The following is a 144179-nucleotide window of genomic DNA, read 5'->3' as shown; positions in this document are numbered from 1 at the left end:
GATGTACTTCTTCCTCTTCTTCATCATGACGTGTTCCACTTGTGGATGCTTCCATGTCATTTCGCGGTTCGCCTTGACGCGAAGTACGAGATTCCACTTGAGTTGATGAAGTGCTTTCATTCACCTCCATGGGACGAATCTTGCCAATGGACAAATCTTTGATAGCTTCCGAAGGTTTCTTATCTCCTATATAAATTGTCAATTGTTCGACTTGCGAACCGTTAGTCTCATCAAACTTCACGTCTACCGCCTCTGCAACTTTTCAAGTGAAGTTGTTGTAGACACGGTAGGCATGAGAGTTTTATCCATAACCAAGAAGGAAACCTTCATAAGGTTTAGGTGCAAATTTAGATCGACGATGCTTATCAAGAATATAGCACTTCGAGCCGAATACTCGAAAGTATCCAACTTGGGGTTTGTTACCAGTGAGTAGTTCGTATGTCATTTTACCGAGAAGCTTGTGCAGGTAGAGTCGGTTTATGGCATGGAAAGCTATTTCCACGGCTTCTATCCAAAAGTGTCTTGGAGTATTGTATTCGTCAAGCATCATTCTCGCCATCTCTATGAGCGTCCGGTTCTTCCTCTCGTCAACTCCATTTTTTTGAGGTGTGTACATCACCGAGAACTCATGTGAGATACCTTCTTCATCAAGAAAAGTATCCACATTAGTGTTTTTGAACTCCGTTCCATCGTTGCTCCGAACCTTCTTGATCTGCACTTGAAACTGGTTTTGAGCTTTTGGAGCGAAGTTCTTGAAGGTCATTTGTACCTGCGACTTATCATTAAGAAAGAACACTCACGTAAATCTGGAAAAATCATCAACAATAACTAGACCATAGGAATTTCCACCAAGGCTCTTGTAAGCATTGGGACCAAAGAGATCCATGTGAGTCAACTCGAGGGGTATTCTTGTGGTCATGATGTTCTTCACAGGATGACTTCCTCCAACGTGTTTTCCTGCTTGACAAGCACTACAGAGTCTATCTTTGTCAAAGATAACACCTTTAACACCAAGAATATGATCACCTTTGATAAGTTTGGCAATAATACGCATACCAACATGTCCAAGCCTTCTATGCCATAAACAACCTTTAGAAGATTTCGCAACAAGGCATGTACGGGGTTTGGAAATCTTAGAGAAATCAACAATGTATAGGTCACCTCTACGAAAACTAGTAAAGATTATGTAATGATTGTCGCTACGAAATACTCGGCATTCAACTTTAGTAAATAGCACAACGAGACCGAAATCTGCTCGTCTAGATACGGAAAGTAGATAGTAGCAAAGAGATTCTACTAGCATTGCATTCTGAATAGAACTATCATGAGATACATCCACCTTACCTAGACCAACTACCTTACCATTGGAATCTTTCCCTAATAATAAATCACATAGTGCTTCTGCCGTACGTCGTGGTCGTTTTGCAGAAAACCACCTAGAGTTTCCCGAAATCAACCCGCAGTCCGGATTTAAGTGAGAAAACGAATCGTTTTTGTAGTTTTACAGTAAACCCGTGTGTTTTCCCGAAATCAACCTGCAGTACATAGATAAGTGAGAGTACAAATCGTTTTTTGCAGTTTTACAGTAAACCCCCTGTGTTTTTCCAAAATCAACCCACAGTACATACATAAGTGTGAGAACGAATCGTTTTTTGCAATTTTGATAGAAACGTCCTTCAGTTTTACATTAATTAATCTGCAGTTCAATTATAAGTGACAAATACTTTAAAAAATATATCTTTTAAATGGTAACTCCAATTTTAAATTATTATATATGAAATTTTATTAGAAACATACGTAGAATCTGAATATAATGTTAGTTTATCTATTTAAATTTTTTAAATTTTGTTTATAATGTAATTTTCATCAATAGTGATGTGCACAGTGTAAATATGATGTTATTTTATTTATTTAACAATTTTAAAATTTTATTTATGCTGTAATTTTAATCAATAGCGCATAATCCATTTTTCCGTACTAAGGTCGATCCGTGTTGCAAATGAACACCTCGTCAAAATGAGATTGAACACAAAAAAAACTATCAATAATCGGCAAAACATTACATGAAAACAGAAAAGTTGATGTTCACCTTAGGGGGAGAGATAGTTAGAGAGAGAGCATATATGTATTCACAAAAAAGAGACAACGTAGATGTGAGTTTAAATAAGATCTCAAGTCATGATTTTTAGGTTAGGACGTGTCGTATGGTTTGCTTCCGTTGCAACGCACGGGCTCTTTTGCTAGTTGTCTCCAAAAGTTACATACCTTCGAGGTCCACGATTCGGTGTGATTTCACGGAACATGTCTTTATCTCTGGTCATGTGATCAGTGCATCCACTGTCGAGAACCCACTCCTTACCACCAGCCATGTAGTCTTTAAGGTTAGCCATAAGACCAAGATTCTTCATGGTCTTCTCATACTCGGCGTCGAAGTCCTCATCATCATCATAGTAGCCACGTTCCTCATAGTCATCATTGGATGAAGTTTCCTCATAAGAGACAAATGTTTCATCAGAGATTTGACTATTACAATATTCAAGTTTATGCATTCAAATGGCTTCAATAATGATGTTGTTGATGGTAATGACATTTCCTTTGGCATGCATGAGGTCACGAAGCTCAAATAAGCATTTATCGAAGTTCGGATCGGTTGGCTTCATTTTATGGAAAGAAATGTATTTGTGAACAATGATATTAAGATTTTTCAAGGAATAACTTGGATATCTTTCCTCTAAGTCTTTCCACAAGGTATGATCACACTCAAAGCTTTGCAACTGAATACGCACGTTTCTTGGTAAACATCTAATTATAAGATTGATGGTGTTAAGGTTGCCAAGCATGTTAACTTCATCATCATGAGAAGGATGTATGGGGTCAATGGGAGGCGCATAGGGATATTCAATATACTTGCACAAATGGGACTCATCGAATATGTCAAGCATTTCATCTTTCCATTGTCTAAAGTACTCCCCATCAAGAATAGGCACTCAACAACTAAAAATCTGGGAACTAGTCACATTCATCTTTCCCCAATGGCTGTTAAACCAAAGTTTTGGAAAGCTTGCTTTGATACCAATTGAGGGATCGATAGAAGATGTGTCTAAAGGGGGGGGGTGAATAGACTACTTGTCAAGATAAAATTTCTAGCCTAACCTAATTTCTAGGAGGGAAAAAATCTAGCAGTTCTAACAAGTCTAGAGCACCCTACACATGCTAGTAAACATATATGGCAGCGGAAAAGTAAAGACTTTGCACATGTAAAGGAGTAGAGTTTAGGAGATCAAACACAAGGGGTTGACACAACGATTTTTGGCATGGTTCCGATAGGTGGCGCTATTGTACGTCCATGTTAGTGGAGACTTCAACCCATGGAGGGTAACGACTGAGAGAGTGCACGGAGGGCTCCACCCACAGAGGGTACAGAAAGAAGCGTCCTTGTCTATCCCAACACGACTTCCGTCCATAGAGGACTAGCCTTACTCACGGTAGATCTTCACAAAGTAGGCGATCTCCTTGCCCTTACAAACATCTTGGTTCAACTCCACAACACGAAGTAGGAGGCTCCCAAGCGACACCTAACCAATCTAGGAGGCACCACCCTTCAAAAGGTAATAGATGGGTAGATCAATGAACTGCTTGCTCTTGTGCTCTAAAGATAGTCTCCTCAACACAAATCTCTCTCTCACAGAATATGCATGGGTAGGAGAGGTTGATTTGGTGGAAAGCAGTTTGCGGAGGTTAGAGATCAAGGTTCAAATGATTGGATTGGAATATCTTGGTGTCAACACATGAGTAGGTGGTTCTCTCTTAGAAAATGGATATGGAAATGAAGTGTGTGTTCCGAGTGCTTCTCCCAAGAATGAGAGGTGGGTGAAGGGGTATATATAGGCAGTAGCCAAAACCCAACCGTTACGCACAAAAGTGCAAACTCTGTGACACCGAAGTGGACAACTCAGTGGTACCGACTAGTAGTAAAAGTGTGAACTTTGAATCCCGGTGAGACCAATATATAGAACTCGGTGGCACCGAAAAGGTGACTAACGATCAGATGGCCAAACTCGGTGGCACCGATACTCAAACTCGAAAATTCTGATTTTGTGTATCTTGGCAACAAAATGTTGGTCAAACCGAACTCGGTAGCATCGACGCAGTTTCGGTTGCACCGATTTGGTGGGAATGGCTTGGGTTCAAATTCGGTGGGTCCAATGTGGCAATGTTGGTTACACTGAATTTTTTAATGTGGAACTTGACAGAGTGGATATGTGGGAAAAAATGACTGAGTGTTTTGGTGGCTAACTTTGAGCATTTGAGCAATAAGTTCATTTTACTACCTCACCCCCTTTTAATAGTATTGGCTTTCCTATGGACTCAAAAGTGATTACTCACAAATATAAAATGAAGAATCTGCTAGCTTGAAGCTTGAGCCAATATTATTCCTTTCTTACATCCAGGGGCATCTCCACATAAAACTTATGTTGGGGAACGTCGCATGGGAAACAAAAATTTTCCTACGCGCACGAAGACCTATCATGGTGATGTCCATCTACGAGAGGGGATGAGTGATCTACGTACCCTTGTAGATCGTACAGCAGAAGCGTTAGAGAACGCAGGTGATGTAGTGGAACGTCCTCACGTCCCTCGATCCGCCCCGCGAACAATCCCGCGATCAGTCCCACGATCTAGTACCGAACGGACGGCACCTCCGCGTTCAGCACACGTACAGCTCGACGATGATCTCGGCCTTCTTGATCCAGCAAGAGAGACGGAGAGGTAGAATAGTTCTCCGGCAGCGTGACGGCGCTCCGGAGGTTGGTGATGATCTTGTCTCAGCAGGGCTCCGCCCGAGCTCCGCAGAAACGCGATCTAGAGGAAAAACTATGGAGGTATGTGGTCGGGCAGCCGTGAGAAAATCGTCTCAAATCAGCCCTAATTGCTCCATATATATAGGAGGAGGGAGGGGACCTTGCCTTGGGGTCCAAGGGACCCTCAAGGGGTCGGCCGAGCCAAGGGGGGGAGGACTCCCCCCCCAAACCGAGTTGGACTTGGTTTGGTGGGAGGAGTCCCCCTCCCTTCCCACTTCCTCCCTCTTTTTTTTTCTTTTCCTTTGATTTCTTTTTCTTGGCGCATAGGCCCCCTTGGGGCTGTCCCACCAGCCCACTAAGGGCTGGTGTGTCTCCCCAAAGCCTATGGGCTTCCCCGGGGTGGGTTGCCCCCCCGGTGAACTCCCGGAACCCATTTGTCATTCCCAGTACATTCCCGGTAACTCCGAAAACCTTCCGGTAATCAAATGAGGTCATCCTATATATCAATCTTCGTTTCCGGACCATTCCGGAAACCCTCGCGACGTCCGTGATCTCATCCGGGGCTCCGAACAACATTCGGTAACCAACCATATAACTCAAATACGCATAAAACAACGTCGAACCTTAAGTGTGCAGACCCTGCGGGTTCGAGAACTATGTAGACATGACCCGAGAGACTCCTCGGTCAATATCCAATAGCGGGACCTGGATGCCCATATTGGATCCTACATATTCTACGAAGATCTTATCGTTTGAACCTCAGTGCCAAGGATTCATATAATCCCGTATGTCATTCCCTTTGTCCTTCGGTATGTTACTTGCCCGAGATTCAATCGTCAGTATCCGTATACCTATTTCAATCTCGTTTACCGGCAAGTCTCTTTACTCGTTCCGTAATACAAGATCCCGCAACTTACGCTAAGTTACATTGCTTGCAAGGCTTGTGTGTGATGTTGTATTACCGAGTGGGCCCCGAGATACCTCTCCGTCACACGGAGTGACAAATCCCAGTCTTGATCCATACTAACTCAACTAACACCTTCGGAGATACCTGTAGAGCATCTTTATAGTCACCCAGTTACGTTGCGACGTTTGATACACACAAAGCATTCCTCCGGTGTCAGTGAGTTATATGATCTCATGGTCATAGGAATAAATACTTGACACGCAGAAAACAGTAGCAACAAAATGACATGATCAACATGCTACGTCTATTAGTTTGGGTCTAGTCCATCACGTGATTCTCCCAATGACGTGATCCAGTTATCAAGCAACAACACCTTGTTCATAATCAGAAGACACTGACTATCATCGATCAACTGGCTAGCCAACTAGAGGCATGCTAGGGACGGTGTTTTGTCTATGTATCCACACATGTAAATGAGTCTTCATTCAATACAATTATAGCATGGATAATAAACTATTATCTTGATACAGGAATTATAATAATAACTATACATTTATTATTGCCTCTAGGGCATAATTCCAACACCTTAAGCCATAGCTCTTCATGGACTAAACCTGAAATATCTAGGTAAAAGTGTTAGTCCAAGAGGCAATGTATGTTGTCGTGAATTATCAAAATCACCAAGGGAGAATATGTGCTTTCAGTGTGTTAAGCGCCCGATGGCCCGTCTGAATCCGCTCATCGGCTGGTCCGTCAGATCGAGCGGACGGCTGTGATCGCCCCGAGCGGAGCAAAACCAGCTCAGTGGCTGGAACCCTATCCATTCCCCCTCCCGATTTCTTTGCTCACAACAGAGAGTGAGAGATCGGAGTCGACACAAGAGAGACGGTGCCGACTGCTACCGAATCATGTTGGGTGTAACGACGTGGTGGCTTCCCTCACCGGAGCAGCGTGTAGCGGACTGAATCTGGCGTGCCCCTCCTGCGAACGTGGCCACCGACATCTCGAGCATGGCTTTGGTTGATGCGGACAAAGAATTTCGCATGGGGCTGCCGGTGTCCTGTGAGGCGATGTAGCGTGCGAGGCGCGTCAGCCACGGCACACACGTGTCCATCAGTGTGCAGCATGGGTGTGTGCATCCTTCCTGCACTTCATCTCGAGAGACGGCGGCGTTCTGCGCATGGATGCACGCACGGCGACGGCCATGTGGACCCGAGGGCCGGTGTTATTTTGATGATCCCCTAATCATCTTATTTTCTTATTTTTTTCATTCTTTTGGGTTCTAATTTGGGGGATTTGATTCTCTAGGGTTTGAAAATTGGGTAAATTGCATGATTTCTTTAAGATGTTCGAGTCCCCTCCTTTACATGTTTTTAACACAATTTAAAAATAGTGCTAATCGACAAAATTGTAAGCGGAATCGTGGCATAGCTAGACTAACACAACAGGTTAATCATCATAATTCTGTGATCAACACGTCGTGTCGCAAATTGGCCTTTAACCAAAATCAATAAACCCAAACAGAGGGGATTGACTATGAACATTAATCTTAAACCTTTTAACAGTGATCATCTGAACTTAACTATTCACATTAACATAACCAGAAGATCACTAGGGATCTCTAGGCATAAGTGGATGTCATATCATTGTTAGATAATTAATCCCATAGGATAGACGTGATTGGATCTTATGCCTAGTTATTAGATCACCTAACATGAAAAACCACAAAGATGGTTGAGATCTTACCATCAATGGGTTCATCTATTGGTGTAGCCGATGCGAAGTCCCTTGCCTGCTCGATGCAGGCGTGATGCAGGCTCAATGTAGATGGTCGCTGCAGGTATCGGCATCCATCCGAGCGCCACCGGCACTGCCCTGAGATAGGGGAAGGGCTTGGTGATGGTCTTCTCGTTGCTACATCGCTTCCTTAGATCGGTTAGGGTTTTTTGGTTGTAGGGGCAGAGGTGGAACATACATGAACTGGTCAGGTCGCACAGGGTCGGCTGCCCCAATCTTTTTATAGCGCTCCCAACAGGGGACCAAAACCATAGTTTGTTGGGTCACCCCCGATCAGGGCGCATCAGTTTGGATGAGGGGAAACGATCGTTGGCTCATGGCCCATCTCCTTAATGTTAGCACTTATCCCTTCAGTTTATTCTTTTCTTTTCTTTTCAGTCCGTTGGACCTTAGATCAATTTCAATACCTCTTACCGAAAGTCTATATGTGCAAGACAAACTTAGGCAAGACCATGTCAAAATCGGGATCTACTATGAACAAGCTTTTATTTAAGAAAAATGGTCAACAACTCCTAGAAAAAGATGTGTACCCACCACTAGTTGAAGAAGTAAAAGATCGAGTCCATTCCCCATTTACCCGAGAGCAAGAAATAAAGTGACTCGAAAGCCACAACTAGCGCCAAATCAAGTGAAGGAGAAGATGGCCATGATGAAAACAGTTCTTCAAGGATTTCTTCTCCTACTTCTTAGATTGTGGGTTGGGTAGTTTCCTTCTCTAAATTTTGGTGCGTGTGATGGCACGGTAGGAGAGTATTACTCATTACAAGGATTTCTTATTTGCAGATCATATGTGATCTTCTTGTATGTCTTGTAAACTCTCTTCATGTTATGTGCGTTACATGACATGCTACTCTTATTACTGATGCATAACATTGTATGTCTACCTATATAAGGGTCAAACGGATTCCTACGAGGACAAGGAGCACATGGGAGCAACATATTTGTCACTTAGCTCACTGCGTAAGAATCATCATTGCACTCCTTTACGGCCTATTTGGGACCGCTCTGCTTCATCAAAATCAGTTCCACTTCACCAAATCCACTTTAGAGAAGTTTCATACAGGAGTTGCAACCATTTCAAGAGAATGTTTGGCTCTTATTTAGCTCGAGGTTCATGAATGGAAAATTTTGTGGAAAGGATCTATTTGATTGGATATGAGATAACAAACGAAGGCGTATCCACTTACTGGTGGCAGTGGTGGGTAATTTTCTTCCAACTATAGCTTCTATAATTTTACGGTGCACCCCTAGAGAGCTTCACAAAAAACAAGGAGTTGGACCCTAAATTCTAGTTTCTTGCGGAGCGGTATATCGTGGAGCTACCCTGTTTGGCTTACGTTTTCTAGAGCGGAGCTGAATTTTCTGAAGTAGAGCATTCTCAAACAGACTCTTAATTAAATAATAATCATAGGAAGACATGATGTAATGATGTTACCCATATGTGGGTTTGATCTTGGATGCTACAATCATGTCAAACTCTTTGCCGATGAGATCCCTTCCAAGGCGGCTGTGTGTGGCTTCTCCGCTCGGGCTGGCCAGATTTGGTCCTGAGGTGGGTTAGGGCTCTCGCTCAGGTTAGGAAAGGTTGGGCACATTCTAGGTGCACGTGGGTGGTGAGTTCTTTCTCCTCGCACGCGTGGTGGCTGATGGTGGTGGTCGGGGCATCGCTTTTCTGTCGGGAATATCGGCATTGGCATCCAAGGACCGCCAAGGGCATGGCATTGTGTGTGCTTGCTCGAAGATGGTCGACGGTAGTCATGGGTTGCACCCCTGTCCATCGGGACTGGATGAAGACACAAGCGTGGATGCCTCCTACTGTGAAGGCGTCGACCCAAATTTAGCAACAGATGCCGGGCTAGGAGTGAATAGATATGCATTTTAGTCCTCCTTCCGTGGTTGTAAACTGTGATGTAGACGGATGGTGGTGTCTCGTGCATGGATGCCATGGCGGCGGCTCCTGATGGCGGCATGCATGGTTGGCTCTTGACGGGCACCATGACGGTGGTGGTGGCTTCCCGTCTTGGTCTTGTGGATAGTGACATGTGTAGCGACACGTGGCTCGAGCGCTCTCTTTGCCATTTGTACTGGTGATGTGTTGATCCGGACCTGGGGATCTAAACTCCTCGTGGTTGTCCTGGTAATCTTGTCGTGACACGGGGGACCTGCCAAGCGAAAGCCATGCGCTTTGCCTCCGCATATGGTGCCGATATTTTGTTGAAGACGTCGTCATGATGCTCCTCTATGTATGAGAGTTCCAGGTGAAGATCATTGTCCATTTTGGACTCGGCAACAATGATGCTTAATGTTGTTCTCCCTCCCGAGAGTGTTGTCGTGGAGGTTAGTTCTAATAGGTCGTAGCATAACATTGTTCTGAGTTGCTCCCATGTTTTCTTTTGATAGGGAATCACATGCGTTCTATGTGATCCGATAATTCTAAAATCAGCATTGTATGAGGACAACCTCACGAACTTATATGATTGAACCGAGTACTTTGTTCCATGGTTGTTTTAAATATAAAATGGTACAAAAGTCCATTTCCCAAATAAAACAAACAAAAATCCATCCATAATAGTCAGGGTGCAAAAATATATGGAAAGAAATAACTCATGACTAAAAAGGGGCGTATCGAGGTATACCAAGCTTCTATGGCATACCAATCAACCCTATATAATTTGTATAGAAAATATAATACTTCCTCCGACCCACATTAATTATATTTTAAATACATGCATTCAAGCACATTTTAATTTTAAATACATCCATTTGACAAATAATATAGATATAAAATACTCCCTTTATAAAAATATATAAGATGTTTAGATCATAAAAATAATGCTTTAAACGCTTTTATATTTCTTTACGGAGAGAGTACTATATATTCCATGATTAAATGGACGGTCTAAAAATACACGAGTCTTTTTTTAGAGTATGCAATCATGTACCATAGCTTTATAGAAGGCCGAAATATATACAAGAAGTTTGTTACATTACGACCCTAGCACGATACAGAGGGTTGCCTACCGACCCCAAACACTCCACTCCTAGCTCTGACCTCGACTACTCACAAAATACGTTTAGTCCACGTCTTCCTACCTTGACCCACGAGCGTAGCTCATCAAAGATTCAACCAGTAAAGTGTGCCGCTATAGAAATTTCCCTCATCGGGCCAAACACCATGTCATTGCGATGCTTCCATAGCTGTCAGCAGATGAGCATGACCATGGATCCGAATCCCTTCCTGTTTTCCTTCGGTATCTATTTACGAGTTTCCATCCTCCAGTCTACAAGGTTATCCTCAATCGAAGGAGTCAAAGCGGCACTAACTCTGGCCCTGAAGAAACAGTCATGCCAAACTTGTCGAGCGAAGACACAATGGATCAAGATGTGGTCAACTATGTCCTCCTCCTATGCGCAAATGTAGCATGCAAAGATTTGATCTTGTAGGCCATGTCGTAGTCTTTGATCCGATGTGCAGATCTGGTACTGCTTACCAAGCCACATGAATATTTTGCACCAAAGTGGCGCCCAACATTTCTAGATCACGCGCGCTGGGGAAAACTTATGCTGCCATGCCACAACATGTCATAGGTTGACTTGGAGGTATAGCAGCTCGTATTGTTCCATTTCCATATTGGGGAGTCCCTCTGCATCAGGTACAAGACCATGTTGATCATAATCTCCCAAATATTGACGATTTATGATGTCTACTACGCAACCTTCTCCTTGTAGACGTTGTTGGGCCTCCAAGTGCAGAGGTTTGTAGGACAGTAGCAATTTTCCCTCAAGTGGGTGACCTAAGGTTTATCAATCCGCGAGAGGCATAGTATGAAGATGATCTCTCTCAAGCAACCCTGCAACCAAATAACAAAGAGTCTATTGTGTCCCCAACACACCCGATACAATGGTAAGTTGTATAGGTGCACTAGTTCGGCGAAGAGATGGTGATAGAAGTGCAATATGGATAATAGATATAAGTTCTTGTAATCTGAAAATATAAAAACAGCAAGGTAATTAATAACAAAAGTGAGCACGAACGGTATTGCAATGCGTGAAAACAAGGCCTAGGGTTCATACTTTCACTAGTGAAGTTCTCTCAACAATGATAAGATAATTGGATCATATAACTAGCCCTCAACATGCAACAAAGAGTCACTCCAATGTCACTAATACCGGGGAACAAACAAAGAGATTATTGTCGGGTACGAAACCACCAAAAAGTTATTCTTCCTGATCGATCTATTCAAGAGTCTGTAGTAAAATAACACGAAGCTATTCTTTCCGTTCAATATATCCTAGAGTTCATACTAGAATAACACCTTAAGACACACATCAACCAAAACCCTAATGTCACCTAGATACTCCATTGTCACCTCAAGTATCCATGGGCATGATTATACGATATGCATCAGACAATCTCAGAATCATCTATTCAACCAACACATAGAACTTTAAAGAGTGCCCCAAAGTTTCTACCGGAGAGTCAAAACGCGTGCCAACCCATATGCATAGGTTCCCAATGTCACGAAACCCGCAAGTTGATCACCAAAACATACATCAAGTACTCACATGAATATACCATTGTCACCATAGATAGACACATGCAAGACATACATCAAGTGTTCTTAAAGACTCAATCCGATAAGACAACTTCAAAGGGGAAACTCAATTCATTACAAGAAGGGAGAGGGGGAAGAACATCATAGGATCCAACTATAGTAGAAAAGCCCGCGGTACATCGAGATCATGACATCTCAATAACACGAGAGAGAGAGATCAAACACATAGCTATTGGTACATACCCTCAGCCCCGAGGGAGAACTACTCCCTCCTCGCCATGGAGATCACCGGGATGATGAAGATGGCCACCGGAGATGGATTACCCCTCCGACAAGGTGCCGGAACGGGCTCCCGATTGGGTTTTGGTGGCTACAGCGGCTTGCGGCGGCGGAACTCCCAATCTAGGTTTATTTTTGGAGGTTTCTGTATTTATAGGAGCGGATGGCATCAAGAACTAGTCACGGGGACCCACGAGGGAGTCACGAGCCCCCCAGGTGCGCCCAGGGGTGGTGTCCGCGCCTCCCTGACTCGTGGCTTCCTCGAGAGTCCCATCTGGTATCTTTTTCTTCTGGTATTTTTGATATTTTCCATAAAAAATCACGGCAAAAGTTTTATTCCGTTTGGACTCCGTTTGATATTCCTATCTGAAAAAGGTCAAAAACAAGGAAAAAAATGGAACTTTCACTGGGCTCTAGGTCAATAAGTTAGTCCCAAAAATAATATAAAATAGCATATTCATGCATATAAAACACCCAAAGTTGATAATATAATAGCATGGAACGATAAAAAATTATAGATACGTTGGAGACTTATCAAGCATCCCCAAGCTTAATTCCCGCTCGTCCTCGAGGAGGTAAATGATAAAAACAGAATTTTTGATGTGGAATGCTACCTAACATATATTGTAACATGAATATTTAGATCCATATGATTCAAAGCAAAAAGTTTAATATTGATATAAGAACAATAATACTTCAAGCATACTAACAAAGCAATCACGTCTTCTTGAAATAACATGGCCAAAGAAAGTTATTCCTACAATATCATATAGTCTGGCTATGCTCCATCTTCCCCACACAACGTATTTAAATCATGAACAACCCCGGTCTTAGTCAAGCAATTGTTTTCACACTTTTACTTTCTCAAACCTTTTCAACTCTCACGCAATACATGAGAGTGAGCCATGGACATAACACTATAGGTGGAATAGAATATGGTGGAGGTTGTGAGGCAAAAGGGAGGAGATAGCCACATCAACTAGGCATATCAACGGGCTATGGAAATGCCCGTCAATAGATATCAATGTGAGTGACTAGGGATTGCCATGCAAGAGATGCACAAGAGCTATAAATTTATGAAAGCTCAGAAAGAAACTAAGTGTGTGTGCATCCAACTCGCTTGCTCACGAAGACCTAGGGCAATTGAGGATGCCCATCATTGGAATATACAAGCCAAGTTCTATGACGAAAATTCCCACTAGTATATGAAAGTGACAATATATGAGACTCTCTATCATGAAGATCATGGTGCTACTTTGAAGAACAAGTGTGGTAAAGGATAGTAGCATTGTCCCTTCTCTCTTTTTCTCTCTCTCTTTTTTGGGCTCTTTGGCCTCTTTTTTTATTCATTTTTTTGGTGGGCTCTTTGGCCTCTTTATTTTATTTTTATTTTAAGTCCGGAGTCTCATCCCAACTTGTGAGGGAATCATAGCTTCCTTCCTTTCCTCACGCGGGACAATGCTCTAATAATGATGGTCATCACACTTTTATTTACTTACAACTCGATGCTTAGAACAAAAGATATGACTGTATATGAATGCCTCCGGCAGCGTACCAGGATGTGCAATGACTCATGAGTGACATGTATGAAAGATATGAACGGTGGCTTTGCCACAAATACGATGTCAACTACATGATCATGCAAAGCAATATGACAATGATGATGCGTGTCATAATAAACAGAACGGTGGAAATTGCATGGCAATATATCTCAGAATCGCTATGGAAATGCCATGATGGGTAGGTATGGTGGCTATTTGGAGGAAGGATATATGGTGGGTGTATGCACCGGCGAAAGTTGCACGGTACTAGAGAGGCTAGCAATGGTGGAAGGGTGAGAGTGCGTATAATCCATGGACTCGACATTAGTCATAAAGAACTCACATACTTATTGCAAAAGTTTTATTAGTAATTGAAACAAAGTGCTAGACGCATCCTCCTAGGGGAAGGGTTGGTAGGAGTTAACCATCGCGCGATCCCGACCGCCACACAAAGGATGACAATCAATAAAAACATCATGCTCCGACTTCTTAACATAGCGGTTCACTACACGTGCATGCTACGGGAATCAGAAACTCTAACACAAGTATTTCTACCAATCCACAATTACTCACTAGCATGACTGTAATATCACCATATTTATATCTCAAAACTATATGCAAAGAATCAAACTTCTCATAGTATTCGATGCACTCTATATGAAAGTTTTTATTATATCCCTCTTGGATGCCCATCATATTAGGACTAGATTCATAACCTAAGAAAATTACCATGCTGTTTAAGACTCTCAAAATAATATAAGTGAAGCATGAGAGTTCAACTATTTCTACAAAATAAAATCACCGCAATGCCCTACAAAGATATAAGTGAAGTACTAGAGCAAAATGCAAACTACTCCAAATGATATAAGTGAAGCTCAATGAGTAGTTGAATAATTGTTTGGGTATGTGAAGAATCTCCCATCTAATAATTTCAGATCTTAAGTACCTTATTGAAACAAAATAAAATGAGACTTCAAGGATAGCACGAATCATGTGAAGAAGCAAAAGCTTAGGTTCAACCGTTACTAACCGATAATTGTTGAAGAGGAAAGGTGGGATGCCAACCGGGGCATCACCAAGATTAGGTGCTTGAGACTTATTGAAATATGTATTGGGGTGCCTTGGGTATCCCCAAGCTTGAGCTTTTGTGTCTCCTTAATTCCTCTCATATGAGGGTTTCTGAAATCTTAAAAAAACTTCATCCACACAAAACTCAACAAGAACTCGTGAGATAGGTTAGTATAAATCAATGCAAAACTTTATCATCCTCTACTGTAGCAAATCACTAAAATTGTTATTTTAAATTGCATAATAAATGCCTCTGCATATTTAAAACTCCCATCCTCAAATGGAATCATTAAACAAGCAAACATATGCAAACAATGCAAACAAAACAGCAATCTGGCTAAACAGAATAGTCTGTAAAGAATGCAGCAAGATCCATACTTAATTAACTCCAAAAAATCTGAAAAAATTCCATTCTGTAGATAATTTATAATAGCATACTGTGTCAAAATTTCAAGCTATTCCGACGTACAAAACTTCTAGGGAATTTTTGCACTACAAGCAAACTTTCTGTTTTGCAACAACAACTCCTATACTTGCAAATTAAGCATGATAAAAGCTATCCTTGACATTTTTATTGAACTAAATGGTGCAAAACATTAACCTAAATAACAGCAAGCAAGTACTAGTAAAATAAAATGATGCTCCAAGAAAAACACATATCATGTGGTGAATAAAAATATAGCCCCAAGTAAAGTTACCGATGGATTGAAGACGAAAGAGGGGATGCCTTCCCGGGGCATCCCCAAGCTTAGGCTCTTTGGTGTCCTTGAATATGTGTTTGGAGTGCCTTGGGCATCCCCAAGCTTAGGATCTTTCCACTCCCTTTTCCATAGTCCATCGAAACTCTACCCAAAATTTGAAAACTTCACAACACAAAACTTAACGGAACTTCGTGAAATGATTTAGTATAATAAAGACAAATAATTCATTTTGGTACTGTCAAGACAAGATTCTGAAATGTTCGCACACAATGACTACTGTATCTTACAATTTCCACAATTTATATCACTTAATATAATCTATGGAAACACTAAAACAAGCAAACTATGCATTGAAAACAGAATCTATGAAGAACAGAACAGTCTGTAATGATCTGAATAATAACCATACTTCTGCACCTCCAGAAATTCTGAAACAATTATGAAAATTAATTAAATTTCTATATAAATCAGCATAAAAAAGAATAAACCTAAAATCACTCTCTGGATAGAAATTAGAAATGATTTCGTGAGCACAAAGTTTCTGTCTTTTTCAGCATGATCAAACAACTATCACCCAAACTAATCATAAAGGCTTTACTTGGCACTTTATTGAAACTAAGGCAATAAAACATGATTAATACAGTATATTAATCATGTGAACACACAAAAACAGTAAGGATACATATTGGGTTGTCTCCCAACAAGCACTTTTCTTTAATGCCTTTCAAGTTAGGCATGATGATTTCAATGATGCTCACATAAAAGATAAGGATTGGAACATAATGGAAGCATCATGGAGAATATGACTAGCACAAATTAGTCTAACCCAGTTCCTATGCATAGGGATTTTGTGATCAAACAATTTATTGGAGCAATAATCAACTAGCATAGGAAGATAAAACAAGCATGACTTCAAAAGTTTCAACACATGGAGAGGAAGCTTGATATTATTGCAATATGTAGAAGCATATGATCCTCTCTCATAATAATTTTCAGTAGCATCATGAATGAATTCAACAATATAACCAGCACCTAAAGCATTCTTTTCATGATCTACAAGCATAGAAATTTTACTACTCTCCACATAAGGAAATTTATTCTCATCAATAGTAGTGGGAGTATCATAAAAGACTTTTACACTACGAATTGTTTCCACATTAAAAGAGTAATGTTCAGTAAGAGGGTACTCATAATTGTGACAAGTTTTATTATCATTCTTCTTTATAGCATAAGTATCATCACAATAATCATCATAGATAGGGGGCATTCTTTTATCATAATAATTTTGATCATTCAAAGTGGGGGAACCAAAAAGATCATCTTCATCAAACATAGCATCCCCAAGCATGTGGCTTTGGATATCATTAGCATCATGGATATTCAAATAATTCATACTAACAACATTGTAATCATTCTCATCATTCACATATTTTATGGCAAGCATTCTATGTAATTCTTCTTTTAACACTTGAGCACAATTTTCATTTCCATCATTTTCACGAAAGACATTAAAAAGATGAAGCATATGAGGCAACCTTAATTCCATTTTCTAGTTTGTAGTTTTCTTTTAATAAACTAAACTAGTGATAAAAGAAGAAACTAAAAGATTCGATTGCAAGATCTAAAGATATACCTTCAAGTGCTAACCTCCCCGGCAACGACGCTAGAAAAGAGCTTGATGTCTACTACGCAACCCTCTCCTTGTAGACGATGTGGGCCTTCAAGTGCAGAGGTTTGTAGGACAGTAGCAATTTCCTCAAGTGGGTGACCTAAGGTTTATCAATCCGCAGGAGGCATAGGATGAAGATGGTCTCTCTCAAGCAACCCTGCAACCAAATAACAAAGAGTATCTTGTGTCCCCAACACACCCGACACAATGGTAAGTTGTATAGGTGTACTAGTTCGGCGAAGAGATGGTGATACAAGTGCAATATGGATAATAGATATAAGTTTTTGTAATCTGAAAATATAATAATAGCAAGGTAATTAATAATAAAAGTGAGAACGAACGGTATTGCAATGCGTGGAAACAAGGCCTAGGGTTCATACTTTCCCTAGTGAAGTTCTGTCAACAATGATAACATAATTGGATCATATAACTAGCCCTCAACATGCAACAAAGAGTCACTCCAAAGTCACTAATAGCGGGGAACAAACAAAGAGATTATTGTCGGGTACGAAATCACCACAAAGTTATTCTTTCTGATCGATCTATTCAAGAGTCCGTAGTAAAATAACACGAAGCTATTCTTTCCGTTCAATCTATCCTAGAGTTCGTACTAGAATAACACCTTAATACACACATCAACCAAGACCCTAATGTCACCTAGATACTCCATTGTAACCTCAAGTATCCGTGGGCATGATTATACGATATGCATCACACAATCTCAGAATCATCTATTCAACCAACACATAGAACTTCAACAAGTTCCCCGAAGTTTCTACCGGAGAGTCAAAACGTGTGCCAACCCATATGCATAGGTTCCTGATGTCACGAAACCCGCAAGTTGATCACCAAAACATACATCAAGTACTCACATGAATATACCATTGTCACCACAGATAGACACGTGCAAGACATACATCAAGTGTTCTTAAAGACTCAATCCGATAAGACAACTTCAAAGGGGAAACTCAATTCATTACAAGAAGGGAGAGGGGGAAGAACAACATAGGATCCAACTATAGTAGCAAAGCCCGTGGTACATCGAGATCATGACATCTCAAGAACACGAGAGAGAGAGAGATCAAACACATAGCTACTGGTACATACCCTCAGCCCCGAGGGAGAACTACTACCTCCTCATCATGGAGATCGCCGGGATGATGAAGATGGCCACCGGAGATGGATTCCCCCTCCGGCAGGGTGCCGAAACGGGCTCTCGATTGGTTTTTTGTGGCTACAGAGGCTTGCGGCGGTGGAACTCCCGATCTAGGTTTATTTCTGGGGGTTTCTGTATTTATAGGAGCGGATGGCATCGAGAACAAGTCAGAGGGACCCACTAAGGAGTCACGAGCCCCCTAGGCGCGCCCAGGGGGGTGGGCGCGCCTCCCTGGCTCGTGGCTTCCTCGGGACTCCCCTCTGGTATCTTTTTCTTCTGGTATTTTTGATATTTTCCATAAAAAAATCACGGCGGAAGTTTTATTCTGTTTGATATTCATATGTGAAAAAGGTCAAAAACAAGGAAAAAAACAGGAACTGGCACTGGGCTCTAGGTCAATAAGTTAGTCCCAAAAATAATATAAAATAGCATATTCATGCATATAAAACATCCAAAGTTGATAATATAATAGCATGGAACGCTGAAAAATTATAGATACGTTGGAGACGTATCAATTTACAACATCTCGTCCATGTATAGCTCGCTAGAAACATCGTTGGCCCATCGGTGGGCCAGCATCGCCTCACTAACCGTACGCTTGTTGATTACTTGCTTGCGAACTCGAGCATGTACTAATAGTGCAATCTCAGCAATGGAAGATCCTTCAATCCATCTGTCCTTCCAGAAGAGGACACACTACCCAATGCCCACTTTCCAATGTACTAGGGTGTTGAAAGCTGATTGCACATCGACATCCATAGTTAGGGGCAGACCCTGCCAAGGTCTCGCGTCATCAGTCCTTTTGAGCCACTCCCACCTCAATCTTAAATCCAACCCATGTTTTTAAGTTCCAACACTACTAGTCCACCCAGCTGCTTAGGACGGCATACTTGCTGCAAGGAGAGGAGGCACTTGCCAGCGTGAATGTGATCCGATCCCGCCCAAAAGAACGCACGACAACACTTATCAACTCGTTCCAGCGCCCAGGTCAGCGCATCAGCAACCAGCATGTGGTGAGTGGGTTTCGCTCTGATCGCTGTGTTCACTAGGATTAGCCTCCCTGGTCTCGCCACCATCCCATGATGCCATCCTCGCAAGAAGTTGAGAACATCATCCAAAATTGGTTGCCACTCAATACATGCTCTTCTTCAACAATGTTGTCCACGCCATTGGGGTCGACGAAAAATGACATGGAGAATCTATCTGCAGCAGCAACTATGGCGTTGCGTGTTGGGGACCTGAACGCAACAAGCCAAATAACCCCTACACGATGACGCATGCGTGCGTAAATTTTTATGCTACGACCCGTTCGTAGTCCCACCACTCTACGGCTCTCGTGTGTAGTTGAAATATGTGGAGCGGCTGCACAAATGCTCTCTAGATTCTTAAATTTTAAGGAGCTAGTGAATTACCGAACGAGTCCTACATATATGCATCTATATGCATATGTAGTAGTTGCATTGGTTTTATGAATCTAGAGCATCTCTCCAGCCGCTCCACATATTTTACTTGTTGAGTTAGCATTGGTTTTACTTGTTGCAACCGCAACAGCGAAAAGAGCATTCTTAAGACTAGATCGAGAAACAAAATGCATGATGATTGGATGAATCATAGAATGGTATGTTACATTGAGTGAGATGTATTTGTTAGTATTGAAGAATCAAACATCATCGAGCTATTTCAATGTTTTCTATTAGTTATGCAACATAGCTTGATTTTGTATGCCTTGAAACTGAAGTTTTTTTAGGTAGTTTTAGCCCTTAGTTGTTCACGTGGAGCATCAGCCAATTCTAGATCCGCCACTGTGGTCTGGGGGCGGCTGGGCCAACAACATGGTCGGCGTGGCTGTGGGCCACAAGCCGTGAGAGGGAAGATGTGGGAGATGAATGGCACCCTGCTTGGTGTTAGATCCTTATGGTGGTGGTCGGGATTGCTCGATCGTTGCTGCATGTCGGAGGACGAGATGGTAGTGGCTGGAAGGAGAGGAAGGGTGTCGTTGCGGTCATTACATCCTTCCTTGTGAGAGGAATGGCCTGTAGGTGTTGCATCCTCGAGGAGACGAATGGCGCCCTGCTTGGTTGCATCCTTTCGATGAAGAAGAATGGTGCGACTGCAGGGGTTGCATCCTCCGTCTAGTGGGGGACGCGGATGCAAGATTGGAAGCATGTCGAGCTTCATGGGTGCTACTTCTTGAGCTTGCGTTGGTTTTCCCTTGAAGAGGAAAGGGTCATGCAACTATGTAGATAAGTATTTCCCTCAGTCTATTGAGAACCAAGATATCAATCCAGTAGGAGGAACAAGCAAGGCTCCAATCTTCGCACCTACACAAACAATCAAACACTTGCACCCAAAGCTAATAAGGGGTTGTTAATCCCTTCACGGTTACTTGCAAGGATGAGATTTGATAGAGATAGATATAAAAGATTGCTGAAATGAAAAGTAAAACTAAAGTGAATAAATTGCAGCAAGATATTTTTTGGTATTTTTGGTTTATAGATCTGAAAGTATAAAATGGAAAATAGACCCGGGGGCCATTGGTTTCACTAGAGGCTTCTCTCAAGAAGGAAAATAATACGGTGGGTGAACAAATTACTGTCGAGCAATTGATTGAAAAGCGAATAATTATGAAGATATCCAAGGCAATGATTATGCATATAGGCATCACGTCCATGTCAAGTAGACCGAAATGATTCTGCATCGACTACTATTACTCCACACATCGACCGACTCCTGCCTGCATCTAGAGTATTAATTTCATGAAGAATAGAGTAACACATTAGGTAAGATGACATGATGTAGAGGGATAAACTCAGGCAATATGATGAAAACCCCATCCTTTTTATTCTCGATGGAAACAATACAAATACGTGCCTCACTACCCCAACTTTGTCACTGGGTGAGGACACCGCAAGATTGAACCCAAAACTAAGCACTTCTCCCATTGCAAGAATTACCAATCTAGTTGGCCAAACCAAACCAATAACTCGAAGAGACTTGCAAAGATATGAAATCATGCATGTAAGAATTCAGAAAAGACTCAAATAACATTTATAGATAATCTGAACATAAACCCACAATTCATCGTATCTTGAAAAAACACTGCATGAGTATTACATCGGATAGATCTCCATGAAGATCATGAAGAGCATGTTATTAAAGAACAAAGAGAGAGAAGGAGTCATCTAGCTACTATCTATGGACCCGAAGGTCTGTGGTGTACTACTCACGCATCATCAGTGGGGCAATGGAGTTGATGTAAATGCCCTCTGTGATTTATTCCCCCTCCGATAGATTACCGGTAAAGGCTCCAAGATTGGATCACACGGGAAGAGAGGCTTCCGGCGGCGGAAAAGTATTTTCGTGTCTCTCTTTAGTATCCAGGAAATATTTGGGAAATTTATAGGCCAAAGAATAGGGTTAGGAGGGCTGCGATGGGGCCACAAGCTAGGGGCGCCCCCTCCTTAGGGCGTGCCCCTGTGGCTTGTCTCCACAGAGCGGCTCTCCTTCCTTGATCTCCAAGTTTTCTGGGTTGCTTCCGGTCAAATAAAAATCATTCTGAAGATTTTATTCCGTTTGGACTCCGTTTAATATTCCTTATCCACAATACTCAAAAACATGGAAAAACAGAAACTGACACTAGGATCTAGATTAATAGGTTAGTCCCAAAAATAATATAAAATAGCATATTAATGCATATAAAGCATCCAAAACAGATAATAGAATAGCATGGAACAATCAAAATTATAGATACGTTGGAGACGTATAAAGCATCCCCAAGCTTAATTCCAGCTCGTCCTCGAGTAGGTAAATGATAAAAACGGAATTTTTGAGGTGGAATGCTACCTAACATATTTATCCATGTAATATTCTTTATTGTGGCATGAATATTCAGATCCATAAGATTCAAAACAAAAGTCTAATATTGACATAAAAACAGTAATACTTCAAGCATACTAACAAGGCAATTGCGTCCTTTCTAAATTACATGGCCTTAGAAAGTTATCCCTACAAAATCATATGGTCTGGCTATGCTCCATCTTCCCCACACAAAGTATCTAAATCATGCACAACCCCGATGACAAGTCAAGCAATTGTTTGACACCTTTTATGTTCTCAAACCTTTTCAACTCTCACGCAATACATGAGCGTCATTCATAGATATAGCACCATAGGTGGAATAGAATATGGTGGAGGTTGCAAGGAAAAAGGAGAAGATAGTCTCAAATTAACTAGGCATATCAATGGGCTATGGATATTCCCATCAATAGATATAACTGTGAGTGAGTAGGGATTGCCATGCAACGTATGCACTAGAGTTATAAGTATATGAAAGCTCAAAAAGAAAACTAAGTGGTTGTGCATAAGATGAAAAAATTCCACTAGTTATATGAAAGTGACAAAATAGGAGACTCTCTATCATGAAGATCATGGTGCTACTTTGAAGCACAAGTGTGGAAAAATATAGTAGTGTTGTCCCTTCTCTCTTTCTCTCATTTTTTTTATTTTGGTGGGCATCTTTGGCCTCTTTTTTTATTTGGGCTTCGCTGGCCTCTTTTATTTTTTGTAAAATCTGGAGACTCATCCCAACTCATGAGGGATTCATAGCTTCCATCATCCTTTTCTCTCACGGGAAAATGCTCTAATAATGCAAATCATCACACTTTATTTACTTACAACTCAAAAATTACAACTCGATACCTAGAACAAAATATGACTCTATATGCAATATGGAAGTGATGGTGTGTGTCATAAAAAATGGAACCATGGAAGTTTCATGGCAATATATCTCGGAATGGCTATGGAAATGCCATAATAGGTAGATATGGCGGATGTTTTGAGGAAAGTATATGGTGGCTGTTTTGAGGAAGGTGGGTTTAATGCACCGGCGAAAGTTGCACGGTACTAGAGAGGCTAGCAAAGGTGGAAGGGTGAGAGTGCGTATAATCCATGGACTCAAGATTATTCATAAATAACTCACATACTTATTGCAAAAGCCTATTAGTTATCTAAGCAAAGTATTAGACGCATGCTCCTAGGGGAAGGGTTGGTAGGAGTTAACCATCGCGCGATCCCGACCTCCACACAAAGGTTGACAATCATTAAACAAATCATGCTTCGACTTTGTTACATAATGGTTGACCATACGTGCATGCTACGGGAATCACAAAATTTAACACAATTATTTCTTCCTATTCACAAGTACTCACTAGCATGACTCTCATATTACCATCTTCATATCTCAAAACTATATGCAAGGAATCAAACTTCTCATCGTATTCAATGCACTTTATATGAAAGTTTTTATTATATCCCTCTTGGATGCCCATTATATTAGGACTAAATTCATAAACTAAACAATTTACCATGCTGTTTAAAGACTCTCAAAATAATATAAGTGAGGTACGAGAGTTCAATAATTTCATAAAATAAAACACCACCGTGCTCTCAAAAGATATAAGTGAAGTACTAGAGAAACATTGCCTAGCTCACAAGATATAAGTGAACCACACAGAGTATTATAATAAATTCATGATTCAGCGTGTCTCTCTCAAAATATGTGTGCAACAAGGATGATTGTGGAAAACTAAAGCAATGAATCATATCATACAAGACGCTCCAAGCAAAACATCATGTGGTGAACAAAAATATAACCTCAAGTAAATTTACAGATGGATTGAACATGAAAGAGGGGATGCCTTCTGGGGCATCCTCAAGCTTAGGCTCTTTGGTATCCTTGAATATGGCTTGGTGTGCCTTGGGCATCCCCAAGCTTAGAATCTTGCCACTCCTTATTCCATTGTTCACAACACAAAACTCAACAGAAAACTCATGAGATCCGTTAGTATAAGAAAAATAAATCACCACTTTAGGTACTGTTGTGAACTCATTATTTATTTATATTGGTGTAATATTTACTGTATTCCAACTTCTCCATGGTTCATACCCCCCGATACAACCCATAGATACATCAAAATAAGCAAACAACACAAAGAAAGCAGAATCTGTCAAAAACAGAACAGTCTGTACCAATCTATAGACTGTGAATACTTGTGTAAATCCAAAAACTATGAAAAAATAGGAAAATCAGGGAAATCTGTATATAAATCTTGTGTTAAAATTTTAGATCAAAATCACGTTCCAGTGAATTTACAAAATTCTTGGCCTGGGAGCGAAAGTTTCTGGTTTTCAGCAAAATCAACTCACAAACACCGTAGACAATCCCGAAGGTCTTACTTGGCTCAAACGCTAATTAAAACAAGAAAACACAATTACTACACAGGTAATAATGTGTGCAACACTCAAAAACAGAAGCAATAACAAAATCATAAAAACAAAATTGGGTTGCCTCCCAACAAGCGATATTTTTAACGCCCCTAGCTAGGCATAACGCAATAGATTTAGGTATTGTCATATTTGGTATGCAATCCATAAGTAGCTCTGATAATAGATTCCTGAGGTAATTTTATTTTCTTTTTAGGAATGTTCTCCATGCCTTTCCTTAATGGAAATTGGAATCTAATATTTCCTTCCTTCATATCAATAATTGCACCAATCGTTCTAAGGAAAGGTCTACCATGAATAATAGGACATGCATAATTGGAATCTATATCAAGAACAATGAAACCTACGAGCACATAATTCCTATTTGCAACAATTAGAACATCATTAATCCTTCCCATAGGTTTCTTAATGGTGGAATCCGCTAGATGCAAATTTAAAGAGCAATCGTAAAATTCACAGAAACCTAGCACATCACAAAAAGTTTTTGGAATCGTGGAAACGCTAGAACACAAAGCACACAACGCATGGCACTCATAATCTTTCATTTTAATCTTAATAGTAGGTTCCCACTCATCATAAAGCTTTCTAGGTATAGAAACTTCCAACTCAAGTTTTTCTTCAAAATATTTTATCATAGCATCCACAATATGTTTAGTAAAAGCTTTATTTTGATTATAAACATGCGTAGAATTCAACATGGATTGCAACAAGGAAACACAATTAATCAATAAACAACTATCATAATCAAAGTCCTTGAAATCCAAAATAGTGGGTTCATTTCTATTTAAAAATTTGACCTCTTGAATCCCACTTTTACCAATCTTAGCATTAAGATCTATAAACTCCGAATCATTGGGACGCCTTTTAACTAAAGTTGACTTATTTCCAGTCCCATATTTTCAATATTTATAATAGAAAACAAAGATTCAATAGGAGTTACATCAATCACTTTAAGATCTTATCATTATTATCACGAGAACACACCTTTTCAAGCCATTCACGCTTAACACGTATTCTAGCGTTTTTTTCCTTACACTCATCAATAAAAATTCCCATAGCCTTTAAAGACTCATTAATATCATGCTTGGGTGTAATAAATCTAATTTTCAAAGAATCAATCTCAAGAAAAATTCTATCAACGTTCCTAGCCAAATCATCAATCTTGAGCAATTTTTCTTCAATCATAGCATTGAAACCTTTTTGCGAGCTAATAAATTCTTTAATATTATTCTCAAGATCACAGAGTATCTTGTTATAATTTCCATAAGAATGTTGTTTTCTCTGTAACTTTTCAGGACTTTTGGAGCTGTGCATAATAGGTTTATCACATTTTCTCCTTTTCCGCTCTAGAATTTCAGGTTTCGGCATTCTCCCTCTTCATGTAAACCTTGTAAAATAAGAGAGAGAAGGCATAAGTATTGTACCATAATGTGTATTAACAACCCATAATCCAATAAATATTTATATAAAAGCATGATGCAAAATAGATGTGTCACTCTACTGTGTGATATCTATGAGACCAATGCTAATAAGGATAACTATGTAACAATAGATATAAAACAAACAAACATAGAAACAAATCACCTTCAGCAAGACTAGTCGAAATCCAGAGGCAAACATGTCGAAGTAACAGAACTAATGTGCAGTAGAATACAACATAACACAATAAATAGAAAATCAAACATAATCACTAAAAGAAATGCTATAGATAGAATTGACAAGTGTTGGTCGATGTCAACATGTGATTTTGTAAACCACTTCACTCTTTTGAAAAATATCTACATATGGTTGGATGGACTTGTGATTCAACACAGGAGAAAACCTCTCTCCGTCCTATTATCCTCAACGTGAAGTTTCCTCGAAATGTAGTTGATTTTACTCATGGTAGATTCTTATCGGCAATCTACAAACCATTGAAAGACTTTTTCTTTGGACACGAGAATAACTCTTGGTCACTCAGAGAGACACCTAACCGTTTAGAAAGTTAGCAGCTCTCAAGAGTAATAGGCATAAAGCTCTGGACTTAGATCTATGTGATTCTCAATCGGTATCTAAGTTTTGGCTCTAGATTTTCTATCGATGGATTAACACAAATATCTCATAGAGGGATGCTGAGACATTATTCTCGAAATTCACACGCAGCAACTGACCACAATTGTATGTGCTAGGTGGCTATTATTGCTGGAGAAATTCCGATGGTGAAATAACCAATCGAGGCCTGAAGTCCAATCACTTTTCAACCACATGTTCCTAGAGGTTGGATTTAAAACACAGTTGCCAAAGTTCTCAATTGCTTTAGCATTCTTCTCTCCTTCGCGAATAACAATATCCCCAGTTCTAAAAAAATCATATGGTCTCCATGATATCTATTCTCTCTGTATTCACTAGGAAACACACTATTCCCCTCTTGTTTCTCGCTAACAATCTCCAAAACTCTCGGGGCACTCGATTGTGCCAACACACCACCTTTTTATTCTTCAGTTGGCTTGCTGGAATCATGGTTTGGATATGTGCTCTGATGCATGTGATCGACGATGAGCTTGGGTGGGCATGGATCTGGGGCAAAGATGAGCAGGGCAAGAATTAAATCATGCCTTTGCTTGTTCCCTGAAACTCAGACTCCGAGCAGGGCGGAAAACCATCTCGAACCAACGAAGGCTTCTCCGAAACCACACATGTGACGCCCTCGATTTGATCGTACGCCAATCATACACGCAAATGCGTACGACCAAGCTCAAGGACTCATGAGAAGATATCACAACACAACTCTAGACATAAGTAAAACATACAAGCTTCATATTACAAGCGAGGGGCCTCGAGGGCTAGAATACAGAAGCTCGATAAACACACGAGTCAGCGGAAGCAACAATATCTGAGAACATACATTAAACATGGGGTGCCTTAGAGAAGGCTAGCACAAAAGCTACACGATCGAACGAGGCGAGGCCTCCTGCCTGGGAACCTCATAACTACTCGTGGTCTTCAGCAGCCTCCACGTAGTAGTAGGCACCATCGGGGTAGCAGTCGTCATCGGCAGGATACTCCATCTCTTGGGATCCATCATCTGGTCGCAACAATGGATCAAGGGGACAAGGGGGGAGCAAGGCAAGGGTCAATACTCATCCAAAGTACTCGCAAGACTTATATCAGAACTATGCTAATTATGCATCAGTATCAAAGGAAGGGGTTTAAATATGTGGACTGACTGCAGCAATGCAAGAATAGAGAGAGAAGGCCTAGTCCTATCGAAGACTAGCATCTTCAAGGGTCTTGTAGAAATAGACGAGAGTAGAACAGGTAACACAATTAATAGTCATATTTTTACAGAAATATTAATATGAGGTCACGCCCAGAGATCCTCCCTCGACTCCCTGCGAGGAAGCAATCCCGGTGCAACTAATTCCAGTTAAGTTACAGTTGTAGTTGTATAAGATCGGAGCACAACTCCAAGTCGTCCTGTAACTGTGGACGCGGCTATCCGAATAGTTAATTTCTTCCGTGCATGGGTGAACAACATATTCCCTGTCACGCTCGATAACACTCTGGCCGGACACACTTTTCTGGGTCATGCCCGGCCTCGGAATATCAACACGTCGCAACCCCACCTAGACTCAAGAGAGAGGCCAGCCTGTCGGTCTAAATCCTAAGCACAAAGGGTCATGGGCCCACTTGCCCTCTGCGCTCCTGCATGATGTGTGGACGGCCGAGGTCAGTCCTAGCACCCCTTATACAAGCGCGATGCATATCCGTACCACTCGGGCACGCGCCGCTCCATTGCTAACGTCTGAAGAGCTTCGGCTGATACCATCACGTCGAGTACCCATAATTCTTCCCACGCAGACCGTTAGTGCGGAATAAGGTCTTCCGAGCAACCCAGATCAAATACCAAAATCCATTATCATTTTAATTAAGTCATCGACACATCCACGCGGGAATCCACCTGCCTAACATCTATTCATCAAAGATCCCAGTATCATGGTCAAGTAACTGTGTGGTTGTAACATCACGAGGAATCCGAGGTATCACCCTCGCTGGATTCCGAATGATGTATCAGTCAAGGTGGATTTAGAGGAATCACCCTCGAGGGTCTCACACTTGAGGGGTTGCACGACGGAGTCATCGTCGGGAGTGGTGAAGGAGGAATCACCCTCGATAACCACGACCGACTAGCTATACTACAGAGATATCATCCTGAGTACTTCACGAGGTGTCACCCTCGGTACCCAATAGTAGCTGTGCAGCGTCGTACAACTAAGGGGGGTGTAAGTGTTGTGTCGGTTCTGGCTCGTCGATCAAGGATCAAGACTCGACAATAAAGCGGGGCAACGGGATTAAGGGGTCAGAGGGGATGATTGCTCCACCTATACTAAGCAGTTTAAAAGTGCGGTACTAAAAGTAACAGTTCATCAAAATTAGGCTTTTCATCAGATATAGGAGCTAACTACAAGAGTAACAAAATTCTAATGCAAGCATGAGGGAGAAAGAATAGGTGATATAGGAATGATCAAGGGTGGTTTGCTTGCCTTGTTGCTCTGCGGCAAAGGGCTGGTCGTCGGGAGGGTAGATGTACCCGGCAGCAGCGACAGTCTTGGGGTCTACCGGTAAGAAGAGGGGGGAAGAAACAATAAATAATAGCAATAGTGCAACACTAAGCATGACATGGAAATATGCAGGTCTAGGCATGAGCTAACGAAGTAACATCCGTCATAGACGGGTCAGGAAAATATCAGATGATATTTCCCGGGTCTGTGGCTACTACCGATCACATGAAAACGGTGGAAAAGTTCCACGTTTTCTATGCTAGGGACGCGTGAAAGACAAATGGACCGCATATCCGGGTTTCTCTCGTTCTCCTGATCAACTTTCATGTTCAAAATATTTTTATCTGAGCTACGGATTATTTTATATTAATTTTCAATGTTTTATTAATATTCTGGCACCAAAACAGATTAAATTAAATCAATTAAATGGAATTATGACATCAGCATGATGTCATGCTGACATCAGCAATCAAGAGAGTTTGACTAGTCAAACTGACCGGTGGGTCCCATTCGTCATAGGCACAATTTAAATGTTTAGATTAACTATTAATTTATCAGATTAATTAGTGGGGGACCCACGTGTCATACTTTGTTAGGATAATTTAATTATCCAGTTAACAGATAATTAACTAGTCTAATTAATCCTTAATTATCTATTTAATTAACTAAATAATTAGTTAATTAATATAACTATTTTTTAGTATTATTAAACACACACACACACACACACACACACACATATATATATATATATATATATAAATAGCTTTAGAGGGGGGTTCCTCGGCCCCCTCTATTATTCTCACACAAAAAAGGGGTTAGTGGGGGGAGGTTAATCCCCCCACTAACCAGCTCGGTTGGGGGTGACCAGGGCCAGGGGCGCGCCTCGCACATGGCGCCCGCGTCCAGGGCCGGTGGGAGGGGGCGAGTCCCCGTTGGACAAATGGGAAGGAGCTCGCGGGGCGGCCGGCGGTGGCAAACACGGCAAGGCAAGGCATGGTCGATGGTGCGACGAACGGGGGCATGCGCGAGCGGGAGTGGTGGTGGTCGCCGGAGCCAGAGGGGGAAGGAGAGGTGGAGGGGCTCACTGCCGATGTAGGGGAGTGGCAAACTGCTCCAGGACGAGGCGGGGGAAACCGTCGGTGGGGAGCTGGCGCGGTGGTGGCCGGTGGTGGCGGTGGAGGACCGGTGAGTAGGGCAGCCCGATGGAGGCGGCGTCGGAGAATCCGGGGCCCGTCCTCGCGGAGAAGGGGCCGAAGGGCCGGCTGGTGGAGTTTGAGGGCCGGCCGGTGGCGCCAGGGAGAGGAGGGCGACGTGGGGAGGGATCTGGCGATCTAGGGGGGCGACGTGGGGTGCCGACGAGGGGAAGCCACGGCCTGGCGATGGGGGCTTGGTGGGGATTCGAGCGAGGGGCGAGAGGAGCGACGAGCGAGCGCTGGGGGAGAGAGCGTTAGCGACGGGAGCGGGGTGTGGGAGGCGGACGAGGGAGCCAACCCTCGTTGCTGGTTCTCACGGCGGGGTGTGGGAGGGGGTTTAGGTGGCTAGGGTTCTCTTGGGGGTCTTATACCCCGAGGTAGTATAGGTGGGCTGTGGGGGTTATGGGCTGGGCTGGCTCGGGTCGGCCCATGTTGGGGTTTCCTTTTATTTATTTATTTATATAATTACCTTTTAACAGTTTCTGTTTTAACTATTTAGAGGCTTTAAAAATAATGCCAAAAATGCCCGATTCAACTTTATAAATTCTTAGGGAATATTTGTAACTCGTCCGACATTTTTATTTTTGCATTTAAAAACTTTCTTCATTTGACTTATCTTTAAATTTTGAATTTGATTCAGTTTTGAACTAACACGGGATTAACGATAGTAATCACAGTGACGTGGCATTATTAGCATGGGACCACTGTAGCTTAATTACATACAACACTGTAGCAAAAGCTGAGGATGTCACAACACATGTAGGATCCGTTTTTCATGCATGGCGGTTTAGAGTTTAATAACAATTCGCATGTGGTCCACTTACTTGTACACTAAGTCGCTAAGATATTTGGTGGTTGATCTTGACGTGATATGATCATATCTAATCTAGGTCTATAACTAGGTTGTAGGATTGATTAAGTATTTCTAGAGAATGAGAATAGACTAGTAAGATAATTAAAAGGACACTCTTTCACCAAAATTTACTTTCCTTGTTAGTTTTAAGCTTTTCTACGATAGTCTATCAAGCACCCTATACATGGAAGTCTGCAAGAGTGTAGGACGAAACAAGTAAAAACATGAAATAGTGTAAGTAAGAGTAGAGTTGGAGATATGCAAACACAGGGTAGTTAGTGAAGATTTTTTCGTGGCTCAAATAGTTAGTGATATCCTACTCCATGTTGATGGATTCTTGATCGACAAAGTGTTTGAGATCACAAGGATCCACGTTGTAAACTTCACGATCTCACAAATGAGCAACGAACCTATGACATCATGTCCTACACCCACGAATGACTAGCTTCACTTGGGGTAGATCTCCATGAAGTAGGCGATGTATGGGCTCATAAAAAACCCTTGGTCTCTTCACAAACGTGAATAGTCCCAAAAACTTAGCCAATATAGCACACACACACCTTCCAAATGTAATAATATTGAAATAATTTTTGATGAATCCCTTAATATTTTGCTTCAAAGTACAATCTCCTCAAAACTCAAACTCTCTCAATATTTGGATTTTGGATTGGGGAAGTGGGAGTGGATAACAAAGAGGATTAAATCTCGAAGGACGGGCTTGCATGGCTGGTGTAGAAATCCCTTTGGAATCAACACAATGAGGTGGAGTTTTCTCTCCGAATATGGCATTCGAGTGAAGTTTGCTTTGAGTGAACTAATGAGATATATAGGTTGAATCAGACATTTTACTATTACACACACTTTCACCCAACTCAGGACATTGCTAGTAATGCATCCTAGAATAATATTTGTAGTGCTAGAATTAGAACGCATGTCAAATCCTTCCTCAGGAGTGAGATGAATATGGTCCACGAGAGGTGCATATTCCTTTTCGATAAAATACAACAATTCACAATCTAAGAAACTCAAGTTTCCAAGATTTATATCACACTCATTAAAATTAGGAACTGTACAATGATAGCTCCTCTCACTAGATGTCATACTATGCTAGGAAATCACTACAAAACGTCGACTATTTGTGACGCCTCACTTGTGTCACGTAAAACCATTTTATCACCAAAAATAGCTAGTTGATATTTTTCAGCCGTCAACCGTACCGTCACCAAGAACCATAACACAAAATAAATTCTTAATGATACCACCTTTTTGACACGCACGATTTTGGCTTAGGTGACAAATTGAAAGATGTAACTAACGGTCATTTTCCGTGATGACCCAGACAATCATCTTTCTTAGGTTGATCTATCGCCTAAGATCATTTTTGATGATGATAATCCGCCAATATTAAATGATTCGTTGGTTTAACCGATCAAAGATTCAGAGAAATAGGATTAGCATTTGTTGATGTGGCTGATTCCATGTGGGTCTCGTGTAGGTTTCATTGCCGATGGTGCCCCCGTCAATAATAAGTCAACCGTCAGTTTTGAACGGTCAATGATACTAACATATGGCCCGAGAAGATGCTAATGTAGCTGATTACTCGTGTGTCCGGACAATGTTGACGTGGGTGCTTACAAGTGGGGTCATAACGCTCGTGATGGCTTCAATTTTCGTCAGCAGTACCGTCAGAAAATGTAGATAGCGTATAATCATGCATGGTTTAAATTTTACATGAATTTAAATTTACAATTGCTAAAAAATTGAAATGAAACATTTTTATCACAAATTTTATTAACAATTGGACTTGACACTTATCACAACACCGATCCACATATTAAAATGAGCACCCAAACTGACATATTATCAAACACTTGAAATAACACCCACAAGAAAGTAGCATAAAAACAATAATGCAAAATTAGTACTTGGTGGGTTCTGAGATACATTGCAAAATCTTGGCTATTTTATGATGTTTTTGTGTGAGGTAAAACCCTTTTTTGTCACGAAAAATGTCCTGGTGACACGTTCCAGCCGTCATTCCACCATCACTCAAGCACCATAACAAAAAATAAAATATTGATGGTACAACTTCCTCCGTCATGCAAGATCGTGTCTTAGGTGACGGAACCAAAATTTTCACTAATGGTTATTTTTGTTGATGACTTAGAATGTCATCTATGACTGCCCAATCTATCATGCAAGATCGATTTTGGTGACTATAATCCGTCATGAGTGAACAGTTCGCAGGTTCGATTGGTCAAAGATTCTCACAACCGGGGTCAGTGACGGCTGACGTGGCTATTTTCATGTGGGTCTCATAACCGATGGTCCCATCAGTAATAAGTCAGTTATAATTTTTGAGTGGCCAACAGTGCTCACATAGGACTGAGAAGATGTTGATGTGGCTACTTACATGTGGACAACACAATGGTGATGACATGCATTTACGTTAGAATTACCATCGCACGTAGGAAAAGGCTTTAATTCATATATTACTAATTCTTCTAGAAAATTTGTATTTAATTTGAAATTTCTAGAAAATATATTCATAATTTGAATTACTGGAATATGGCAATTCAGACATTGGCAATAGATCTTTCATTATAAGTGAAAACTGCATTTTACCATGAGAAGCACAAGACATAGTCTCGCACAATACAAGTTAGACAAAGGAAAATTAAGCTTGCTAACAATGAAGCCATTGATGTTTATCAAAGGTTGTCTTGTGATGACTACATGGACTTCCTTAACACATGAGTAAGCCTTGCCTCCCTATGTCTTTGCCTTTATTTTTGAGTTGTTTAATTTCTACTATGTGGGAAAATTATTTCATTCAGATCTTGATGAAGCATATCACTTGCATTATTTTGCATCTGCCTCGCGAGTTACAATGACGTGTTCTAGCTCATGGATGTGTTCACAAGAGGATGAATCCTTTTAGGAGGAGGGTGAGATGCCCATGCTCAAAAGTAATATGCTTGAGTAGCTTTTTTCCTCAATAATATCTACTTCACGTTATGTTGTTGTATCAAGTTGTTTTTCTGCTATTTATTTTATCCTCGATTCATTTTGCAATATGGTAGATAACACTATTAGAGAAGTGTTTGATAGTTTCAATGTTGGTGAACGTCGCACATCAAACAAAAAATTTCCTATGCACACGCAAAACCTATCATGGTGATGATCATCTACGAGAGGGGAGATCGTATCCACATACCCTTGTGTATCACTAAGCTGGAAGCATTAAGAAATGCGGTTGATGTAGTCGAACATCTTCGCGATCCAAATCGCAAGCGTCCCACGAATTCTATCCCGATCTAGTACCGAACGGACAACACCTCCGCGTTCAACACATGTATAGCTCGATGACGATCTGCGCCTTCTTCATCCAACAAGAGAGACGAAGAGGTAGCTGAATTCTATGGCAGCACGACGGCGTGGTGGTGATGGTGGTGGAGCTACTCCGGCAGGGCTTCGAACTAGCTACGGGGTGTCACGAAGTGGTGGAGGGAGAGATGGCTGCACTATGGCTTGAGGTGCCAAAAGCCTCTCTCACCTCCATTATTTATAGGTGAGAGGGAGGGGTGACGCCCTACGAAAAAAACCTAGGGTCGGCCGGCGCAAGAGGAGAGGGAGGAGTCCTCCTCCAACGCAGCTTGGAAGGAGGAGTCCTCCTTCACCAATTCGGTTTGACCTCCTCTCCTTTCTTTTCTCCTTCTTTCGGCAGAAGTGGCCTTCTTGGGCTGGCCACCATCCTACTAAGGGCTGGTGTGTCACCCTTGGGCCTCTTTGGTTCTCTGCCGGGTGGGTGGCCCCTCCTTGTGGAACTCCAGAACCCATTCGTCACTCCAGGTACTTCACCGGTAATGCCCGAAAACCTTCCAGAAGCCAAATGGATACTTCCTATATATCAATCTTCGTCTCCGGAACATTCTAGAATCCCTCGTGACTTCCGAGATATCATCCGAGACTTTGAACAACATTCTGTTACCAACATCAATAATTCAACTATACCGAAACGTCACCGAACCTTAAGTGTGCAGACCCTGCGGGTTCGAGAACTATGTAGACATGACCGAAACACTCTCCAGTCAATATCCAATAGAGGGACCTAGATGCCCATATTGGATCCTACATATTCTACGAAGATCTTATCGGTTCAACCTCTATGTCAAGGATTCAATTAATCCATATATCATTCCCTTTGTCCTTCGGTATATTACTTGCCCGAGATTCGATCGTCGGTATCTCCATACCTATTTCAGTCTTGTTACCAGCAAGTCTCTTTACTCGTTCCATAATACAAGATCCCGTGGCTAAATATTTAGTCACATTGCTTGCAAGGCTTGTTTATGATGTTGTATTATCGAGTGGGCTCCGAGATACCTCTCCGTCATACGGAGTGACAAATCCCAGTCTCGATCCATGCTAGCTCAACGGACACCTTCCGAGATACCTATAGAGCACGTTTATAGTCACCCAGTTACGTTGCGACGTTTGATACACACAAGGCATTCCTATGGTGTGAGTGAGTTACATGATCTCATGGTCATAGGAACGTATACTTTACATGCAGAAAACAATAGCAACAAAATGACATGATCACATGCTACGTTTATAATTTGGGTCTTGTCCATCACATCATTCTCCTAATGATGTGATCCCGTTATCAAGTGACATCACTTGTCTATGGCAAGGAAACCTCAACCATCTTTGATTAGCGAGCTAGTAAACTAGAAGCTCACTAGGGATATTGTTTTGTCTATATATCCACACATGTATTTGTGTTTCCATTCAATACAATTATAGCATGGATAACAAATGATTATCTTGAAACAGGAAATTTAATAATAGCTATTTTATTATTTCCTCTAGGGCATATTTCCAACAGTCTCCCACTTGCACTAGAGTCAATAATCTAGCTTCACATCTCTATGTGATTTACAATGTAATGAATCTAACACCCATACAGTTCTGGTGTTGATAATGTTTTGCTCGTGGAAGAGGTTTAGTTAGCAGATTTGCAACATTCAAATCCGTGTGTACTTTGCAAATATTTATGTCCTCCTCCTTGATGTAATCGCAGATGGCATTGAAGCGTCACTTTATGTGTGTGGTCCTCTTGTGAAATTTTGGTTCCTTGGCTAGAGCAATGGCACCAGTGTTGTCACAGAACAAATTTATTGGATCCAGTGCACTTGGCACAACTCCAAGATATGTCATGAACTTCTTCATCCACACACCTTCTTTAGCCGCCTCCATGGCAACTATGTACGCCGCTTCGCATGTAGAATGAGCTACCACGCTTTGCTTGGAACTGCACCACATTATCGCACCCCCATTAAGAGTAAATATGTATCCTATTTGTGACTTAGACTCATCCGGATCAGTGTCAAAGCTTGCATCAACGTAACCCTTTACGACGAGCTCTTCGTCACCTCCATAAACGAGAAACATTTCCTTAGTCCTTTTCAGGTACTTTAGAATATTCTTGACTACTCTCCAGTGCTCCATTCCTAGATTACTTTGAAACGTGCATGCCATACTTATGGCAAGGCTGACATCCGGTCTAGTGCATAGCATTGCATACATGATAGACCCTATGGCTGAAGCATAGGGGATGATGCTCGTCGTTTCTCTATCTTGTGCAGTCACTGGGCATTGAGTCTTACTCAACTTTATACCTTGTAACACAGGCAAAACTCCCTTCATGGATTGTTCCATTTTGAACCTTTTCAAAATCTTATCAAGGTATGTGCTTTGTGAAAGTCCTATTAGGCGCCTTGATCTATTTCTATAGATCTTAATGCCTAATATGTAAGGAGCTTCTCCCAGGTCCTTCGTTGAAAAACTTTTATTCAAGTAATCCTTTACGCTTTCCAAAAGTCCTAGATTGCTTTCAATCAGCAATATGTCATCCACATATAATATTAGAAACTCTTTTGAGATTCCACTCACTTTCTTGTAAATACAAGCTTCTCCAAAAACTTGTATAAACCCGAACGCCTCGATCACCTCATCAAAGCATTGATTCCAACACCGAGATGCTTGCACCAGTCCATAAATGGATCGCTGGAACTTGCGCACTTTGTCAGCATTCTCTAGACCGACAAAACCTTCCGGTTGCATCATATACAACTCTTCCTTATGAAACCCGTTAAGGAACACTGTTTTGACATCCATCTACCAAATTTCATAATCGAAAAATGCAGCTATTGCTAACATGATTCTAACGGACTTAAGCATCACTACTGGTCAGAAAGTATCATCGTAGTTAACTCCTTGAACTTGTGAAAAACCCTTTGCCACCAGTCGAGCTTTATAAACAGTCACATTACCGTCCGCGTCCATCTTCTTCTTAAAGATCCATTTGTTGTGAATGTCCTTTCGGCCTTCAGGTAATATTTCCAAAGTCCATACTTTGTTTTCATACATACATCCTATCTCATATTTCATGGCCTCTAACCATTTGTTGGAATCCGGGCCCACCATTTCTTTTCCATAGCTCGCAGGTTCATTGTTGTCTAACAACATGATTGATAAGATAGGATTCCCGTACCACTCAGGAGCAGTACGTGCCCTTGTCGACCTACGAGGTCCGATAGCAACTTGATCTGAAGTTTCATGATCATCATCATTAGCTTCCTCTTCAACTGGTGTAGCCTCGACAGAAACTTGTTTCTGTCCTGCCCACCATCTGGTTGAAGCAAAGGTTCTACAACATCATCAATTTCTATCTTCCTCCCACTCAATTCTTTCGAGAGAAACTATTTCTCAAGAAATCTCTATTCTTAGCGACAAACACTTTGCCCTCGGATCTGAGATTGAAGGTATACCCAACTTTCTCTTTTGGGTAACCTATGAAGACACACTTTTCCGCTTTGGGTTCCAGCTTTTCAAGCTGAAGCTTCTTGACATAAGCATCACTTACCCAAACTTTAAGAAATAACAACTTTGGCTTCTTGCCATACCACAGTTCATATGGTGTCATCTCAACGGATTTTGATGGTGCCATATTTAAAGTGAATGCAGCTGTCTCCAATGCATAGCCCCAAAATGATAACGACAAATCGGTAAGAGACATTATAGAATGCACCATATCTAATAAAGTACGGTTAAGACGTTCAGACACACCATTACACTGTGGTGTTCTAGGCGGTGTCAACTGTGAAACAATTCCACATTGTCTTAAGTGAGAACCAAACTCGTAACTCAAATACTCACCACCTTGATCAGATCGCAGGAATTTGATCTTCTTGTTACGATGATTTTCAACTTCACTCTGAAATTGCTTGAACTTTTCAAATGTTTCCGACTTGTGCTTTATTAAGTAAATATAACCATGTCTACTCAAATCATCAGTGAAGGTGAGAAAATAACGATATCCACCGCATGCCTCTATGCTCATCGGTCCGCACACATCAGAATGTATGATCTCCAACAAGTCACTTGCACGCTCCATTGTTCCGGAGAATGGAGTCTTAGTCATCTTTCCCATGAGACATGGTTCACATGTGTCAAGTGATTTAAAATCAAGTGACTCCAAAAGTCCATTAGCATGGAGTTTCTTCATGCGTTTTACACCAATATGACCTAAGTGGCAATGCCACAAGAAAGTGGCGCTATAATTATCAACTCTACATCTTTTGGTCTCAATGTTATGTATATGTGTATCATCACTATCGAGATTCAACATGAATAAACACCTCACATTGTGTGCATGACCATAAAAGATATTACTCATATAAATAGAACAACCATTATTCTCTGACTTAAATGAGTAACCGTCTCGTAATAAACAAGATCCAGATATAATGTTCATGCTTAACGCAGGCAATAAATAATATTTATTCAGGTTCATCACTAATCCCGATGGTAACTGAAGTGAAATTGTGCCGACGGCGATCGCATCAACCGTGGAAGCATTTCCTATGCGCATCGTCACTCCATCCTTCGCCAGCCTTCATTTATTCCACAATTCCTGTTTCTAGTTGCAAATGTGAGCAACAAAACCGGTATCAAATACCCAGGCACTACTATGAGAGCTGGTGAGGTACACATCAATAACATGTATATCAAATATACCTTGTTTTGCGTTGGTCACCTTCTTATCGGCCAGATACTTGGGACAGTTTTGCTTCCAATGACCAGTCCCCTTGCAATAATAACACTCAGTTTCTTGCTTGGGTCCAGCCTTGGGTTTCTTGGTCGGAGGGGAAACTGCCTTGCCACTCTACTTGGAGTTACCCTTCTTACCCTTGCATTTTTTCTTGAAACTAGTGGTCTTATTGATCATCAACACTTGATGTTCTTTCTGGATTTCTGACTTAGCGAATTTTAGCATCGCAAACAGCTCGACGAGTGACTTATTCAGCCCTTGCATGTTATACTTCAACACGAAGCTCTTATAGCTTGGTGGTAGTGACTGAAGAACTTTGTCAGTGGTAGCCTCTTGCGGGAGAGCAATCCCCAGCTCAACTAGACGGTTAGATTACCCAGACATTCTGAGTATGTGTTCACTGATAGACCCGTTCTCCTCCATTTTGCAAGCATATAAATTATCAAAGGTTTCATACCTCTCGATCTGAGCATTCTTATCAAATATAAACTTCAATACCTTGAACATCTCATATGTTCCATGACGTTCAAAACTTCTTTGAAGTCCTGGTTCTAAGCCATACAAAACTGCACATTGAACAAATGAGTAGTCATCCTTATGTGTCTGCCAAGCATTCAAAACATCTTCGGTCGCCGTTTCAGGTGGTGGATCACCTAGCGCCGCATCAAGGACATATTGCTTTTGGGCAACTGTGAGGATAAGCCTCAGATTATGAGGCCAGTCAACAAAGTTGGTTCCATCATCTTTCCGTTTAGCTTTCTCTAGGAACGCGTTAAAATTCAGGGTTGCTACTACGCAAGCTATTGATCTACAACATAAAATTTTGCAAAGATTACTTAGACTATGTTTAAGATAATAGAGTTTAGCTAATCATATTTCTGATAAACTCCCACTCAAATTGACATCCCTCTAGTCATTTGAGTGTCGCATGATTCAAATTCACTAACTCAAGTCCGATCATCATGTGAGTTGAGTATAGTTTCAATGATGAACATGTGCATGTTGATCATATCAACTATATGATTCATGCTCGACCTTTCGGTCTCTTGTGTTCCGAGGCCATGTTTGTACATGCTAGGCTCATCAAGTTTAAACCGAGTGTTCCGAGTGTGCAACTATTTTGCACCCGTTGTATGTGAATGTAGTGTCTATCACACCCAATCATCATGTGGTATCTCAAAATGACGAACTGTGGCAACGGTGCACAGTCGGGGACAACACAAATTTATCTTGAAATTTTACTGAGGGATCACCTTATAATGCTGCCGTTGTCCTAAACAATATAAGGTGCATAAAAGGATTAACATAACATGCAAATCATAAGTGACATGATATGGCCATGAACTTGTGCTTCTTGATCTCCATCACCAAAGCACCGGCATGATCTCCATCGTCAACGGTGCCACACCATGATCTCCATCATCGTGCTGCCATCGAGGTTGTTGTGCTAGCTATGTTGTTACTACTAAAGCTACTACCATCGATAAAGGAAAGCATCACCAAGCGCAAAATAATTAAAGACTACCCTATGGCTCCTGTAGGTTGCCGTAGCATCGACGTGCAAGTCGATATATTAACTATTACAACATGACCATCTCATACATCCAATATACCATAACATGTCTTTGGCCATATCACATCACATGCATACCCTCAAAAAAGAGTTAGACGTCGTCTAATTTGTTGTTTAAAATTTTACGTGGCCGCTATGGGTATCATCTTACTTACTGATGACGAGTTGATGTAACTATACTCCTCGCCCCTCGTTGGTTACCCCAAGTGGAAGGTTGAGATGTAGTCAGCAGCAGATTTCCCTTACACGGAGAATGTAAGGTTTATCGAACCAGGAGGACTCCAAGGATCAACAAGTAGGTGTCTGCTGCTCTGGCCCTAGCAGAAGACGTGGACCTGCACACACAACAAATAACTTTGCTCCCAACAAGTTTAGAGAGGTTGTCAATCTCTCCGGCCTTGTCATTTGCAAAGGATCAAACACAAGCGGGAATAGCGATGGTGATTGCACCGGAAAAGGAAATAAAAGCACTAAATGGTGGAGGTGTAAACAATGGTGGAAATATGGACCAAAGTCCCATGATGTTCACTAGTGATGTCTCTCTCCCAAAAGACGATAAACAACTATGTTGGGTAAACAAATTATAGGTGGACAATTGACAGAATTACAAACGCACCGGAATGCTAATCATGCTACAAGAAAGTTAGAGGCTCATAAGTATGGGCAGTAGGCCAAGACAAGTAGACCGTTTATCCATCAGCATCTACTCACTAATCATCCACCTTGAGATATCTATCCAGAACATCTCGCTGGTATTAAGTTGGGAGCCCCACCCGAGGTGTACACTCAAAGCAACGGACAACTTCATTAACATACTTTTTGTAAGGTAAATAATCCTTGCAACCATGGCTAGAAGCACTGTTGTGTTCGCCCTCGTGGCAATAGCACATCCCCTAGTCTCATGTTTATGTAACTCAAGCTAGACATTAGGGGGCATGAACCCACAATCATGCATAACGCTCCCTCTTGGAGTTACAATCTACTACTTCTCCAAAGCAATATAAAGCAATGGAGAACATGCATGAATTACTCAAGAACAAAATATAAAAGGAGAACCAAATATATAACTCATCACAATCTGAGCATAATCTCATAATCCATCGGATCCTAGCAAACTCACCATAGCAACATCAGGTAAATTACGTAGATGCCTTGATCATGTAGGGCAGCTCACAAGGGCTAAGCATTGAAGCACAAGATTGGAGAGAATACATCACATAGCTACTGGTCATGGACCCATGGTCCAAGGAGGACTACTCACGACACGTCCAGGAAGCGTCCATAGTGGTGGAGAAGCTCCCAGAGGGCAATCCTCCCTCCGACAGGGTGCCTGGAAGAGGTCTCCTCGCGCTCCCGATCTTGGAAGCGCTACGGCGGCAAAACGGTCGTGAAATTCACGATGCGGGATATATCTTTTGGGTTTTCGCTCCGGGAAGTAAATATAGGCCAAAGGAGGGTGCCAGGGGGTGGACCCTCCACCCAGGCGACCTGGTGGCACGGCCAGGAGGGGGCCCGCGCCAGGTGGTCGCCTAGGCGAGGCATGGCTCCCCTGTGGCCCACCTTGGTGCTTCGTGTAGCTTCTGTCAAGCTATTTTTTTATATATTTTTCTTGGAATTTTTTGGGCTCTGAAAATTGGGTAAAGTCCGTGCAATTAAAAGACATCAGCACACAGAAACTGGCACTGGGTGCACTGATTTAGTAGGTTAGTCCAAATATGTGTAAAACGTTATGAAGTGTAGCAAAACACATAACAATGTCACCCAAAAGAGCATGGAACAAACAGAAATTATAGATACGTTTGGGACGTATCAACATCCCCAAGCTTAATTCCTGGTCATCCTCGAGTAGGTAAATAATAACACAAATAATTTCTGTGGTGACATGCTAACACACATATAAGAACTTCAAAGTAAAGCAAGTAAGATATGCAATTCAAGTGAAGACAATAACAAGCAAGAGTCTATATCTAGTATTGAAATTAGCAAAGTAAGAACATAAAGGTGCAAGAGCTCTTGTTGTCCATGACTCGAATGTCTCCAAATGGTGTTTAGAGCATAAAAATACTATATAGTTTAATTGAGAACTCAACCTACTAAAACTTCACACTTGGTCTCCGTCAGAATCTTACTTTGCCTCATCCCCAGAACACTAGTCAGACACAAGTCAAAATGATCCTCTCCCTTTCGACTTTGAGCACCCATGCGATGGATGAGCGCGAGCAAGATATATTGGCACTTAGGATGGCAAAGAGAATAATGATGGGGAAGGAAGACAAAAAAGGTGTGAAAGGCTCACATCAATGAGGACTATCATGGGCGAGAGAAAGCCAAATGATAGATATGATGTGAGGAGTAGGGATTGCATGCAACAGATGCACATATGAGCTAAGGTAAGCTCTCCAATGGAACTAGTGGGGGTGCATCCAACTTGCTTGCTCATGAAGACCTAGAGCTCATTTGAGGAGGCTCATCATTGGAATATACAAACCAAGTTCTATAGTGTAAGGTTCCCCACATAGTTATGCATGAACGATAATCTCTATGGAGTACAAATATAACAACGGAGTACGAGTGCGGATCTTTCAAAAGGAATAGTAGTGTTTCCCCCTTCTCTCTTTTTATTTCTTTTTCTTTCCTTTTTTATTAATTTTTGTGGCCTCTTTGGCTCTTTATATTTATCTCTCATTTGTCCTCTTTGGGATCTTTTCATGTGTCCTATTTTGGGATCTTTTAATTTGTCCTCTTTGGGATATTTTCCTCACTTAAGGGCAACACTCTATATTTTACAAGAAATAAAAAGAATATCTTCACACTTTATAAGAAGTACTCAACATAAAGATAAATGAAAACTATCATGATGTATGCAAATGTATGCCTCTGCCAGTGTAGGAGGATATGCAATGATACTAGCGCGTCATGTCGCAATAATAAGGGCAAATCCCAACTAGCATGCGGCTCCTTGATCAAGCAAAAGCATACATGACATGAAGATCAAGTCATGAGATGGTGGATGTTGCATGGCAATGTATCTCGGAAAGGCTATGGAAATGCCTTAATAGGTAGGTATGGTGGCTGTTTTGAGGAAGGATATAATGAGGCTTATGATGACAGAGCGTATCATGCCAAGGGTGTGGATGCACCGCGAAGTATGCACCAACTCTCAAAATGAGAAAGGGCAATGCACGGTACCGAAGAGGCTAGCAAAATATGGATGGTGGAAGTGCCAACGATCGAATACTCGCATTAGTCGGAAGAACTCATGCACTTATTATCGGTAACTCTCTATCTAGTCAGGAGATTCACAAAGAGACAAGTACCCCGAGGAGGAGTGTTTGGGGGTTCGGTTACCCTTGCGCATCCTCGACCCATGATAACGTGAGGGTACTCTATATATTCCAACCCCTCCACAGGTTAGCGATCCATCTAGTAGCTAGAGTTCTCAGCTAATTTTTATTAGTTTTGAAAATACACACGGATTTCCCAAAATACGACACCTATAACTAATACGCTCAAGCTCTTGGCACCAAAAGTCCAAACATTACTCAAATCAAAACCTCAGAACTATTGCAAGTTACTACTATACTTAAATAGCAACCTCAGTTACCTACTCATGCAAGACACACAACTCAATGCAACAAGCCAACTCTCTAAACAAGATAAGCATGATAACTCAAGAGAGTTCCAAAAGCAACCTAAATAAAATTTCTTAAAAAGATAAAGCATGAAAACTAAGAGCTAAGCATGACAACAACTATGAAAAGATAAAGAACACACAAAAAGATAAGCATGAAACCCTATGTTGTGTTCTAGGGTGGAGTGGAGCGTGTTTCTCTCACAAACAAAGAAGGCTAGGGTCCAATTTGTTCTGAAAAACAAGCAAAACTAAAAGAAACTAAAAAGAGTAAAGAGCGGGACGCTTCAAGCATAGCACATAACATATGAAGTGATAAAAAATAGCATTGAGAAGGGCATACTTAAGATTGTTGATGGAGAAGGGGATGCACGGGGGCATCCCCAAGTTTAGATGCTTGAGTCTCCTTGAATATTTATTGGGGGTCCATGGGGGCATCGCCAAGCTTGAGCGCTTGACACTCCTGGATCTTCTTTCATCATCTTCCATCGCATACTTGAAAACTCCCTTCATAAGAAACTCATCATAAGCTGATTAGAGTGGTTAGTGCCCATAATAAAATATATTTTTCTCTAATGGAAATAAAGATTTTTAGGAAGAGCTACTGTTTCTCAAGATTGCCAAAAGGTTTTTGCAAATAAAAAGCAAGCTTAAGATTTGCAAAACAATGAAAACGCAAAACATGGCAGAATATGGGAAAAACAGACTAGCATGTAGTAAATAATTTTTTTGGGGCACTTATGCAACTCCAATCAACAAACTCAGAACAGACGCTAGAAATTCAATTATATAGATCATACTATCAAAAAAATTCAGATCAAAAAGATGATCTCGTGATTTTTTCCTAATTTTTCCGTCAAGCAGACATAATCTGTTTCTGGACAGCATGTCACAACTTTTGATCTTTCTTGCAACCGGAGGCTAAAACTTGGCACAAAGCTTGGAAATAAAGATACAATGATGTTGCTATAGTAGTAACAAGCGCCAAGACCACTAAAACTGAAAGTAAAAACAAATTGGGTTGCCTCCCAACAAGCGCTTTCTTTTATGCTTTTGAGCTAGGCATAATGCAAAAAGATCAAGTTGTATCAACTGAACCATCATAAAGATCATCAAAAAGCTCTTCAATAGTACAACTAGTCTTAAGAGTACTCTCAAAGAAAGTCCTAGTGGCAACACTTCTAGGAACAAAAGAAAAGGTAGTAACAACAATTGGAATTTCATTTCTAATTCTATTTAAGAGAGGTATCTCTTCCAAGGTCTTCATAGATTCAACACCCTTAGCAATAGGTATACTCGTATTGGGTTGAGGAACCTTGGGTACTTCAACGAATTTAGGTTCCTTCCTTACGGGGGTTTCTAACTTTTTAGTCTTGATGGAGGATAGAGTAGTTCCTAAAGTTTCAATAATATCCTCGATCTTATAAATCCTAGAAGGATCGATATCATGGGATTTAAGGGTCTCCAAAGTTTTGTAAACTTTGTGCATGGAGCTATCAAGTCTATTTAAGTTCCCTTGAATCCTACGATCTACTTCATTTATTTTACCCATGCTTGGCATATCTAGCTCTATATTCTCAAGTTTACTCATAATGTGAGATAAAATGATATCATCGTTTTTGTAAACAATAGGTGGGATTCCGACAAGATTTTCCATAGCGTTAAGAGCCTCCCAAACGGGAACTTCCAAAAAATTCCCACCTATTGGTGTGTCTAGAACAAACCTATTCCAAGAAGTAATACCAACATAAAAATTTATAAGCAAAATAGTGGTGGATTGCTTCTTTGTGGCTCTATCTTGAGAATCATTAATTCTATACCAAGCATCTTTCAAACTTTCTCCACCCCTTTGTTTGAAGGAGAGAATCTCTCCTTCGGGTGTAACACCAAAGGCAACGGACTTAGACATACTGACTAAACAAAGCAAAGTAATTACCCCCTTTTTTGTGGTTTTTGGTATAAGACTTTAAAGCAAAAACTAGAAATCAAACTAACAAGACTAAAAAGCATAGGTAAAAGATAGTGTGCAAATCCCCTATCTTGAAGACCGGAGTCCCCGGCAACGGCGCCAGAAATTTGCTTGATGACGAGTTGATGGAACTATACTCCCCGCCCCTTGTTGGTTACCCCAAGTGGAAGGTTGATATGTAGCCAACAACAAATTTCCCTTACATGAGGACTGTAAGGTTTATCGAACAAGGAGGACTCCAAGGATCAACAAGTAGGTGTCTGCTGCTCTGGCGCTAGCAGAAGACGTGGACCTACACACACAACAAATAACTTTGCTCCCAACAAGTTCAGAGAGGTTGTCAATCTCTCCGGCCTTGTCATTTGCAAAGGATCAAACACAAGCGGGAATAGTGATGGTGATTGCAACGGAAAAGGAAATAAAAGCAGTAAATGGTGGAGGTGTAAACAATGGTGGAAATATGGACCAGAGTCCAATGATGATCACTAGTGATGTCTCTCTCCCAAAAGACGGTAAACAACTATGTTGGGTAAATAAATTACAGTTGGACAATTGACAGAATTACAAACGCACCGCAATGCTAATCATGCTACAAGAAAGTTAGATGCTCATAAGTATGGGCAATACGCCAAGACAAGTAGACCGTTTATCCATCAGCATCTACTCACCAATCATCCACCTTGAGATATCTATCCAGAACATCTCGCTGGTATTAAGTTGCGAGCCCTACCCAAAGTGTAAACTCAAAGCAACAGATAACTGCATTAACAAACTTTGCGTAAGGTAAACAATCCTTGCAATCGTGGTTACAAGCACCGTCGTTTTCTCACTGGTGGCAACATCACATCCCCTAGTCTCATGTTTCTATCACTCCAGCTAGACATCAGGGGCATGAACTAAACCTGAGAATGGTTTCATACTTGAACCATACCCATTCATTTATATCTCAAAACCATACTTGAACCATACCCATTTAGTGTCATTTTTAGCCCAACCAAAACCAAACCCACTATTTTATCCACCCAACCAATTTAAACCCAAAACATAACCATGGGTTTAAACCCAGTACATATGATTGCACAAATTGACATGTTAAGAAACAAATAACATAGAAAAGGCATAAGTGCATCTACACCAGTTTAGAAACAAAGTAATCCTTGAGATACAGTCAACACACAGTAAGAGGCAAAAAGAACATGCCCATGGCTGATAAGCTCACTAACAAGTGTATTAAAACCAAATTGCTTAGCGAAAGCATAAGAAAACACTTCCGATTTTCATCTATTGTTTCCCCATAATACATAATTACATAGTGCATTATAGCATGCACGCGGATCAAAGATACTCGCTCTCGGCCGTAGTTGATTATTGCATATAACCAATGCCTAGAAACCGGTTTGGACCCATAGTTTATAACCGCTAATAACCAAACCGTTTAAACCCATAACCAACTATACCCAAACTGGTTTCTCCACATACCCAAACCAAAACCAAACTAAAAAAGTCTCAGCCCAATAAAACCTAAACCAATCAAACCCAAAGTAAGAACCGAACCGTTACGCCTGGTTTTTTAATAACCATTCTCACGTTTAGCATGAACCCACAGTCATGCATAACGCTTCCTCTTGGAGTTACAATCTACTACTTGGCCAAAGCAATATAAAGCAATGGAGAACATGCATGACTTACTCAAGAACAAAATATAAAAGGAGAACCAAATATATAACTCATCACAATCTGAACATAATCTCATAATCCATCGGATCCCAACAAACTCAGCATAGCAACAGCAGGTAAATTACATAGATGCCTTGATCATGTAGGGCAGCTCACAAGGGCTAAGCATTGAAGCACAAGATTGGAGAGAAGACATCACATATCTACTGGTCATGGACCCATGGGAAGCGTCTGGGAAGTGTCTGGGAAGCGTCCATGGTGGTGGAGAAGCTCCCGGAGGTCAATCCTCCCTCCCGCAGGATGCCAGGAAGAGGTCTCCTGGCGCTCCCGATCTCGGAAGCGCTACAACGGCGGAACGGTGGTGAAATTCGGGATGCGGGATATGTCTTTAGGTTTTTCGCTTCGGGAAGTAAATATAGGCCAAAGGAGGGCGCCAGGGGGTGGACCACCACCCAGGCAACCTGGTGGCACGGTCAGGAGGGGGCTCGCGCCAGGTGGCCACCTGGGCGAGGCCTGGCTCCCCTCTGGCCCACCTTGGTGCTTCCTGAAGCTTCCGTCATGCTGATTTATATATATATTTTTTGGAATTTTTCGGGCTCTGAAAATTGGGGTAAAGTCCCTACAATTAAAAGACATTAGCAGACAGAAACTGGCACTGGGTGCATTGAGTTAGTAGGTTAGTCGAAATATGTGTAAAAAGGTATGAAAGTGTAGGAAAACACATAACAATGTCACACAAAAGAGCATGTAACAAACATAAATTATAGATACGATTCGGACGTATCACTTATGCAAAGCCACAACGGTGATATGGAAATTGGTATTTAACCTTCTGCAAGGACCACCTCGGTCAAATCCGATTCATCCAAATTTGTAGAAACACACACCCGCCAATCATCTTTATGCAACAAGTTGCATGTTAGTCAATGAAACCGGTCTGCCGTAAGCATACGAGTAATGTTGGTCTGGGTCGCTTCAATCCAACAATACCGTTGAATCAATAAAAGACTAAGGAAGGCAGCAACTTGAACATCAATGCCCACAAACTCTTTTGTGTTCTACTCGAGATATCAACTATGCATGAACCTAGCTCGGATACCACTGTTGGTGAACTTCGCATGGGAAAAAAAATATTCCTACGCACATGCAAAACCTATCATGGTGATGATCATCTACGACAGGGGAGATTGGATCCACATACCCTTGTAGATCACTAAGCGGGAAGCGTCAAGAAACGTGGTTGATGTAGTCGAACGTCTTCGTGATCCGAATCACAAGCATCCCACGAACTCCGTCCTGATCTAGTACCGAACGGACGGCACCTCCATGTTCAACACATGGACAGATCGATGACAATCTCCGCCTTCTTGGTAAAGCAAGAGAGACGAATAGGTAGCTGAATTCTCCAACAGCAGGACAACTTAGCGGTGATGATGGTGGAGCTACTCTGGCAGGGCTTCGCCGTGCCGTACCGAACTACCTACGGGGTGTCATGAAGTGGTGAAGGGATAGAAGGCTGCACTATGGCTTGGGTCCCAAAATCCTCTCTCACCTCCACTATATATAGGTGGGAGGGAGGGGTGGTGCCCTAGGGAAAAAAACTAGGGTCTTCGGGCGCAAGAGGAGAGGTAGGAGTTCTCCTACAACACAACTTGGAAGGAGGAGTCCTCCTTCCCCAATTCGGTTTGACGTCCTCTCCTTTCCTTTCTCCTTCTTTCGGCCGAAGTGGCCTTCTTGGGTTGGCCACCAGCCCACTAAGGGCTGGTGTGTCACCCTTGGGCCTCTTTAGTTCTCTCCCAGGTGGGTGGCCTCTCCTGGTGGAACTCCGGAACCCATTCATCACTCCCGGTACTTTACTGGTAATGCCCAAAAACATTCCGGAAGCCAAATGGACACTTCCGATATATCAATCCTCGTCTCCGGACCATTCCAGAAACCCTCATGATGTCTGGGATCTCATCCCGGATTTCGAACAACATTCAGTTACCAACATAAATAATTCAACTATACTCAAACATCACCGAACCTTAAGTGTGCAGACCCCGCGGGTTCGAGAACTATGTAGACATGACCGAGACACTCTCTGGTCAATATCCAATAGCGGGACCTGGATGCCCGTATTGGATCCTACATATTCTACGAAGATCTTATCGATTGAACCTCTATGTCAAGGATTCAGTTAATCTGGTATATCAATCCCTTTGTCCTTCGGTATGTTACTTGCCCGAGATTCGATCGTCGGTATCTCCATACCTATTTAAATCTCGTTACCGGCAAGTCTCTTTATTCGTTCCATAAAACAAGATCCCGTGGCTAACTCTTTAATCACATTTCTTACAAGGCATGTTTATGACGTTATATTACCGAGTGGGCCCCGAGATACCTCTCCGTCTTACGAAGTGAGAAATCCCAGTCTCAATCCATGCTAACTCAACGGACACCTTCGGAGATACCTGTAGAGCACCTTTATAGTCACCCTGTTACGTTGCGTCATTTTATACACACAAGGCATTCCTTCGGTGTGAGTGGGTTACATGATCTCATGGTCATAGGAACGTATACTTGACATGCAGCAAACAGTAGAAACAAAATGACACGATCACATGCTACGTTTATAGTTTGGGTCTTGTCCATCACATTATTCTCCTAATGATGTGATCCCGTTATCAAGTAAGAACACTTTTCTATGGCTAGGAAACCTCAACCATCTTTGATCAATGAGCTAGTCAACTAGAGGCTCACTAGGGACATTCTTTTGTCTATATATCCACACATGTATTTGTGTTTCCATTCAACACAATTGTAGCATGGATCATAAACGATTATCTTGAAACAGGAAATATAATAATAACTATTTTATTATTGCCTCTAAGGCATATTTCCAACATTCAATAATTATGGTTAGACTATGCATTTAAAGTTTACATATTAGGTAGTACATAAGTTTTGTTTTGTGCAGTATTGCTAAATGTGTGATCTTTATTTGAAGTGCGAGTATCTTCAAGCAAGTCTCCACCAGATTTATTTGCAATGTTATTCTTAGCCTTATATCAGATTTATCAATTGGTAAACATTAATATTGTAAGTCATTGTAATCCAACATAAAGAATTTTCAACAAGGTAGTAGAAATTCTTACCATATGTCTACAATGGGAATCACATTTTCTAGGTCCAGCGTTTTGACTTAACTTCACAATAGATGGTTGTCCTTATTTCTTGGGACGAAGTGCCTATGGAATGATGCTCAAATTTTAGTATGATGTGTCTAGATGTACAGATTAACAAGTTGAAGAGCAAAAATTGTATATTACATACATTATAGTGATCCTAACACCACTCGTCCACTAGTTTCCCCAATTTTATAGATTTATATACTCAAGCTTCAGCGATATAGCCCGCTGATACATCCTAAACATATCTAATTTTCCAATCATTTTTGCTCTTGTTTCGGTCTCTAATTTGCATGATTTCAATGAAACTCACCTCGACTAGCGTTGTTTTCAACAGAACTAGCTTGATGTTATTTTTTTGTAGAAATAAATGTTCTCAGAATTGGATGAATTTTATGGAGAATTGTTTTTGAAAATATAAAAAATTCTAGCATAAAGAACCACCAGAGCAGGGCCCACGAGGGAGCCACAAGCCTACGGGCACCCCTCTTAGGGCGCTCTGTGTGAGCTTGTGGGTCCCACGAGTGTCCGAATGGCCTAATTCGAACTTTACATATTCCATCTTCCCGAGAAAAAATAGAGAAAATTTTTCATCACGTTTTGCAATACAGAGCCGTCGTGACCTCATGTTCGTCATCGTAAGGCCATATTTGGAGTTTATTTGCGGCCCCGGAGAGGGCAAATCATCATCGTCGTCATTAACAAGCCTTTTCCATCAACAACCTCATGATTCTCAGCACCAAGAGTGAATATAAAATATCATCATAGGCATACTGGAGGTACATGGAGATGGATGCTCGTCATGTAATATAGTTAATTTGTTAGGCCTTGATCACTAGTATCCACTATGTTGTGAGATTGATGTTGCTATGACTTTGTTATGCTTAATGCTTGTCACTAGGGCTCGAGTGCCATGATTTGAGATATGAACCTATTATATTTTCATGAATATATGTAAGTGTTAGATCCTATCTTGCAAGTTGTATGCACCTATTGTTGTTATGAACCGTAGACTCCAAGGTGACAATAATTGGGATACTCTCTGGGGATGACAATAATTAGAGGGGTTCATGTTTTCACTGTGTGGTAATGCTATGTTCCGGTTCTCTATTAAAAGGAGTGCCTTAATTACCCTTAGTTTCCATTAGGAGCGAGCTAGACGGGGTGGTAGGACAAAAGATGGCATGCACTTTCTTATTGCGAACACGTATGGCTATATACAGAATACATGCCTACTTATAATTGATGAATTGGAGCTAGTTCTCTGCCGCTCTACGTTGTGAATGTTAAATTATGACTTTCATCCAAATATCCATCACTACTCCATGCCTACGTTTATCATAATATTGTCTTACTTGAATCATTATTAATGCTATTGCTCCAATTACTATAAAACCGCAACCATTGTCAGCACTACTATTAGGGGTGGGCACTTCCAAAATGATAACCAAATTCTGAAATGGAACCGAAATATTTAACCAAGTCTCGAGGCACAACCTAGGCCGGAGCACTTTTGCCTTCGAGTGGAGCGATTCCGCCGGAGGAACTTCCCTCCCAAAGGGGTAAATCGAGCCCTTCGTCATCACCAACAACCCTCTCATCTTGGGGAGGCCAATCTTGATCAATATCTTCATCAGCACCATCTCCTCTCAAAACCCTAGTTCATATCTTGTACTCATTCTTGTACCGGAACCTCGTCTTGGTACCTAGGATGTGTCTAGTAGTGTTAATTACATCTTGTAGTTGATGCTTTATGGTTTATTTGGTGGAAGATCATATGTCCAGATTAATTATGCTATATAATACCTCTGTGATCATTAACATGTTTATCACTTGTGAGTAGTTACTTTTGTTCTTGAGGCCACGGGATAAATCATGTTGCAAGTAGTCATGTGAAGTTGATATTCGTTCGATATTTTGATGATATGAATGTTGTGATTCCCTTAGTGGTGTTATGTAAACGTCGAGTACATAACACTTCACCATATCTTGTGCCTAAGGAAATGCATTGTGGAGTAGTAATTGGAGGGTGGGTTGCGAGAGTGACAGAAACTTAAACCCGAGTCAATGCACTACTTTGTAAGGGGCTGATTTGGATCCCTAGGTTTAATGCTATGGTTAGAATTTATTCTTAATACTTTTCTCCAAGTTGCAGATGCTTGCGGGAGGGTTAATCATAAGCGTGAGGTCACCCAAGCATCGGTCCACCCACATATTTAATTATTAAAATACCCAACGCGATTAACCCAACAAAAGGATGAAATTCCCGTGTTCCCTCAAGAATGCTTTGCCTATTATGAGAAATTGATCTAGACTATCCATTGCCACAAAAGGATTGGGATACCATGCTGCACCTATTTTTATTATTGCTACTTATCACTTGTTACAATTACCTTGCTATCAAACAACTTGTTTCCCCTATTTTAGTGCCTGCATAAATTACCTTGCTAAAAACCGCTTGTCATTTCCTCTAATCCTCGTTGGGTTTGACACTCTTACTTCACAAAAGGACTATGATTGACCCCTTATAGTTGTGGGTCATCAAGACTCTATTCTGGCGCCATTGCCGGAGAGTGAAGCGCCTTTGGTAAGCGGAATTTGGTAAGGTGAAATTTATATTATGTGCTGAAATTTACTATTACTTGTTACTATGGAAAGTAATCCTTTGAGGGGTTTGTGTCGGATTTCGGGCTCCGCAAAACCCTAGGGATTCGCACTCAGGGGCGCGCGCAGAGGCCACTCAACATATTCGGTTTCCCGGACTCACAACACGACGGGCAAGGCTAAGACCTCACACGATGGTGAGAAGAACTAAGAACACAATAGTTTACCCAGGTTCGGGCCGCTGCAAAGCATAAAACCCTACTCCTGCTTTTTAGTGGATTGCCTCTCACGGAGGTTGATGAATGAGATAGTATAGTGTTTTTGAGGCTCCAGAGGACAAGTGGCTTGGTGTGTTGTTCTAGGGTTACGCTGATCCGATCCCTCTCTCAAGTATCCTACACTCTCTATTTATAATGGAGGCCATGGTCCTCTTCCCTTATTGTAGGCGTGAAGGAAACCCACAACGGCCAGTTTCGGTGGGAGACAGAGGAACATGCTTACCCTGTCAAAAGTGGTCTTCGCTTGCAAAGTAATTGTCCGCGCTGGAGGGAAAGGCCCGTGGTGACATCTGCCCTACTGATGGGCAGAAGCGGCTTTGTTGCACCAGAAGGGAAACCTTTGGGAGATGTCTTTGGGGCTCACGTACGCCCCTTCTCCCTTTGCACCAAAGGGGGAACTACACTGCTCTACGATCTGTGGGTCGCCTGTCCATCTTCTGCGTCATCCTTGACTCCCGAGGCCAGGCCTTGCCTCGGAATGTCCGCCGTTCCGAAGGGGACCTAAGGGGGTCTTTGTGGGTCTTGATTCCATTCCTCCTCGTGAGGCTTGGCCCCTCACGAGGGCCTTGCCGGGCCTGCTAGTGCTTGATCAATGGAGTGGGCCAGCCCTGGGCCGTAGACAGGCAAGTCTGGGTACCCCCGTTCCCAGGACGCCGAGAGTAGCCCCGGGGCCCAAGGCGTGCTTGAGCTGGCTTCTTGGCAAAGCCTTGGAGGCAGCCTGGAGCATCGCGGGCCCTAAATGTCTGCGGGCCAGGCTTCACCCGTGCCGCGCAGCCCAGCAGCAACACTCTAGTTCCCGAAGCGCGCGGAGGCGTGCCTGGTCAAATTGATGTGACGCCCGAATACTGCACCAACCATCATTGCTCCATGGGGGCGGCGCTTGTACACACGCCATGCGGTTGGGTCCCCTCACGAATTGCGTGGGCCCGGGGACGCGAAGGGACGCCTGCCTGCTCTGGGCTGTATGTTTAACCCGGCGAGGGCAATAAGGCTTGCATCGCCTTACTCTTCTTGGCCCCTCCACCTACATCCCTCCACTCTCACAGCATGGCGCCGGTGAGGAGATTCTCTGCTGCCGATAAGGGGAAGGCCCCTAGCGAAGGTCTTGTTGCTCCAACTTCCACTAGGGGACGAGGCTGCCCTCGGAAGTACGCGGCGGCGCCGACAGCGGCCTCTGGCTGGCGTGGCCGTGGTTCCGCCTGCCCGGGGATCACCATCGGCAGCCATGGCGGGACGTCGAATCGCGCGGGTGCCCGTGGCGACCGTAATGGGATGTCAGTGATGCCCACCCGGCCGCCTCGCTCGCGGCTCCACTCGGCTGATACAGCGATGGAGTTCATGGCGAAGGCGCTGCTGGCCAGTGGTCTCTTGGGCCTTTGGCTGCAGGCCGACGGCTGTTGTGGTGGAGCGTCCTGGGTCGAGGTCGAGGTCACCCCCCGCGGCTACGTGTACCTGAACCGTGGGTGGCAGATGTTCGCCCACGCCCGAGGCTTGAAGGGGAGGTTCTACTTCCACTTAAAGTTTGACGGGGAGGCGACGCTCTTTGTCAAGATCTTCGGTGTCGAGGGCGATCGTCTGGGTTGCTGCCCGGAGGACGCCGGCCGTGGCGGTCCCGTGGATGAGCCCATCTCTAGCGATGGGCACCACACCTCCAGCTGCAGCGACACCCCTTCCTGGAGGAGCCCGAGCGACAGCAACTATGACGAGCCGCCTCGCCGCCGTGCCTAAGCCTCGGGGGGGGGGGGGCAAGCGCGGCGCTGCCTGTGTGCTCCTGTGGCGCCTATGAAGAAGGAGGACACGGACTGCGTGTCGGTGTGTAGGTATGTGACAGCCCGATGTCGACGTTCCAGAAGATTCCCCTCTCGTTCCGTTTTCGTCGTGTGCCTATTTTCTTTTGTCGCATCATCATCGCATCATGCGCATCATCTGCATTGCATCGGCATCTCCATCGCCGCCAGTTTTCAAAACTTGCATCCGTTGTTAGTTGTCGGTTCACGTCGTTGTCCGTTACGAGCCCGATTGCACACGTACCGCGGCATCGTCGAAACCCTGTTTTTAAAATGCGTTTAAAACTTTCTCTAATCAGGGTGAAACTTGGCATGCAGTCGTAATTAGTTATAGCAAGTCCGCCTGTCGAATTTCGTCGCGATCGGAGACCGTCTGGTACCCGAACGGTCGACCGTAGCGGCCCCGTATTCGGTCTACCGTCGGACGTTTGTCGGTGTTTTAAAATGCATGTCACAGACGCACCCCTCCCCTCTCATCTTAGCCAACGCCACTCTACACACCTAACCCTAACCCGCCTCACCGATCGGACCGCACGATCGCGATCGGAGGGTCGAAAAACCCCCAGATACCCTCCCTGCCTATTTCGAGCCAAACCCTAATCCAGCCTCGAAAACCGTGCCCAACTACCCAGCCGCCGCGCCCTCTCTCTCTCCCCCCGCAGCACCTCCACCCACGAGCCGCCGCGGGCCCACTGAGCCCAGATCGGGCCCGGGCAGGCCCATCCGACCGCCGCCGCCACCCGTTCGGTTCTCCTGTGCCCGTGCCTCTGGTGTCGAGCCGCCGGGCTGTCCGCGCCGCACCAGGGTCTCCAGGCCCCGCGCCTCAGCTGCCCCGCCGCCAACACCTTCCGGCCGCCGCCTTGGCCGTTCCTCGCCGGCCAGCCTCCGGCCGCCGCACGGACTAGATGCCCCGGCAAGCCGTCGCCCTAGTTCCCGAGTCGCTGCCAGCCGCGATCTGCGCCAGGAGCCGCCGGCGTGGTCGCTCCAGCTGCCGCCAGTCCCTCCGGTCACCTCCGCGTGGCCAGATCCGTGATGCCCCCCCCGCCGGCCTGAAGCCCCCACGCCGCCGTCGTGGATGTGCCACCGTTCGGTCCCGATCCGATCGGTGTGCTGCATAGCCCGAGCGGTTAGGGTTGACCCGCGGATGGGCCGGCCTTGCTCCGACAGGCCCACCAACCGGCAGAATCGGCCGCTCGAGCTCCCCACCGATCTGGCCCATGGCCCAAGGTAAGCAGTCTCCCCCTTCCTCTATTCCCTGCCCCCTGCGTTGGGTAGTATTCCGCGCCCATGTCTCGGCCCGTTAGTGTATTAGGTTATTTTCGGATTTTTATTTAAATCCAGAAAAATAGACGATTTTCAAACGACCGTATCTTTTATTCCGTAAGTCGGATCGAGGTGATCTTTATATGGATTTGGTGTAGAATTTCGCGTAGTATTCGTTTTGCAACTTGCATAAATGTTTGATGAGGTTTGACCCAATGTTTTCCTAGAGTAACATGTTGTCCCATTAGATTAGTGCCCGTGATAATTTTCACGCGTGTCCGGACTGCCCGTATACGGTAGAATAATGTCCATGTTTTAGGGATCTTTTTTCCATGTATTTTGGAGCGGTCATAGGTATTTTTTGCATGTATGGTTTGCCTCTAGTTTATTTTCCCGCGTATATGTTATTTTTTCTCGCATTTATGTGCGGCATTATTTTGTGTTGCAAACCCCACATATTTTATATGTTTCCGGGGTAGAAAAATCCCATGGATTTTTCCGTGCAATTAGTTTAAGCATTAGAGAAAGTTAGTTTGCGAGATATTTTGCCATGTTGCCCTCTTGTTTATTTCGTAGGATTTATTCCGTGCGTCGTTTGACGGAGTTGTCAACTAGAGAGTTGATCTTGGATGTTTTGTTTAGCCCCTGGTATTTCTGGTTGCAATAGAAATGCATGTTTAGGTGTTGTTTGCTTGCTCTCAAGTTGCTAGAAATAGTGCTGATTTGGAGGTGCTGAAATATTTTGATGTCTGGAATCTGTTATATTTTGTTGCTGTCTTGTCTTGCTTGCATCTTGTGATCTGTATCTCTTTTGAGGTTGGTCCAATGGAGTTAGTTGTACCCCTTGTGTTTCTCTAGCATGCTGTGAAGTTTCATGCCATTTGGAGTCATGTAGATATAGGTTTTGCTGCTGTCAATATTGCTTCAGATCGAAAACTGCACTTTCATGAGGTGTAATTTTCACCAAGTCTGAAATAGTGTGTGGGAAGCCATTTTGTGACTTCTTTCCCTAGTGTTCCTTGCTGCCATGCTAGATGATGTTAGTTGTTTATAGTAGTGATTCTTGCCCTCTTCCGTGCCATTCCTTGCTTGAGCATATCGGAGTTGTGTAGCTCGTAGTTGTGGGGCGTAGAAAATGCTATGTGGCTGATTTTGGCAGATTGTAGTGATTTCTCGTTTTGCTCGTAGATTTTGATCCGTAGCTCCGATTTGATCGTGTCCTACATGAAACTTGCTTAGAATCTCGTGTAGTTTGATTTTCTCTTGCTGGTTGTTTGTTTTGAAGTGCTCGTAGCCGTCGTTGCACACATATTGCATTCATGCCATCATATCTTGCGGTGCTTGTAACTTTTGATCCGTAGCTCCGTTGGAGATGATTTCTATGTGTAAATTGCTTGAAATGACGCGTAGAATCACGTGAACCTATTTGTTTTGCTGTTTAACAACTAATTAAATGTGTTAATTCAGATCTGGACAGAATTGTAAATCAACATGTGAGGTCGTCTCGGAGATGCTATATGTCGTTTCTGACCTCGTTTAAAATGTCTAGATAGGTAGTTTAATTTCCGCTTCACCTCTTGCATGTTTTACAACATTAATATTGCCGTGTAAATAACGGGGAGTGAACTAAATGATTCATATGTGGAGTTTCGTCAATATGCAACTCGTTGCATATTGAACTTCACTTAATGTGTAGTGTTTGTTTGTCGTGAATTCCATGACCCGATAGGTGCAGATGCTTCCATGTGAAAACATGGGTTCCTTGTTATATCACCATATTAAATGCTATTTAATTTAATGCACCTATATACTTGGTAAAAGGTGGAAGGCTCGGCCTTTCTAGCCTGGTGTTTTGTTTCACCTTTGCCCCCTTAGTTTCGGTTACCGGTGTTATGTTCCATAAACGAGCGCTCCTAACACGATCGGGGTTGTTATGGGGACCCCCTTGATAATTCGTTTTAGATTAAAGCTGGTCTAGCAAGGCCCAACTTTGGTTCTACTTTTGCCCAACATAATAATTTTGATAAATTGAAATGCATAGGGAGTTAGCGCTACCCGAGGAGTAATTTTACATAAACAGGGGGGCCAGTGTTGATGGTGTTGGTCCCAAACGGTCTGCCTGCGGGGCCACCGTGAGGAAACTTGAGGTTTGGCACTCGTAGCTAGTTCCATCTGTCCTGAGAACGAGATACGCGGCTCCTATCGGGTACGTCGACACGTCGGGCGGCCTTGGTGGATTAGTTTTACCTTTGACGAGATATCTTGTGCATCGGGATTCCGGTGATGCTTTGGGTAATCTCAGAGTTGAGGTTTTCCACTAGGGAATCCTACGAGATCGCGAGCTTCGTGATTGAGGATTTCTATGCGGCTTGTGGTAATTTGTGATGGACTAGTTCGAGCACCCCTGCAGGGTTAAATCTTTCGAAAAGCCGTGCCCGCGGTTATGTGGCAACGTGGAAGCTTTGTTTAACACTGGTTCTAGATAACTTGAAGTTAACGTAATTAAAATATGCCAACTGTGTGCGTAACCGTGACTGTCTCTTTCGTGAGTTCTTTCTCCGATCGAGGACACAGTGGGGTTATGTCTGACGTAGGTATGTGTTCAGGATCATTCATTTGATCATCAGTAGTCACGTCCGTTATGCGTAGATCTTCCCCCTCTAATTCTTGTACTCGTAAGTTTAGCCACCAAATATATGCTTAGCCGCTGCTGCAACCTCACCACTTAACCATGCCTCACCCATTAAGCTTTGCTAGTCTTGATACCTTTGGAAATGAGATTGCTGAGTCCCCTCTAGCTCACAGATTACTACAACACTAGTTGCAGGTACAGGTAAAGGTTACTTGACGCGAGCGCGTTGATTGTTCATTTCGAGTTGCTTCTTCTTCTTCTTCATCGATCTAGGGTGGGTTCCAGGCCGGCAGCCTGGGATAGCAAGGATGGACGTCGTTCTTCTTTTGTCGTTTGTTTTCGTCCGTAGTCGGACCCTGCTCTTACTCTTGATGATTATGTAATGTACTGATGTGACTCTGATGTAGCTTGTGGCGAGTGTAAGCCAATTCTATTATATATCTCTTCTTTTCAGTACATGTACTTGTAACGATATCAATTCTTGCGACACGACGAGATGCGCTTCTATCCCTGACGAGGCCTTCGTGCCAAATTGAGGATAGGGTCGCATCTTGGGCGTGACAAGGTGTCAGGCATCGGTGGCGGCAGTCCTCCCCCGACATCTCCATTGCTAGATGTCTTCTCCTTGCTTTCGACCCTAATCGACAGGAACAGGGGTAGACTCTTCGGGCATGTAATGGATTTTGGCGGCCGCCCCCTTTTGTTAGTGATGTTGTTTCTCTACAGGTTTAGATACTTAGCTTGGTATGCTTGCGGGGAACTTCTTTGTTGTGATGCATGACTATGGTGTTCGGGGGGGGGGGGCTCATTGGTTGGTTGGTCCTTCCCTTGCTGCAGTTGAAGTAGGTCGATGCTCTATGTCAGCTGGCGCTGGTCCAGCACATTTCCCTGCCGCCGTGGAGTGCGACCCATTACCAAGGTTGTTCCTCATGAGGCAAAGACCTGGCACTGGGGTGCCAAGTGGCTTTGTGACCGGTAAGGCTCCCGAGGCGCTGTGCTCAGGAGCCCCTTTAGACGTTCAAGAGGCTCCTGAGGCGCAGCTCTACGTCGATAGGTCCCAGTCCCGCACATTTCCCTGTTGCGAGCGCGACTTGAAGGTCGCCCCTCGTGGAACAAGGCCCTAGCACCCGGGTACGAGGTGGCTTTGCGACTGGTAAGGTCCCTGAGGCACGATGCTCAGGACCCCCCTTAGACGTTCAAGAGGCCCTCGCGATTTCTATTTTTTGGAGGTGCCTAATCTGCATTCAGGAAGCTCTCCGTCGGTAGGTCCCTGTCCCGCACATTTTACCATGGTCGTGAGGCGCAACCCGTTACCAAGGTGGTTCCTCACGGGGCAGGGCCCTGGCACCGGAGTGCTAGGTGGCTTTGTGACCGGCAACGCTCCTGAGACATTATGTTCAGGAGCCCCCCTTAGGCGCTCAAACTGTCCCAAGATAAATAGCTGTTGTGAGGAAAAAACCAAATCTTGTTCCCTCTCCAGGGTGGTGCGCCGTGCCGTGATTAGGCCTCGTGAGTGAGTGCTAGTTGGCATGAGTCTATTGACTCGTCAATGAGTACTAGACGTGTATTCGGGCGCCAAGGCCTTGGCGAGATGCCGACACTGTGCCCCCAGCCCCTTCTCGCGGGGTACGATCGGGTGAGGGCAAACGGATGCACCACTTGGAGGAAAAGAGCGTGCTGCGAAGAATGTGGGGAAAATAATTTTTTGCGTAAAGCTTCATTTGGAAAGGCCCCGAGTTTTGACTTCATAAATACCATTAAATCCAAGCGAGAAAAACAAATGCAAGCCGCGTTCAACGCCTAATCTATTCTCCGCCTCCATCGCCACCCAACGCGGAGCTAAGGTATTCCACTAGGCGTGGGGTGGACCCCTTCCGCGTCCTCGGGGGCCCCTGGGTGTATACAGCCTCGGATCATTATTACGTGAGAGTGTCACGGTGGGGGTGTACATGGGAGGTCGCGAGGATGCTTTGGCCTCTCGAGTGTCCCGACCCCCGAGGCATTAGGCGCCTGATTCCTGAAGTCATTGGTGGACTGTGTTGATTTCCTTCGTCTTCCCCACTAGGCATGGGATGGACCCCTTTTGTGTCTCCGGGGGGCCCTGGGCGTATACAACCTCGGCTCGTTATTACGTGAGAGTATCACGGGATGAATTAGGTTCCCGAAGAACTGAAGGACGATGCAGGGTCAATGCAGAGGCGGCGCGGAGGCAGTGGAGGGGCGGTGCAGAGTCGTCATGGGTAGAACTTGCGGAGGCGCTGGATGTTCTAGGCATTCAGGATTGGGACTCCATCTTGAGTCTCCAGACGCAGGGAGCCAGGCCTGGAGACGTGGACGACCTTGAAAGGGCCTTCCCACATCGAAAGCTTATGCAAGCCTTCCCTGGATTGGACCCGCCTCAGGACGAGCTCGCCGACTTCGAGGGGGATGTTGCGGCAGCGGTAGCGCCGCAAGGCTTGCTGGTACCTCGTGGCTCGGAGAGAGGCCCAACGGCGCACCTCCTCTCCGAGCACGAGGTTCGTCCCCCGCGCAGCCTCCTGACGCTCATTACCGAACGCCAGGACCCGCGGGGAGCGGTGCTTGATTTTGTGGGGAAGAATCGCCTCTGCTCGGTAGACGAGGAAGAACGAGGTCTCGCCGGTGGGCTTGGTTGCAGTGGCGCGGATGGACCACAGTACCGACGAGAGCTCATCGACCCAACCTCGGCCGCAAGCCTCGAGCTTCTTCTTGAAACTACTCAATTTGAGACCCCACAAGACCTCCGCGTTGGCGCACTCTGCCTGGCCATTGCTCCGCGGATGGGCCACCGATGCGTAGCATATCTGTGTACCGAGGTTAGTACAGTAAATCCTGAAGAGCTAACTGGTGAACTGCGAACCGTTATCCGTGATGATGCGGTTGGGGACACCGAAGTGGCTCAAGAGGCCCTTGATGAACTTGACGGTGGACCCGACCGGGATGGTGCGCACGGGTTCCACCTCCGCCCACTTGGTGAATTTGTGGATGGCGACGTAGAGGTACCGGAAGCCCCCCGCGGCCCCGGGGAAAGGCCCCAATATGTTCAGCCCCCAGACCGCAAAGGGCCAGCTGAGCGGGATGGTCTGGAGGCCCTGCGCGGGCTGGTGGATCTTCTTGGCATGAAACTGGCAGGCCTCGCCTGACCTGACTAGCTCGGTAGCATCGTCCAGAGCTGTGGGCCAGTAAAAACCTGACCTGACCGCCTTACCTGCTAGCGCGAACAAGGAAGAGTGATGCCCGCAGTCCCCTCCGTGAATGTTAGCCAGTAGCTCGCACCCTTGCTCGCTGGAGATGCACCGTAGTGCGACGTCATTCGTGCGCCTGCGGTACAAGGCGCCGTCTCGCACGCAGTAAGCCAAGGCTTGTCATACTACGCGCTCTGGATCCTCCTCCTTCTCCGGCAATGCACCATGGAGCAAATATGTTCCGAGTTACTGAATCCAGTCGTCGTCTTGAGCCTCCAGGGCCTCGGCTTGACCATAGTTTTCCCCTATCTTTTGGCGATGTCGTCTGCCTCCTTGTTTTCGCCTCGCATGATGTGCTACAACTGCAGGCCCTGAAAACTTTTCTCGATATTACGTACCTCTTGCAGGTATGCCTCCATATGGTCATCTTTGGGTGTGTACGCCTTGTTGGAGAAGTTGACGAAGAGCTGAGAGTTGCCCATCAAAGTGAGGCGCTGGACCCCCAAGGCTGCTGCTGCCTTGAGGCCGACGATGAGGCCCTCGTACTCCGCTATCTTGTTGGAGACCTTCCCCCCTTTGGAAGCGGAGCTGCACGGCATAGCGAAGCTTGTCTCCCATCGAGGAAGTGAGAAGGACGCCAGCCCCTACTCCCATTCGCGCGAAGACCCCATCGAAGTGCATTGTCCATCCCTCGGGCGCCTCTGCCCCAGGGGCAAGGGATTAGTTCTCTTCTAGCCCCCGGTTAGGTGCGTCTGTCCATTCTGTCATGAAGTTGGCCAAGGCGGCTGCTTTGATGACCCTGGTTGTGCTGAATTCGATGTTGAAGGCCTGAAGCTCGATGTTCCACTCAGCAATTCTTACTACCGCGTTTGGGTTGTGCAGGATCTTTTCCAAGTGGTAAGCGGAGATGACCTTGATCGGGTGTCCTTGGAAGTAGTGGCGCAGCTTGCGCGAGGCGACAAGTAGCGCCAGAAGGTGTTTCTGCTGCATGGGGTAGCACGAGCGGGCGTCTTGCAGTACCATGCTGACGAAGTACATGCGGTGCTCGACGAGGACGCGATCGCCTGGGGCGTCGTGATCCTTGGTGACTTCAGGAGGTTAGAACGCTTCATCGTCCCGAGGGAAGGCCGGAGCCTCGGGAGTACAAGGCTCTTCAAGACCTGCTTCGTCAGTCTGGACCTCGGGCCCCCCAATCGCGGGGGAGTTGGAGCTTGCGGGTCGCGCGAGCCCTCTCGAGCATCAGGCGAGGGCCCGCTGTGGCTTCCCAAAGTAGCGCCTTTGCCGGCTCTCTCCTCCCTTACTGCCACCAAAGCGGCGTTGACGAAGTGTGGGGTGGCGGCAAGGTACATAAGCAGGGGCTCCCGAGAGCGAGGCACCACCATGACCGGCGGGCTCGTGAGGTAACGCTTGAGCTCTTTGAAGGCAATGTCGGCGTGTGGGGTCCACTTCTAGGGCCCCTTCCTTTTCATGATCTTGAAGAAAGGTAGTGTCCGCTCGCCAAGCTTGGAGGTGAAACGACCCAAGGAAGTGACACACCCTGCCTGCTTCTGCATTTCCTTGAGGGTTGTGGGCGCGCTAATCTTATTTATGGCATTTAACTTTACTGGGTTAGCCTCGATCCCCCGATACGACAGAGGAAACCAAGTAGCTTGCCTGACGGGACTTTGAAGACGCACCTCTTAGGATTGAGCTTCAGGTTCACCTCCCGCAAGTTGGCGAAGGTCTCTCCCAGATCCTCCACCAGGGTTTTGGCTTGCCTTGACTTGACCATGATGTCGACGACGTAGGCTTCTGCATTCCTCTAGAGGTGCGGCCCCAAGGCAATGTGCATCAACCGCTGGAAGGTCGCCCCGGCGTTCTGCAGCTCGAAAGGCATACACTCGTAGCAGTACACCCTGCACAGAGAGAGGAAGGCCGTCTTCTCAACGTCCTCCACCGCCATCTTGATCTGGTGGTATCCCGAGAAGGCTTCCGAGAAGCATAGAAGGTCGCACTCTGCGGTGGAGTCCACGATCCGATCGATGCACGGTAGCTAGAACGGGTCCTTAGGGCACGCCTTGTTGAGGTTCGTGAAGTCGATCACATGCGCTCCTTCCCACACTTCTTCGGGACAACCACCGGGTTTGCCACCCACTCCGGGTACCGCACCTCCCTTATGACCCTTGCTTCCTTCAGCTTACGCACCTCTTGAGCTATGAATGCCTGCTTCTCCAGAGCCTGCCTCTTTGCCTTCTGCTTCACGAGACGCGTGTTCGGGCATACCTTGAGGTGGTTCTTGATAACGTCCATGGGGACGCCCACAAGGTCAGAGGCACTCCAGGCGAACGCGCTCTTGTTCGCCCCGAGGAAGTCCACCAATGCCTTCTCTTGGTCTTGGGGAAGATTCGCGTCGATGGTGAAGGCGGGGGTCAGGCTGCCTTTGTCCACCGGCACTTGCTTCATTTCCATCCGGTCTTGGGAAAACAACTGCTTCTTCTTCATGGGCGCGATGTCGAGGGCGTCTCCTGGGTCCCCCGTGGCACGCGCCTTGCCCTTGGAGTCGGCACGCGCTGTGGTGGCGGCCTTACGGGTTAACCTGAGCACCCATGAGGCGTCCTTGACGTCCCCGACGATGGTAAGCACGCCGTCACTCCCTGGCATCTTGACGATGTTGTAGGCCGGGTGCATCGCTGCCATGAACTGCGCGAGGGCGGGGTAGCTGAGTATAGCATTGTACGGGAAGTGGATGTGAGCGACGTCGAAGTCGACCCACTCGGTGTGGAAGTTGGAGCGGGTGCCAAGCGTAACAAGGAGATGGATCCGCCCAACAGGGACGATGGATCCTGCCACGACCCTAGAAAGGGCTTCGAGGGCGCGAGCTGCTCTCGGGGTAACCGCCACTGAGATGATGTTGAGGCCCACGCCGCCATCAATGAGGGTCTTGGAGACAGCCACGCCGGAGATGGTCGGCGTGCACAACATGGGAAGCGCCCCGGTAGCCGTCGTGGCTTTAGGGTGGTCGTCGGGGCCGAAGGTGATGTTGACCCCTGGCCACACGCGGTGTTCCAGGGGCTCGGGTCTTAGGGAGGCCATCTCTCCGTGACACAGGTAACACTTTATGTGGCGGCTAGAAGGTGGCACCTGCAATCCGCTGAGGATGCAGGCGACCACAGGGGCGGCCCTACCTGCTCGGATGTCGTCCGCCGCCGCGGACCGACGGTCGTTGATGGTTGCACTTGCCATGGTGTTGCCGAGCCGAGATCTGGCTCTTGTGGTTGGCGTGGAGACTCTGAAACGCGCCCCTACGTGGCGTGCCAAATGTCGGATTTCGGGCTCCGCAAAACCCTAGGGATTCGAACTCAGGGGCGCGCGCAGAGGCCACTCAACAGATTCGGTTTCCCGGACTCACAACACGATGGGCAAGGCTAAGAACTCACACGATGATGAGAAGAACTCAAAACACACTAGTTTACCCAGGTACGGGCCGTTGGGAAGCGTAAAACCGTACTCCTGCTTTTAGTGGATTGCCTCTCACGGAAGTTGATGAACGAGATAGTACAGTGTTGTTGCGCCTCAGGAGGCCAAGTGGCTTGTTGTGTTCTTCTAGGGTTACGCTGATTTGATCCCTCTCTCAGGTGTCCTACCGTCTCTATTTATAATGGAGGCCAGGGTTCTCTTCCCTTCTCGTAGGCGGGAAGGAAACCCACAATGACCAGTTTCTGTGGGAGACAAAGGAACATGCTTCCCCTGTCAAAAGTGGTCTTCCCATGCAAAGTAATTGTCCGTGCTGCAGGGAAAGGCCCATGGTGACATCTGCCCTACTAACGAGCGGCAGCGGCTTTGTTGCAATAGAAGGGAAACCTTTGGGAGATGCCTTTGGGGTTCCCACGTACGCCCTGCTCTCTTTGCACCAAAGCGGGAACTGCACTGCTCTGCCATCTGCGGTCACGTGTCCACCTTCCGCGTCATCCTTGACTCTTGAGGTCGGGCCTTGCCTCGGAATGTCCGCCGCTCCGGAGGGGTCTTGTGGGGGGCCCTGTGGGTCTTTTTTCCATCCCTCCTCATGAGGCTTGGCCCCTTATGAGGGCCTTACCGAGCCTGCTAGTGCCTGATCGATGGAGTGGGCCAGCCCTAGGCCGCAGAGAGGCAAGTCTGGGTACCCACGTTCCCAGGATGCCGACAATTTGTTCAAGGTATCTTCACCTCAGCCGGAAACACCAATAATTTTCCCTCAATCTGCTCAACCTACTGAAAATGTTTATTTTGAAATTCCTTCGGGTATGATAGAGAAATTGCTAGCTAGTCCTTTTGCAGGAGATGGATCAAACATCCCGATATGCACCTAATCTATGTGGATGAAGTTTTTTGATTATTTAAGCTTGCAGGATTATCCGGAGATGAAGTCAAGAAGGTTTTCCCTTTATCTTTTGGGGGAAAAGCATTGACATGGTATAGGCTATGTGATGATAGGGGATCTTGGAAATAGAATCGATTGCACTTGGAGTTTCACCAACAAATTTATCCTATGCATCTTGTTCATCATGATCGGAATTTTATCTATAATGTTTGGCCTCGTGAAGGAAAAGTATCGCTCTAACTTGGGGGAGGCTGAAGTCAATGTTATATTCATGCCCCAATCATGAGCTCTCGAGTGAAGTTATTGTTTAGAATTTTTATGCTCGGCTTTCTCGTAATGATCAAACCATGCTCGATACTTCTTTCTCTCGTTCTTTTATGAAGAAGACTACTGAATTAAATGCAACTCTAAAGATTGGGATTTCAACGAAGTTAAAGAGTCAGGTGTAAAACTTAAGTTTGATTATGGTAAATCTTTTATGAATACCGATGCTTTCAATGATTTTAGCACTAAGTATGGACTTGACTCTGAGATAGTAGCACCATTCCGTGAAACCTTTGATGCTCATGTTGATCTCCCTAAAGAGAAATGGTTTAAATATCATCCACCTATTTAACAAAAAAATTAAAAACCAATTAAAGTTGAGTCTGATACTATTATTTATAATGTTGACCGAGTTGTGCCTAATGCTTATCTTGAGAAACAACCTTTCCCTGTTAGGATAAAGGAATATGCTAAAGCTGCAACTATGGTTAACCAAACTTATGTTACAACAACCAAACCCTCTGAGCAAATCAAGGTAGAACCTAGTACCACTATGGTTAAAGATCTCTTGGAAAAAAAATTGATGGGCATGTTATTTATTTTTGTAATGAAGCTGCTAGAATTGCAAAACCTAATACTTAAGATAAGAATAGACCTGTTGTTGGCATGCCTGTGGTTTGAGTCAAAATAGGTGATCATTGCTATCATGGTTTATGTGATATGAGTTCTAGTGTTAGTGCTATCCCTTTTACCTTATATCAAGAAATTATGCATTAGATAGCACCCGCTCAGATAGAAGACATAGATGTTACTTTTAAACTTGCTAACAGAGACACCATCACACCACTTGGCATTGTTAGAGATGTTAAAGTCTTGTGTGGAAAATTAAAATACCCTACTGATTTTCTAGTACTTGTCTCACCACAAGATAATTTTTGTCCCATAATATTTGGTAGACCCTTCTTGAACACTATCAATACTCAAATAGATTGCAAAAAGGAAACTGTCAGTGTTAATTTTGCTCGTATGTCTCATGAGTTTCATTTCTCCAAGTTTAGTAAGCAACCCCATGAGAAAGAATTGCCTAGTAAAGATGAAGTAATTGGACTTTCTTCTATTGCCATTCCTCCTACGGATCCATTAGAACAATATTTGATAGACCATGAAAATGATATGCATATGCGTGAAAGAAATGAACTAGATAATATGTTCTTTGAAGAAAAACTTATCCTTAAACACAAATTGCCTGTTGAAACTCTCGGGGGTCCTCCTTCGCCCAAGGGTGATCCTGTGTTCGAATTAAAGCAATTACCTAACACTTTGAAATATGCTTATCTTGATGTAAAGAAGAAATATCATGTTATTATCAATGCTAACCTTATAGAGCATGAAGAAGAAAGATTGTTTAAAACTTTGAGGAAGCACCAAGATGCTATTGGGTATACTCTTGAGGATCTTAAGGGCATTAGTCACACTCTGTGTCAGCACAAAATTAATATGGAACCAGATGCTAAAACCGTTGTTCATCACCAATGAACACTAAATCCCAAAATGAAAGAAGTGGTAAGAAATGAAATATTAAAGCTTCTGGAAGTAGCTATAATTTATCCCATAGCGGATAGTAGATAGGTAAGCCCCGTTCATTGTGCCCCTAAGAAAGGGGGTATTACTGTTGTTCCTAATAATAAAAATGAACTCATTCCACAAAGAATTGTGGCTAGCTATAGAATGGTAACTGATTGTAGAAAATTAAACCAAGCTAATAGAAAAGATCATTATCCTTTACCCTTTGTAGAGCAAATGCTAGAAATATTATCGAAGCACACACATTTTTTCTTTCTGGATGGTTATTTTGGTTTCTCTCAAATACCCGTGTCACAACCTGATTAAGAGAAAACCAACTTTACTTGTCCTTTTGGAACTTATGCTTATAGATGTATGCCTTTTGGATTGTGCAATGCACCTGATACCTTTCAAAGATGTATGAATGCTATATTCGCTGATTTCTGTGAAAAGATTGTTGAGGTCTTCATCGATGATTTTTTTCTTTTATGGAACTTCTTTTGATGATTGCTTAAGCAACCTTGATCAAGTTTTGCAGAGATGTGAGAAAACTAACCTTCTCTTGAATTGGGACAAGTGCCACTTTATGGTAAATTAGGGTATTGTATTGGGTCATAAAATTTCTGAACGAGGTATTGAGGTGGATAAGGCTAAAGTTGACGCAATTGAGAAGATGCCATGTCCTAAAGATATTAAAAGTATCCATAGTTTCCTTGTCCATGCTAGTTTCTATAGGAGGTTTATTAAATACTTCTCTAAAATTTCTAGGCCTCTTACTAATTTATTACAAAAGGATGTTTCGTTCGTTTTTAATGATGAATGTGTAGAAGGCTTTGAAACACTTAAGAAAGCCTTAACTTCTGCACCTATTATTCAACCACGTGATTGGGACTTGCCTTTTAAAATTATGTGTGATGCTAGTGATTATGTTGTGTGTGTTGTTCTAGGACAAAGAGTTGATAAGAAATTAAATGTTATCCATTGTGCAAGTAAAACTCTCGACAGTGCCCACAGAAATTATGCTACCACTGAAAAAGAATTCTTAGCAGTTGTATTTGCTTGTGATAAATTCACATATTACATTGTTGATTCTAAAGTAATTGTTCACATTGATCATGCTGCTATTAAGTGTATGATGTAAAAGAAAGATGCTAAGCCTAGAGTAATTAGGTGGGTTCTCTTGCTACAAGAATTTTATTTGCATATCATTGATAGGAAAGGAGCTGAGAACCTCGTAGCTGATAACTTGTATAGGTTAGAAAATGTTCTTGATGACCCACTACCTATTGATGATAGCTTTCCTGATGAGAACTAGTTGTGGTCAATGTTTCTCTTAACACGTAGTGCTTTGTTGATTATGCTAATTACATTGTTGCTAAATACATACCACCTAGTTTCACCTATCAACAAATAAAAAATCTTCTTTGATTTAACACATTACTTTTGGGATGACCCACATCTTTATAGAGAGGGAGTAGATGGTACTATTAGACGTTGTATATGTGAGAATGAACACGGACAAATCATTTGGAAGTGTCACTCTGAGGCTTATGGAGAACATCATGCGGGAGATAGAACTGCACACAAAGTATTACAATCTAGATTTTATTGGCCTACTCTTTTCAAAGATGCTCGTAGGTTTGTCCTCTCTTGTGATGAATGTCAAAGAATTGGTAACATTAGTAGATATCATGAAATTTCTATGAAATATTCACTTGTTATTGAACCATTTGGTGTTTAGGGATTTGATTATATGGGAACTTTTCCTTCCTCTAATGGGTACACACATATTTTGGTTGTTGTTGATTATGTCACTAAATGGGTAGAAGCTATTCCAACCGACAGTGTTGATCATAAAACCTCTATTAAAATTCTTAAGGAAGTTATTTTCCGACGTTTTGGAGTCCTTAGATACTTAATGACTCATGGTGGTTCACACTTTATTTAGAGTGCTTTTCATAAGTTGCTTGCTAGATATGATGTTAACCATAGAATTGCATCTCCCTATCACCCTCAGTCTAGTGGTCAAGTACAATTAACCAATAGAGAAATAAAATTAATATTGCAAAAGACTATAAATAGGTCCCGAAAATATTGGTCTAAGAAATTAGATGATGCATTGTGGGCTTACAGAATAGCTTATAAAAATCCTATGGGTATGTCTCCTTATAAAATGGTTTATGGGAAAGCATGTCATTTACCTCTTGTGTTAGAACATATTGCTTATTGGGCAATTAAAGAAATCAACTATGATTTCAAACTTGCTGGCGAAAAGAAGTTATCTGATATTAGCTCATTAGATGAATGAAGAAGCCAGGCTTATGAAAATGCCAAACTATTCAAAGAAAAAACATTAAAAGATGGCATGACAAAAGAATCCAAAAGCAAGAATTACAAGTTGGTGAATATGTTCTGTTGTACAAGTCTCGTCTTAGATTTGTTGCAGGAAAACTTCTTTCCTAATGGGAAGGACCATATATCATCAAAAAGGTTAATGGTTTGGAGCTATTAAGATCAATAATCCCAAAGGCACTAACCCGAAGGTGGTCAATGGAAAAATAATAAAGCACTATATTTTAGGTACACCAATTAATGTTTAAACAAATATTATCCAAACCATTACACCGAAGGAGCACATTAGGGAGACCTTCCAGAACACTCGAGAACCCTTAAAAGGAAGAGGTATGTGATACAACGAAGATGCTTGGCTGGTGAATATGGAACTGAAAGGAGGAGGAACTAGTGGGAGATACCAAGGATAACAAGGACAAGGAAGTCAAGGAGCTCTAGAAGAAGGGTAGGCCATGCCACCAAAAGACGAGGAAGAAGATTACCTCCAACCCTACAATGAGCATCTCACCCCTATTGAAATCGAAACATTTAGAGCCTTCGAAACGGTTCATGATAAGAATAAATATCTTAGTCATGAAAATATTTTGTTAAAGGACCAAGTCAGCAATCTCCGGAGCGTTATTTAACATCTGGAGAACCTACCGAGGTTATATTGTGAAGCTGCTTCATCATCTGCACCACCACCTTCATCTTCACCACCAAAGAAGGAGACTTGAGTACACGGGTCTGGGCACTCCCCTTGGCCTGTGCCAAGCTTGGGGTAGGTGCCCCGGTATCGTATCACCATCACTCTTATTTATCTTTATCCATCTTAGTTTGATCTTTAGCTATTTTTAAATTTAGTCGAATAAAATTTAGTTCAAACTTTTTTCCTTCGAGTGCTACTTTCATGATCTATCTATCTATCTATGTAATCGAGTGCGAGTTATATAATATAGTTTAGTTTGAGTTTCCCTTGTCTACTTTCTGGCTGCATTCAAAATAAAGGAAAATAATGAATTTGATCATATGCTAATCTTATAGCAAGTAGTGACATCACATAAGGAAAAGTGTAAGTGGTAAAATTTGTTGAAGGTTGACATACATAGCATTGGTTGGTGACACAACACATGAAATAATTAATTAGGGAAGAGAAGATTTATATGCAAATACACTATCCTTGACATCTTTTATGACTGTGAGCCCCCATTCATTATAATATGCCAAAACTGTTGACAATGGAGAAGGAAGACAAGGTAATGATTTATGCTTGTTCACATTCATATAGAAGTTATATTGTTATAGATCCTCTAACCTGTGGTGCTTGCCCAATACCTTTGCTAGCAGAAACTCAGCACTATGTAGAGATACTACTTGTGCATCCAAAATGTTAAATCCAAATCCATGTTTCAATAGTCCACTGTACCTACCTATGGATTGAGTAAGATCCAAACCAAAGTTGACTCAGAACATAGTTTATAAGTTTTCAATAGAGTTTATGCTTCATACTTCAATGTTTTGGTGAATTGCTACTTGTTTATAAGAAGCTTTATGATAAAAAGTTATATGATGAAATTGCGTGATAAAATATTTTATAAAGTTTTATTTGTTGTTATAATAATGAGCATGATGTTGCTAAGTATGTATTTTGTTTTTATCGGCACCTCTCTCTCAAAGCATGTGGTCATGATTTTCGTTATCGTCTTTCGCTTGAGGACAAGCGAGGCCGAAGCTTGGGGGAGTCTATATGTCCATTTTGCATCATGTTTTGTTACTCTTATTTATAGTGTTTTTATGCATTTTTCCACTTGGTGGAGTAATTCTAATGCCTTTCTTCTCATAATATGCAAGGCTTACATCAAATGGGAGAATACCAGCAGATGGAATTCTCGACCTGAAAAGGCTACTTCACAGATACTATTCTACACATCTCCAATTGGGTTGAAAATTTACGAAGATTTATTTTACAATAAATAAAAAATACTGGAGGGGAGAAGTACCAGAGGGGGGCCATGAGGCGGACACTAGACACCAGGGCACGCCAGGCACCCCTAACGCGGCGTGATGTCTAGTGGGACACCTAGCCCACCTTTGGCGATCATCCTCTAGTATAAATTCTCCTTCACCCTAAAAAATTAAGGAGATAACTTTCGGTATGCCCTAGAGGCAATAATAAAATAGTTATTATTATATTTTCTGTTTCAAGATAATCATTTATTATCCATGTTATAATTTTTTTGAATGGAAACATAAATACATGTGTGGATGTATAGACAAAACAATGTCCCTAGTGAGCCTCTAGTTGACTAGCTCGTTGATCAAAGATGGTTAAGGTTACCTAGCCATAGACACATGTTGTCACTTGATGGCGGGATCACATCATTAGGAGAATTATGTGATGGACAAGACCCAAACTATAAACGTAGCATATGATCATGTCATTTTCTTGCTATTGTTTTCTGCCTGTCAACTATGCATTCCTATGACCGTGAGATCATGTAACTCACTGACACCGGAGGAATACCTTGTGTGTATCAAACGTCGCAACGTTACTTGGTGACTGTAAAGGTGCTCTACAGGTATCTTCAAAGGTGTCCGTTGAGTTAGCATGGATCAAGACTAGGATTTGTCACTCCGTGTGACGAAGAGGTATCTCGAGGCCAACTCGGTAATACAACATCACAAACAAACCTTGCAAGCAATGTGACTAACACTACTGGAAAAAGAAGATTTGCCATGTGCCTAGTCTTTGTCGCCCGCCCCCTGTCGGCAAAGAAGATAGTTGTTGTTAGCTTACAACTAGCACACGACAAAGAGAAGGCAGATGGCATAGAGATTGTTTCCCATCTGCCTTTTATTTGGCGTCTACCGGCAGATGGCAAAGAGAACAAAGGCAGACGGCAAAGAGGGGCTAGCTCTTTGCAGTCCGCCGATTGACGGCAAATAAAATCGTGAAAGACGGCAAAGAGGTGCCCCTCATGCGCTTCTAACGGCCGTTTTCTACCCCAACCCCCACCTCTTTGTCGTCCGCCCCCAGACGACAAAGGGCTACCCTCCCACCTACTCCTAACGGCCGACGCTCCCCCCAATGCACCCCAACCCCTCTATCTCACCCGCTCCACCCCCTCTCTCTCACCCAGCCACCCGCGCCGCCGCCCTCTCCCACCTGCTCCCTCCCGGCCGCCGCCAAGCTCCACCTCCCTCGCACCGGCGACCCCCTCCCCGTGTGCCCCCTGCCCAGCCCCACATCCCTCCTGGCCGCCGTCCCAGCCACACTTCCCCCCGGCCGCTGCCCCAGCCCCACCTCCCTCCCAGCCGCCGCCCCAGCCCCACCTCCCTTGCACCGGCGATCCCCTCCCCGTGTGCCACCTCCCCTACGCCAACTACCCCCTCCCCGTGTGCCTGCTGCCCAGCATCGACGACCCCCTCCCTGTGTGCCCCCTGCCCAGCGCCGGCGAGCCCCTCCCCAGCACCTAGGCGCCCTCCTTCGCACCCTGCCGCCCCGGCACCCCGGCGCCCTCCGGTGAGTTTTTTTTCTTCTTTTTTGTTTTTGTTTCTTTTTATTTCTTTTTTTCCGTTTCATTGTTAGATTAGATTATGTATGTAGCTTAGTGCTAGAGTTAGTGTTAGATAAGATTATGTTAGTACTAGGTTTAGTGCTAGATTAGTTTAGTGCTAGGTTTAGTGCTAGGAAGAATAAGTAGAAGGAGGAAGAAGAAGATGAAGGAGAAGAAGAAGAAGAAGAAGAAGAAGAAGAAGAGGAGGAGAAGGAAGAAGAAGAAGAAGAAGAAGAAGAAGAAGAAGAGAAAGAAGAAGAAGAAATAAAGAGAAGAGTAGAAGAAGAGGAGAAGAGGAGGAGGAGGAGGAGAAAAAAGAAGAAGAAGAAGAAGAAGAAGAAGAAGAAGAAGAAGAAGAAGAAGAAGAAGAAGAGAAAGAAGAAGAAGAAGAAGAAGAAGAAGAAGAGGAAAAATAGGAGGGGGAGAAGAAGAAAGAAGAGGACAAAAGGAACCCCGGCACCCCGGCACTAACCCTCGACCCCCGACGCCCGACGCCATTGACCCTGGACCCTCAACTCCCGACGCCACTGACCCTCGACCCCGACCCCTCACGCCACTGACCCCGGACCCTCGACGTCCGACGCCACTGACCCTTGACCCCCGACGCCACTGACCCTCGACCCTCGACCCCCGAAGCCACTGACCCCCGCCCCCGACCCCCGCCCCTGGCCACCGACCCCCGACGCCCGACCCCCGACCCCCTACAACCGACGCCACTGACCCTCGACCCCCGACGCCACTCACCCCGACCCCTGATCCCCGACGACATTGACCCTCGACCCCCGACCCCCGACCCCCGACACCACTATCCCTCGACCCTCAACCCCCGACCCCCTACCCCGGACCCCCGACGCCACTGAACCCTAACCCCCGACCCACGACACCTCTTCGTCCTCTTGTTGACCGAAAAGACCCCCGATTCCTGACGCCAGTGACCCTCGACCCCCGACGACACCGACACCCAACTACCGACGCCACAAACCCCCGACCCCCGATGCCACCGACACCCGACACCACTGACTCCCGACGCCACTAAGCCCCGAACCCCGACACCTCTTCTGCCTCCTGTTGAATGAGAAGGTGCTTTTCGGCCTTCCAGAGGCTGACGAGTCATAGTTTTGTAAATTATGAGTTAGGTCACATATTTTCCGATTGTGTTAATTATAAAAACATCGTATTTGTGTTGATCGGATGAATTTCAATGTGTTGTTGTTCGACGACCTCCATGTGCGTTGGACGAGCTCCGCCCCTGCGTTTGTCGGTGAGCACAAATGACTTCTCCTCCTACCCCCTTAATTTGCTCTGTTCCGGTCTTCGTGCCGATGAAACTTGCTAGCTATAGGTTTCTTCAATCATGAGTATGCGTGACCAGTATGCGTCTCCCATTCGAAAGGTCGACATATATAAATATGCATGTCTTTGCATATTTATAATCGCCATCCTTTCGAATTGTCCAACGTTACCCATGGACAGCCCGAGTATGTGTAGATTGGGTTCGTTTTCCCGTATGCCATGCTCCGGATCCGATGCGGTATTTCATCAGTGCCTCCCTGTTGTTCTCCGGGTACACATCCTATCTGCTTATTGCCGAGACGTGTATTAGGAGAACAACGGGGAGGTGCTGCCGAAATTCTGCATCGGAGATCGAGCAGAGCACGGGAAAACGAGCCCAATCTACACATACTCGGGTGGGATTAGGACATGTCTTTACCTATTAGCGTGTAGGTTGCATGGACGTAATAAAACTGACAAACTTGATTAGCAGATGAATATAGATGATGAATTATATATTCATTTCTTGTGTGCCCATAGGTAGCTAGGCAAGATGACTGATCGTGGTTGGATGTACACTGGTCGCCCTAGTGAGAAAGACATGACCCATGAATGGTTACAAAAAACCAGGGGGTTTGTGAGAGCCGCATTTGCAAATGGCCAGCAAAAAACATGGTGCCCCTGTCGCAAGTGTGACAACTAGAAAAAGCAGACAGAGTTTGAAATAGTTAAACACCTGCAGAAGTGGGGTTTTACGCCAAATTATACGGTGTGGACTTTTCATGGTCAGTCTGATCAACGTGGCAGTGCTGAGCTGATTCGTCGTCGCACTGAGGAGCATGGTACCTGGATCGAAGACATGGTGCAAGACTTTGATGATGCTCGGGATTCAGACGATGAGATGGAGGAATCTGCAAAGGCCTTCTATGAAATGTTGGAGTCTTCAAAACGTCCTCTCCACGAGCAGACTGAGCTTTGTCAGCTGGATGCCATCGCGCATGTAATGGCTCTGAAGGCTCAATTCAACCTAGGCAGACCATGCTACGACGCGATGATGACGATATTTGGATGCTTTCTACCCAAAGGCCATTTACTGCCTGCAAACATGTACCAGTCAGAGAAAATCCTCCGTGTACTTAAGATGCCGTATGAGAAGATACATGCCTGTGAGAATGGATGTGCCTTGTTTAGGCTTGAGTATGCGGCCTTGACCTATTGCCCCATTTGCAATTCTTCCAGATATATTGTGGTAGACAATGGTATGGGTGAGAAGAATCAAACCAAAATCCCCATTAGTGTTCTTTGGTAACTGTCAATCGTACCAAGACTTTAACGTCTTTTGATTGTCGAAGAGACGGCCAGACAGATGACATGGCACAAATTGGGCAAAAGAACCAAACTAGATGCGGATGGGAACAAGATGCTGGTACACACTTCATATGGTTTTGAGTGGAAGCACTTCTATGCATTACATAAGGATAAATCAGAAGATCCAAGGCATCCTAGAGTTGCCATCAGCACGGATGGGTTCAATGTGTATGGTATGACGGTAGCACAATACAGTTGTTGGCATGTATTTGTCATTCCACTCAATCTCCCACCCGGAGAGATTATGAAAAGAAAGAACATTTTCCTGACGTTGATAATTCCAGGGCCCAACTATCCGGGGAAGAATATGAATGTGTACATGCAGCCGCTTAAGGATGAGTTGCAAGAAACCTGGGATAATGGGATCAAGACCTATGACAGCGCTACCAAAACAAATTTCAAAATGCATGTGTGGTACATGTACTCGACGCATGATTATCCGGTGTTTGCGCTATTCGCTGGTTGGTGTGTGCATGGAAGGTTCCCATGCACCACATGCAAGGCAACTCTTCAGTTTCGTTGGCTGCAGGCTGGTCACGAGTTTTCTTCCTTCGACATGCATAGACAGTTCTAGGATCTTGACCATAAGTTTAGAAAAGACAAGAAGAATTTCATCAAAGGTAGAGTTGTCAAAAACACTTCACGAGCTGCGTTGACAGGCCAACAGACCCTTGATCAGTTAAACGCTCTCGAGCCTGATCCTTTGCGTCCAGGGTACTTCAAAGGTTATAATACGGAACACGCTTGGACTCACAAGTCATGCTTATGGGATGTGACTTACTTCAAAGACCTCCTTTGCCCACACAACATCGACGTGATGCACACTGAAAAGAATATAGCGGAGGCCATTTTGTTACATTGTTCGGTATAGAGGGGAAGTCAAAAGATAATCCTAAGGCCAGAATGGACCTGGAGGCTCTATGTGATAGACCATTACAAAACTTGCCACAACGGAAAGGAAAGCAAAGCATAGCAAAGCCAAAGGCATGGTTCAATATTGAGAGGCCAGCTATGAGGGAAATGCTATTCTCGGTGAAAATGTGGTTGATGTTCCCCGATGGGGATGCTGCGAATCTAAAGAGGGGAGCGAGTCTTGAGAAATTGAAAATAGTTGGTATCAAGAGTCATAATTGGCACATATAGATTGAGCGGGTAGTGCCGGTGAAGTTGCGTGGCTTTATCCCTCAGGATGAATGGCTAGTACTGGCAGAGCTGAGCTATTTCTTCCGTTCTCTTTGTGCGAAAGAACTATCGCCTGGTGTGCTAGATGAAATGGAAGAGTTGGCGGTGGAGTTGATCTGCAAATTAGAAAAGATCTTTGCATCGGGCTTCTTTAATCCAATGCAGCATTTGATTTTGCATCTCCCGGCCGAGGCAAGATTGGGGGGGGGCATTCAAAATTGATCGTGCTACTCAACTGAGAGGATGCAGAAGACACTTTGAGCTAAATATAAAAATAAACGTAGAATTGAAGCATCGATGGCCGAGGCATTCATTACTAAGGAGGCGGCAAACTTCGTGACAACACACTACAAAGGAAAAATACATCATTTGCATAACCCGAAACCTCGATACAATGATGGCGATTCTAAAAAAGGTCGATCCAACCTCAGCCTATTCAAAGGGAAGCTCGCACTATCCGGTGCTTCGAAAGGGAAATCGTTGGATGTCGAAGAATGGTAGACCATTTCATTGTATATCTTTACCAACCTAACAGAAGTGCAGCCGTACAACGAGTAAGTTCTCGGTAAATTGTTGTTCCGCAACTTCTAATTCCTTTGAACTACTGTTATCCCCGGATATTAGATATAGTCGATACATCACCGAATTCTCGGATGGAGCGGTCGTCGAAAAGGATTCTGTCGTAGTCTTCAAATTTTATTGGTTTGAGCCGAGGGAGACTAGAAGGACTCATGAACATATAGGACTATTCGAAATCAACCAAAACACCCACTTAGATGTTCCCGATTTCTATATTACGGCTCAACAGGCGACACAAATTTTCTATCTACCGTGGGCTTGCCAAACAAATCCAAATCTGAAGGTTGGGATGTCATTTATGAAGTGCCGCCACATTTCAGACCACCTACCCTCAATGAAGAGGATAACGAACCTCACATTAACCCAGACACATATGAAGGACAATTCTTCCAAGAAACACATATGTCCAAGAAACGTTTCAAGAACCGCTATACTTCACCCCAGAACATTGAAGTAGACAGTGACAGTGAATCCGTCTAAACCCCTGAGCCCGAACAGGAAGAGCCGGAAGAAGAAGAGGTTACTGCTGCGGATCACCTGTCACTTATTGACCGATTACATAATGGTGGCCTTCCACACGTTCTTCCTAATAGTGATGATGATGATGCATTTATTGATGATAGTGATGATAATGATGCATTTATTGCCCCCGAAGCATATATAGACGAGCACGATTGTTATTAGTTCATGTCAGGTATTCAACTATTACTATATATAGATTTTGAGTTCATGTTAGATATTCAATTTTTGTTAGTCATGTTGGTATTTATGATGATGATACACTTAAATTATATACATTTTATTACTCATGTTAGTATTTATGTTGTACTAGTTTCATTTACTCTTTGTCATGATAGGTGTTGAAAGATGGTGAGAAAGGGTCGAAAGCACTCCTGGGCTCCTTCTTCGTCGGTGGGTGGTGGGATGGGTACTTCCATTCCTGCGTCGCCTCTTCAGAGAGCGTTGCTCTCTACTCTGGATGGAGTGGCCGCGTCTTCGACTCTCGCGGCCCCCGAAGAGGAGGTCGTCCCCCCGCAAAGCTGAGAGGTACTAAAGGTATTACTCATGTTGGCATGTATGTTGTACTCATGATGGTATTTATGTTGTACTCATGTTGGTATTTATATACATTTTATTACTCATGTTGGTATTTGTGTTGTACTAAAGGTACACATGGCCGCGGGAGAGGTAGGGTGGTGGCTGCCACGCCTTCCTTGCCGCCACCCCAAGCTGATTCACCTGAGCACAGGACTTCTAGGGTGGATTCGTCTCAGGTGGAGGCTACACAGTCTCCGATTCATGAGCCTCAGGTCGACGAGCCTTCGACCCACGAGACTAATTTAGCTAATTATCCTTGAAATGACATAATTAGCTCCAAAAAGGCATACTTAGCTAATTTAGCTCGAAGAAGAGGACAAGAGGAGAAGAAAGAGGAAAAATGAAAAGAAGGAAGAAGAAGAAGAGAAGAAGAAGGAGAAGGAGAAGGAGGAGAAGAAGGAGAAGGAGCCCTCCTTCTTATCCTTCTTCTTCTCTCCTCCTTCTTCTCCTTCTTCGTCTCCTTCTTCTTTTTCTCTTCTTCTTTTCTTCTTCTTCTCCTCCTCCTCCTCCTCCTTCTCCTTCTCCTTCTCCTTCTCCTTCTCCTCCTTCTTTTTCTTCTCCTTCTTATTCTCTTCTTGCTTCTTCTCTTTCTTCTTCTATGTAGCTTATTTCCCCCCAACAAAGACATACTTAGCTAATTATCCTCCAAAATGACATAATTAGCTTAGTTAGCTCCATAATGGTCTATTTAATAAAATATGACCTATACTTGGCTAATTATTCTCCAAAATGACATAATTAACTAATTTAGCTCGAAGAAGAGGACAAGAGGAGAAGAAAGAGGAAAAATGAAAAGAAGGAAGAAGAAGAAGAATAAAAGAAGAAGAAGCAGAAGCAGAAGGAGGAGAAGAAGGAAAGAAGGAGAAGGAACCGTCCTTCTTCTCCTTCTTCTTCTCTCCTCCTTCTTCTCCTTCTTCTCCTTCTTCTTCTCTTCTTCTTTTCTTCTTCTTCTTCTCGTCCTTCTCGTTCTCCTCCTCCTCCTCCTCCTCCTTCTTCTTTTTCTTCTCCTTCTTCTTCTATTCTTGCTTCTTCTCTTTCTTCTTCTACGTATCTTATTTTCCCCAACAAAGACATACTTAGCCAATTATCATCCAAAATGACATAATTATCTTAGTGAGCTCCAAAATGGTCTATTTAATAAAAAATGACCTATACTTAGCTAATTATGCTCCAAAATGACATAATTAGCTCCAAGAAGACATAATTAGCTAATTTAACTCGAAGAAGAGGACAAGAAGAGAAGGAAGAAGAAAAATGAAAAGAAGGAAGAAGAAGAAGAAGAGAAGAAAAGGAGAAGGAGAAGGAGGAGAAGAAGGAGGGCTCCTCCTTCTTCTCCTTCTTCTTCTCCTTCTTCTTCTCTTCTCCTTCTTCTCCTTCTTCTTCTCCTTCTTCTTTTCTTCTTCTTTTCCTCCTCCTTCTCCTTCTCCTTCTCCTTCACCTCCTCCTCCTTCGTTTTCTTCTCCTTCTTCTTCTCTTCTTGCTTCTTCTCTTTCTTCTTCTATGTAGCTTATTTTTCCCGAACAAAGACATACTTAGCTAATTATCCTCCAAAATGACATAATTAGCTTAGTGAGCTCCAAAATGGTCTATTTAATAAAAAATGACCTATACTTAGCTAATTATGCTCCAAAATGACATAATTATCTCCCAAAAGATATAATTAGCTAATTTAGCTTGAAGAAGAGGACAAGAGGAGAAGAAAGAGAAAAAAATAAAAGAAGGAAGAAGAAGAAGAAGAGAAGAAAAAGGAGAAGGAGAAGGAGGAGAAGAAGGAGAAGGATCCCTCCTTCTTCTCCTGCTTTTTCTCCTTCTTCTTCTCTCCTCCTTCTTCTCCTTCTTCTTCTCCTTCTTCTTCTCTTCTTCTTTTCTTCTCCTTCTCCTCCTCCTTCTCCTTCTCCTTCTCCTCCTCCTTCTCCTTCTCCTTCTCCTCCTCCTTCTTTTTCTTCTCCTTCTTCTCTTCTTGATTGTTCTCTTTCTTCTTTTACGCAGCTTATTTTCCCCAACAAAGACATACTTAGCTATTATCCTCCAAAATGACATAATTAGCTTAGTTTGGAAAAATCATGATAAGAACCTTTGTTAGCTTATTAAAATGACTAATTTAGCTCCAAAATGACATAAGAACCTTGGTTAGCTCATGAATATTATATACTTATCTTGTTTTCCTCTAAAATGACATAATTAGCCCATTTAGCTCCAAAAAGACATACTTAGCTATTTTAGCTCCAAGAAGAGGAGAAGAGGAGAAATGAAAAGAAGGAAGAAGAAGAAGAAGAGAAGAAGAAGAGAAGGAGAAGGAGAATAAGAAGGAGAAGAAGGAGGAAGCTTGGATTATATTGATGGAGTGCTTCAATATGGTTTCTTCTAAAATGGCTTCACGGAAGCTTGGATTGAAACTATTGTAGTAAATGGATATGAAACTTTGTACGTATGGATGAAACTAGTGTTATTTATGGTTTGGTACGGATGAAACTTGCATAATATGTATGTACTATGGATGAAACTTATTTAATATGGTTATGAGTATGGGGCAGTTTGTGTGAAATATATTATGTATTATGTATTATGGATGAAACTGTCAAGTATATATTATGTATTATGGATGAAACTGTCAAATATATATTATGTCTTATGGATGAAACTGTCAAATATATATACATATATATATATATATATATATATATATATTCCTGATTTGTGTGAAAATTGTTGGATATTATTAAAAATAAAATAAACAGTGTTAGTTTGGACTTTTTGCCGTCTGCCCACCGACGGCAAAGGGGTTACAGCACACGGCAAAGGGCCTAAATTGGGCTGTCGAAGCAAACTGGGTGCAGCCTTTGCTGTTGGCCCACAAGGATCGCAGACGGCAAAGGGTCTAAGGGCAAACGGCAAAGGGGCGAACTAGAGGGGCTTTGGTGGCACCTTTGCCGTGAGCCCAGAAGGATGGCAGACGACAAAGGGTCCATGGCAGACGACAAAGGATCTCTGGGCCCAACATACTATCGTTAACACTTGACGGAGGTGCTAGTAGATGTGCCGTCCCATATTCTTTGCCGTCTGCCCCCTCGCGGCAAAGATCATTTGCCATCAGCTCTCCCAATGCAGAAGGCAAAGAGGCCCTTCACCGGATTTTTGTTTGCCCGCTAGTTCGCCATCTACTGATGGACGACAAAGCCCTTTGCCGTCTGGGATGTCCCCCTTTGCCGTCCGCCATGGCAGATGGCAAATTTCTTAACTTTAGTAGTGTAGAGAGTTAGCCATGGGATCTTGTATTACGGAATGAGTAAAGAGACTTGGCGGTAACGAGATTTAAATAGGTATGTCGATACCGACGATGAAATCTCGGGCAAGTAACGCACCGAAGGACAAAGGGAATGATATACGGGATTGTGTGAATCTTTGACATAGAGGTTCAACCGACAAGACCTTCGTAGAATATGTAGGACCCAATATGGACGTCCAGGTCCCGCTATTGGATATTGACCATAGAGTGTCTCAGTCATGTCTACATAGTTCTCAAACCCGCAGAGTCTGCACACTTAAGGTTCAGTGACGTTTTCGGTATAGTTGAATTATTGTTGTTGGGAACCAAATGTTGTTCGAAGTCCCGGATGAGAACCCAGACGTCATGAGGGTCTCCGGTATGGTCCGGAAATGAAGATTTATATATATGATTGTCGCATTTGGCTTCCGGAAAGATTTTGGGCATTACCTATAAAGTACGAGGAGTGACGAATGGGTTCTGGGGTTTTACCGTGAGGGGTCACCCTCCTGGGAGAGGACCTAATAGGCCCATGGGTGGTGCACCGCACATTAGTGGGCTGGTGAGGCCAGTCCAATAATCCTATTTTGGCGGAAGCAACAAAAGAAGGAAAAGAAAAAAGAAGGAAGGAGGTGGACAAGATGGGAAGGAGTCCTCCACCAAACCGAATTGGAGGAGGACTCCTCCCTCTAGACTCGGCCGACTACTCCTACTTGGAGTAGGAGGAAAGCCACCCTCCCTCTTGTTCCTCTTATATATACTGGAGGTTTGAGAGGCTTTTTGCACACCAAGACTCTGTGCAACCCTCTCTCCCTCCACTACTTCGTGACACCGTGTAGCTAGTTCGGTACAGCACAACGATGCCCTGCCAGAGTAGATCCACCGTCATCACTGCCACGCCGTCCTGCTGCCGGAGAATTCATCTACCTCTTTGTCTCTCTAGATGGATCAAGAAGGCGGAGATCATCATCGAGCTGTACACGTGCTCAACGAGAAGGTGTCGTCCGTTCGACGCTAGATCGAGACGGATCGTGGGACGGCGGCGATTTGGATCGCGAAGAGGTTCTACTACATCAACCATGTTTCTTAACGCTTCCCACTTAGTGATCTATAAGGGTATGCGGATTCGATCTCCCTCTTTAGATGATCATCACCATGATAGGTCTTCGTGTGCGTAGGAATTTTTTTGTTTCCCATGCAACGTTCCCCAAGAGTGGCATCATGAGCTAGAATATTGCGTAGATGATATCTTGGGTAGAATAGAAAATAGTTTATGGGCGTTGATGTTCAATTTCTTCCCTCCTTAGTCTCTTCTTGATTAGGCATCATTGTTGGATTGAAGCGGCCCGGACCAAGTTTACTCGTATGCTTATGAGAGACCGGTTTCATCGACTCTCATGCAACTTGTTGCATAAAGATGACTGGCGGGTGTCTGTTTCTTCAACTTTAGTTGAATCGGATTTGACCGAGGTGGTCCTTGGAGAAGGTTAAATAGCAATTTGAATATCACCATTGTGGCTTTGCATTAGTAAGATGCGATCATACTAGATACCCATAGCAGCCACGTAAAACATACAACAACAAATTAGAGGACGTTTAACTTGTTTTTGCAGGGTATGCTTGTGATGTGATATGGCCAATAGCATCATATGATATATTGGATGTATGAGATGATCATGTTGTAGTAGTTAAGTATCGACTTGCACATCAATGTGCCGCTATTTCAGTGCTTGCAGAAATTATCTTGCTGAAAACCGCTTATCATTTCCTTCTGCTCCTCATTGGGTTCAACACTCTTACTTATTGAAAGGACTATGATTGACCCCCTATACTTGTGGGTCATCACCAAAGAAAATCAATAGATTGGATAGAATTACGTAGCTATCATAATCATGCATATATATGGAGGACCAGCCATGAACTCAATATAATCTCATGAATTATCTGAACATAAACCCACAATTCATTGGATCCCACGAAACACACCGCACAAGAGTGATTAAAAAAGATGGATCATAACAAGAAGGGTGGTGGTCACGGCAACGAATACCATAGAGAGAGAGACATATAGATACTAACTACGGACCGGTAGGTACGTGGTGAGCTACTCACACATCACGATGGGAGTAGCAAGGATGATGTAGAGGCCCTCCGTGATCGATCCCCCCTTCGCCATGGCACTGAAACAAGTCTACAGACGGGCACACGGTGGGACAGAAGCTTGTGGCGGAGGAAAAAGTGTTTCTGGATGGTCCTTAGGATGTTTGGAGTATATGTGAATTTATGTGACAAAGACGAGGGAGAGAGGCCGACGGAAATGGCCCCATGCAATCAGGGCGCGGCTATCCCCCTGGGCACGCCTTGTTGGTATGACGCTACCTTGTTCGCCCTCATGTGTTCCTTCAAAGCTTCCAGGTATTTATTTTTTCCAAAAAAAATTGTCAAAAAGTTTTGGGGTATTTGGACTTCATTTGGTATAGTATTCTTGAAAAGCCAAAAACATGCAGAAAACAACAACTGGTACTTGGCACTGGGTTAATAGGTTAGTGGTCAAAAATAATATAAATCAGCAAGTAAATGTCTCAAAAGCATCCTAGAATGATAATATAATAGCATGGAACAATAAAAAAAGTTATAGATACGTTCGAGACGTAAGACATGCCTAGGCGCCGACAGCTGTTGTTGGGGGCCAATGACGATAACGAGGAGGAGGGCCACCAGTTTGTGGTTGTGCCTGCCAGGTGCGTGGAGGAGGATGTGGACGATGACGATGAGGTGTCGGTCGTAGAAGGCCCCCACAAGAGGGCAACTTAGGGGGTTGTTGAGACCCAAAACGAGATGGGCCAGCCAAACAGGGCTGGCGCGAGTTCCCACAGGCATCGCGGGGTGCCCTCTCGAGGGAGGTCCAGCGGGCCTCATGGGAGCGGCAGCGGGAGTTGCTCCAACCCCCTCTAGAGGGGGAAGCGTTGGTCTACATCGATGAGTAAGTACTCCTTTCCTTTTTATTCTAGTCTTTTCCGCTTGAGGCCTTGGGACAGAGTTGATGAATCATCACGCCGCTCGCGCACAAGAGTCACATGGCATCGACATCGATGTTTCCCTCACCGACAGTGCATGCCGGGAGGGCCAATGTGCCCCCACTAGGCCTTGCAGGGCTTGAAGAAGCCGCCCAACGGTCTTAGGCTGATGCAGAGCAGAACATGGTGAGGGTGAAGCATGAGGTGCCTCCCTCCCCACGTGAGGACCTACCTCCTCCTCTTGAGGAGGGACAGCTGGGGGAGAAATCGCCATAGGTGGAGGAGGTGCCTCTGAAGGCACGTGACACAGGAGGCACCATCAAGATGGAGGTGGATACCGGGACGGACCCCCAGGTGAGATATGCGCCTGTCGGGGGGTGATGCCCACCAAGAGGCCGCAGCGAGTTCACTGCATCCCTCACCACGACACGATGAGGAGGAGCTCACACGCAGGCCTCAGCGCGCGACTAAAGAGGAGGAGACCGCACATATACCCCTACATGCCGCTGAGGAGGAGGAGACCGCGCGCAGCCCCCGGTGCACGGCTAATGAAGAGGCCTTCACCAAGGGCAAGGGCGTGCAGAGGAGGATACCTCCACAGAAACTTCATGGGCGATGCCCTCAGGGAGCAGCGACGGAGGGCAAACATACCTGGTCCTTCAGCGGATCACCAGCAGCGCCCTAGTTAGACGGGGCCTTTGAGAGTGCCTGCCTCGCCCTTGACACACTCTCGGCCGACCTTCAGGCGGAGGAGGCACGCCTCACGGCTGAATGACTAGGTTGGGACATTGGATGGAGCCAACTTCAGGTGGCCGTCAAGTTGGGCGGGAGGCGGGACGATGCCACAGAGGAGAAGAGGGACAAGACCGACCATGACGCCAAGGAGTTCTGGGACAATGTTGTCTGTGACTTGGAAGCAGCTTACCTGTGATGCTAGGAGGCCAAAGCCCGCGCCCAAAAGGTGGAGGAGAAAATATCTCTCCGGGAGCACGAAGATGCAGCTGCGGCATGTGAGAGGCATTACACCACTCGTGAGGAGCATCTGGCCAAGAGGGAGGAGGCCATCTTGGGCCGTGAGGGGGACATGGACATTCGGGAGCGGGAGACCTCATGGACCGCCTTTGACTAGGAGGCGGAGCATGAGCGCCTCATGACCCTAGAAAACTAGGTCTTTGCTGATAGGGCTGCGTTTGAAAAGGCGCGTCTCAAGACCAATGCCCAGCTCAAGAATAGGTAGGCCAAGATCAAGCCCTACATTGATGTGAGGGTCATAAAGAGGCGGGAGACCTCCTAAAGGAGAATCATGGCAAGATGGGGCGACAGGAGGCCCTCTTCCATAACAAGCGCGAGGAGCTCCTGCAGGAAGTTGCCCAACTCTAGGAGAAGCTCTACCAGGTCGAGGCTAGCTTCCACCTTGCCTGCAAGGGTAAGGAAGAAGTTGAGGGGGAGCTGCAGTCGCACCAGGTGCAGATTGGCGACGTCTCAGATGATGTCAAGAGGGCCCGGGATGAGGTTGTGCGTGTGCAGACGACCGAATTGCGGCACGCCAGGCCGTACATCGATCTTGTGTCGCGAGCTCGTGGGGTGCTCAGTCATTTTGTCGAGGATGTCATGAGTCTTCCCATCACTAAGTATGATGGCGGCTATGTTGACTTCTTCACCAAGGTTATGGAGATGTTGGAGGTGGGCATCTCAAGGCAGGACGCCATCATCAAGGAAGGGGCACGCAAGCTCATTGACCAGGCACGACGCACGTATTCAACAACCTCATCCGCTACGACCACTCCTTCAACCTCGCCACATGATAGACCCTGTGCTTGAGGATATTAGGAGTGGCCTCATAATGGAGGTGTTCGAGCACGTGGACTCCCTGATCAAATTCATGCATGTCGTCGAGCCCTCCTAAGAAGGCGGCGACCCTCAGGCGGCTGGTCCTGATGGCAAAGACGGTGCTTCCTCATCTTGATGCCCTTATCTTTTGTTTTTTACTTCCATGTTGCATCACAATTCACAAGGCCCCGTGGGGGCGTAAAGACAATCTATTTCCATAATCATACTAATTTTGAAGCTTTAATCTCGTGCCATCATTTTGTCGTTTTCTTCTTGAGATTTTCTTTTCTTTTTTTACATTGCCTTGTTGCTCTGCATCGCTCGGGCCCAACCCTCGAGCATACTGTGACTGCCTGGTATGTTGAGACTTGGTCTATGAAGGCCAGCGAGTCTAGGGCTCTAGCACGGTGGTAAGAGCTCCTGAGGTGCGGAGCTCAGGATGCCCCACGTTGACGCGCGAGCGACTCCTGTCAAGGAGAGAGGAAAGATATTCAACAAGATCACGAGGAAAAAGGGCTCACGAAACTGCAAGGGAACTTAAAAGTGTCTAAACATTTTTCATGCATGAACCCCAAGGAGTGGTACCTTGCAGGGTGTGCTTCGTGATACATTGGCTCATGGGGCCACCCGTGGTTGCCCAGCCAATGCACAGCGGCATGCAGTCCTTGCGGGGCCTTCAATGCCTTTTTCTTGCAACGAAAAATGTACTATGTTGCTTTTGTAGTTTGATGCAATAGTATGCGCTCGCGAGCTCATATATGGGTGTCACGCGAGGAGATAGAGCACCAAGGACCTTGGTGAGGTGACGTGCATGGGATCAGGCCCGTGAGTCAGATCTCAGTCGCTTGGGTTTCGCGATGCTGTGAGTACACGCACCATGCCCAACCCCTGCTCATGTGATAGGCATGAGGGAGCTCACAAGCATGGACCGCTGCTGAGGATAGAATAGTTACCCAACATATTAATCACTTCACAAAAATAATTTTACTACTGCAGGAGGGATTACATTTCACAACCAAAAAGTCCTTGCTGCCCTGGTGGACATGGGTCAACCCGAGGATGATGCAACTAGGAGGCGCCTCAGATTGCATCCCCCATGTCTGGGCATGGGGGCACCACTGGTACGTGGGTGGGAGCTCTCGCGGCTCTTAGGTGATGCATCAAGAGATGCTTCTGGTCGTGTACAGCCCCCTTGCATTCTTACCCATGAGGTCACGAATAGAACTTGTTGAGATGTTTAATGTTCCATGTGTTTTGTACTGGAACACCCTCCTCCATCTCCAGCCGTGCCGCATCAGGCTGGGAAACATGGATGACCCTGAATAGGCCTTCCCACATTAGCGAGAGCTTGTGGAGTCCTTCCCTGGAGAGGATCCTTCGCATGACAAGAACCCCAACCTCAAGTGTACGAGGGTGTGTGTTGTGGTTGTGGTAGCCACACTATGCCTGCTAGTACCGGGCCCACGGAGGGTGGCCTGGTGGTGTGCTTCCTAGAGGAGGAGCACATAAGCCTCCTACAGGTCACCTTGGAGCTCTTCTTTGAAGGCCGATACCCACGGGGGTCTGTGTTTGATCTCGGTGGGGAGGACTGCTTCCACTCTATAGACGAGGAAGAAGGGTGTTTCACCGGTAGGCTTTGTCACTGTTGTGTGGATCGACCATAGCACGGACTGGAGTTCGTCCAACCAGCCTTTCCGCGGGCTATGAGCTTCTTTCTAAAGCTTCATATCTTGAGGACCTTGAGGACCTTAGCGCTTGCATGCTCAACTTGGTCGTTGCTTCGTGGGTGTGCCATAGAAGCATAGCAGATCTGCGTGCCGATGTTGGCGCATTGTGACTTGAAGTGGCCGTTGGTGAACTGTGTGCCATTGTTGGTGATGATGCGATTGGGGGACGACAAAGCGACATACCAATCCATTGATGAACTTGACGGTTGACGCAGCTGGGATTGTGCCAACTATTGGAAATATGCCCGAGAGGCAATAATAAATTAGTTATTATTATATTTCCTTGTTCATGATAATCGTTTATTATCCATGCTAGAGGTGTATTGACTGGAAACTTAAATACATGTGTGGATACATAGACAACACACTATCCCTAGTGAGCCTCTAAGTACTAGATCATTGATCAAAGATGGTCAAGGTTTCCTGACCATAGACATGAGTTGTCATTTGATAACGGTATCACATCATTAGGAGAATGATGTGATGTACAATACCCAAACTATGAACGTATCATATGATCGTGTTAGTTTATTGCTACTGTTTTTGCATGTCAAATATTTGTTTTTATGACCATTAGATCATGCAACTCCCGGGCACCGGAGGAATACCTTATGTGTATCAAACATCACAACGTTACTGGGTGACTATAAAGGTGCTCTACAGGTATCTCCAAAGGTGTCTGTTGGGTTGGTGTGAATCGATACTGGGATTTGTCACTCCGTATGACAGAGAGGTATCTCTAGGCCCAAACAGTAATACAACATCACAACAAGCTTGCAAGCAATGTGGCTAAGGAGTTAGTCACGGGATCTTGTATTACGGAACGAGTAAAGAGACTTGTTGGTAACGAGATTGAACTAGGTATAGAGATACCGACGATCTAATCTTGGGCAAGTAACATACCGATGGACAAAGGCAATACTATATGGGATATATCGAATTCTTGGCATCGTGGTTCGACAAATAAAGATCTTTGTAGAATATGTAGGAGCCAATATGGACATCCATGTCCCGCTATTGGTTATTTGCCAGAGAGTGTCTCGATCATGTTTGCATAGTTCTCGAACTCGCAGGGTTTGCAGACTTAAGGTTTGGTGAAAATTTGATATTAGTGAATTATGTGTGATGGTAACCGAATGTTTTTCAGAGTCCCAGATGAGAACCCGGACCTCACGAGGAGCTCTGAAATGGTCCAGAGGTAAAGATTTATATATGGGAAGTCATATTTTGGCAGCGGAAAAGTTTCGGTTTTTTTCTCATATTGTACCTGGAAGCTTCTAGAAGGTTCCGAAAACTTCTGGATGAGTCTGGAAGTCCACCAAGGGTTCTACCATGTCCGAAGGGTTTGTATGGGTTGAGGGGATACATTGTGGACTTATTGAGCCAAGCACACAAGTCCCTCAAGGCCCATGGAGTTGGGAAAGGTGGAAAGTCCACCTTTGTGTGGAAGGGAAGGAGGGGGACTAGGATTCCACCTCCTCCCCTCTTGGCTGCGCCCTAGGGCTTGGAGGGGCTGTTCCCCACGCCCCTCCACCTATATATAGAGGGGAGGGAGCGGCCCAAGAGCACATATGAAGCCCTTGCCCCCCTCTCTCTCCCTAGATTGTTTTCTCCTCCGTTCGCGGTTTTGGTAGCGCTAGGTGTAGCCGTGTCGAGATAGCACCACCACCGCCACCACCACGCCGTCGTGTTGCCGGATAACTCATCTAGGTCCTCCCTTTCTCGCTGGATCTAGGACGCGAAGATGTTATCGAGCCGTACGTGTGCTGAACACGGAGGTGTCATCCGTTCGACGCTGATCGGGAGTTCGTGGGACGGATCGTGATTGGATCGCGAAGACATACCAATACATCAATCGCTTTCCTTAACACTTCTGCTTATCAATCTACAAGGGTATTTAGATATAATATCTCATCTCGTAGATGTGCATCTCCTACATTGATCTTGGTGAACGTAGGAAATTTTTTGTTTCCCATGCAACGTTCCCCAACAATGGCATCATGAGCTAGGTCTATGCGTAGATGACATCACGAGTAGAACACAAAGGAGTTTGTGGGTGTTGATATTCAGATTGCTTCCCTCCTTAGTATTTTCTTGATTCAGCGGTATTGTGGAATGAAGCGGCCCGAACCAACTTTACTCGTCCACGTATGAGATACCGGTTCCATCGACTGACATGCAACTTGTTGCATAAAGATGGCTGGCGGGTGTCTGTCTCTCCTACTTTACTTGAAACGGATTCGACAGAGGCGGTCCTTGTATAAGTTTAATAGCAACTTGCATATCACCCTTGTGGTTCTTCATAGGTAAGAAGCATTCTTCCTAGATACCCATAGCAGCTACGTAAAACATGCAACAACAAATTAGAGGACGTCTAACTTGTTTTTGCACGGTATGTTGTGATATGATATGGCCAAAGACATGATGATCTATATTTGACATATGAGATTATCAGGTTGTAATAGTTAATATCGACTTGTATGTCGATACTATGGCAACCGGCACGAGCCATAGGGTTGTCATTAATTATGGTATGACATGCATGTCAATCACTAAGCGCTATGTAATGCTTTACTTTATCGCTAAATGTTAGCAATAGTAGTAGAAGCATGGTTGGCGCGACAACCTTGATGGCAACACAATGATGGAGATTATGTTGATGGAGATCATGGTGTAGTGCCGGTGACGATGGAGATCATGTCGGTGCTTTGAATATGTAAATCAAAAAGCACAAGTTCATGGCCATATCATGTGACTTATGATTTGCATGTGATGTTAATCCTTTTTAAGCACCTTGTTTTGCTTAGGACGATGGTAGCATTATAAGGTGATCCATCACTAAAATTTCAAGATAAAATTGTGTTCTCCCAGAGTGTCCACCATTGCGACGGTTTGTCGTTTTGAGACAGCATGTGATGATCGGATGTGATAGACTCTACATTCACATACAACGGGTACGACAGTTTTGCACACGTGGAACACTCGGGGTTATACTTGATGAGCTTAGCATGTACGTACATGGCCTCAGAACACAGGAGACCGAAAAGTCGAACATGGGTCATATAGTAAATATGATCAACATGGAGATGTTCACCATTGAAACACCTCATCTCACATGAGGATCGGACATGTGTTCATGGATTCGGATCATGTACCATTAGAATGACAAGAGGGATGTAAATTTGAGTGGGAGTTCTTTAGTAATATGATTAATTGAACTCATTATCATGAACATAGTCAAAGTGTCTTTGCAAATTATGTTGTAGATGATTAGCTTGTAGTGTAGCTCCCCTGTATTTTGATATGTTCCTAAAGAAAACTAAGTTGAAATATGATAGTAGCAATTATGTGGACTCGGTCCGTAAACTAAGGATTGTCCTCATTGCTGCACAGAAGGCTTATGTCCTTAATGCACAGCTCAGTGTGCTCCCCAAGTGTCGTTTGTGGAGGTTACGAACATCTCGCATACACATTTTGATGACTATGTGATAGTTCAGTGTGTGATGCTTTACGACTTAGAATTGAGGTGCTCAGGACGTTTTAAACATCACGGAACATATGAGATGTCCCAAGAGCTGAAATTAGGATTTCAGGCTTGTGCCTGTGTTGAAGAGGTATGATACCTCCGACAAGATTCTTTGCCTACAAAGTAAAGGAGAAAACTTCAATCGTTAAGCATGTGCTCAGATTGTCTGGATGCTACAATCAATTGAATTAAGTGAGAGTTATTCTTCTAGATGAGATAGAGATTGACATAGTTCTCCAAAGTCACTGCCACCAAGCTACTAAGCTTCGTGATGAACTATAGTATACCAGGGATGAAGAAGATGATCCTTGAGCTATTCGCGATGTTTGACACTGCGAAGGTAGAAATCAAGAAGGACCATCAAGTGTTGATGGTTAGTAAAACCACTAGTTTCAAGAAGGGCAAGGGAAAGAAGGGGAACTTCGAGAATGATAAGTCAGTTGTCACTCCAATGAAGAAACCCAAGGTTGAACCCAAACACGAGACTAAGTGCTTCTATGATGAGGGGAATGATCACTGAGGCAGAATTGTCCTAGACACTTGGTAGATAAGAAGGATTGCAAAGTCAAGAGAAGTATATTAGATATACGTGTTATTGATGTGTACTTTACTAGTACTACTGGTAGCACATGGGTATTAGATATCGGTTCAGTTGCTAAATGTTAGTAACTCGAAATAAAAGCTACGAAATAAACGACGACTAGCAAAAGGCGAGGTGACAATGTGTGTTGGAAGTGTTTCCAAGGTTCATATGATCACCATCGCACGCTCCCTCTACCTTGGGGTTGGTGTTAAACCTAAATGTTGTTTGGTGTTTGCGTTGAGCATGAATATGATTGGTTCGGCTTTATTGCAATACGATTATTTATTTAAAGAGAATAATGGTTGCTCTATTTACTTGAATAATACCTTCAATGGTTATGCATCTAATATGAATGGTTTATTGAATCTCGATCATAATAATACACATGTTCATAATATTGATGCCAAAAGATGCAAAGTAGTAATGATAGTACCACTTACTTGTGGCACTGCCCCTTAAAGTCGTATTAGTATTAAAACGCATGAAGAAGCTCCATGCTGGCGGATCTTTGGACTCACTCGATTTTGAATCGTTTGAGACATGCGAACCATGCCTATTGGTGTAAACGCATGAAGAAACTGCATGCAGATGGATCTTTTGGACTCACTTGATTTCGAATCACTTGAGACATGCGAACCATGCTACATGGGCAAGATGACTGAAGGCCTCGTTTTCCATTGAGATGGAACGAGCAAGTGACTTGTTGGAAGTAATACATTTTGATGTATGGAGTCCAACGAGTGCTGAAGCATGCAGTGGATATCGTTATGTTCTTACTTCATTGATGATCTGAGTAGATACACATGTATTTGCTTGATGAATCACAAGTCTGAAATATTGAAAAAATCAAGCAATTTTAGAGTGAAGTTGAAGATCATGGTGACAAGAGGATAATATGTCTACGGTGTGATCATGGAGGTGAATATCCGAGTTGCGTGTTTGGTAGACATTTAAGACAATGTGGAAATTGTTTCACAACTCATGCCACCTAGAACACCATAGTGTGATGGTGTATCTGAACGACGCAGCTGCGCCCTATTCGATATGGTGCATACTATGATGTCTCTTATTGAATTACCACTATTGTTTTGGGGTTAGGCATTAGAGACAACCACATTCACTTTAAATAGGGCACCATTTAATTCCGCTGAGATGACACCGCATGAACTATGGTTTGGAGAAACCTAAGCTATCGTTTCTTAAAGTTTCGGGCTACAATGCTTATGTCAAAAGGCTTTAGCCTAATAAGCTCGCACCCAAAGCAGATAAATGAATCTTCATAGGATACCCAAAATAGTTGGGTATACCTCCTATCTCAGATCAAAAAGGCAAAGTTTTTGTTGCTAAAACGGGTCCTTTCTCGAGAAAGAGTTTCTCTCGAAAGAATTGAGTGGGAGGTTGGTGGAACTTGATGAGGTTTTTGAACCGTCACTTTAACAAGTGAGTAGAAGGGTGCAGGAAGTTGTTCCTCCGGCACCTACATCAGTTGAAGTGGAAGCTGATGCTGGTGATCATGAAGCTTCGGATCAAGTTACTACTAAACCACGTAGGTTGACAAGGACACGTACTACTCTGCAGTGGTACGGTAATCCTGTCTTTGAGGTCATGTTGTTGGACAACAACGAACCTATGAGCTATGGATAAGCGATGGTGGGCCCGGATTCCAACAAATGGTTGGAGGCCATAAATTGCGAGATATGATCCATATATGATAACAAAGTGTTGACTTTGGAAGAACTACTTGATGGTCGTAAGGCTATTAAGTACAAATGGGTCTTTAGGAAGACAAACGATGATGGTAAATGTCACCATTTAGAAAGCTCGACTTGTTGCAAAGAGGTTTCCGACAAGTTCAAGGAGTTGACTACGATGGGACTTTCTCACCCGTAGCGATGCTAAAGTATGTTGGAATTATGTTAGCAGTTGCTGCATTTTTCGAATATGACATCTCGCGGACGGATATCAAAACAATGTTTCCTCGACGGTTTCCTTGAGGAAAGGTTGTATGTGATACAACCAAAAGGTTTTGTCGATCCTAAGGATGTCAACAAGTATGCAAGAACCAGCGATCCTTCTATGGACTGGAGCAAGCATCTCGGAGCTGGAATATGCGCTTTGAGGAGATGATTGATAACCCACAAGTGTAGGGGATCTATCTTAGTCCTTTCGATAAGTAAGAGTGTCGAACACAACGAGGAGCAGAAGGATCTGACAAGTGGTTTTCAGCAAGGTATTCTCTGCAAGCACTGAAATTATCGGTAACAGATAGTTGTGTGGTAAGATGATTCGCCACAAGTAGCAAGTAGCAAAAGTAACAAACGTGCAGTAAAGTGGCCCAATCCCTTTTGTAGCAAGGGGAAAGCCTGGACAAACTCTTATAGGAGGTAAAGCGCTCCCGAGGACACATAGGAAATTCTGTCAAGCTAGTTTTCATCATGTTCATATGATTCGCGTTCGTTACTTTGATAGTTTGATATGTGGGTGGACCGACGCTTGGGTACTGCCCTTACTTGGACAAGCATCCCACTTATGATTAACCCCTCTCGCAGGCATCTGCAACTACGAAAGAAGAATTAAGACAAAGTCTAACCATAGCATTAAACTGGTGGATCCAAATCAGCCCCTTACGAAGCAATGCACAAACTAGGGTTTAAGCTTCTGTCACTCTAGCAACCCATCATCTACTTACTACTTCCCAATGCCTTCCTCTAGGCCCAAATAATGGTGAAGTATTATGTAGTCGACGTTCACATAACACCACTTGAGGAAAAACAACATACAACACATCAAAATATCAAACGAATACCAAATTCACATGACTACTTATAGCATGACTTATCCCATGTCCTCTGGAACAAAAGTGACTACTCACAAAGTATAATAATATTCATGACCAGACAGGTATTGAATAGCATCAAGGGTCTGAACATTTTATCTTCCACCAAATAATCCAACTAGCATCAACTATAAAGAGTAATTAACACTACTAGCAACCTTACAGGTACCAATCGGAGTCGCGAGACGGAGATTGGTTACAAAATATGAACTAGGGTTTGGAGATGAGATGGTGCTGATGAAGATGTTGATGGGGATGAGTCCCCTCCGATCAGAGGAGTGTTGGTGATCATGATGGCAACGATTTCCCCCTCCGGGAGGGAAGTTTCCCCGGCAGGACGACCTTGCCAGAGCTCTAGATTGGTTCTGCTCAAGTTCCGCCTTGTGGCGGTGGCGAATCCTCCCGAAAGCCTCCTCTCAATTTTCTCTGGAACGAAACCCTCCTTATAGCAAAATAGGGGGGCCAGAGGGCCAACAGGGAGCCCACAAGCTCCCTAGGCGCGGCCAGGGGGTAGGCCGCGCCTAGCTGGCTTGTGGCCTCCTACTGGCTCCCCTCTGGTGCTTCTTCGGCCCAGTATTTTTTATAAATTCCAAAATAAATCCTCGTTGATTTTCACGGCTTTTGGAGTTGCGCAGAATAGGTATCTCAAACTTGCTCCTTTTTCAGGCCAGAATTCCAGTTGCCGGCATTCTCCCTCTTCATGTAAACTTTGCAAAATAAGAGAGGAAAGGCATACGTATTGTACCGATAAGTGTAATAACAGCCCATAAAGCGATAAATATCAACATGAAAGCATGATGCAAAATGGACATATCAACTACCCCAAGCTTAGACCTCGCTTGTCCTCAAGCGGAAACCGAGATCAATAAATATGCCCACATGTTTAGACAGGGAGGTGTCGACAAAACAAGATACGGACATGCAGGCATCATGATCATAGTCAGAACAACAATATCATCATATCATCTCTCATTCTAAAGTGATAACTCCTTCACAAAGTAAAGTAAAGATCAAGAACCTTACTGAGAATTAACAACCAATAGCCTATAGTCATTGAAGCAATTGCAATTTATCCTAACATCGAAAAGAGTCAAATAAGAGCTTGTAAAGAAAATCCACATACTCAATCATCCTTTTGTCTTCTAGAATTGCTACAACTCACGTGATACTCATGAGATCAAAGTTTCAGTCGGACACACAGAAACATAGGGGCTTATAGTTTCGCCTCCCAACTATTTACCTCAAGGGTAAGGTCAACAATAATAATTCATGAATACTTACTTCCAAGTTGACATATGAATATAGATCTTTCCCTAGCATATGACATTAGCCAATATAAAGGCGAGATAAGGAATTGGTGTAGATCACCATGACTCTTTCAAGGGCAAAAAGTAAAGGTACAAGAAAGGCCCTTCGCAGAGGGAAGCAGAGGTTGTCATGCGCTTTTGAGGTTTGGATGTGTGACCTCTTAGTGTGAAGGAACGTCACTTTATATTGCCTCCTCTGATAAAGAACATTATTATGCAGTCTGTGGCTTTTATGTCTTCCTCATCACAGGTTCATACAAAGCTTATTTTCCACACACTAATAGATCGTACATATTTAGGGAATAATTTTTTACTGCTTGCAACGATGACAACTTACTTGAAGGATCTTATTCAATCCATAGGTAGGTACGGTGGACTCTCATGGAAAAATAAGGTTGAAGGTTTATGGATACACAAGTAGTATCTCTACTTAGTGCGAAAGTTTTGGCTGATATGAGGTGGAAGCAATCTTCACATGCTAAGGGATCTGTAGTCATATAACATTGTTCGGAACCAAGCAAACATAATGCATTATGTTGTCTTCCTTGTCCAACATCTACTTCTAAGCATGCAATAGTTTAGTGAGTGTTCACAATCATAGATGGTGTCAAAGATGATATATTTATATGTGAACCTCTCCGTCTTTATTACTTCCTATTAATTGCAACAATGACCAAGGTCTACGTTTGTCCACACTTAACAAGTTCCAATCAACATTCTTTTTATATGTGAAGCCATCACTTTCCATAAGATCATTACATGATCGTTCATGCTTTTGTTCTATTATCATTCTTTTGATCATGGCATGAGGCAAGGCCCTTAACTAAAACTCTCTTTATTATATGCCTCAGGAGCTCGAATACATCAGGGGTGACACAAAGCAAAACTCAAGCCTAAAACACTAAGAACTTTATTCTAATAGAGAAAGATAAAACCAAAAAGGATCGAACTAAGAAAAGATAAAGGCAAAAGATGTGATGGTGATACGATACCGGGGCAACTCCCCCAAGCTTGGCACAAGCCAAAGGGATTGCCCATACCCATGCTTAGTTGTCTTCCTTCGATGGTGATGGTGGTGGAGTTGTTTTGTCTTTCGATTCCAAGAGGGCCATCAATCTTTGATTTATACCTTGAAGCTCTGCGATATGTTTCTCCAGCAAAACAACTTCAGGAGTGAGATAATTATTACGAACACGAGTTATTTCACATAACCTCAAGAGCTCGATCAAGGACGGAGGTAAAAGGTGGAGGTAAGGTTGAAGAAAATCCTCTTCCTCAGCTTCTTTCCTTGTTGAGCACAGATTGCCCTTCGTCCAACGTCGGATTCTTCTCCTTAGTTATGCCCTTAGTTTCTTTTGATAGCCTTTCCTTCGCCTCCACGACCTCCATTGTTTTAGATCAGCATTTACTTCTTCATAAACTTGAGGGAGATCGTTCTCCCCCACAAATTCCTAAGATGACATCTTGCTCTAAATCTGCGGCAGAAAACAGGTCTGAAACAGGCTGATAAATATCCCGTATGTACTCCTCCGGAGTTATGGTATTGATAATATTGCTTTCAACATTTATGGGAGTACATGAGATATAATGCTTGATTCTCTGCCCATTTACCACTCTTGGAAAATTACCTTTTCGTGTTGTTGATCTTGATGGCACCGGAACGATATACTTCCTCAACAATGTAAGGACCTTCCCATTTTGAGAGAAGCTTGCCTGCAAAAAATCTTAAACGAGAATTATATAGAAAGACATGATCACCTACATTGAACTCACGTTTCTGTGTCCTTTTATCATGCCACCTCTTAACCTTTTCTTTGAACAACTTGGCATTTTCATATGCCTGAGCTCTCCATTCATCAAGCGAGCTAATATCAAATAACCTCTTCTCACCAGCAAGTTTGAAATCAAAGTTGAGCTCTTTGATTGCCCAATAAGCCTTATGATCTAGCACGAGAGGTAAATGACATGCTTTGCCGTAAACCATTTTGTACGGAGACATGCCCATGGGATTCTTATAAGTAGTTCTATAAGCCCACAGTGCATCATCGAGCTTCTTAGACTAGTTCTTTCTAGACCTGATGATAGTCTTTTGCAGAATTAGTTCAATCTCTCTATTACTTAGCTCTACTTGACCATTGGACTAAGGATGGTAGGGAGATGCAATTCTATGATTGACATCGTACTTAGCAAGAGTTTTACGGAAAGCACCATGAACAAAATGTGAACCACCGTCGGACATTAGATATCTAGGGACTCCAAATCTAGGGAAAATAACTTCTTTAAGCATCCTGATAGAGGTGTTGTGATCAACACTACTAGTTGGGATAGCTTCTACCCACTTAGTGACGTAATCAACAACAACTAGGATATGGGTATACCCGTTGGATTTCGGAAAAGGTCCCATATAATCAAAACCCCAAACATCAAATGGTTCAATGACAAGCGAATAATTCATAGGCATGTCCTTCCGTTTACCGATATTACCTATTCTTTGACATTTGTCACAAGACAAGACAAACTTACCTACGTCCTTGAAGAGAGCAGGCCCATAGAAACATGATTGCAATACCTTGTGTGCAGTTCTATCTCCCGCATGGTGTCCTCCGTAGGCCTCGGAGTGACACTTCTGTAGGATCTGTCCCTGTTCATATTCTGGTACACAACATCTAATAACACCATCTACTCCTTCTTTATAAAGGTGAGGATCATCCCAAAAGTAATGTCTCAAATCAAAGAAGAATTTCTTCTTTTGCTGGTATGTGAAACTAGGTGGTATATATTTGGCAACGATATAATTTGCATAATCAACATACCACGGTGTACTACGTGAAGTGTTGATGACACTTAATTGCTCATCAGGAAAGCTAGCATCAATAGGTTGTGGGTCATCAAGAACACTCTCCAACCTAGACAAGTTATCTACTACGGGGTTATCAACACCCTTTTTGTCGACAACATGCAAATCAAATTCTTGTAGCAAGAGAACCCATCTGATAAGTCTAGGTTTAGCGTCTTTCTTTTCCATGAGGTACTTAATAGCAGCGTGATCAGTGTGAATAGTGACTTTGGAATCAACTATGTAAGATCTGAACTTTTCACATGCAAACACGACTGCTAAAAATTCCTTTTCAGTAGTAGCATAATTTCTTTGGGCACTGTCTAGAGTTTTACTAGCATAGTGAATAACATTCACCTTCTTATCAACTCTTTGTCCTAGAACAGCGCCAACAACATAATCACTAGCATCACACATGATTTCAAAAGGTAAGTTCCAGTCAGGTGGTTGAACAATAGGCGCAGTTATCAAGGCCTTCTTAAGTATTTTGAAGGCTTCCTCACAATCATCATTAAAAACAAAAGGAATATTCTTTTGCAAGAGATTGGTAAGAGGCCTAGAAATCTTAGAGAAGTCTTTAATGAAACTTCTATACAAACCAGCATGACGAAGGAAACTTTTTATACCTTTGATATCTGTGGGGCATGGCATTTTATCGATTGCATCAACCTTAGCCTTATCGACTTCAATACCTTTTTCAGAAATTTCATGTCCTATGACGATGCCTTCATTAACCATAAAGTAGCACTTCTCCCAATTCAAGACAAGATTGGTATCTTTACATCTCTGCAAGACTCGATCAAGGTTGCTGAGGCAATCATCAAAAGAAGACTCGTAAACGGAGAAGTCATCCATGAAAACCTCAACAATCTTTTCACAAAAGTCAGAGAATATAGCCATCATACATCTTTGAAAGGTGGCATTTTCATTACATAATCCAAAAGGCATACGTCTGTAAGCAAAGGTACCGAAAGGGAAGGTGAAAGTGGTTTTCTCCTGATCAGATTGTGCAACTGGTATTTGGGAGAAACCAGCATAACCATCTAGAAAGGAGAAGTGTGTGTGTTTAGATAGTCTTTCTAGCATTTGGTCGATAAAAGGCAAAGCATAATGATCTTTCCTAGTGGCTTTATTCAATTTCCTAAAATCGATCACCATCCTATAGCCAGTAATAATCCTCTATGGGGTCAATTCATCCTTATCATTAGGGACAACGGTAATACCTCCCTTCTTAGGGACGCAATGCACCGGACTCACCCAATCACTATGAGAAACATGATAGATAATACCTGCTTCCAGGAGCTTTAGTATTTCTTTTCTTACCACCTGTTTCATCTTAGGATTTAATCTCCGTTGATGATTGGCAACTGGTTTGGAATCAGGATCAGTTTTAATCTTGAGCTGGCATAGAGTGGGACTAATGCCCTTAAGATCATCAAGATTATATCCAACAGCAGCACAGTGCTTCCGCAGAGTTTTTAGTAACTTCTTTTCCTCATGCTTTGAGAGGCTAGCACTAATTCTAACAAGATATATCTCTTTTTCATCGAGATAAGCATACTTAAGAGTATCAGGCAACTGTATGAGCTCGAACACAGGATCACCGTTTGGTGGGGGTGGATCTCGAAGCATTTCAACAGGCAAATTATTCTTAAGGATAGGATATTGTTCAAAGATAACTCTATCTATCTCATCCCTTTCAACCATATGCATATCATTTTCATGCTCAAGCAAGTATTGCTCTAAGGGATCAGTAGGAGGCACAACAATAGAAGCTAGGGCAATAATTTCATCCTTACTAGGCAACTCTTTTTCATGAGGTTGTCTACCAAACTTGGAGAAATTTAACTCATGTGACACACCTTCAAAGCCAACAGTGATAGTTTGCTTCTCATAGTCAATATGAGCATTGACAGTATTGAGGAAAGGTCTGCCAAATTTGATGGGACAAAAGCTATCTTGTGTGGTAGCAAGAACGAGGAAATCAGCAGGACACTTCGTTTTACCACACAAGACTTCAACATCTCTAACAATTCCCACAGGGCAAATAATATCTCTATTGGCAAGCTGAATAGTGACATCAATAGGTTCCATCTTGATACGTCTCCAACGTATCTATAATTTTTGATGGTTTCATGCTATTATCTTGTCAAACTTTGGATGTTTTGCATGCCTTTTATATATTTTTTGGGACTAACTTATTAACTCAGTGCCAAGTGCCAGTTCCTATTTTTACCATGTTTTTGACCCATTTCAGAGGAGATTTTGAAACAGAGTCCAAAAGGAAGAAAATCCCCAAAAAGATTGTTTTTGGAACGGAAGAAGATCGGGGAGCTTGGGAGCCAAGGCAGGGGAGCCCCAGGGGCCCCACAAGCCCCCACCCCGTAGCCAGGGGGGTGGACGCACCATCCAGGCTTGTGGGCCCCCTGGACGCCCTCTGCCCTAGGACTTTCGCCTATATATTCTCATAAATTCCAGAAAAAATCAGGAGATCATCAAAATCACTTTTCCGCCGCCGCAAGATTCTGTCTCCACAAGATCCCATCTGGGCACGTTCTGGTGCCCTGTCGGAGGGGGGATTCGGACACAGAGGGCTTCTTCATCAACACCATGACCTCTCCGATGATGCGTGAGTAGTTCACCATAGACATACGGGTCCATAGCTAGTAACTAGATGACTTCTACTCTGTCTTGGATCTTCAATACAAAGTTCTCCATGATCTTCATGGAGATCTATTCGATGTAATCTTCTTTTGCGGTGTGTTTGTCGAGATCCGATGAATTGTGGATTTATGATCAGATTATCTATGACTCTTATTTGAGTTTCTTCTGATCTCTCTTATGCATGATTTCATATCCTTGTAATTCTCTTCGAGTTGTGGGTTTTGTGTGGCCAGCTAGATCTATGATTCTTGCAATGGGAGAAGTGCTTGGTTTTGGGTTCATACCGTGCGGCGACCTCACCCAGTGACAGAAGGGGTAGCGAGGCACGCATCGTGTTGTTGCCATCAAGGGTAAAAAGATGGGGTTTTCATCATGGGTTTGAGATTATCCCTCTACATCATGTCATCTTGCTTAAAGCGTTACTTTGTTCGTCATGAACTCAATACACTAGATGCATGCTGGATAGCGGTCGATGTGTGGAGTAATAGCAGTAGATGCAGAAACTATCAGTCTACTTGTCTGGGACGTGATGCCTATATGCATGATCATTCCCTTAGATATCGTCATGACTTTGCGCGGTTCTATCAATTGCTCGATAGTAATTTGTTCACCCGCTGTAATACTTGCTATTTTGAGAGAAGCCTCTAGTGAACACTATGGTCCCGAGGGTCTACTCCACACCATATTTTCAGCCTTACACTTTTTACTTCGTTGCACTTTCTGCCTTCAGATCTCACTTTGCAAACAATCTTGAAGGGATTGACAACCCCTTTGAAGCGTTGGGTGCAAGCTTGCTTGTTTTTGCGCAGGTACTCTGGACTTGACGATACCCTCCTTATGGATCGATACCTTGGTTCTCAAACTGAGGGAAATACTTACTGCTCTTGTGCTGCATCACCCTTTCCTCTTCAAGGGAAGAACCAATGCAAGCCCAGCCTCTGTTAACGTGTCAATTTTTGGCGCTGTTGTCTGTGGATAGCAGAAGAATTTCTGGGGCCGTTGCCGGGGAGGAAGATCAAGTCAAGAACTCATCCAAGTAGGTGTCTCAAACTCATCTCTTGCATTTACTTTGTTTGCCAGTTGCCTCTCGTTTTCCTCTCCACCACTTCACCAATTTGCCTTTTTCGTTCGCCTTTTCGTTCGCCCTTTTTTCTCGCCTGCTCTTTGTTTGCTTGTGTGCTTGCTTGATTGCTGAAGTCACCATGAAAGAAAACACCAAACATTTTGACTTCTCGAATACTAATAATAATGATTTTATTAGTACTCCAATTGCTCCCGCCACTAGTGCGGAGTCATACGAAATCAATGCCGCTTTGGTGAATCTTGTTATGAAAGAGCAATTCTCTGGCCTTCCTAGTGAAGATGCCGCATCCCATCTCAATACCTTCATTGAGCTTTGCGATATGCAAAAGAAAAAAGATGTGGATAATGACGTGATTAAATTGAAGCTTTTTTCCTTTCTCGTTGCGAGATCGCGCAAAAATTTGGTTTTCTTCTTTGCCCAAAAATAGTATCGATTCTTGGGATAAGTGCAAAGATGCTTATATATCCAAGTATTTTCCGCCGGCTAAGATCATCTCTCTCCATAATGATATCATGAATTTCAATCAACTTGATCATGAACATGTTGTACAAGCTTGGCAGAGAATGAAATTAATGATTAGAAATTGTCCCGCTCGTGGTTTGAGTCTTTGGATGATTATTTAAATCTTTTACGCTCGCTTGAATTTCGCTTCTAGAAATATCTTGGACTCCGCCTCAGGTGGAACTTTCATGGAAATCACGTTAGGGGAAGCCACAAAGCTCTTAGACAACATCATGACAAACTACTCTCTATGGCACACTGAAAGGTCACCTACTAGTAAGAAGGTACACGCTATAGAAGAAATTAACTCGTTGAGTGCTAAGATGGATGAGTTAATGAATTTGGTTGCTAGTAGAAGTGCTCCTTTGGATCCTAATGATATGCCTTTGTCTTCTTTGATTGAGAGTATCAACGCTAGCTTGGACGTTAATTTCGTTGGTAGGAATAACTTTGGCAACAACAACGCTTTTAGAGGAAACTATGTTCCTAGGCCTTTTCCTAGTAACTCCTCTAATAACTTTGGCAACTCCTACAACAATACTCATGGAAATTACAATAGATTGCCCTCTGATCTAGAGAGTAATATCAAAGAGTTCATCAACTCTCAAAAGATATTAAATGTGTCCATAGAGGAAAAACTACACAAAATTGATGATTTGGCTAAGAGCGCGGATAGAATTTCTTGTTATGTTGATGCTTTGAAAGTTAGATGTGCTCCTCCCAAAATAAACATGGATGAAACTTTGAAAGCTATGTGTGTTTCCATGATTGAGAGCCAAGAAAGAACCGCCCAAATTCGTGCTAGACAAGAATGGCTTAAAAAGGCGTGTTCTCGTGATGAGAATCACGAAGATCTTAAAGTGCTTGGTGTGACTCCCATTGAATCTTTGTTTTCTTGTGTCAAACCTAATGATTATGGGGCTGGATATGAATCCACTTTGGTTGAAAAGTGCCCCAATGATTCGGAGTCCATCTATCTTGATGCTAAAAGCATTAAAAGTGGAGTAGAAGACGTTAAAACTTTGAGTAGTAATGAAATTACTATTGTGGATTTCAAGGAATTCAATTATGATAGTTTCTCCTTGATTGAATGCATTTCTTTGATGCAATCCATGTTGAACTGTCCACACGCTTATAGCCAAAACAAAGCCTTTACCGATCATAACGTCGAAGCTATGATAAAATCTCTTGAAGAGAAACTTGAATTGGAAGTCTCTATCCCTAGAAAGCTTCATGATGAGTGGGAACCTACCATCAAAATCAAAATCAAAAACTATGAGTGCAATGTTGTGTGATTTGGGTGCTAGTGCTTCTGCGATTCCAAAGTCTTTATGTGATGTTCTGGGTTTTAATGAGATTGAAGAGTGTTCTCTTAATTTGCATCTTGCTGATTCTATGGTCAAAAAACCCATGGGAAGGATCAATGATGTTCTTATTATTGCAAATAGGAACTATGTACCTGTGGATTTCATTGTGCTTCACAATGATTGCAATCCTACATGCCCTATTATTCTTGGTAGACCTTTCCTAAGGACTATCGGTGCTATCATTGATATGAAGGAAGGGAATATTAGATTTTAATTTCCTTTAAGGAAGGGCATGGAACACTTTCCTATAAAGAAAATAAGATTGCCTTATGAATCCATGATGAGGGCAACTTATGGTTTGAGCATCAAAGACGACGATACGTGATTCTATCGCTTCTATACCTAGCTATGGGCGTTAAACAATAGCGCTTATTGGGAGGCAACCCAATGAATTTATCTTTTTTTTCTGTCTTGTTGCGTCCACACTTTCATAATTCTGTTGTGATTGTGTTTTTTGTGTTTCTTTTTGTGTTTGAGCCAAGCAAAGCCTTTATGACTAGTATTGGTAATGGTTGTTTGATCCTGCTGGAAAAAGACTGAAACTTTTTGCTCACGAAATGATTTTTCATTTTTATTCTGAAAGAGATTTTGAGTTAATTGTTTTGGCTGCTAATTGATATTCCTTTTTCCCAGGCCATTGTAAGTTTTCAGATTTTTTTAGGTACGAGAAGTATACGAAGTATACAGATTGGTACAGACTGGTCTGTTTATGATACATTCTGTTTTTGTTGAGTTGGTTGCTTGTTTTGATGAAACCATAGTTAGTATCGGGGGGTAGTAGCGATGGAAAAGTGAGAATACAGTAGCCCATCATCAATATAGATGCAATTCAAGTTTTCTACAGTACCAAAAGAAGTGGTAGTTTGTTTTCTTGTACTAATGTTATCACAAGTTTCTGTTTAAGTTTTGTGTTGTGAAGTTTTCAAGTTTTGGGTGATGTTCTCATGCAGAAAGAGATAAGGAGTGGAAAGAGCTCAAGCTTGGGGATGCCCAAGGCATCCCAAGCCAATTCAAGGACACCAAAAAGCCTAAGCTTGGGGATGCCCCGGGAAGGCATCCCCTCTTTCGTCTTCAATCCATCGGTAACATTACTTGGAGCTATATTTTTATTCACCACATGATATGTGTTTTTCTTGGAGCGTCTTGTATCTTAGGAGTCTTTTCTTTTTGTTGTGTCACAATCATCCTTGCTGCACACCTTTTTGAGAGAGAGACATGCACTCATCGTGATTTTGCTAGAATGCTCATAGTGCTTCACTTATATCTTTTGAGCTAGATACTTTTGCTCTAATGCTTCACTTATATCTTTTGAGCTAGATACTTTTGCTCTTGTGCTTCACTTATATCTTTAGAGCACAGCGGTGCATGACTTGGTAGTTGGCTTATGTTATGAAAGTAGTCCCAAATGTGCTAGATACCCAAAGAGGATGCAAAAACCTCCATCTTCATGTGCATTGAGTAGAAAGAGACGTGGATTCGGTAATGTTGAGAGTTATGTTAGTAGGGTGTTGTGAATCTAGAGATACTTGTGTTGGAGTTAGTGATTCCCGTAGCACGCACGTATGGTGAACCGCTACGTTAGGAAGTCGGAGCATAATTGATTTATTGATTGTCGTCCTTTGTGCTGACGTCGGGATCGCGTGATGGTTTACACCTACCAACCCTTCCCCTCGGAGTATGCGTTTAGCACTTTGTTTCGATTACTAATAAAAACTTTCGCAATAAGTATGTGAGCTCTTCATGACTAATGTGAGCCCATCGTATAGATGCACTTTCACCTTCCACCATTGCTAGCCTCTCTAGTGTCGCGCAATTCTCGTCGGTGCACAAACCCACCAAATTCCTTCCTCAAAACAGCCACCATACCTACCTACTATGGCATTTTCATAGCCATTCCGAGAGATATTGCCATGCAACTCCCATCGTTCCGTCTCATGACTTGTGTCGTCACTCTCATATTGCCATTGCATGATCGTAAGATATCTAGCGAGATGTTTCAACGTCATACGCCATGCTAGATCGTTGCACATCCCGGTACACTGCCGGAGGCATTTCCTATGGAGTAATCATCATTGTGATCTTTGAGTTGTGAGTAAATAAAAGTGTGATGATCATCATTATTAGAGAATTGCCCATGTGAGGGAAAAAAAAGAGTCCAAAGAGCCCCAAAAAAGAGAAAAGAAAAGAAAATAAAAAAGAGAGCCCTAAGAGCCCAAATGAAAAAAAAGAAAACAGAGAAAAAGAGAGAAGGGACAATGCTACTATCTTTTTCCACGTTTGTGCGTCATCTTAGCACCATGTTCTTCATGATTGAGAGCTTCTTGCTTTGTCACTACCATATGCTAGTGGGAATCTTCATTTTATAACTTGGCTTGTATATTCCAATGATGGGCTTCCTGAAAATTGCCCTAGGTCTTCGTGAGCAAGCAAGTTGGATGCACACCCACTAGTTTTCCTCTTGAGCTTTCACATACTTATAGCTCTAGTGCATCGGCAATCCCTACTCATTCACATTGATATCTATTAATGGGCATCTCCATAGCCTATTGATACGCCGAGTCAATGTGACCATCTCCTCCTTTTTGTCTCACAACCACCACCACACTCTATTCCACCTATAGTGCTATATCCATGGCTCGCGCTCATCTATTATGTGATAGTTATAAAAGATTTGAGAAAGTAAGAGTGCGAAAACAATTACTTGGCAAATTCCGGGGTTGTGCATGATTTACATTAGTTGTGTGAGGATGATGGAGCATAGCAGAACTATATGATTTTGTAGGGATAACTTTCTTTGGCCTTGTTATTTTGAAAGTTCATGATTACTTTGCTAGTTTGCTTGAAGTATTACTGTTTTCATGTCAATAGCAAACTATTGTTTTGAATCTTACGGATCCGAACATTCATTTCACGTGAAAGAAGTTGCAAAGGACAACTATGCTAGGTAGCATTCCACATCAACAATTCATTCTTTATCACTTCCCTACTCGAGGGCGAGCATGAGTTAAGCTTGGGGATGCTTGATACGTCTCCAACGTATCTATAATTTTTGATGGTTTCATGCTATTATCTTGTCAAACTTTGGATGTTTTGCATGCCTTTTATATATTTTTTGGGACTAACTTATTAACTCAGTGCCAAGTGCCAGTTCCTGTTTTTTCCATGTTTTTGACTCCTTTCAGAGGAGATTTTGAAACGGAGTCCAAACGGAAGAAAATCCCCGAAAAGATTATTTTGGAACGGAAGAAGATCGGGGATCTTGGTAGCCAAGGCAGGGGAGCCCTAGGGGCCCCACAAGCCCCCACCCCACGGCCAGGGGGGTGGCCGCGCCATCCAGGCTTGTGGGCCCCCTGGACGCCCTCTGCCCTAGGACTTTCGCCTATATATTGCCATAAATTCAAGAAAAAATCAGGAGATCATCGAAATCACTTTTTCGCCGCCGCAAGCTTCTGTCTCCGCAAGATCCCATCTGGGGCACGTTCTGGTGCCCTGCCAGAGGGGGGGATTCGGACACGGAGGGCTTCTTCATCAACACCATGACCTCTCCGATGATGCGTGAGTAGTTCACCATAGATCTACGGGTCCATAGCTAGTAACTAGATGGCTTCTTCTCTCTCTTGGATCTTCAATACAAAGTTCTCCATGATCTTTATGGAGATCTATTCGATGTAATCTTCTTTTGCGGTGTGTTTGTCGAGATCCGATGAATTGTGGATTTATGATCAGATTATCTATGACTCTTATTTGAGTTTCTTCTGATCTCTCTTATGCATGATTTCATATCCTTGTAATTCTCTTCGAGTTGTGGGTTTTGTGTGGCCAGCTAGATCTATGATTCTTGCAATGGGAGAAGTGCTTGGTTTTGGGTTCATACCGTGCGGTGACCTCACCCAGTGACAGAAGGGGTAGCGAGGCACGCATCGTGTTGTTGCCATCAAGGGTAAAAAGATGGGGTTTTCATCATGGGTTTGAGATTATCCCTCTACATCATGTCATCTTGCTTAAAGCGTTACTCTGTTCGTCATGAACTCAATACACTAGATGCATGCTGGATAGCGGTCGATGTGTGGAGTAATAGCAGTAGATGCAGAAACTATCGGTCTACTTGTCTGGGACGTGATGCCTATATGCATGATCATTGGCTTAGATATCGTCATGACTTTGCGTGGTTCTATCAAGTGCTCGACAGTAATTTGTTCACCCACTGTAATACTTGCTATTTTGAGAGAAGCCTCTAGTGAACACTATGGCCCCCAGGGTCTACTCCACACCATATTTTCAGCCTTACACTTTTTACTTCTTTGCACTTCCCGCCTTCAGATCTCACTTTGCAAACAATCTTGAAGGGATTGACAACCCCTTTGAAGCGTTGGGTGCAAGCTTGCTTGTGTTTGCGCAGGTACTCTGGACTTGACGAGACCCTCCTTCTGGATCGGTACCTTGGTTCTCTTACTGAGGGAAATACTTACTGCTCCTGTGCTGCATCACCCTTTCCTCTTCAAGGGAAGTACCAACGCAAGCCCAGCCTCTGTCAATGTGTCAATTTCTGGCGCTGTTGTCTCTGGGATAGCACATCTCAACAGGTGCAATCTCGTCTTTAATTTCATCATATAAGGATTGAGGTATTGCACTAACACTAGCACCAACGTCACATAGACCATGATAACAATGATCTCCTATCTTAACAGAAACAACAGGCGTGCCAACAACATGCCTATGTTTGTGTCTAGCATGTGGTTTAGCAATTCTAGCAGCATCTTCACAGAAGTGAATATCATGGCCATCAACATTGTCGGACAAGAGATCTTTGATAATAGCAATGCTAGGTTCAACTCTAATTTGCTCAGGGGGATTAGGTGTCCTAATGGAGCCCCTATGTATCACAGTTGAAGCTTTAGAATGATCCTTTATCCTAACAGGGAAAGGTGGTTTCTCAATGTAAGCACTGGGAACAATAGGATCATTATAAGCAATGACTTTCTCTTCAACTGGATTGGGTTTAACTACATTGACTTCTAAGGGAGGATGATATTTAAACCAATTCTCTTTAGGGATATCAATATGACCAGCAAATGATTCACACAAAGAAGCTACTATCTCAAAGTCAAGTCCATATTTAACGCTAAAATCACAAAAAGTATTCGTTTCGACAAAGGATTTAACGCAATCAAACTTGAGATTCATACCTGACTTCTTACCTTCATCAAACTCCCAATCTTCAGAGTTGCGTTTAATTCTTTCCAATAAATTCCATTTGAAGTCAATATCTCTCTTCATAAAAGAACCAGTACAAGAAGTGTCAAGCATGGTGCGATCATCATGAGAAAGCCGATCATAGAAGTTCCGAATGATAATTTCTCTCGAGAGCTCATGGTTGGGGCATGAATATCACATTGGTTTAAGCCTCCCCAAGCTTGAGCGATGTTTTCTCTGTCACGAGGCCAAAAATTATAAATATAATTCTGATCACGATGTACTAGATGCATAGGATAAAACTTTTGATGAAATTCCAATTTCAACCGGTTGTAGTTCCATGATCAAGTATCATCACATAGCCTATACCATGTCAATGACTTATCCCTCAAAGATAAGGGAAAGACCTTCATCTTGACGTCATCCTTGGGCAAACCTGCAAGCTTAAATAAACCACAAACTTCATCTACATAGATTAGATGCAAGTCGGGATCTGATGTTCCATCTCGTGTAAAAGGATTAGCTAGCAGTTTCTCATGCATACCCGAAGGAAATTCATAGCAAATATTTTCAGTAGGTGCAGCAGGTTGAGGAGCAACTCCTTGTACTTCCGTTCGAGGTGAAGATTCCCCGAACAAGCTCCTCAAAGGATTAGTTTACATAGTGACAAGTGACAATAAATTTCAGCACACTATATAAATGTTTCCTTACCAAAGGCGCTTCACTCCCCGGCAACGGCGCGAGAAAAGAGTCTTGATGACCCACAAGTGTAGGGGATCTATGGTAGTCCTTTCGATAAGTAAGAGTGTCAAACCCAACAAGGAGCAGAAAGGTCTGACAAGTGGTTTTCAACAAGGTATTCTCTGCAAGAACTGAAATTATCGGTAACAGATAGTTGTGTGGTAAGATGATTCGCAGCAAGTAGCAAGTAGAAAAAGTAACAAAGATGCAGCAAAGTGGTCCAATCCCTTTTGTAGCAAGGGGCAAGCCTGGACAAACTCTTATAGGAGGCAAAGTTTCTGTTGCTAAAATGGGTCCTTTCTGGAGAAAGAGTTTCTCTCGAAAGAATTGAGTGGGAGGTTGGTGGAACTTGATGAGGTTTTTGAGCCGTCACGTCAACAAGTGAGTAGAAGGGTGCAGGAAGTTGTTCCTCCGACGCCTACATCAGTTGAAGTGGAAGCTGATGATGGTGATCATGAAGCTTCGGATCAAGTTACTACTAAACCACGTAGGTCGACAAGGACACGTACTACTCTGCATTGGTACAGTAATCCTGTCATGGAGGTCATGTTGTTGGACAGCAACGAACCTACGAGCTATGGAGAAGCGATGGTGGGCCCAGATTCCAACAAATGGCTGGAGGCTATAAAATACGAGATAGGATCCATATATGATAACAAAGCGTTGACTTTGGAAGAACTACTTGATGGTCGTAAGGCTATTAAGTACAAATGGGTATTTAAAATTAAGACAAACGATGATGGTAAATGTCACCATTTAGAAAGCTTGACTTGTCGCAAAGAGATTTCCGACAAGTTCAAGGAGTTGACTACTATGGGACTTTCTCACGCGTAGCGATGCTAAAGTATGTTGGAATTATATTAGCAGTTGCTGCATTTTTCGAATATGAAATCTCGTAGACGGATGTCAAAACATTGTTTCCTCGATGGTTTCCTCGAGGAAAGGTTGTATGTGATACAACCAGAAGGTTTTGTCGATCCTAAGGATGCTAACAAGTATGCAAGAACCATGGATCCTTCTATGGACTCGAGCAAGCATCTCGGAGCTGGAATATGCGCTTTGAGGAGATGATTGATGACCCACAAGTGTAGGGGATCTATCGTAGTCCTTTATAAGTAAGACTGTGGAACCCAACGAGGAGCAGAAGGATCTGACAAGTGGTTTTCAGCAAGGTATTCTCTGCAAGCACTGAAATTATCCGTAACAGATAGTTGTGTGGTAAGATGATTCACAGCAAGTAGCAAGTAGCAAAAGTAACAGAGGTGCAGCAAAGTGGCCCAATCCCTTTTGTAGGAAGGGGCAAGCCTGGACAACTCTTATAGGAGGTAAAGCGCTCCCGAGAACACATGGGAAATTCTGTCAAGCTTGTTCTCATCATGTTCATATGATTCGCGTTCACTACTTTGATAGTTTGATATGTGGGTGGACCGGTGCTTGGGTACTGCCCTTACTTGGACAAGCATCCCACTTATGATTAACCCCTCTTGCAAGCATCCACAACTACGAAAGAAGAATTAAGAAAAAGTTTAACCATAGCATTAAACTAGCGGATCCAAATCAGCCCCTTACAAAGCAACACATAAACTAGGGTTTAAGCTTCTGTCACTCTAGCAACCCATCATCTACTTACTACTTCCCAATGCCTTCCTCTAGGCCCAAATAATGGTGAAGTGTTATGTAGTCGACGTTCACATAAAACCACTAGAGGAAAAACAACATACAACACATCAAAATATCGAACGAATACCAAATTCACATGACTACTTATAGCATGACTTATCCCATGTCCTGAGGAACAAAAGTGACTACTCACAAAGCATAATAATATTCATGACCAAAGAGGTATTTAATAGCATCAAGGGTCTGAACATATAATCTTCCACCAAGTAATCCAATTAGCATCAACTACAAAGAGTAATTAACACTACTAGAATCCTTACATGTACCAATCGGAGTTGCGAGACGGAGATTGGTTACAAAAGATGAACTAGGGTTTGGAGATGAGATGGTGTTGATGAAGATGTTGATGTGATGAGTCCCCTCCGATCAGAGGAGTGTTGGTGATGACGATGGCGACGATTTCCCCCTCTGGGAGGGAAGTTTCCCCGGCAGGATGCCCCTGCCGGAGCTCTAGATTGGTTCTGCTCAAGTTCCACCTCGTGGCGGCAGCGAATCCTCCCGAAAGACAACTCTCGATTTTTTCTGGAACGAAACCCCCCTTATAGCAAAGGAGGGGGGCTAGAGGGTCAACTGGGAGCCCACAAGCCCCCTAGGTGCGACCAGGGGGTAGGCCGCGACTAGCATGCTAGTGCCCTCCTTCTGGCTCCCCTCTGGTACTTCTTCGGTCCAGTATTTTTTATAAATTCCAAAATAAATCCTCGTTGATTTTCATGAATTTTGGAGTTGCGCAGAATAGGTATCTCAAACTTGCTCCTTTTTCAGGCCAGAATTCCAGCTGCCGGCATTCTCCCTCTTCATGTAAACTTTGCAAAATAAGAGAGAAAAGGCATAAGTATTGTAAAGTGAAGTGTAATAACAGCCCATAAAGCGATAAATATCAACATGAAAGCATGATGCCAAATGGACGTATCAATGATCAAAGCTTTTTGGTTTATACAAAGTTTATGAGAAACTTGTATTTCCAAGAAAGTGAGTGAGAGCACTATAGACTTTCTGATAAGTATATGTAGTTGACATATTGTTGATTTGAAATGATATAGGATTTCTGTAAATAATATAAGGGTGTTTGAAAGCCGTTTTCAAAGGAAAACCTGGATTAATCTACTTGAACACTAAGCATCAAGATCTATAGAGATAGATCAAGACGATTGATAAAACTTTCAATGAATACATACATTGACAAGATATTGAAGGAGTTCGAAATGGATCAGTCATGGAAAGAGTTCTTGAATGTGTTGTAAGGTGTGAATTTGAGTAAGACTCAAAGCTCGACCATGAGAGAAGAAATAGAAAGGATGAAGGTTGTGTCCTATGCCTTAGTCGTAGGTTCTATAGTATGCCATGCAGTGCACCACACCTGATGTGTGCCTTGCCATGAGTCTGTCAAGGGGTGCAAGAGTGATCCAGGAATGGATCACTGGACAATGGTCAAAATTAGCCTTAGTAACTTGAGTACTAAAGAAAATTTTATTGATTATGTAGGTGATAAAAGAGTTCATCGTAAAAGCTTACATCGATGCAAGCTTTGACACCAATCCGCATGACTCTGATTAGCATACCGGATTCGTATAATGGTGTAGTCCTTTGGAATAGTTCCAAATGGAGCATGGTAGAAGCATCTACGGTATGACATAGAGATTTGTAAAGCACACATGGATCTGAAAGGTTCAGACCCGTTGACTAAAACCTATCTCACAAGCAAAACATGATAAACCCTAGAACTAATTGCGTGTGAATCACATAGTGATGTGAACTAGATTATTGACTCTAGCGCAAGTGGGAGACTATTATAAATATACCCTAGAGGCAATAATAAATTAGTTATTATTATATATCCTTGTTCATGATAATTGTTTATTATCCATGGTAGAATTGTATTGATTGGAAACTTAAATACATGTGTGGATACATAGATAACACGCTATCCCTAGTGAGCCTCTAAGGACTAGCTCGTTGATCAAAGATGGTCAAGGTTTCCTGACCATAGACATGAGTTGTCATTTGATAACTAGATCACATCACTAGGAGAATGATGTGATGGACAAGACCCAAACTATGAACATATCATATGATCGTGTCAGTTTATTGCTACTATTTTTTGCATGACAAGTATGTGTTTCTATGACCATGAGATCATGCAACTCCTGGGCACCATAGGAATACCTCGTGTGTATCAAACGTCACAACGTAACTGGGTGACTATAAAGGTTTTCTACAGGTATCTACGAAGGGTTGGAGTGAATCAAGACTGGGATGTGTCACCCCGTATGACGGAGAGGTATCTCTAGGCCCACTCGATAATACAACATCACAAGAAGCTTGCAAGCAATGTGACTAAGGAGTTTGTCATGCGACCTTGTATTACGGAATGAGTAAAGAAACTTGTTGGTAATGAGATTGAACTAGGTATAGAGATACCGATGATCGAAACTCGGGCAAGTAACAAACCGATGGACAAAGGGAATAGTATACGAGATTGATTGAATCCTTGAAATCGTGGTTTAACCGGTAAAGATCTTCGTAGAATATGTAGGAGCCAATATGGACATCCAGGTCCCGCTATTTATTATTGGTTGGAGAGTTTCTCGGTCATGTCTGCATAGTTCTCGAACCCGCAGGGTCTACACACGTAAGGTTCGTTGACGGTTTGGTATTAGTGTGCTATGTGTGATGGTAACCGAATGTTGTTCAGTGTACCAGATGAGATCCTGGACATCACAAGGAGCTCCGGAATGATTGGAGGTAAAGATTTATACATGGGAAGTCATATTTTGGCTACGGGAAAAGTTTTGGGTTTTCGCGGTATTGTATCGGGAAGCTTCTAAAATGTTCCGGAAACTTCTGGAGGAGTCCGGAAGTCCACCAAGGGTTCTACCATGTCCCAAGGGTTTGTATGGGTTGAGGGGAGACATTGTGGCCTTATTGAGCCAAGTGCACAAGTCCCTCAAGGCTCATGGAGTTGGGAAAGTTGGAAATTCCACCTTTGTATGGAAGGGAAGGAGGGGGACTAGGATTCCACTTCCTCCCCCTTAGCCGAGCCCTGGGGCTTGGAGGGTCAGTTCCCCATGCCCCTCCACCTATATATAGAGGGGAGCGGGCGGCCCAAGAGCACACACAAAGCCCTTGGCGCCCCTCTCTCTCCCTAGATTGTTTTCTCCTCCGTTCACGGTTTCGATAGCGCTAGGCGTAGCCCTACCGAGATAGCACCACCACCGCCGCCACCACGCCATCGTGTTGCTGGAGAACTCATCTAGTACTCCATCTCTTGCTCGCTGGATCGAGGGGGCGGAGATGTCATCAAGCTGTACGTGTGCTGAATGCGGAGGTGTCGTCCGTTTGGTGCTCGATCGGGAGTTCGTGGGACGGATCGTGATAGGATCGCGAAGAGTTACTAGTACATCAACCGCGTACTTTAATGCTTCTGCTTAGATATCTACAAGGGTATGTAGATATAATCTCTCCTCTCGTAAATGTGCATCCCCTAGATTGATCTTGGTGAGCGTAGGAAATTTTTTGTTTCCCATGCAACGTTCCCCAATACTAGCAAGCTCCACTTTTGTCCATTCGGTGAATCAATCGATGGCAACATAGAGGAAGTGGTAGCCTCCGACCGCAAGAGGGAAAGGGCCCGAGATGTCCAGCCCACGGGACACAAAGGGCCACGGGAGGGGAATAGTCTGGAGCCCCTGCGCCGGTTGGTGTTTCTGCTTGGCATGGAATTGACATGCTTCATAAGAATGGACCAACTCGGTGGTGTCCTGAAGCACCATGGATGAGTAAAAACTGACGGGGAGGACCTTGCCAACTAGGGTGTGTGACGACGAGTGGTGGCCGCAGTCTCCTCCATGTATATAAGCTAGTAGGTCTTGTCCTTGATCCGCAGAGATGCATCGCAACACGACTCCATCATGCGGTGGAGCTCACCATCCATCATGTAGTAGGATGTGGCTTGATGGGCCACATGCTAGGCCTCATGGTCGTCCTCCGAAAGCGCGCATTTCTCCAAGTAGGCTTGGATCTCCATGAACGAGTCACCGGATTGTGGCTCCTACGCCAGAAGCAGGGGAGCGCCTGAGTGTGGGCCGCAATTGGGTGCGCTTGTGGAAGGCGCGTGGGGTAGCTCTTCCCGAGGTGCGATGGCACTGGTTGCTGGTGGCGTAGCAGATGGCTTCAGGATTTGTTCCTAAAAAATGTCGGGGCCCTGAGGCTCGCGGCAAGATACCCTTGGTTGTTGTCGTATGGAATGTGTTGGAGCTCCATGCCAAGGTAACGCCTCTCCAGCTTACGTACCTCCTAGAGGAAATACGAGCTCTGCTACCTCTTGAGCTTGCGTTGGATTTTTCCCTTGAAGAGGAATGGGTGATGCAGCACAGTAGCAGTAAGTATTTCCCTCAGTTTTGAGAACCAAGGTATCAATCCAGTAGGAGTATCAAGCCAAGTTTCCAAAGTACATGCGCAAAAACAGCAAACTTGCACCCAACGCTACAAAGGGGTTGTCAATCCCTTCACGATTGATTGCAAGGTGAGATTTGAAGGTGGAAAGTGCAACAAAGTAAAAGTGTGGAGCTGAAAATATGATGTGGAGTAGACCCGGGGGCCATAGTGTTCACTAGAGGCTTCTCTCAAAATAGCAAATATTACGGTGGGTGAACGAATTACTATCGAGCAATTGATAAAACCGCGCAAAGTCATGACGATATCTAAGGCAATGATCAAACATATAGGCATCACGTCCGAGACAAGTAGACCGATACTTTCTCCATCTACTACTATTACTCCACACATCGACCGCTATCCAGCATGCATCTAGTGTATTGAGTTCATGACAAACAGAGTAACGTCTTAAGCAAGATGACATGATGTAGAGGGATAAATTCATGCAGTAGATATAAACCCCATCTTTTTACCCTTGATGGCAATAACATGATGCGTGCATCGCTACCCCTTCTCTCACTGGGTGAGGTCACCACACGGGATGAACCCAAAACCAAGCACTTCTCCCATTGCAAGAATGATAGATCAAGTTGGCCAAACAAAACCCACAACTCGAAGATAATTGCAAGGATACGAAATCATGCATATAAGAGATCAGAAGAAACTCAAATAAAATTCATAGATAATCTGATCATAAATCCACAATTCATCGGATCTCGACAAACACACCGCAAAAGAAGATTACATCGGATAGATCTCCATGAAGATCATGGAGAACTTTGTATTGAATATCCAAGAGAGAGAAGAACCATCTAGCTACTAGCTATGGACCCGAATGTCTATGGTGAACTACTCACGCATCATCGGAGAGGCAACGGTGTTGATGGAGAAGCCCTCCGTATCCGAATCCCCCCTCCGGCAGGGCACCAGAACGTGCCCCAGATGGGATCTTGCGGAGACAGAAGCTTGCGGCAGCGGAAAAGTATTTTCCTGGATCTCTCTCGTGGTTTTTGATTTTTCGGGGATTTATAGGAGGAAGAAGTAGGGAAGACGAGCCAGAGGGGCCCCACAAGCCTGCTAGGCGCGGCCCCCCTGGCCGCGCCTAGGGGGCTTGTAGCCTCCCCTGGTGGCCTCTCCCTTGGTTCTCACGCTCCCTGCATATCTTCTGTTCCGGAAAAAAATCTTTTCGGAGGTTTTATTCCGTTTGGACTCCGTTTAATATTCTCCTCTGAAAAGGGTCAAAAACACGGAAAAAACTAGAACTGGCACTTGGCACTGAGTTAATAAGTTAGTCCCAAAAAAGTTATAAAAGGCATACAAAACATCCAAAGTTTGACAAGATAATAGCATGGAACCACAAAAAATTATAGATACGTTGGAGACATATCAAGCATCCCCAAGCTTAACTCCTGCTCGTCCTCGAGTAGGGAAGTGATAAAGACTGAATTTTTTATTTGGAATGCTACCTAGCATATTTGTCCTTTGTAACTTCTTTCATGTGACATGAATGATCAGATCCGTAAGATTAAAAACAATAGTTTGTTATTGACATGAAAACAATAATACTTCAAGCAAACTAGCAAGGTAATCATGAACTTTCGAAATAACAAGGCCAAAGAAAATTATCCCTACAAAATCATATAGTCTGGCCATGCTCCATCATCCCCATACAACTAATTTAAATCATGCACAACACCGGTATTGGCCAAGTAATTGTTTTCACACTCTTACTTTCTCAAACCTTTTTCAACTCTCACGCAATACATGAGCGTGAGCCATGGATATAGCACTATAGGTGGAATAGAGTATGGTAGAGGTTGTGAGAAGAAAAGGAGGAGATGGTCACATTGACTCAGCGTATCAAAGGGCTATGGAGATGCCCATTAATAGATATCAATGTGAAAGAGTAGGGATTACCATGCAATGGATGCACTCAGAGCTAAAGGTATGTGAAAGCTCAAAAGGAGAACTAGTGGGTGTGCATCCAACTTGCTTGCTCACGAAGACCTAGGGAAATTTTGAGGAAGCCCGTCATTGGAATATACAAGCCAAGTTATATAATGAAGATTCCCACTAGCATATGGTGGTGACAAAACAAGAGACTCTCAATCATGAAGAACATGGTGCTATTATGAAGCACAAGTGTGGAAAAGATAGTAGCATTGTCCCTTCTCTATTTTTCTCTCTTATATATATATATATATATATATATTTGTTTGGGCTCTTTGGCCTCTTTCCATGTCTCTCTTTTTTTGGTGGGCAACTTTGGCCTCTTTTTTTTATTTCCTCACATGGGACAATGCTCTAATAATGATGATCATCACACTTTCATTTACTCGCAGGTCAATGCTCAGAACGATGATGACTCTATAGGAAATGCCTCCGGCAGTGTACCGGGATGTGCAACAATCTAGCTTGGCGTATGACGTTGAAAACATCTCCCTAGCTATCTTACGATCATGCAACGACAATATGTAAGTGACGGCACAAGTCATGAGACGGAACGGTGGTTGTTGCATGGCAATATATCTCGGAATGGCTATGAAAATGCCATTGTAGGTAGGTATGGTGGCTGTTTTGAGGAAGGCATATGGTGGGTTTGTGCACCGAAGAAAATTGCGCGGCACTAGAGAGTCTAGCAGTGGTTAAAGGTGAAAGTGCATCTATACCATGGACTCACATTAGTCATGAAGAACTCACATACTTATTGCGAAAGTTTTTATTAGTAATCGAAACAAAGTGCTAAACGCATACTCCAAGGGGAAGGGTTGGTAGGTGTTAACCATCGCACGATCCCGACCGCAACACAAAGGATGACAATCAATAGATCAATTATGCTCCGACTTCCTACCATAGCGGTTCACCATACGTGCATGTTACGGGCATCACTAACTTCAACACAAGTATTTCTAGATTCACAACACCCTACTAACATAACTCTTAATATTACCAAATCCATGTCTCAAAACTATTTGATAGGAATCAAGCTTCTCTTTCTAATCAAATCACATGAAGTGGAAGTTTTATTGTATCCTCTTTGGGTGCCTATCACCTTTGGGACTACTTTCATAGCACAAGCCAACTACCAAGTTACTCAGAGAGATCACTCTCAAAAAGATATAATTGAAGATCAAGAGTTCTTATTTCTCCAAAATATGACACCTCCGTGCTCTAAAAGATCTAAGTGAAGCACCTAGAGCAAAGTTATCTAGCTCAAAAGATATAAGTGAAGCACATGTGAGCTAAATTGCCTAACTCAAAAGATATAATCGAAGCTCAAAGAGTATTCTAGCAAATTCACGACGAGTGCATGTCTCTCTCAAAAGGTGTGCAACAAGCATGATTGTGACACAACAAAAAGAAAAGACTCCTACTATACAAGACGCTCCTTGTCGGGACCCCGATCCTAAGCCATAGGAATCCAGCCTGTAACACACCGCATCTCTTTGCGGTCTCACGCACAGTTATCCCCATGGCTGCAGCCTTACCTTAACCGGGACCGTTTGCGCCTTTTGACTCGCGTATGCAATTGTGTCGCTAGCAATCCAATGTCAAAGAACCCGGATCGACATATCTAGTCATAAACTCAAGCGGCAGTTCCGTACAAGGACATGCATACATGACCCAGCAAAGCAGGTGTCGGTCATCAACGAATGTAGACAAGTCGTAGCAAGCTACAAGGACTCCATTACATACGCGTGACATTTACCAAAGGGACAGACACAGCAGCTAAGAAGGACACATGCCGGTCAACCAATGTGTCCGGAGCAGTAGCGAACTACCATGGCTCGATGGAATCACAAAGGGGCATTTCCCCGGAAGGAGTGCTACTAAGGCATACGACTAGGTATTCGAACCCCATACATATCAAGTACAACACACATACACATGGCATACCGATATGTATAGATACATGGATGGCATCACTACATAACCATAAGCATACAAACTTTATTTAGAGGGCTTATACGAGCCACACACATAATATTACACAGATAGGGGTCTCACGACCCATCATCACAAGTCATACACACAATTCTTACAAGCCAGCGGAAGATTAAAACTGTCTGAGTACAGACAGATGGAAAGGTAAAGGCACATGGCCTGACTATGTACAGTCCCATCCTAGGGAAAGATCGTAGCTGGGATACCAGCTACTCGTCGTCGTCAACGTCTAAGTAGAACCCTCAATTAGGGTCATTAACGACCTCTGCAACAATTTATTAAGAAAACGTGAGTAGAAAGTACTCAACAAGACTTTAGGAAATCTATCTACTCATGCAATGTATCAACAAGGAGTTGTGGGGTTTCATGCGGAAAGCCAGCATTTGACTCTTGGCTAGACAACTTGCATTTTTAAATAGTTTTGACAACTTTGATTTCTCGCACACGAGTCCACTAACACCACAACAATACTCCATCATGGAATCATTTCGTCTCCCTACGGAAATGCCATCCACGACACTCACGCTTATCTTGACAATTTTATGAGTAGCCATTATAGTTATCTATGAACAACATATGTCTCCAAGTAGTCCATATCCGCGGACGCGGCTATTCGAATAGATCAAAACCCTGCAGGGGTGTACTTCTTCACACACGCTCTCGCCACTTATCGCCATGTGCACGTCATGCACCTCGGCAACCTTCAAGCGGAAGCCCAGCGAGGGAGTCGGCCACGACCTTTAACCATGCTAATACTTAGTCCAGGTTTATCGCCTATCTAAGGGTAACCCGCACGGAAGTCCGGCCGAGGTTTTTGGCACGACCCCAAAAGATGTGCGCAGGGTTCCCAAGCCCACCATCCGGGTGCCACTTGGTACACCATGGCACTGCCTACCACATCATAGCCCAATTCTAAGGTCAGCGCTACGCATGGCCTCCAGCATGACTATAAACACCAGAAACTACTTGCAACTCCTGGACCAAGTACGAAGCGATTAATAAGTCGAGAGGGTCAGTTAAGTATCCCAATGTGTGGTAGTATCTAGTCTTGGAGTACATACACGAGACTCAGTTCCTAAGGACGGTTCCAATGAAACAACCTGCCATGTACTCCTACATAGGCTTTCACCGGTACCTTTACCAAATCAGGTTCAACACACAACCTTTGCCAATTGAACACATTCTCACAATCCTGTTCATCACCCAGATGACAGACCATACACAATTCTAAGCATAGCATGCATAGCAGGATAAGACACATCATGGCTCAAGCATCTACCAGGTATGCTAGGTTGCAAGGTTCATCTATTTACTGTGACAAGGACATGTCATGCAAAGGAAGTGGGTTCAACTAATGTGGTAAAAGCATTGAAAGCATTTTGACCTAATGCAATAAGTAAAAGCAGGAGCGAGAACATGGGATTTATCGGGATGATCAAAATGGTTGCTTGCCTTGTTGCTAACTACAGGGGTGATATCCGTCAGTCGGATAATCAGACGTATCCGAAGGGGCGGAGCCTACCGGAATAACAACAATCAATCAATATCAAACATATGCAACAAAATTATGGATGAAATGCAATGTCTCATGGTTTGAGATGACTAGCAGAACCCTCTGGGGTGATCTTGATTTGAAATCATAATTCAAATATCATTTGAATTATAATTTATCAAATTCTTTTAATTGATTTGACCTGATGCTGTTTCATAACTTTGTTTTTCATGCATGAAAATAGCACCACTGGATTCCTTGAATTTTTCTGATCCATTTACATATATTATTTGTCAAATTTGGAGTTATATTCAATTTTCTATGAATTTCCAAAGTTTTGAACTTATTCTGGAATTATTTTTAAACATAAAAGGCTTCATTGCATCAGCATGACATCAGCAGGTCAATCTGGCAGTTGAAAGTCAAACCTGACAAGTGGGACCCACTGGTCAGTGACTCTGGCCAGTTTTTAGTTAAGTTTAAACTTAATTAGGTATTTAAAAGTGTTGGACCCACATGTCAGTGGTTGTTTAGGTTTTTATTTAATTAATTATTTTATTAATCCTAAACTTAATTAGCCAGGGGGCTGGCCCCACCTGTCGTAGGCTCAGGGGGGGTCAGATCCACCGGCGGCGAGATCGATCTCGTCGGCGGTGAGCCTCCTGCAGCACCAGAGACGGCGAAGGGGCTCGGAAATGCATCTCCGACGACCAAATGCACGGTGGAGGGCACCAAACGCACCAGCACTCAGCCGTAGTTCCATTTTTGTATAGAACCAAGGCTAAGATGGTCGGAGATGACGCCGGCAACGAGTTTGGCGGCGGCCGATGCTCGGGCATCATCGGAGTCATTGAAACAGAGGGCATCTTGCGCGGGGCTGGGCTCCTACAACATCTACGCGATGTACTGAAGCCATTGGTGGCCTCAGATGGACCAGCCGATCACCGGAGAGCTACCGGCGACGAGGTCCCGCGACGGATCAAGTCGGGCTCCGGTGGAATCGGGGCTAAGAGCTCGGGATCGAAGGGGGAAATGAGGGGGAAAGAACTCTGAGCTCACGGGGAGTGCAGAGGCCTTGAGAGTAGGCTCGGGGATGGCCTTAGGAGGGAGAACGACGGCGGCGAGCTCCGGTGACCCGAGGAGAAAGATGACGGTGTCACGGCGTCTCAGGGGTTCTTAGCATCGCGCGACTGGCTGGAGAGCTTCAGATGGTCGAGGCGGTTCTTTTGCGAGGCTCAGACAAGACAGAGAGGGACTGGAGCTATGGGGAGCTCGAGCTCGAGCTTGCGGTCATGGCGGCCGAGAGGGGAAGAGGGCAGGGGGTGAATGGTGAAGGGATGAGCACGGGGAGGCCTCGGGGAGCTTATCCCCTTCGCTCCAGCGCATCAGGGCGAGGCAGACGAGCACGCAGCTGCGTGGGCGTGCCGGGGAACGCGGGGGCCACCTCCTGCTCCGATTGGCAGGAGGAAGACGACAGGGAGCAGCTGTGCCTGGGCCAGGTAAGCGCTAGATAGAGCATTTTTTCATTTTTTTTCTTTCTGTTTCAGTTATTTACTTACTGACTTTGTTTTCTTTTATTTTTGGCTCCAAACTATTCCTAAAATAGTTTGAAAAATACTGGAGTGCTAGTTGGAATATTTCCAACCACTCATAAAGTTTTCAAATTTTTTGGAAACTTTGAATTATTTGAAATCAAATATATAATTGATTTCAGTAGATTTTAGCTTAAATTTAAAATACCAAAAGTATTTTGAAAATAGGTTTCATCTCTGATATCTTGTTTTCTATATTTATTAGAAAAGATGAACTTTTCTAATGGCCATTTTGGATTCATCGATTTTGAAAATAGTTGGATTTCTTTTGAATAAGAAGTGGCTAGGGTTTTGCTTTGGATTTCACCACTTCCTTTGGGTTCATTTACATTTCTTGGATGCAATGAAAGAAGACATGAGCACAAGTTGTTAAACCCTAACAGGGAATCCGAGGATGTGACAACTCACCCCCACTAAAAAGAATCTCGTCCCGAGATTTGGAAGTCGTCGGGAATAGCGCGGGGTACTCAAGTCGGAGACGATCCTCTCTTTCCCATGTTGCCTCCTTTTCGGAATGATTTGACCATTGAACTTTAAGAAACTTGAGGTTTTGACGTCGAGTGGTACACGCAACTTGATCAAGAATACGCACAGGGTATTCTCGGTATGAAAGGTTATCTTGGAGATCAAGCGTTTCGTGGTCCACTTCGCGGATAGGATCCAAAAAGCAACGCCTGAGTTGCGAGACGTGGAATACGTCGTGAACCTTGGAAAGATGCAGAGGAAGTTCCAATTGGTAGGCAACTTCTCCTCGTTTGGCAAGAATGCGAAAAGGACCGATATAACGAGGAGCCAACTTGCCCTTGATACCAAATCGATGCGTACCCTTCAAAGGTGTAACCCGAAGGTAAGCCTTCTCGTCAACTTCAAAGGTCACGGCCTTATGATGACGATCATATTGGCTCTTTTGATAAGACTCGGCTATTTTCAACTTTTCACGAATAATGCGAACTTGCTCTTCTGCATCCTGGATCATATCCGGGCCAAAGAGTTGCCTCTCTCCGGTTTCTGACCAATTAAGAGGTGTTCGACATCTTCGTCCATAGAGAACTTCAAAAGGAGCTTTGCCCAAGCTTGATTGATAACTATTGTTGTAGGAAAATTCGACGAATGGAAGGCACTTCTCCCAATTCATACCGAAAGATATAACACAAGCTCGGAGCATATCTTCTAGGACTTGATTCACTCTTTCTACTTGACCACTTGATTGAGGATGGAAAGCAGTGCTAAAAGATAAGTGAGTCCCCATGGCATTCTGAAAACTCTCCCAGAAGTGAGAAGTAAAGAAACGTCCACGGTCTGAGTTAATCTCTAGAGGAACACCATGAAGAGACACTATTCAGGAGATATATAACTCTTCTAGCTGGCTAGCTATTATACTCTCACGAACTGGAAGAAAATAAGATACTTTGGAAAGACGGTCAATGACCACAAAGATAGCATTATTTCCTTTCTTGGTCTTGGGACATCCGGTGATGAAATCCATACTGACTTTATCCCAGTTCCATTCAGGAATAGCTAAAGGTTGAAGAGTGCCAGCAGGCCTTTGATGTTGTGCCTTAACTCGACGGCAAACGTTGCAGTTAGCAACGAACTCAGCAATTTCTCGCTTCATCCTAGTCCACCAAAACCTCTGGCATAGGTCCCGATACATCTTTGTACTACGAGGATGAATGGTGAGAGGAGAATCATGAGCCTCCTTAAGGATCAATTGCCGCATACGTTTGCTCTTAGGAACCACTAGTCTATTTTGAAAGAACACAACACCTTGCTCATTGATAAAGAAATCCTTAGCGTTTCCGCTAGCAATATTCTCCTTGATCCGGGATATACCCTTATCAGATGCCTGCACGGCTATGATTTGATCCCTAAGAGTAGGCTTCGCCACCAGGGTAGAAAGGAATCCTTGAGGAACAATGTGAAGATTTAACTTCCGAAACTCCTCATAGAGATGTGGTTGACCTCGTTGTAGCATCAGGTTGTTACAATAAGACTTACGACTTAGTGCATCAGCCATAACATTGGCCTTCCCCGGGGTGTAAGCTATCCCTAAGTCGTAATATGTGATCAACTCAACCCACCGTCTTTTCCTGAGATTCAAATCCGGTTGGGTGAAGATATATTTCAGACTTTGGTGATCAATGAATATTTCGCAATGATTACCAAGAAGGTAATGTCGCCAGGTTTTAAGTGCATGGACTACTGCTGCAAGCTCAAGATCATGTGTGGGATAATTATCCTCATGTGGACGCAACTGTCGAGATGCGTATGCAATCACATGACGATCCTGCATGAGAATGCAACCTAATCCTTGTCACGAGGCATCGCAATAGATAACAACACAGTTGGGGAAGTCAGACGTCTTTTCAGTTCCTGAAAACTATGCTCACACTATGGTGCCCACTCGAACTTTTTATCTTTCTCGAGGAGTTCAGTTAGAGGCTTTGCAACCTTGGAGAAATTCTCGACAAAGCGGCAACAATAGCTCGCTAGACAAAGAAAACTCCTAACTAGCATAACCGATTCAGGTTGAGTCCAATCAAGGACGGCTTGAACTCTCTCGGGATTGACAGCAATACCCTTACCAGAGATTACGTGACCTAGATAGGTCACTTCTGGTAACCAAAATTCACATTTTGAAAACTTGCCATAAAGGTGATGCTCTCGAAGTTTCATCAATACCAGTCTTAGATGCTCGACATGTTCTTGTTCGTTCTTCGAGTAGACGAGGATATCATCAAGGTATACTACGACGAATTTATCCAAATACTCCATGAAGAGTGAATTCATCAAGCGAGAGAAGGTGGCTGGGGCATTGGTTAAACCGAAGGACATGACGGTGTACTCGTATTGGCCATAACGAGTGACAAAAGCCGTTTTTGGAATGTCCGCGTTCTTGATCTTGATTTGGTGGTATCCCAACCTCAAATCCATTTTGGAGAAGACTGAGGATCCAGCGAGCTGATCATACAGGTCGTTGATCCTGGGGAGCGGATACTTGTTCTTTATGGTGACCAGATTAACTGATCGATAATCTACAACCATCCGTTCCGTTCCGTCTTTCTTCTTGACGAAGAGGACGGGACAAGCCCAAGGAGAAGAGCTAGGACGAATGAAACCTTTATTCAAGGCCTCATCTAATTGCTTCTTAAGTTTGGCTAGCTCCAGGGGTGCCATCTTATAAGGTCTTCTGGCTATTGGAACGGTTCCCGGAACAAGGTCTATCACAAACTCTACATCTCTGGCAGGTGGAATTGCTGGCAGTTCCTCTGGAAAAACATCAGGGAAGTCACGCACTACCGGAATGTCTTCAAGTTCTGGAAGAGGGTTGGCATTGAGGGAATAGAGTTTGCATTTGGCAACTCGAGTAGAGACATTGACTATCTCACCCGAGGGATGGGTAAGTAGAACATTTCTGGAATGAGTATCAATCTTGGCATAATGAGTTGAGATCCACTCCATACCCAAGATGATATTGATATCCGAAGATTTCAGGGCTATCAAAGATGCTAGAAAAACTAGCCTGTCTACTAGAATTTCATTGTCATAGGTTATCCTGGAGGTCTGCCACTTACTACCAGCGGTTTGGACAACCAATGGAATTGGCATATCATAGAAATACATGTTATGCAACTGTGCATAACTTTCTGTAATAAAGGAATGAGATGACCCAGTGTCAAAAAGAACAGACGATGGGTGATGATTAACAAGGAGCGTACCCAAAATGACGTCGGGATCCTCTGCAGCTTATTCTGCTGAAACATAGTTCACACGGCCACGTGCAGGAGTTGGCTTCACATAGTAAGCTTTGCCCGACTTGCCTTGCCCAACGGACTTCCCGGGTTGCTTGGCACCCATATTCTGAGGACACTCTCGGGAATAGTGCCCTGGTTCTCCACACTTGTAACATATCACCTTATTGGCATGTGGTGCAGCATTGCTAGCTGGACCACCATAGGTTTTTGCTGGAGGGTTGGTCTGATTCGTCTGAGGCGCCCCATAGGACGGCCTCGGAGTGTGTCTTGGCGGCAGAGAACTATTTGGAACCCACAGCTTGCTTTTCGGGAACGCGGAACAAGATGTTGAGCCAGAGTGACGGGAGTGCTTCTTTGTGGCTTCATAGTCGGTATAACCAGTCTCGGCACTGATCGCCTTGTTGACAAGAGCTTGAAAGCTTGTACATTCGTGGAGGCGCAAATCACGACGAAGTTCAGGGCTCAGACCCTTACGGAATCTTGCTTGCTTCTTGGCGTTAGTTGACACCTCCTCAGTTGCATAGCGGGCGAGGTTATCGAACTCGCGGCTATAGGCATCCACGGTCAATTTTCCCTGGGTGAATGCACAGAACTCCTCTCTCTTTCTGTCCATCAGACCCTCTGGAATATGGTGTAGACGGAAGGCTGCACTAAAGTCTGCCCATGTGGCTGCTGGTTCAGCAGGATGCATAGCTTCAAAGTTCTCCCACCACAGATTGGCGGGTCCTTCCAGAAAGTACGCCGCAAAGGTCACCTTGTCGGCCTCACAAACATTTGCAGAGCGAATCTTGCGTGATATACTGCACAACCAGTCATCAGCGTCGAGGGGATCGACGGAGTGATGGAACTTCAGAGGATTCAACTTCACGAAGTCATTGAGGGACACTGCATCATTCCTAGGCTGACGAGCCGTATTTTGCTCAATACGCTCTAACACACGGTTGGTCTCCCTTTTGTTTCTTTCTGCCTCAAGCATAACTTCTGCCAGAGAGGGCGGGTGAGGCAGTTCCTCCTGCGATGCTTGACTACCCTCTCCTTGCTCATGAGCAGGGGCATGGTTCAACCTGGTGAACACCATCCTGACAAACAAACTCACAGCTTAGACCAATATCAACATCAAGACTAACTATGGATTAAGAATGCACTGAACACATGGAATGCGGAAATGAACATCCGAACAACATGGTAACAAGAAACTGCTATATATACACCATGGTTCATCCACACCATTACATAGTTCAGTACAATCTTAACCGAAGAGCAAACTACTGAAAACATGAAACTACGCATCGGAGGCTTTCCAGGCTTCGTATACATTATTTATCTATGCCTCCGGAATTCATCTCACGACACAAGCATACTCCACAAGGCACACAGGACTGTGGAAGTATAACTACTACCATACCATCCTTCCACTCACGGGTTCAGGCATCCGCATAGCACATCTCATAAAGATTGCCTCCATGACCTGGGAGCTCAACCTGCGGATCAGGAAATACTCGAGCCTGAGACCCCTGGGATCCATAAGGACACTGATGTGGCCTTGGTCCCCTGACTGGTGGTAGTAGAGGTCCCCGAAGAGGGGTGACTCCTCCTATAGCAGGCCAGTCAACATGAGCCGGAAGATGGGTCCTAACAGGGTTCAGCATCTCCATATCTCCATACCCTGTCTGGACTACAGGTGCCAGCTGTGTCAAAGCCATCCACAGACGGGCACGTGTAGCATAGAGCTCCATACGAAGGGCACGAGCATCCCTGTCTCTATTCTCTAGCATCTCAGAAGTGGACTGCAGCAGCGGATCCTCCATAAAGGAATCAAAGTAGACCCCACTGAGGTATCCTTCTTCTCCTGGCTGAGAGGCAGGAACATAGCAGAACTCTGAATTCTGCAGCAGTGCATGTCTCGCCCTCATGATGGTCAGAATTGAATAGGCAGCATCTCGTACTGCCATGTCAACAGTGACCCCCAATCCATAAGACCAATGGATCGGCTCCTCAGCTCCAGGGTAATCTGGGAATACCCTCACAGTGCAGAGGTACTGACTCTGATTAAAATCCCCGTACCGCTCCTCCATTGTGTACTCTGGGTACCAGCGGTAACCGGCTACTGACATCATCCTGACTAACATGGCCGTATGACCCGGCACATCAATGCACCTAGTCAGACGGACCACCTGACGAGAAGGACGGCCAGGTATATGAAAATAGAGAGTAATGCAAAAGCATTAGAACTCTAAAGACAAAATTGGGCAGCATAACGACCGTAAATGCTCAAAAACAATTTTGAGACAACCCATAAAGATAGGATAGCATAACCACTCAACTACCAAGTTCAATTCCATGGTCATCAAAACTTATTTTCTTTTCCTTGGAATAAAAGAAACCCTAAGTAACTCTCGACTCGTTGTCCTATAATCTACCGATCAGAAACACGAGCCCAAGAGAAAGATAAGTAACCTAGTCCTTAATCCTCGCAGAAAAAACGAGGATGACCGAAATAGAATAACTTGAGAAGAGAAGCAAGAGTCATACGTTCCCTTCCACAAAAAATTCCCTTATGTATAACTAGAGAAATTCTAGACTCAACTTCGACCAATTTGGCTTAGTAATCCTACTGAACACATTCTCATGATCCTGTTCATCACCCAGATGACAGACCATACACAATTCTAAGCATAGCATGCATAGTAGAATAAGGCACATCATGGCTCAAGCATCTACTAGGTATGCTAGGTTGCAAGGTTCAGCTATTTATTGTGACAAGTATAGGTCATGCAAGGGAAGTGGGTTCAACTAACGTGGTAAAAGCATTGAAAGCATTTTGACCTAATGCAATAAGTAAAAGTAGGAGCGAGAACATGCGATTTATCGGGATGATCAAAATGGTTGCTTGCCTTGCTGCTCAGCAGAGGGGTGATATCCCTCAGTCGGATAATCAGACGTATCCGGAGGGGCGGAGCCTACCGGAATTACAACAATCAATCAATTTCAAACATATGCAACAAAATGATGCATGAAATGCAATGTAGCATGGTTTGAGATGACTAGCACAACCCTTTGGGGTGATCTTGATTTGAAATCATAATTCAAATATCATTTGAATTATAATTTATCAAATTCTTTTAATTGATTTGACCTGATGCTGTTTCATAACTTTGTTTTTCATGCATGAAAATAACACCATTGGATTCCTTGAATTTTTCTGATCCATTTCCATCTATTTTTGTCAAATTTGGAGTTATATTCATTTTCTATGAATTTCCAAAGTTTTGAACTTATTTTGGAATTATTTTTAAACAGAAAAGGCTTTATTGCATCAGCATGATATCAGCAGGTCAATCTGGTCGTTGAAAGTCAAACCTGACCAGTGGGACCCACTGGTCAGTGACTCTGGCCAGTTTTTAGTTAAGTTAAAATTAATTAGGTATTTAAGAGTGTTGGACCCACATGTCAGTGACTGTTTAGGTTTTTATTTAATTAATTATTTTATTAATCCTAAACTTAATTCGCCACGGGGTTGGCCCCACCTGTCACAGGCTTAGGGGGGTCAGATCCACCGGAGGCGAGGTCGATTTCGCCGGCGGTGCGCGTCCGGCTGCACCAGAGACGGCAGAGGGGCTCGGAAATGCATCTTTGATGACCAAATGCACGGCAGAGGGCACCAAACGCACCAGCACTGAGCTACAGTTCCATTTTTGCATAGAACCAAGGCTAAGATGGCCAGAGATGACGCCGGCGACGAGCTTGGCGGCGGCCGAAGCTCGGGCATCATCGGAGTCATCGAAACAGAGGGCATCTCGCATGGGGCTGGGCTCCTACAGCATCTACGCGATATACTGAAGCCATTGGTGGCCTCAGATGGACCAGTCGATCACCGGAGAGCTACCAACGACGAGGTCCCGCGGCGGATCTCGTCGGGCTCCGGTGGAATCGGGGCATAGAGCTCGGGATCAAAGGGGGAAATGAGGGGGAAAGAACCCTGAGCTCACGGGGAGTGCAGAGGCGTCGAGAGTAGGCTCGGGGATGGCCTGAGGAGGGAGAACGACGGCGGCGAGCTCCGGTGACCCGAGGAGGAAGATGACGGTGTCACAGCGTCTCACGGGTTCTTGGTATCGCGTGACTGGCTGGAGATCTTCAGATGGTCGAGGCGGTTCTTCTGTGAGGCTCAGACAAGATAGAGAGGGACTGGAGCTACGGGGAGCTCGAGCTCGAGCTTGCGGTCAAGGCGGCCGAGAGGGAAAGAGAGAAGGGGGGTGAATGGAGAAGGGATGAGCACTGGGAGGCCTCGGGGATCTTATCCCCTTTGCTCCAGCGCATCAGGGCGAGGCAGACGAGCACGCAGCTGCGTGGGCGCGCCGGGGAATGGGGCGGCCACCTCCTGCTCCGACTGGCAGGCGGAAGACGACAGGGAGCAGCTGGGCCTGGGCTAGGTAAGCGCTAGATAGAGCTTTTTTTCATTTTTCTTTCTTTCTGTTTCTGTTATTTACTTACTGACTTTGTTTTGTTTTATTTTTGGCTCCAAACTATTCCTAAAATAGTTTGAAAAATACTAGAGTATTAGTTGGAATATTTCCAACCATTCATAAAGTTTTCAACATTTTTGGAAACTGTGAATTATTTGAAATCAAATATATAATTGATTTCAGTAGCTTTTAGCTTAAATTTAAAATACCAAAAGTATTTTGAAAATAGGATTCATCTCTGATATCTTTTTTTCTATATTTATTAGAAAAGATGAACTTTTCTAATGGCCAGTTTGGATTCATAGATTTTGACAATAGTTAGATTTCTTTTGAATAAGAAGTGGTTAGGGTTTTGCTTTGGATTTCACCACTTCCTTTGGGTTAATTTCCATTTCTTGGATGCAATGAAAGAAGACATGAGCACAAGTTGTTAAACCCTAACAGGGAATCCAGGGATGTGACACTCCAAGCAAAACACATATCATGTGGTGAATAAAAATATAGCTCCAAGTAATGTTACCGATGGATTGAAGACGAAAGAGGGGATGCCTTCCCGAGGCATCCCCAAGCTTAGGCTTTTTGGTGTCCTTGAATTTGGCTTGGGATTCCTTGGGCATCCCCAAGCTTGAGCTCTTTCCACTCTTTATTCCTTTGTCCATGAGAACATCACCCGAAACTTGAAAACTTCACAACACAAAACTTAAACAGAAACTCGTGATATCATTAGCACAAGAAAACAAACTACCACCTCTTGAGGTACTGTAGCAAACTTGATTTATATTTATATTGGTGTTAGATTACTGTATTCTCACTTTTCCATTTATAGTACCCCCCGATACTATCCATAGTTTCACCAAAATAAGCAACCAACACAACAAAAACAGAATCTGTCAAAAACAAACCAGTCTGTAGCAATCCGTATACTTCGTATACTTATGGTATCTCACAAATTCTTAAAAATTACGAAAGTCTGGGTAATTTGAATATCAACCAGCAGAAAAAAGAATCAACTCAAAATCTCATTCTGGGTAAAAATGAAAAATAATTTCGTGAGAAAAAAGTTTGCTTCTTTTTCCAGCAGGATCAAACAACCATCACCAAACTAGTCATAAAGGTTTTACTTGGCTCAAACACAAAAAGAAACACAAAAAACACAATCATAATAGAATTATGATGGTGTGGACACAACAAAACAGAAAGCAAAAAGCAAAGATAAATTCATTGGGCTGCCTCCCAACAAGCGCTATTGTTTAACGCCCTTAGCTAGGCATAAGGTGATAGAATCACGCATCGTCGTCTTTGGTGCTCAAACCATAAGTAGCCCTCATCATGGATTCATAAGGAAATCTTATTTTCTTTCCAGGAAAATGCTCCATGCCCTTCTTTAAAGGAAATTGAAATCTAATATTCCCTTCCTTCATATCGATGACAACACCAATAGTCCTTAGGAAAGGTCTACCAAGAATGATAGGAGATATAGGATTGCAATCAATATCAAGCACAATGAAATCCGCGGGTACATAGTTCCTATTTGCAATAATAAGAACATCATTGATCCTTCCCATGGGTTTCTTAACAGTAGAATCCGCAAGATGCAAATTAATAGAGCACTCATCAATCTCATTAAAACCTAGAACATCACATAAAGACTTTGGAATCGCGGACACACTAGCACCCAAATCACACAAAGCATTGCATTCATAGTTTTTGATTTATTTTGATAGTAGGTTCCCACTCATCATGAATTTTTCTAGGAATAGAACTTCCAATTCAAGTTTCTCTTCAAGAGATTTTATCATAGCATCAACGATATGATCGGTAAAGGCCTTGTTTTGGCTATAAGAGTGTGGAGAGTTTAGCATTGATTGCATCAAGGAAATACATTCAATCAAAGACCAACTATCATAATTGAATTCCTTGAAATCCAAAGTAGTAGTTTCATTACTACTCAAAGTTTTGATATCCTCTACTCCACTTTCAATGCTTTTAGCATCAAGATAGATAGACTCCGAATCATTGGGGTGTTTTTCAACCAAGGTGGATTCATATCCAGCCCCATCATCATTAGGTTTGACACTAGAAAACAAGGATTCAATGGGAGTCACACCAAGCACTTTAAGATGTTCGTGATTCTCATCAGGGGAACACGCCTTTTTAAGCCATTCATGTCTAGCACGAATTTTGGCGGTTCTTTCTTTACTCTCATTCATGGAAACACGCATAGCTTTCAAAGTTTCATCCATATTGATCTTGGGAGGAGCACATCTAACTTTCAAAGCATCAATATCAATAGACATTCTATCAAAGCTCCTAGCCAAATAATCAATTTTGAGTAGTTTTCCTTCTATGGACGCATTGAAAATCTTTTGCGAGTTGATAAACTCTTTAATATTACTCTCTAGATCAGAGGGTAATTTGTTGTAAATTCCATGAGCATTGTTGTAGGAGTTGCCAAAGTTATTAGAGGGATTACTAGGAAAAGGCCTAGGAATATAGTTTCCTCTAAAAGCATTGTTGTGGCCAAAATTATTCCTACCAACAAAATTAACGTCCAAGCTCTCATTGCTACTCTCATTCGAGGAAGACAAGGGAATATCATTTGGATCTAAAGGAGCACCTTTACTAGCAAACAATTTCATTAACTCCTCCATCTTAGCACTCAACGAGTTAATTTCTTCTATAGCATGTACCTTTTTACTAGTAGGTGACCTTTCAGTGTGCTACTGAGAATAGTTTTTCATGATATTGTCTAGGAGTTTTTGGCTTCTCCTAATGTTATTTCCATGAAGGTTCCACCGGAGGCGGAGTCCAAGATATTTCTAGAAGCAAAATTCAAACCAGCGTAGAAGATTTGTATAATCATCCAAAGACTCAAGCCATGAGCGGGACAATTTCTAATCATCAATTTCATTATGTCCCAAGATTGTGCAACATGTTCATGATCAACTTGCTTAAAATTCATGATATCATTACGGAGAGAGATAATCTTAGCCGGCGGAAAATACTTCGATATATAAACATCTTTGCACTTGTTCCAAGAATCAATACTATTTTTGGGCAAAGATGAAAACCATGTTTTTGCTCGATCTCGCAATGAGAACGGAAGTAGCTTCAATTTAATCACATCATTATCCACATCTTTCTTCTTTTGCATATCGCAAACCTCAATGAAGGTATTAAGATGGGATGCGACATCTTCACTAGGAAGGCCGGAGAATTGCTCTTTCATAACAAGATTCAGCAAAGCAGCATTGATTTCATATGATTCCGCACTAGTGGCGGGAGCAATCGGAGTACTAATAAAATCATTATTACTAGTATTTGAGAAGCACAAAGTTTGGTGTTTTTAGTCATGGTGACTTCAGCAAGCACACAAGCACACAAGCGAACAGAAAGCAAGCGAAAGAAAAGGGTGAATTGTAAATTTTTGTTTTTCAGAAGTGGGTGAGAGGAAAACGAGAGACAAAAAAGTGAATGCAAGAGATGAGTTTCTGACACTTACTTGGATAAGCTGTACTTAGAATAATCCCTGGTGCCACAAATTGACACGTTGACGGGAGACTATTCTTGACTTGATCCTCCCCGGCAAAGGCGCCAGAAATTCTTCCCGCTACCTCTTGAGCTTGCGTTGGATTTTTCCCTTGAAGTGGAAAGGGTGATGCAGCACAGTAGCAGTAAGTATTTCCCTCTGTTTTGAGAACTAATGTATCAATCCAGTAGGAGTATCAAGCCAAGTTTCCAAAGTACCTGCGCAAAAACAGCAAACTTGCACCCAACGCTACAAAGGGGGTGTCAATCCATTCACGATTGATTGCAAGGTGAGATCTGAAGGTGGAAAGTGCAACGAAGTAAAAGTGTGGAGCTGAAAATATGAAGTGAAGTAGACCCGGGGGCCATAGTGTTCACTAGAGGCTTCTGTCAAAATAGCAAATATTACGATGGGTGAACGAATTACTGTCGAGCAATTGATAGAACCGTGCAAAGTCATGACGATATCTAAGGCAATGATCATACATATAGGCATCACGTCCGAGACAAATAGATCGATACTTTATGCATCTACTACTATTACTCCACACATCAAGTGCTATCCAGCATGCATCTAGTGTATTGAGTTCATGACAAACAGAGTAACGCCTTAAGCAAGATGACATGATGTAGAGGGATACATTCATGCAGTAGATATAAACCCCATCTTTTTACCCTTGATGGCAACAACATGATGTGTGCCTTGCTACCCCTTCTGTCACTGGGTGAGGTCACCGCACGGTATGAACCCAAAACCAAGCACTTCTCCCATTGCAAGAATCATAGATCAAGTTGGCCAAACAAAACCCACAACTCGAACAAAATTACGAGGATATGAAATCATGCATATAAGAGATCAGAAGAAACTCAAATAAGATTCATAGATAATCTGATCATAAATCCACAATTCATCGGATCTCGACAAACACACCGCAAAAGAAGATTACATCGGATAGATCTCCATGAAGATCATGGAGAACTTTGTATTGATGATCCAAGAGAGCTATGGACCCGAAGGTCTATGGTGAACTACTCACGCATCATCGGAGAGGCAATGGTGTTGATGGATAAGCCCTCCGTATCTGAATCCCCCCTCCGGCAGGGCACCAGGACGTGCACCAGATGGGATCTTGCGGAGACAGATGCTTGCGGCGGCGGAAAAGTATTTTCGTGGATCTCTCTCGTGGTTTTTGATTTTTCGGGGATTTATAAGCGGAAGAAGTAGGGCAGACGAGCCATAGGGGCCCACAAGCCTACTAGGCGTGGGCCCCCTGGCCGCGCTTAGGGGGCTTGTGGCCTCCCGTGGTGGCCTCTACCTTGGTTCTCACGCTCCGTGTGTATCTTCTGTTTCGGAAAAAATCTTTTCGGAGGTTTTATTCCGTTTGGACTCCGTTTAAATTATCCTCTGAAAAGGGTCGAAAACACGGAAAAAACAGGAACTGGCACTTGGCACTGACTTAATAAGTTAGTCCCAAAAAAGATATAAAAGGCATACAAAACATCCAAAGTTTGACAAGATAATAGCATGGAACCATCAAAAATTATACTCCCTCCATCCCAAAATAACTGTCTCAACTTTGTACTAGCTCTAATACAAAATTGTACTAAGCTTGAGACACTTATTTTGGGACGGAGGGAGTAGATACGTTGGAGACGTATCATGCTTGTCCTTGGGTTTGTATCTCTTCTTGAGTAAGTTGATGAGGAGTTGAGTGTCGCCCTTGATGTGTTTGTGCTTGACGCCAAGCGCAATGGAGGCCTTGAGGCCTGCGATCAGACCTTCATACTCCACGATATTGTTGGAGACCTTGTCATTGTGCCTCAAGCAGAGTTGTACCACATAGTAGACCTTGTGTCTCGTCGGTGAGGCGAGTACCACACCAGCCCCCATGCCCCACTGGGAAAATGCTTCATCGAAGTGCATGGTCCAACCATCAGGAGCATCCTTCCCAAGCAGGAGGGACTCTACTTCTCGAGGCTCATCTTGTTGTGGGTTCGTCACTCTCTCGTGAAGTCAGCCAAAGCTGCTCCCTTGATTGTGCTTGTAGTGAGGAATTCCAGCTCAAATGGTGTAGCTCGATGTTCCAAGCTGCCACATGGCCACTAGCGATGGGGCTGCGGAGCACTTGTTCCAGGGGATGTGATGTGATCACCTTGATAGGATGACCCTGGAAGTAATGCCACAACTTTATTTAGGTGAGGAGGAGCTCAAGGAGCAGCTTTTACTGCATAGGGTGTCGCTCGCGCGCATCCCTTCAATATTGTGCTCACGAAGTAGACAGGGTGCTCCACAAGGCGCGTTCTTGTAAGGGCGTCAGCTCGGACTTCACGAAGCTCGTCAGGTGGTTCTCCTGGGATCTCCTGGGATGGTGTATCGACACATGATGCAGAAACCCAGTGAGTCTCAGAAGAGTCCTTGGTAGGTGTTAGAGGAGAGACCCCGGGAAGTGTCGGCTCAGCCTCACAGGGCACGGAGACCGCAGGAAGCACTACATCAGCCTAAGAGGGCTCAAACGCCACATGCCCTCTTCGCAGGGACTCGCTCCTCTCGCTCCACCACCAGGTATGCGGTGGCCGTCTCAGGGGTGGCTACTAGGTACTAGCACTGGGGCTTGCAAGGTCATAGTGAAACCATCATAGGAGGGCTCATCGGTTACTTTTGAGGTCCTCAAAGGCCACTTATCTTCAGGAGCCCACTTGAAGGGCCATGTCCTCTTCATGAGTGTAAAGAAAGGCACGTCCCTCTTGCCGAACTTGGAGATGAAGCGCCCTAGCGAGGCCACGCCTTCCGTCAGCTTTTGCATTTCCTTGAGGTTGTAGGGAGGCTGCATCTGCTCATGTCCTTGATCTTCTCAGGATTGCCCTCGATGCCACGGTGGGAGACCAGGAAGCCAAGAAGCTTGCCCCATGGAACTCCGAAGATGCACTTGGCGGGGTTGAGCTTGAGGCAGATCTTGCGCAAGTTGATGAAGGCCTCCTCGAGGTCGTTGATGAGGGTGTTCGCCTTGCGGGTCTTGATGACGATGTCGTCCACATAAGCCTCACCATTTCTGCCCATCTCGGGTCCCAGGACAATGTGCATCATCCTTTGGAAGGTGGATCCGCCACTCTTCAGGCCGAACGATAGTCCATGCGCGGCAGTGTGAAGTGGTCCTTGGGACAAGCCGTGTTGAGCTCGGTGAAGTCGATGCACAATCCCCCTTCCTTGTTGTATTTCTGAATGACCACAAGGTTGGCAATCCACTAGGGGTAGGTAGATCACTTCGCGGATGAAGGCCGCTTCCTGGGGCTTCTTGGTATCTTGAACAATGAACTTCTGCTTCTCTGGCGCGTGGCGCCATGTTTTTTGCTTCACGAGTCATGCGTTGGTACAATCAACTAAGTGGTGCTCGATCACCTTCCATGGTACACTGGCATATCTGATGGTGTCCATGAGACATATCAGCATTTTCCCAAAGGAAGGCAACAAGCTCGTCTTCCTATTTTGGGGGGAAGGCCATCGCCAATGGTAACAGTGGGCCCAGAGCCACTACCATCCAGCGACAGTTTCCTTTTCTCATGTCGTTCTTGAGAGAACAATGACTTCTTCTTGGCGGGCGCGGCCTCAACTGGCTAGAGGGCGTCCTCATCCGTGGGGTACGCAGTGGCTGCTGCCTTGTAGGCGTGCTCGACGGAGCGCACGACCTCCTTCTCGTCATAGCAGATGGTGATGACACAACCACATCCTGACATCTTTACGGTGTTGTAGGCATGGTGGGTGAAGGTCATGAACTTGGCAAGGGAAGGGTATCACAAGATGGTGTTGTAGGGTAGTCCTATATGGGCCACGTCAAAGTCAGTGAACTTTGTGTTGTAGTTCTTAGGGGTGACGAAGGTGACAGGAAGCCACACTTGCCCCAAGGGCAAAGTGGACCCATTAGTCATGCCCAAGAAGGGCCTAGTGTGCGTCAAGCACTCATAAGGCACCTCAAACCGCTCGAAGGTCTCGATGGAGTGCATGTTGAGGCCCGCACTACCATCGATAAAGGTCTTGGTGATGCCAACGTTGTTGATGGTGGGACTGCACAATATGGGGATGGTGCCCACAGTCCTGGTGGACCTCGGTTGGTCCTTGGAGTTAAAGGTGATCTCTTACCTTGACCACTTGAGGGCCTCGGAGGCCTCAAGTCCCGGGAGGGCGGCGTTCCCCTTGTAGGAGAATTTCTTGAAGTGGCGGTTAGTCGTAGGATCCTGAGATCTGCCAAGGATGCATGCCATACAGCAAGGCTCCTGGTAGCCCATAGCCTCTTTGACCAACAAGTTGTAGTTGTTCGTACTGGTGCGTAGAGGAGCACCGTTTGCCTAGGGTTTGCAGCGCTATGACAGATCTCGCCAACCCTCTCAGTTGTTGCCATTGCCATTGTCGTAGTCTTCCGAGTTGCCCCAGAACGGCCGTCGCCATGACCCATGCGAGGATCATTGCGGTTGGGGCGAAGGTTTTGCCCCTGCTTGCGGAACAGTCTAAGCTCGTGACAGTCTTCAGTGTTTTGGGAGCCTGAGTTGTGGTAGGCGAAGAAAGTTTTCCTGGAAGCTTCCTCATGGTCACGTCGGTGCTTCTGCTCGGGCTCAGCCGCAAGCCCAACAGGGCCCTTACGCTTAACGTCCTTGTTCTTGGCCTTAGCAGGGTCGACTGCCGCTTCTTGGTCATTTTAGGAGAAAAGACAACCCTCTTTAGCCTTGGTGCACCGGTCAGCGGGGTTGAAGAGCCTGGCGATGGTATCGAGCTCGTCGTTGATGCAGAGCTTCTCGCGCATCCTGACATTGGTGATGCCCAAAGAAAAAATAGAGATGATAGCAACGTCAGAGGACCACGAAATATTGTTGCGCACCTCGCTGAAGCGTTGTGTGTACTTGCGGGGGGTCTCGCTCGACTGCTGGCGCATGACACACAATTCATTGAGGGTGAGGGGACACACGTATGTTCCCTCGAAGTTGTATATGAACAGCGCACATATCTCGGGCCACGAGGCGATGGAGCCCTCAGGGAGGTTCATCAACCATGAGCATGCCACAACTTTGAGAGCCCAGGGGAGCCACTTCGCCATGACCTTATCATCGCCACCAACAACCTCGATGTTGGTGGCGTAGAGCTGCACAAGCTCTATGGGGTTGGGGTGTCGTCATAGCAAGGAGTCAGCTCCGGCTTGAAAGGTGTGTGCCATACCACACGTCACAACTCATTATTGTACACGCAGCCGCCTCCGCTGTAGAAGGGAGTGCCCCTGGAAATGGCAGCACAGTTGTAGTTCCCGGGGGTGGCGATATCTTGAAGGGCGTGGTGCTCGCACTCGTGCTGCCGCTTGAGGAGCACGCACGTGTCGGGCTCGGCATGCTGAATGATTTGGTAGTTGGGTTTTGCATGAGGCGGAAAAGATGCTCCGTGGGATCACTTTCATGCACGCGCACCACGGTGCCGCCCGTCTTCATCGCTTGAATATTTAGTTCCAGGAGGAACACCATGCTCTGCCCTGAAGCCCTGTGAAGCAGGGGGGTGGCATATAGTGGGTGAGGACCGAGGTATTACCAATGGTGTTGACCAACTCAGTGATACACCCAAGGCACACGTCGTAGCCGGCCTGGTGGGGTGGTAGCGCAACAACTCTCGTGCCATGAGGAGCGCTGCTTGTAGAGCCGGCTGGTCTCAGTGGCCATGGGAGGACTCCATAGCAGTATGTACTGGTGGAGGTTTTGCCTGCTCTGATGGGTGCGCGGAGGAAGCCTACTCCTCTCCCACTGCGGGCTCAGTGGAGGAGGGGGGCTGCGATGATTGTGGTTGACGACTGACTCGGTGCGAGCCATCCGGGCCCTACGAGCGTACCTTTTGCGACGCGCCTCAACCGTGTCGATGCCGAGAAAGCTCAAGGAAGAAGATGCACAAGTAGATCCCCTACCAGGCGCCAAATGTTAGAGGTTTGGCTCTGGGCCTATGGGAAACCTCTCAAAAACCCGGTTCGAACACTAGGGAGCTGA

This window comes from Hordeum vulgare, chromosome 1H, assembly GCF_904849725.1.
Source record: "Hordeum vulgare subsp. vulgare chromosome 1H, MorexV3_pseudomolecules_assembly, whole genome shotgun sequence".
Classification (NCBI taxonomy): Eukaryota; Viridiplantae; Streptophyta; class Magnoliopsida; order Poales; family Poaceae; genus Hordeum; species Hordeum vulgare.
The sequence above is the reverse complement of the archived record's forward strand: the minus strand, read 5'-3'. Positions refer to the sequence as shown.